Here is a 142,093-nt window from a genome sequence, read left to right as displayed (position 1 = left end):
GCCCTCGCCCTCGCCCTCGCCCTCGCCCTCGCCCTCGCCCTCGCCCTCGCCCTCGCCCTCGCCCCCGCTCCACCACGCACACAAAACAACACACCGCCTCCTCGCAACACGCACGACAACACAAAACACACACACCACACACACACACTCCCTTCACTAACACTCCGCAACAACACAACACAACACAACACAGCACAACACTCGCCGCTTCCACTTCACACACGCACACGCGCCTCCCTACACCACTTACAAACACACACCGACAGCCAGAAACAACAAAGCCCAACGCCCTACGCCCCTCGAACCCTCTTCACTCACTCACTCGCTCACTCACTCGCTCACCCGCTCGCCCACTGCCTGGGACGCTCGGGGACCCCGGCGCGCGCCTGACCCCTGGCGGTCCAAACGGGAAATGACACTCGCCGCCGCCGGCAGCCGGCCGCGCGCGGGTCGCCTGTCGCCCGCCGCCTGGAACCCGCCACCCGGGCTCTGGCTGGCCTCCCTGAATTCACTCCCTCCGGGAGCCCACTCTGCTCCCAACTCTTGGCCACCAAGCACCCTAGGCTGGCGCCTGGCTCCACTCGATGCTCCCCCGGCCCTGCTCTGTCGCCGCTCTCCATAGCCACTTCGCAAGCCACCTTTGGGGAAGGTTCAGGAGAAGCTCTTGCCCCTCTGCAATGCTGCTGCTGCTGCTGCACAGCGACCTCCTTGGCTCTTCCTTCACTTGGCGACTGACCCTCAAATGAAACGCTGGCCTTCTTCTCCACCGGACACCTGACCCGTGCGTGGCCCAAGCTCAAGACCCCTGGCACAGGGCAGGCAGGGACTTTCAACAGCAGGCTCCAAGCCCTGTCTGCACCGGAGCGCACCTGCTGCACCTTACTCCAACCGACGTGGCGTCCCTGGCGCCATGCCTGTCTAGGCCGAAGCCCTCTATTCATTTCTGCTCACCCGTGACCGCCGACTTTGCCTGAGGACACCGTGGGCGAGATGGGATGACCGTCTCCACAAGACAAGTCAACAGAAGGCCAAGGAAAGGCAGGAAACACACAGGAAAGCAAAGGCAGAGGGAGGGCGACAGACAGACAGACGGGCAGAGAAGGCACACAGGGACTGAGAGACAGGCAGAGAGAGAGTCGCCAAGGAGAGAAAGGGGGAGCGGGTGGGCGGCTGTCTCACACCTGTGATCCCTGCACGCACGAGTCCAGGCAGAGGCTGGAGGATCCGATCCCTTTCCCTCCCTACTGGGTCTCCACGGTGTGCCGCCGTCAAGATCCAGTCCGGCCAACAGGACCCACTGAGACCTTCAGTCAAAACCAAACCCAATCCAAAGGACCAGGAGATGGGGGAGGAGGAAGAGGGGAAGGAGAAAAGGAAAAGCAAAGGGGCAGAGAGCTTGGGCACTAGGAAGAGAGCACTAGGATGGCCACTCCCTGCCTCTTGCCTAGTCAGCTCCTGCTCAGAGAATGGCGGCCTGAAAGCACCCATCAGCTCTGCTCCTCCTCTCTCCTCCCCTCCTGCCAGAAACCCCTGGCCGGCGGCCACAAGACCACCCTTGGCACAGCCAGGTGTCTGGGGCCAAGCGCCAGGAGGCAGTACCTAAAACTTTGGCGAGCCGTCCCCCAACACCCCCCAACACCCCCAGAGGCCCCTGCGCTGGACTGCAACAGTGGCCCGTTGAGTTGACTGACATTGGGACTCGGGTTTCTTGACTGACCTAACCTCCTCATTGGCTCCTCCCATCTATTCATCATCCACCCAGACACACACACACACACACACACACACACACACACACACACAGCTATCCATCCATCCATCCATCCATCCATCCATCCATCCATCCACCCGTCTTTCAGTTGAAAGCTGTTCCCATGGAAAATCTTGTGGTTGGGAAGGGGTCTTTCCCTACCCATACGTTTCCAGTCTTCTTCTGCCTTGGCTTTCCCAAGGCATAACCTAGGAGGTTAGAACAAGACAGAACTCAAACAACAGGGTTGTGCCTTAGATGGTGTTTGGCATACTTTCCAGGCGTCTGTGTGTGTCTGTGTGTCCTCCACATTTCAAAACACCCTTACTTTAGGGCATCCCTTGGCCTTTTAGTAGGCCCTTTCCTTGCACCAAGCATTTGGGGCGTGCCAGGGCCAGGGCCGGCTCTCCGAGGGAGAGAGGGAACAGATGCTCGTGAGCCTGGAGTGGACCAGTGGAAGCTGGTAGAAGTTTGTCCTGCCAGCTGCTGGCAAGAGCAATGTGGCCCAGCCTCTGGAGGAGGCAAGAAGCAGAAGAGCCAAGAAAGGCATGGAGGATCTCCTACCTATCCAACAGGACTGCCAAGGTTGGGAGGACGCAGGGATCCGTGAGCAAGAAGATCGGGCCTAAAGGACCCCAAGGCAGGGAGCAGAAAGGGTGTTGGCCCAGCCCTGTTGACCCCGACAGCTCTGCAGGAGAGCAGAGGGGCAGCGGCAGAAGAGCAGTGGGCCCGAGCAGCCCAGGAGCCGGAGAGGGAGTGGGCCTAGGACGAGGCTCCATGAGGCCTTGAGAAAGCAGGCCTCTTTTGGTTTCAGCAGCCCACGTGTCTTCCACACTCAGCGAGACGCCTCCGCTCCGCGGGGCGAAGAGCCGAGGCCAGCCCCGCGGCCGGAGTCGAAGACCCGACCAGACCGGGCTTCCAGCGGTCACCCTAGACGACCAGCACCCAGCTTTGCTTGGGCGAGTCAGGAAGAGAAAGAGACCCGGAGACCAAGGAGACGTCCGTCCGTCCGTCCGTCCGTCCGTCCGTCCGTCCGTCCGTCCGTCCGTCCATCCTAGCAGAAGGGCGATTCGGGCACCCGGGGCAACTCCGTCGTCAGCGAGCAGACCCCCTCTGCAGACGACAGACAGGTTGCCCGCCACCGCTAGCCGGGACCCAGGACACACTTATGGGCGAGGGGAACGCTCCTTCACCTGCCCATCCTGCTGAAGGCCAGCTCAGCTCAGCACAACTGCCCAGCTGAGGGAAGTAAAGGGCTCGCTTGGGACCCTCCATGTCCCACAAGAGGGACCTAGGTGTGATGCTAAGGGACTTTCCAAGGAAAGGAAGGCAGGGGCATGCGCAGGAGCCAGAGGAGCTGGAGTGTGGTCAGTCGCAGAGGCAGCAGCAGCAGGAGGAGGAGGAGGAGAAGGAACAGGAGGAGGAGGAGGAAGAGGAGGAGGAGAAGGAAGGAGAGGAGGAGGAGAAGGAGGAGGAGGAGGAGGAGGAAGAGGAGGAGGAGTGCTGATCTTGTGATCTCAACGACCAGGAGCCTGGACTTCTGGAAAGGCATTAGGACCCTGGCCTCTCCTCGGACACGAGCCTCCTGGTTTGGTGTGTCGATCAGCTGGTCATTGACCCTCACACCCACCCAGCTGTCCATCCATCCGTCCACCCACCCATCCATCACCAGCAGCAATGGCCTCTGCTGCCTCCTCCCCACCCCTGGCCCCTGCCACACCCTGAAGTAAATAAACTTGGTCCAAGAAGGGTGACACCAGGTGCCATCCACGCCTGCTGCCCTGCCCCCCACCCCCACGTGCCCGGCCACCCAGGCAGTCCTCATGATGCAGGCCAGGAACAGTAGGATGAACCATGCAAGAATGGGCCTGGTTCAGAGGGTAGGTGGCAGGTGGCTCTGTCTTTGGCCGGCTAAGACCTCACCCGCAGCCACTCCCATGCCCCACGCCCAAACCCCTGCCAGCCTCCCACTGCCAGGATTCCTCCAGGCCAGGCAGCGGGCAGGAACACAGAGCAAGGGACCCGCAGCGAGGCTAGTGCAGAGCAGGAGACACACCAAGGGCTTCTTCGCCTGCCTGTCCGCCTGCCTCAGCGCCCCTCAGCATCGCCAAGGACAAGTCTTGGTGACAGGCTGAAGTGAAAGTTCAAGCAGGGAGTTCAAGCCAAAGCCGTTGTGTTGTGAAGGAAAGGAGACAAAGAAAGGAGGATAGAAGCAGACAGCCATCAGCGTTGAGCTTGCTACCCGAAAGCTACCAAACGCTCCAGAGGTTGGCAACCTAGCTCCATGCCTGTGAGCTGCAGTGGAGTCGGGCTCTCTTTTGGTGAGCGGGCTTCCTTGTAGACAGGCTGGCCGGTTCTGCCAAGTCCCTGCTGTTGGTTGGTGTGCCTGTCAGTCGTCCGAGAGACAGGCCGAGGGAAGTAAGCAGACAAGGAAGGCAAGGTTGACAGGCCCGTCTTGGCAGTAAAGCCGACCTTGAAGGTGTTCATTTTGTCCAAAGAAACATAGGCAGGCAGGCAGGCAGGCAGGCAAAGGTGAGGGGAGGGTGTGAAAGTGAAAAGAGTGTGTGTCTGTGAAGAGAGGGGTGTAAAGAGAGGGGTGTGGTGGTATTGAGTTTTGGATCGGTGTTGTGGTTTTTGTGTGTGCAGTAGGCTGCAGGCAGCTAGTGGCGTAGAAGGTGGGGTGTGTGGGAGTTGCTGAGGTGTAGGTAGCGTTGTTGTCGTGTTGTTGCGGCGTTGTGTGTGGTGTGCAGCGTGCGTGGGGTGTGCGTAGGAGTGGGCAAGAAAGGAGGGCGGCGTGGGGAGCGTGGAAGCGGGAGGAAGGGGAAAAAAAACTGTGTAGCCCAGGCTGGCCTCGAACTCGTGATCCTCCTGCCTCTGCCTCCTTCAGCAAATCCTACCGGCGTGTGCCACCACTACCGGCGACAGCTCAGCCCGAATCGGACCTATTCCAACCTACCCAGCGATGACGACACACTCCTCCTCCGCTCGCTCGCTCACTCGCTGGCTCCCTCCACGCCACACACCACCGCTCACCCACCCTCACCCTCGCCCTCGCCCTCGCCCTCGCCCTCGCCCTCGCCCTCGCCCTCGCCCTCGCCCTCGCCCTCGCCCTCGCCCTCGCCCTCGCCCTCGCCCTCGCCCTCGCCCTCGCCCTCGCCCTCGCCCTCGCCCTCGCCCTCGCCCGCTCCACCACGCACACAAAACAACACACCGCCTCCTCGCAACACGCACGACAACACAAACACACACACACACACACACACACTCCCTTCACTAACACTCCGCAACAACACAACACAACACAACACAGCACAACACTCGCCGCTTCCACTTCACACACGCACACGCGCCTCCCTACACCACTTACAAACACACACCGACAGCCAGAAACAACAAAGCCCAACGCCCTACGCCCCTCGAACCCTCTTCACTCACTCACTCGCTCACTCACTCGCTCACCCGCTCGCCCACTGCCTGGGACGCTCGGGGACCCCGGCGCGCGCCTGACCCCTGGCGGTCCAAACGGGAAATGACACTCGCCGCCGCCGGCAGCCGGCCGCGCGCGGGTCGCCTGTCGCCCGCCGCCTGGAACCCGCCACCCGGGCTCTGGCTGGCCTCCCTGAATTCACTCCCTCCGGGAGCCCACTCTGCTCCCAACTCTTGGCCACCAAGCACCCTAGGCTGGCGCCTGGCTCCACTCGATGCTCCCCCGGCCCTGCTCTGTCGCCGCTCTCCATAGCCACTTCGCAAGCCACCTTTGGGGAAGGTTCAGGAGAAGCTCTTGCCCCTCTGCAATGCTGCTGCTGCTGCTGCACAGCGACCTCCTTGGCTCTTCCTTCACTTGGCGACTGACCCTCAAATGAAACGCTGGCCTTCTTCTCCACCGGACACCTGACCCGTGCGTGGCCCAAGGCTCAAGACCCCTGGCACAGGGCAGGCAGGGACTTTCAACAGCAGGCTCCAAGCCCTGTCTGCACCGGAGCGCACCTGCTGCACCTTACTCCAACCGACGTGGCGTCCCTGGCGCCATGCCTGTCTAGGCCGAAGCCCTCTATTCATTTCTGCTCACCCGTGACCGCCGACTTTGCCTGAGGACACCGTGGGCGAGATGGGATGACCGTCTCCACAAGACAAGTCAACAGAAGGCCAAGGAAAGGCAGGAAACACACAGGAAAGCAAAGGCAGAGGGAGGGCGACAGACAGACAGACGGGCAGAGAAGGGCACACAGGGACTGAGAGACAGGCAGAGAGAGAGTCGCCAAGGAGAGAAAGGGGGAGCGGGTGGGCGGCTGTCTCACACCTGTGATCCCTGCACGCACGAGTCCAGGCAGAGGCTGGAGGATCCGATCCCTTTCCCTCCCTACTGGGTCTCCACGGTGTGCCGCCGTCAAGATCCAGTCCGGCCAACAGGACCCACTGAGACCTTCAGTCAAAACCAAACCCAATCCAAAGGACCAGGAGATGGGGGAGGAGGAAGAGGAGGAAGGAGAAAAGGAAAAGCAAAGGGGCAGAGAGCTTGGGCACTAGGAAGAGAGCACTAGGATGGCCACTCCCTGCCTCTTGCCTAGTCAGCTCCTGCTCAGAGAATGGCGGCCTGAAAGCACCCATCAGCTCTGCTCCTCCTCTCTCCTCCCCTCCTGCCAGAAACCCCTGGCCGGCGGCCACAAGACCACCCTTGGCACAGCCAGTGTCTGGGGCCAAGCGCCAGGAGGCAGTACCTAAACTTTGGCGAGCCGTCCCCCAACACCCCCAGAGGCCCCTGCGCTGGACTGCAACAGTGGCCCGTTGAGTTGACTGACATTGGGACTCGGGTTTCTTGACTGACCTAACCTCCTCATTGGCTCCTCCCATCTATTCATCATCCACCCAGACACACACACACACACACACACACACACACACACACACACAGCTATCCATCCATCCATCCATCCATCCATCCATCCATCCATCCACCCGTCTTTCAGTTGAAAGCTGTTCCCATGGAAAATCTTGTGGTTGGGAAGGGGTCTTTCCCTACCCATACGTTTCCAGTCTTCTTCTGCCTTGGCTTTCCCAAGGCATAACCTAGGAGGTTAGAACAAGACAGAACTCAAACAACAGGGTTGTGCCTTAGATGGTGTTTGGCATACTTTCCAGGCGTCTGTGTGTGTCTGTGTGTCCTCCACATTTCAAAACACCCTTACTTTAGGGCATCCCTTGGCCTTTTAGTAGGCCCTTTCCTTGCACCAAGCATTTGGGGCGTGCCAGGGCCAGGGCCGGCTCTCCGAGGGAGAGAGGGAACAGATGCTCGTGAGCCTGGAGTGGACCAGTGGAAGCTGGTAGAAGTTTGTCCTGCCAGCTGCTGGCAAGAGCAATGTGGCCCAGCCTCTGGAGGAGGCAAGAAGCAGAAGAGCCAAGAAAGGCATGGAGGATCTCCTACCTATCCAACAGGACTGCCAAGGTTGGGAGGACGCAGGGATCCGTGAGCAAGAAGATCGGGCCTAAAGGACCCCAAGGCAGGGAGCAGAAAGGGTGTTGGCCCAGCCCTGTTGACCCCGACAGCTCTGCAGGAGAGCAGAGGGGCAGCGGCAGAAGAGCAGTGGGCCCGAGCAGCCCAGGAGCCGGAGAGGGAGTGGGCCTAGGACGAGGCTCCATGAGGCCTTGAGAAAGCAGGCCTCTTTTGGTTTCAGCAGCCCACGTGTCTTCCACACTCAGCGAGACGCCTCCGCTCCGCGGGGCGAAGAGCCGAGGCCAGCCCTGCGGCCGGAGTCGAAGACCCGACCAGACCGGGCTTCCAGCGGTCACCCTAGACGACCAGCACCCAGCTTTGCTTGGGCGAGTCAGGAAGAGAAAGAGACCCGGAGACCAAGGAGACGTCCGTCCGTCCGTCCGTCCGTCCGTCCGTCCGTCCGTCCGTCCATCCTAGCAGAAGGGCGATTCGGGCACCCGGGGCAACTCCGTCGTCAGCGAGCAGACCCCCTCTGCAGACGACAGACAGGTTGCCCGCCACCGCTAGCCGGGACCCAGGACACACTTATGGGCGAGGGGAACGCTCCTTCACCTGCCCATCCTGCTGAAGGCCAGCTCAGCTCAGCACAACTGCCCAGCTGAGGGAAGTAAAGGGCTCGCTTGGGACCCTCCATGTCCCACAAGAGGGACCTAGGTGTGATGCTAAGGGACTTTCCAAGGAAAGGAAGGCAGGGGCATGCGCAGGAGCCAGAGGAGCTGGAGTGTGGTCAGTCGCAGAGGCAGCAGCAGCAGGAGGAGGAGGAGGAGAAGGAACAGGAGGAGGAGGAGGAAGAGGAGGAGGAGAAGGAAGGAGAGGAGGAGGAGAAGGAGGAGGAGGAGGAGGAGGAGGAGGAGGAGGAGGAAGAGGAGGAGGAGTGCTGATCTTGTGATCTCAACGACCAGGAGCCTGGACTTCTGGAAAGGCATTAGGACCCTGGCCTCTCCTCGGACACGAGCCTCCTGGTTTGGTGTGTCGATCAGCTGGTCATTGACCCTCACACCCACCCAGCTGTCCATCCATCCGTCCACCCACCCATCCATCACCAGCAGCAATGGCCTCTGCTGCCTCCTCCCCACCCCTGGCCCCTGCCACACCCTGAAGTAAATAAACTTGGTCCAAGAAGGGTGACACCAGGTGCCATCCACGCCTGCTGCCCTGCCCCCCACCCCCACGTGCCCGGCCACCCAGGCAGTCCTCATGATGCAGGCCAGGAACAGTAGGATGAACCATGCAAGAATGGGCCTGGTTCAGAGGGTAGGTGGCAGGTGGCTCTGTCTTTGGCCGGCTAAGACCTCACCCGCAGCCACTCCCATGCCCCACGCCCAAACCCCTGCCAGCCTCCCACTGCCAGGATTCCTCCAGGCCAGGCAGCGGGCAGGAACACAGAGCAAGGGACCCGCAGCGAGGCTAGTGCAGAGCAGGAGACACACCAAGGGCTTCTTCGCCTGCCTGTCCGCCTGCCTCAGCGCCCCTCAGCATCGCCAAGGACAAGTCTTGGTGACAGGCTGAAGTGAAAGTTCAAGCAGGGAGTTCAAGCCAAAGCCGTTGTGTTGTGAAGGAAAGGAGACAAAGAAAGGAGGATAGAAGCAGACAGCCATCAGCGTTGAGCTTGCTACCCGAAAGCTACCAAACGCTCCAGAGGTTGGCAACCTAGCTCCATGCCTGTGAGCTGCAGTGGAGTCGGGCTCTCTTTTGGTGAGCGGGCTTCCTTGTAGACAGGCTGGCCGGTTCTGCCAAGTCCCTGCTGTTGGTTGGTGTGCCTGTCAGTCGTCCGAGAGACAGGCCGAGGGAAGTAAGCAGACAAGGAAGGCAAGGTTGACAGGCCCGTCTTGGCAGTAAAGCCGACCTTGAAGGTGTTCATTTTGTCCAAAGAAACATAGGCAGGCAGGCAGGCAGGCAGGCAAAGGTGAGGGGAGGGTGTGAAAGTGAAAAGAGTGTGTGTCTGTGAAGAGAGGGGTGTAAAGAGAGGGGTGTGGTGGTATTGAGTTTTGGATCGGTGTTGTGGTTTTTGTGTGTGCAGTAGGCTGCAGGCAGCTAGTGGCGTAGAAGGTGGGGTGTGTGGGAGTTGTTGAGGTGTAGGTAGCGTTGTTGTCGTGTTGTTGCGGCGTTGTGTGTGGTGTGCAGCGTGGGTGGGGTGTGCGTAGGAGTGGGCAAGAAAGGAGGGCGGCGTGGGGAGTGTGGAAGCGGGAGGAAGGGGAAAAAAAACTGTGTAGCCCAGGCTGGCCTCGAACTCGTGATCCTCCTGCCTCTGCCTCCTTCAGCAAATCCTACCGGCGTGTGCCACCACTACCGGCGACACCTCAGCCCGAACCGGACCTATTCCAACCTACCCAGCGATGACCACACACTCCTCCTCCGCTCGCTCGCTCACTCGCTGGCTCCCTCCACGCCACACACCACCGCTCACCCACCCTCACCCTCGCCCTCGCCCTCGCCCTCGCCCTCGCCCTCGCCCTCGCCCTCGCCCTCGCCCTCGCCCTCGCCCTCGCCCTCGCCCTCGCCCTCGCCCTCGCCCTCGCCCTCGCCCTCGCCCTCGCCCTCGCCCTCGCCCTCGCCCGCTCCACCACGCACACAAAACAACACACCGCCTCCTCGCAACACGCACGACAACACAAACACACACACACACACACACACTCCCTTCACTAACACTCCGCAACAACACAACACAACACAACACAGCACAACACTCGCCGCTTCCACTTCACACACGCACACGCGCCTCCCTACACCACTTACAAACACACACCGACAGCCAGAAACAACAAAGCCCAACGCCCTACGCCCCTCGAACCCTCTTCACTCACTCACTCGCTCACTCACTCGCTCACCCGCTCGCCCACTGCCTGGGACGCTCGGGGACCCCGGCGCGCGCCTGACCCCTGGCGGTCCAAACGGGAAATGACACTCGCCGCCGCCGGCAGCCGGCCGCGCGCGGGTCGCCTGTCGCCCGCCGCCTGGAACCCGCCACCCGGGCTCTGGCTGGCCTCCCTGAATTCACTCCCTCCGGGAGCCCACTCTGCTCCCAACTCTTGGCCACCAAGCACCCTAGGCTGGCGCCTGGCTCCACTCGATGCTCCCCCGGCCCTGCTCTGTCGCCGCTCTCCATAGCCACTTCGCAAGCCACCTTTGGGGAAGGTTCAGGAGAAGCTCTTGCCCCTCTGCAATGCTGCTGCTGCTGCTGCACAGCGACCTCCTTGGCTCTTCCTTCACTTGGCGACTGACCCTCAAATGAAACGCTGGCCTTCTTCTCCACCGGACACCTGACCCGTGCGTGGCCCAAGGCTCAAGACCCCTGGCACAGGGCAGGCAGGGACTTTCAACAGCAGGCTCCAAGCCCTGTCTGCACCGGAGCGCACCTGCTGCACCTTACTCCAACCGACGTGGCGTCCCTGGCGCCATGCCTGTCTAGGCCGAAGCCCTCTATTCATTTCTGCTCACCCGTGACCGCCGACTTTGCCTGAGGACACCGTGGGCGAGATGGGATGACCGTCTCCACAAGACAAGTCAACAGAAGGCCAAGGAAAGGCAGGAAACACACAGGAAAGCAAAGGCAGAGGGAGGGCGACAGACAGACAGACGGGCAGAGAAGGGCACACAGGGACTGAGAGACAGGCAGAGAGAGAGTCGCCAAGGAGAGAAAGGGGGAGCGGGTGGGCGGCTGTCTCACACCTGTGATCCCTGCACGCACGAGTCCAGGCAGAGGCTGGAGGATCCGATCCCTTTCCCTCCCTACTGGGTCTCCACGGTGTGCCGCCGTCAAGATCCAGTCCGGCCAACAGGACCCACTGAGACCTTCAGTCAAAACCAAACCCAATCCAAAGGACCAGGAGATGGGGGAGGAGGAAGAGGAGGAAGGAGAAAAGGAAAAGCAAAGGGGCAGAGAGCTTGGGCACTAGGAAGAGAGCACTAGGATGGCCACTCCCTGCCTCTTGCCTAGTCAGCTCCTGCTCAGAGAATGGCGGCCTGAAAGCACCCATCAGCTCTGCTCCTCCTCTCTCCTCCCCTCCTGCCAGAAACCCCTGGCCGGCGGCCACAAGACCACCCTTGGCACAGCCAGTGTCTGGGGCCAAGCGCCAGGAGGCAGTACCTAAACTTTGGCGAGCCGTCCCCCAACACCCCCAGAGGCCCCTGCGCTGGACTGCAACAGTGGCCCGTTGAGTTGACTGACATTGGGACTCGGGTTTCTTGACTGACCTAACCTCCTCATTGGCTCCTCCCATCTATTCATCATCCACCCAGACACACACACACACACACACACACACACACACACACACACACACAGCTATCCATCCATCCATCCATCCATCCATCCATCCATCCATCCACCCGTCTTTCAGTTGAAAGCTGTTCCCATGGAAAATCTTGTGGTTGGGAAGGGGTCTTTCCCTACCCATACGTTTCCAGTCTTCTTCTGCCTTGGCTTTCCCAAGGCATAACCTAGGAGGTTAGAACAAGACAGAACTCAAACAACAGGGTTGTGCCTTAGATGGTGTTTGGCATACTTTCCAGGCGTCTGTGTGTGTCTGTGTGTCCTCCACATTTCAAAACACCCTTACTTTAGGGCATCCCTTGGCCTTTTAGTAGGCCCTTTCCTTGCACCAAGCATTTGGGGCGTGCCAGGGCCAGGGCCGGCTCTCCGAGGGAGAGAGGGAACAGATGCTCGTGAGCCTGGAGTGGACCAGTGGAAGCTGGTAGAAGTTTGTCCTGCCAGCTGCTGGCAAGAGCAATGTGGCCCAGCCTCTGGAGAAGGCAAGAAGCAGAAGAGCCAAGAAAGGCATGGAGGATCTCCTACCTATCCAACAGGACTGCCAAGGTTGGGAGGACGCAGGGATCCGTGAGCAAGAAGATCGGGCCTAAAGGACCCCAAGGCAGGGAGCAGAAAGGGTGTTGGCCCAGCCCTGTTGACCCCGACAGCTCTGCAGGAGAGCAGAGGGGCAGCGGCAGAAGAGCAGTGGGCCCGAGCAGCCCAGGAGCCGGAGAGGGAGTGGGCCTAGGACGAGGCTCCATGAGGCCTTGAGAAAGCAGGCCTCTTTTGGTTTCAGCAGCCCACGTGTCTTCCACACTCAGCGAGACGCCTCCGCTCCGCGGGGCGAAGAGCCGAGGCCAGCCCCGCGGCCGGAGTCGAAGACCCGACCAGACCGGGCTTCCAGCGGTCACCCTAGACGACCAGCACCCAGCTTTGCTTGGGCGAGTCAGGAAGAGAAAGAGACCCGGAGACCAAGGAGACGTCCGTCCGTCCGTCCGTCCGTCCGTCCGTCCGTCCGTCCGTCCATCCTAGCAGAAGGGCGATTCGGGCACCCGGGGCAACTCCGTCGTCAGCGAGCAGACCCCCTCTGCAGACGACAGACAGGTTGCCCGCCACCGCTAGCCGGGACCCAGGACACACTTATGGGCGAGGGGAACGCTCCTTCACCTGCCCATCCTGCTGAAGGCCAGCTCAGCTCAGCACAACTGCCCAGCTGAGGGAAGTAAAGGGCTCGCTTGGGACCCTCCATGTCCCACAAGAGGGACCTAGGTGTGATGCTAAGGGACTTTCCAAGGAAAGGAAGGCAGGGGCATGCGCAGGAGCCAGAGGAGCTGGAGTGTGGTCAGTCGCAGAGGCAGCAGCAGCAGGAGGAGGAGGAGGAGAAGGAACAGGAGGAGGAGGAGGAAGAGGAGGAGGAGAAGGAAGGAGAGGAGGAGGAGAAGGAGGAGGAGGAGGAGGAGGAGGAGGAGGAAGAGGAGGAGGAGTGCTGATCTTGTGATCTCAACGACCAGGAGCCTGGACTTCTGGAAAGGCATTAGGACCCTGGCCTCTCCTCGGACACGAGCCTCCTGGTTTGGTGTGTCGATCAGCTGGTCATTGACCCTCACACCCACCCAGCTGTCCATCCATCCGTCCACCCACCCATCCATCACCAGCAGCAATGGCCTCTGCTGCCTCCTCCCCACCCCTGGCCCCTGCCACACCCTGAAGTAAATAAACTTGGTCCAAGAAGGGTGACACCAGGTGCCATCCACGCCTGCTGCCCTGCCCCCCACCCCCACGTGCCCGGCCACCCAGGCAGTCCTCATGATGCAGGCCAGGAACAGTAGGATGAACCATGCAAGAATGGGCCTGGTTCAGAGGGTAGGTGGCAGGTGGCTCTGTCTTTGGCCGGCTAAGACCTCACCCGCAGCCACTCCCATGCCCCACGCCCAAACCCCTGCCAGCCTCCCACTGCCAGGATTCCTCCAGGCCAGGCAGCGGGCAGGAACACAGAGCAAGGGACCCGCAGCGAGGCTAGTGCAGAGCAGGAGACACACCAAGGGCTTCTTCGCCTGCCTGTCCGCCTGCCTCAGCGCCCCTCAGCATCGCCAAGGACAAGTCTTGGTGACAGGCTGAAGTGAAAGTTCAAGCAGGGAGTTCAAGCCAAAGCCGTTGTGTTGTGAAGGAAAGGAGACAAAGAAAGGAGGATAGAAGCAGACAGCCATCAGCGTTGAGCTTGCTACCCGAAAGCTACCAAACGCTCCAGAGGTTGGCAACCTAGCTCCATGCCTGTGAGCTGCAGTGGAGTCGGGCTCTCTTTTGGTGAGCGGGCTTCCTTGTAGACAGGCTGGCCGGTTCTGCCAAGTCCCTGCTGTTGGTTGGTGTGCCTGTCAGTCGTCCGAGAGACAGGCCGAGGGAAGTAAGCAGACAAGGAAGGCAAGGTTGACAGGCCCGTCTTGGCAGTAAAGCCGACCTTGAAGGTGTTCATTTTGTCCAAAGAAACATAGGCAGGCAGGCAGGCAGGCAGGCAAAGGTGAGGGGAGGGTGTGAAAGTGAAAAGAGTGTGTGTCTGTGAAGAGAGGGGTGTAAAGAGAGGGGTGTGGTGGTATTGAGTTTTGGATCGGTGTTGTGGTTTTTGTGTGTGCAGTAGGCTGCAGGCAGCTAGTGGCGTAGAAGGTGGGGTGTGTGGGAGTTGCTGAGGTGTAGGTAGCGTTGTTGTCGTGTTGTTGCGGCGTTGTGTGTGGTGTGCAGCGTGGGTGGGGTGTGCGTAGGAGTGGGCAAGAAAGGAGGGCGGCGTGGGGAGCGTGGAAGCGGGAGGAAGGGGAAAAAAAACTGTGTAGCCCAGGCTGGCCTCGAACTCGTGATCCTCCTGCCTCTGCCTCCTTCAGCAAATCCTACCGGCGTGTGCCACCACTACCGGCGACAGCTCAGCCCGAATCGGACCTATTCCAACCTACCCAGCGATGACGACACACTCCTCCTCCGCTCGCTCGCTCACTCGCTGGCTCCCTCCACGCCACACACCACCGCTCACCCACCCTCACCCTCGCCCTCGCCCTCGCCCTCGCCCTCGCCCTCGCCCTCGCCCTCGCCCTCGCCCTCGCCCTCGCCCTCGCCCTCGCCCGCTCCACCACGCACACAAAACAACACACCGCCTCCTCGCAACACGCACGACAACACAAACACACACACACACACACACACACTCCCTTCACTAACACTCCGCAACAACACAACACAACACAACACAGCACAACACTCGCCGCTTCCACTTCACACACGCACACGCGCCTCCCTACACCACTTACAAACACACACCGACAGCCAGAAACAACAAAGCCCAACGCCCTACGCCCCTCGAACCCTCTTCACTCACTCACTCGCTCACTCACTCGCTCACCCGCTCGCCCACTGCCTGGGACGCTCGGGGACCCCGGCGCGCGCCTGACCCCTGGCGGTCCAAACGGGAAATGACACTCGCCGCCGCCGGCAGCCGGCCGCGCGCGGGTCGCCTGTCGCCCGCCGCCTGGAACCCGCCACCCGGGCTCTGGCTGGCCTCCCTGAATTCACTCCCTCCGGGAGCCCACTCTGCTCCCAACTCTTGGCCACCAAGCACCCTAGGCTGGCGCCTGGCTCCACTCGATGCTCCCCCGGCCCTGCTCTGTCGCCGCTCTCCATAGCCACTTCGCAAGCCACCTTTGGGGAAGGTTCAGGAGAAGCTCTTGCCCCTCTGCAATGCTGCTGCTGCTGCTGCACAGCGACCTCCTTGGCTCTTCCTTCACTTGGCGACTGACCCTCAAATGAAACGCTGGCCTTCTTCTCCACCGGACACCTGACCCGTGCGTGGCCCAAGGCTCAAGACCCCTGGCACAGGGCAGGCAGGGACTTTCAACAGCAGGCTCCAAGCCCTGTCTGCACCGGAGCGCACCTGCTGCACCTTACTCCAACCGACGTGGCGTCCCTGGCGCCATGCCTGTCTAGGCCGAAGCCCTCTATTCATTTCTGCTCACCCGTGACCGCCGACTTTGCCTGAGGACACCTTGGGCGAGATGGGATGACCGTCTCCACAAGACAAGTCAACAGAAGGCCAAGGAAAGTCAAGAAACGCACAGGAAAGAAAAGGCAGAGGGAGGGCGACAGACAGACAGACGGGCAGAGAAGGGCACACAGGGACTGAGAGACAGACATAGATAGAGTCGCCAAGGAGAGAAAGGGGGAGCGGGTGGGCGGCTGTCTCACACCTGTGATCCCTGCACGCACGAGTGCAGTTGGAGACTGGAGGATCCTCTCACATTCAGTTCCCGCTGGGTCTATAAGGTGTGGCCTCAAAGTGCAGTGCTGTCTACAGGACCCAGTCAGATCTTCCGTCAAAACCAAACCCAATCCAAAGGACCAGGTGTCTATAAAAACCTCATAGATGCGGACCAGGGAAGAAGAAGAAGCTGTGGATGTGTTTGAGGAGAGGATGTGTGTCAGGGTAGTAGGTTCTAGTGGCTATCAATCAGGAAATGGGGGAGCAGGAAGAGGAGGTTGAATGAAAGGAAGACAGAGGGACAGAGAGCTTGGGCACTAGGAAGAGAGAGATGTTTCTACTCCCTCCCAGTCTCTGGTCTGATCATCTGCCACCTGATTAAAATGTGCTCAATCCCTGTCTACTATAAACCATAAGAGATGTTTACAATAAGACTCTTTGTTATCTACATGTGACCTCTTCCATAGCGATGGGTTGCCTTGGTTGAGAAAGGTACTGAAAGGCCTAGGACTGCGGGACCCAACCTGCTGAGACTCCTTTCAGTGTCCGACGACCCTTTGACAGGGGTAACCTAAGGCCAAGGGAAAACACACATCCATGTGTTGGTATTCATAGCAGTAGCAAAACTACAGTTTCCATTTTGTAAAGAAATATAATCTATGGTTGGTGCTCACCCTGCCATGAGGATCTTGTATAAATGGCCATAGCATCAGAAATTGCTGAGACCTCCTAGTTTGGTCCATTGATCAACTTGGCATTGATCCACCCAGTCACCTATCTGTCACTCTGTCCATCCACTCACCCACCCACTCGTTAGATCTATCACCAGCACCAAGGGCCTCTGCTGCATCCTTCTCCCCCCCCCCCCCAACCTTGTCTTACCGCCAAGAAAGGTGAGACCAGGTGTTCCCCCCACCTCCGCCCAGCTGCCTGAAACAGGCCAGGAGGAGGAGGAGAAATCTCATGGAGCGAATATAAGAAAGGACCTGGGTCAGAGGGTAGGTGGGAAGTGGCTCTGTCCTTGGCTGCATAATCATCTGTCCCATTCTGGCCCTCCCCTCCCCTCACTCTTGCAATCCTTCCACTGTCCTGAATCTTCTAGGTGATGGAGAGGGCATGAATGTAGACCAAGGGAACCACAGCTGGCCGAGGTCTGAGCCGACTCAACACAATAAAATGTTAGAAACAGAGCAAAGCAGAAGGGCCAAGTGCAAAAAATCTAACAGTGACAGAGCAGATTTAAGATATTTGGAATTGAAAAACACAGAAGTTCAAGAAAATAGAGGAAATAATTTCCTTATGAAAACATTTTCCATTTATTATAATGTATATATAGTCTGCATATATAGTTTAGTCAGTTTTGGCTTTTCTTACAATTTTGTTTAGTCTGGGTATCACAGTTCTCTTTTTTGCCACTTCATCCATTTTCCTGGAGTTAAAAACATGTTCTACAAAGTAAGTCTAGCACAGCCAGGGCGGTTACACAGAGAAACCCTATCTCAGACCTCCCCCCTAAAAACAACAACAAAAATACATGTCTACAAAGTCCCTGTTTTTTTATTTACTTCCTAACTTACTTGAATGTTTTACTTAAGAGGAGTGTGTATGTGTGTGTGTCTGTGTTTTGTTTCTATGTCTATTGCTGAGACTATGTCAGTATGTATTTATACAGGAGAACAGAGAGTTGGGGGTTTTTTCCCCTCCACCAATGGTATCAGTGGGTTGGAAGTCTGTTTGTTATGCTTGTCCACATGTTTTTTAATTGCCAAGCCATGTTCTAGTTCTGACTCCTTTTTATTATAGACACAATTAATAAGGGAATTCCAGCTGGTGGTAAGAATATCCTATCACAAATTTCAGAAAAATGTTGTCAAATTTTGTTGTTTATATAAATATCGTCTGGTTTTCATTGTTGTTTATTTTATTTGTTTATTTATTTATTTATTTTTAACATGGATGACTTCTGAAGGAAATCGAAAGAAAATTCATACTTTTTTCCCCCCTTGGTAGGTTTCCTATTTCATCTGTGTGAAGATCTTTAACCTCCATTTCTGTGCCCTGTACTGTAGAGTTGACAAAATCCCTGTCTTCCCAAGCTTCCCTACTGACTGCCTCTGTTTCTTTCTCTCGTTCTCAGGAAAATGTGTTTCTCAGTCGTCACATGCACAGGCGTCTCTTGATTTAAATTTCACTTTCTAATTTCACCACTTGTAAGACTCCAGATTCCTGCAATTGTATATTTTTGGGGGGCGGTGGGCTGGGGGGGGGGGGCTGCTGCTATTTTGCATACAGATCACCCAGCATGCTTTGAGCCAGACGTTATCCGAAGGTCCTGGTTTCACTGAATTGTACACAGACTTTTTCTTATAAATTAAATATTTTATCTGTTCTTTTTCTTAAGTATGAGGTTTTTACTTGAGATGTACCAGTATATTTTTAATGCTTTAAAAAAAATCTTGATTCACCATGATTTTAAAAGGTTAAATTTTCTGTACCATATATACTTATCTTCATCACTACAGCACCTGGTTGGTCCGAGAGTAGTGGTGTTTACAACTAATTGATCACAACCAGTTACAGATTTCTTTGTTCCTTCTCCACTCCCACTGCTTCACTTGACCAGCCTTTTGTTGGAGATTTTAACATCATCTCCTCCTCTGCCATGGACAACCCAACTCTTTTTTTTTTTTTTTAACATCTCAAAGAACATCATTGTCAGCATAGTTGAGTAATCATGAACATATCACCTACCACGTTCAAAAAGGGCATCCCTTTATTTCATGTGAGAGCCTCCTGCCTGTGTGTTAAAATGCCCCATATCCATGCACCTCCCTGTTCCCAGTATCAAAATAGAGGGCAAAACACATCAAACTGTAGCAGAAAAGTCAGGTTTTGCTGGTTGAAAATTCATATGCATATGGGTTTGCTTTCACTCCACATGGGAAATCATTCAGTGTGTCTTTTGCATAAGTCTATGTTTGAAGCTAACCTAGAAACAATCCTCCTTCTGAGAAGTGGGAAAACTGTGATTTCCTTATGTGTTTCTTGGACCCTGGTTTATGACCTCGCCTTCTCTAAGGTTTTCTTTTACAATCTTAAGATTTTGATACTGAGAGAAAATTCCCTTTCGGTTCTGAAATGATTGGCTTTTGTAAATTAGAATTGTTTTAGGATACATACTATGCATCATTTGGGACATAATTAAACTAAACACACTATGATTATCTGAACTTCAGATCCAGCTAGTGTTGTTATGGTCTAAATGTAACCCTTTACATCTGTGTGTTAGAATCTTTTTTTTTTTTTTTAATTTTAATTTATGTGTGTTTGTGTGAGGGTGTCAGATCTTGGAGTTACAGACAGTTGTGAGCTGCCATGTGGGTGCTAGGAGTTGAACCTGGGTACTTTACAAAGAGCAGGCAGTACTCTTAACCACTGAGCCATCTCTCCAGCCCCTGTGTGTTAGAATCTTAATCACCAGTCCTGAGGCTTCTATTTCCTTGAACTGCTAATGCCTCCATTAAAAGAGCTTGCAGAAGAAGGGTTTCTCTTTTGCCATTCTAGGACACAGAAACTGTCCGCTTTTTTTTTTTTTGTCTTTCCAGTAGCTGCTCTGTGAAAACACAGAAATAAAGCATTTATCAAATGCTAGCACTTTGATCTGTTCAGCCTCTAGAACTAGAATTTTATACTCATGCTAATTATCCAACCTACAGTATTGTGCTAAAGCAATATAAGACACACAAAGGAAAGTATGCATCCTGTATTTTGTCCGTTGACTCTAAGTCAAAATAATAAGATAATAAGAAATAAGATGCCAGGCAACAGATATTAGAGTACATGAGGTTTATTAAGTGAGCATGGGGAGAGAAGGAAAGTGAGGAGGGGTACCCCAGAGAGACAGACAGACAGACAGACAGACAGACAGACAGACAGAGACGACACAGAGACAGAGACAGAGTAAGACAGAAAAAGGTAAGAGAGTAAGAGAGAGAGCCATGAGGAGCATTTGGCCTTTTATAATCGTGGGTAGGGCCACTTCCCCGTGGCAGGTAGGCAGTGACATCACAGGTAGGCAGGCTGGAGCAGAATTCTAACACCTTGACCCAGGACTGCCAAAGGTACCTTTCTGCCACTTTAGCCAAACACCAACACCCATAGAATGAGATATTTCTAATGTTACTGAAATGGTTGCAGACCATTAAACCATCCTGTCTTCAAACTGACCAGAGCAGAAGGCCCATCAGAGGCTTTATAACCCCCAGGCCTCAAGAAGAGCCTTTGCAGAGGGTCTTTTTCTCTTCTTTCTGCTGCCCATATATTTTCTCACCCCCCACCCCCCACCCCCCGCCCCATCAACGCCTTCTTTCAACTGCTGATTCTGTCTGTCTATAGTCAGTGCTTGAGGTTTCTCAGCTGCTGCTTGTTTAGCTTCAGATTCTTAATTCCTTAACTGGCAGAGAAAAAGAACCTGATCAAGGCCCCTGGACCGGACCTTTTCTAGACTCTATCAAGGAGTTCCCTTGATCTTTTAGGGACCGCAACTCAAGTCAAACTGGGGTTTGTGACGTCAATGCAGATAAAAAAAAAATTCAGGATACGCCAATATGAATCACAGCTGGAGGTTTTCTTTAAAAATTAAAAAATACATATATTTTTAAAACACAGACTTTAAGCATGACTGTTAGGGAAAGAGATGCTCAGTAAGGTGGATAGGGGCTTCTCAAGGGAGCATCTTATATCTTCTTAGCATGAACTACATAGAAGCCATTTTGGTTTCTCAAGCTGTGCTTAAAAGGCTGCTAAGAAACCTTTTGTTTTCCTCTCTCTCTCTCTAAGTAAGATTATAGGGTGCCCCTACAATGACATTATAATCTGTTAAAGACCAAAAGCCACTTAGCATTTAGTACACATCCTTTCCCTGCAGGAGGTTTCTGATAGGATTCCCATGGCAAGAGGAAGGGCCAAAGCAGCTGGTAGGGCGCTGGACTCCTCGTGCTAGCAAGAGGCTTCAGGAGCAGGCTTGGGTGAGGGGCTCCCTCCATTTTCATGTCTCATGCTTTTCTGTCTTTCTCTACTCAGCAGAGCCAATTGCATGATCTTGTTACACAGGGCCTTGCTTCCAACTCTCTCGAGGTTGTCAAAGACCTCTAGGTGTAACTCAGGTCTGCAAGTGTCTCTGAGGCTTCCCTTGGTAACTCTATAAGGAACCTTGTCTTTTTCTACATTTTTCTGTATTTTCAGACTCTGGGACTTGATTTCCTTCCTCCAAAAGTGCTTTCCCTTCTGAGACATGTATTTTTACAGCTCTATTTTAAACCATGACACAATTATCAACTTTAAATGTCTCTTGATCTCGTTTATGGAATGGTACTTATCAGTCGGATATTAGTTGAAAATTCTTAAATGGCTACAAAGTTTTTCATTTTGCTTCTTCCTTTTCCTAAATGGTTCAAACATTGTAGAAATTAAGTAAAACAATTTATGTCTAAAAGTGGGCAGGGAGCTAGTCACTGTTACCCAGTCTCCTTCCTTTGCTGCCTTAGAATTTGTAACATCTTTGTCAATCACTGCTGTTATATGTCTGTGATTGGTTTAAAAAATTCTTCTTGTTATATCTTTTTGCTTTTTGCTTTTTGTTTTGTTTTGTTTTGTTTGAGGCAGGGTCTCTCTGTGTAGCCTTGACTGTCCTGGACTTGCTTTGTAGACCAGACTGGTCTCGAACTCACATCGATCCACTTGCCTCTGCCTCCTGAGTGCTGGGATTAAAGGCGTGCACCACCACACCCGGCTCATCTTGTTATATCTTTTTTTTTTTTTTTTAAGATTTATTTCTTTATTAACTATACAGTGTTTTGCCTGCATGTATATCTGCACGCCAGAAAGAGGCACCAAATCTCATTATAGATGGCTGTGAGCTACCGTGTGATTGCTGGGAATTTAACTCAGGACCTTAGGAAGAGCAGGCGGTGCCTTTAACCTCTGAGCCATCTCTCCAGCCCCTTCTTGTCATATCTTATAGGGGAACTATCCTATAGTACTTTCCTGTATTCCTCAATAAAACTATTAACACACTGACATTTAACTTCTGCAGTTAATATTTAAAGAAGGTATTTGGAGGTTAAGTTCCGAAAAAGACTAGTCAAGTGCAGTAGTGAGAAGGGGGGAAAGTGTAGAACAGGAGTTCAATCTGTAACTGACTGTGAACAATCAATTGTGATAACTCACTACCTTCGGACCAGCCGAGAACAAGATCTTCACTCTGAAGTAATTAAAGCCCAAGTATTTCAGCCTTTTACAATTATGGTAACTTTTCCTTTGTTTTTCTGTGCAAATGATCCATATTTATAATATATATTGAGTATTATATAAGATTCTAGAAGTATCTCTTTATTTATAAATTTGATGTTGACATCAGGAATAAAAAAACTGCGGACTTTTTTTTTTGCTGAGCATCTTGGGAAGGAGACATGCAAATTTAGCCTTTCGTCACTAGGGTGTTTCTCCAGGCCTTTGAATAGAGCTCAGCAGCCTCCTTTGCCCGGGTGTTGTGGGTCCGCACCCTCGAGCTTTCTGCCTCTAACCCCTTCAGCAGAACGGGGTGTCCTGAAACTCACTATTTTCCCACGTGGTAGTCTGCTCCCGGAATTCAGGACTACGTACTCATCGTACGACGAGAGCGAGGGTAAATACCCCAACAGCTTGGATGCTCCTGAGGAGTTAAGAATTGACAGGCTCAAAAGGCAGAAACAAGTCAGAAGCCAAGGCAAATGAAACCAGCTTCTATTGGGGAGTGGGGGTGGGGGTTAGGGAGGGAGGAAGAGAGATTTAAAGCTCAAAAAAATTGACAAGGAAAATATAAATGAATTTATACAACCGATCCAAGCAGGTAGGGCATGGTGGCAGTCCCATTTGTCCAGTGTTTGGTGAGACTTGTTTCATCATCATCATCATCATCATCATCATCATCATCTTATTATTATTATTATTATTATTATTATTATTAGTAGTAGTAGTAGTAGTAGTAGTATTAGTATTATTATTTTATTTTTAAGATCCATACAGTAACAGGAAAGAATAGCCTTTTCTTTGCTGGGCTTTTCCTGGCAGTGTGAACAAAGCCTGTCATGTCCATCTTCCTCCCTTTTGCATAATCTGTAACAACCTATCCTCACAGACATCTAAATTCTAGGGAGACAGACAGTGACACTTCCTCCTCTGCTCAACACTTGCAAAATTAGTGTGTTAACAGGGCCTGGGGAAAGTTGGAGTCAAAGAAAAAGAGCAAGTGTCTGTACTACAAATTCAATCGTGTGAATCGGCTTCACTGATTGTAGGATCTTCCCCTGTTGCCCCATGAAATCTCAAAGATAGTACTTCATTTAAAAAAAAAGGGGGGGATTATTTAAAAAATGGGGCAGTCTCAGCTGGATTGTGGTGGCTTGCGGCTTTAATCCCAGCACACGGCATAGAGAGGCAGGTAGATCTCTGAAATCGAGGCCACCCTGGTCTTCAGTTTCAGGACAGCCAGGACTACACAGAGAAACGCTTGGAGGTGTGAGACAGTTTCTACACCATTTTCCTAAGTCTAAATTTACTCAACTATCAACCTACCAATATTGGTGTTTTAGTAGAAGGAACAGACTGTAGAACCCTAGGACCTAGTGACACTGAGGCCATTAGAATGTCAGATGATCCAAAAGCTGGCCATGGTGGCACATGCCTGTAATCCCAGCACTCAAGGTAGCAGAGGCAGGTGGCCAGCCTGGTCTACAAAGCAAGTCCAGGACAGCCAAGGCTGCTCAATAAACATGTTGAAGGAATAAAGGTATAAATGAGGTTGAGGAGTGTATTCATTATTTTTCTGTTGCTGTGATAAAATATCATGACCAAAACAGTTTACAAAAGAAAGGGTTTGAGCTGGACGTGGTGGCACATGCCTTTAATCCCAGCACTAGGGAGGCAGAGGCAGGTGGATCGCTGTGAGTTCGAGGCCAGCCTGGTCTACAAAGCGAGTCCAGGACAGCCAAGGCTACACAGAGAGACCCTGTCTCAAAAAACAAAAACAAAAACACACACACAAAAAAAAAAAAAAAAGAAAGAAAAAGAAAAAGAAAGGGTTTAAATCTGGTGTGGTGGCTCACACCTTTAATCCCAGTACCGGGGAAGCAGAGGCAAGCATATCTCTATGTTCAAGGCCAGCCTGATCTACAAGGGGAAGACTAAAACCAAAAGAAAAAAGAAAAAAAGGGGGGGGGTTTGTCATGAGCCCTTTGTAAAGGCTCTCTGTCCATAGACATTGATCTCATGCTCTCTGCTCGGGCATAAGAATCACATGAATTGCTGAGACCATGATTAACCAAGATGTTCTGTCAGGTATACACCCATGGTCTTCAGAGTTTCAGAAAACGTACACTGTGGCCTCTAGGCTGAGAGTTGATTGTTCCAGCACCCAAGGAGATGTGTGAAACACTCACCAGCACTGCTGTGATATTGACTGCAAACCCTCCTGAGTCTATCCTTTGTTTCTATTTCTTGCCTCAGTTTCTTATTTCCATTCTTTTTCCATTCCTTGATCTACGATCTGTTTTGACATTGTCAGAGCAGGCTTTGGCAGGGGTTTATTTTGGTTTTCATTCTAGAGGGCTAAGATTAGTCCATCATGGCTGGTTCATACATGGTGGATCTTGAAAACATCATGCTAATGAAAGAAACCCAACACAAAAGGCCATATGTTGAGTGGAATTATGCGCATTTCTATGAAGAGTCCAGCATAAGCAAATCTGAGTAAAGATTGGTGGTAGAAATGGCAATTGCATAGCATTGACAATTTACAGAGTCCTGTAAATTTACTGACAATTTACTTGCCTACTGTCTTGTATGCTTAACACTTCTTTTGAGGCTGGTGAGATGGCTCAGCAGGTAAAAGTTAAAGCCCAAAGGCTTGAGCTCAATCTTCTGAATCCAACAAATGAAGATTGACAGCTGAAACATGGTGCTGTAGCCTCCACTGGGTGCTGGCAGTGGCATGCATGTATTCACACTCACATATACCACACATCACACAAAAGCAGCAAATAAGTAATTTTTAATGCTCAGTTTTAATCACTGGTGAAGTTCATTTCAATTTTTCTTTTTCTTTTTGGTTTTTCGAACAGGGTTTTCTTCGAAAATATTTATCACCTAGCTGGGAAGTTTGCTTAATAACCGGTGACAGATTAGGTAGGTCTCTAACAAGTACTTGATTCCAGGGCAAGTACGGGCTCCAGTGCCCACCTATGTCCCTTTGATTGATCCACTCCTATCTGCCTTCATACATACCCACCTTTGTTGTTGGGTGTTTGTTTATTTCTTTGTTTGAGATGAGGTTTCTCTGTGCAGCTTTGGCTGTCCTGAGTTCACTTTGTAGACCAGGCTGGCCTCGAACTCACAGCGATCCACCTGCCTCTGCTTCCCAAGCACTGGGATTAAAGGCGTGCGCCACCACGCCTGGCCTGCCTTTTAGCTTAGGTGCTACTGCTACCACGTGGGTCCTGGGATCAAATTCAAATTGCCAGGTTTGGCAACAAGTATCTTTTACCTGCTAAGCTGTCTCCCCGAAGAGAGGTGACTGTGCACCTGAGTGGAATACCACCCAGCACTGCCCATGTGGCACAAATTGATAAATGTCTTAGTTCTTGGAGTAGAAAGGGTACCACTTTATAAATTTAGTGGGGTGAATTAGGACTATAGGGGTACATTGAGTATACAGATCTTATCAGGGAAATCAGGCCCGAGAACTCACTGGACAGACCAGACTAAGGGAAGGATAAAACTCCTCTACCTGGGTCTCGTACAGATGTGAATACTTAGCACTGTGATGTCAACAGCCTCCCCCAAACTTGTCTTCTGATGATGTGATGTGCACCAAGAAACAACATTCAGTGCTTGAGAGATGGTTGATGGTTAAGAGCACTGGCTGCTCTTCCAGAGGATCTGGGTTAGATTCCCAGCACCCACATGACTGCTTACAACTGTCCCATGGCCTCTTCTAACTTCTGTCAGTGCCAGGCACACGCATAGCACACAAGTGTACATGTAGGCAAAGCACCCATACACATAAGATAAAAATGAGGCTCAGCATCCAGGGTTGATGTTGATATGCCTACTCAAACTGGTGTCTCTCCAGTCTCCAGCTCATCTGCTTGGGCCACACTATCTATCCACTGACTTGTTTCTTTGTCTGGACTGGGACGGGGTCCTGCCCTTCCACTTCTGCAAGCTTCACTCACAAGTGGATGATTTGTGGCTTTGGAAGCTGCTCCAGTTCATTATCTTCAGAACACACATTTGCATTCCTCTCCGTTTCCCACCTTTGGTTTCTTGGGCCTCTTTCAAGCTCCTTGCCTCTGTAGCCCTTTGCAGGCATTCTTCAACCCACACATATATATATCGTATCTATTTACCATGTGATGTGTAATCTGAGAGCTAGTAGTAGCGAAGATTGGAAATAGAGAACCTGTGTTCACCTTGGCTAGAGCTACCAAGGAAAGCAGGGGTATCTAGCTAACTGTTGTCCTTGAAATCACATACCTTGCAAATTTGTGATAGAATACATTCTGACACTGTGGAAATATGTTTCTGACATAGCACATAGGGGAAAAAAGCTGCTTAATTTACATGTGTGTATGTGTTTCTATATACAAATTTCATGGTTTTAGTTTGATTCCGGACAAGATCGTTCCAATTTTAGTTTATGTGCTGCTGAAGCGAGCACTCCGGACAGGATCAAGAACAGCAGAAAAGAACAATATTCTGGGATGGAAGGAAAAGTGATGAAAGAGCGTAAGAGAAACTACAGGCTTGGCCACTGGAATTCCGGAAGTTGTCAATTTTTTAGAGCCCAGGGTCTTGGATACCTAAGACTGGGAGTTAACACTGGCCACTGTCAAGATAGGAGGAATCCCAACACCAAGCTTGCTCAGAAGCTGCAAGACTAACCATTGCCAATTTCTAAGAATTCCTGACTGCCTAGCTGCCTGAGAGCTCTAGCAGGGACGGGGTTAGGGGACATGCCACTGGGGACTGCACCAGAGCTCTGACACTGGAGGGCTCCTGCCTGATACTCAGATTACAAATGATACAAAAGGTGCCAAGAAAACACTAATGGTCTTTAAGAAATATGTATCAATAAAATGACTCCAAATGATATTCTGCTACACTCAGATCAGTGCCTTTATCTAGTCACCATTAGAGGCTTTCTCTGGCAGTAGGTGGGAACAGATGCAGAGACCCACAGCCAGACATTACAGAGTCTAAGTGGGAAGTTTTCATCAAATCCCTCCCCTCAGAGCCCAGGAAAGCCCACTGGGATGAAGGACACCAGAACAAGAGCTTCTGATCGAACTAAGCAAGACATATGAGCTCAGAGACTGAAGCAGCAAGCACAGGACCTACACGGGTCTGCGCTAGGTCCTCTGCATATATATTGTAGGTATTAGCTTAAGTGTTTCTATGGGACTCCTGTGCCTGTTCTAGGGAATCTTCCTCCTGCTAGGTTGCCACATCCAACCTCAGTATGACAGTTTTTTGTGTTACTTTATCTTATTTTGTTGCAGAATTTTAGCAGAGCCACTGTATCTGGCCTGAATTCCAGAGTGATGGCACCCATGCGGTAACCTTCTGTAGACTGTTATCTGAGGTTTATGGGGCTGCTTTTCCTGAAGGATTCACAGAGCCTTTGTATAATTTAGTCTGGAGACAAGATGGGCAAACCAAGTAGTCTCTCATATGGCTGAGAATTGCTTATTTACTTTACATTCTAATTATTAACTCTTAGAAGCCTAGGTTTTGTTGTTGTTGTTTTGTTTTAGTTTTTGTTTTGAGACAGGGTTTCTCTGTGTAGTTCTGGCTTGTCCTGGAACTTATTCAGTAGACCAGGCTGGCCTTGATCTTAAAGATCTGCCTGCCTCTGCCTCCCAAGTGCTGGGATTAAAGGTGTGTGCCACCATGCCCAACTTCCTAGCTGTTACTGAGATTATTAGTATTTTTTTTCCATTATTAGCAGCCTACTATAACTCTTCTACCACACCAAGGTTTCTAAGTCTATGCCCGAGATCATTTTATTTTAGTAGTGGGACTGGTTTGAGGAACCAGTAGTGGCCATATTCCATCCCTACCTATCGTCCTGGTGTGTCAGGCACTTGAATGGCTATGTCCATCCAGCAATGACATACTGCCTCAGCCTGGACAAGGACATAGCTCCGTCAGGCTGAAATGTCACCCTGGCCAGCTGTCAGGGGAGAGCCCTCCCTTGGTGTCATTAGCAGAAAGAAATAAAAAGCAAGCACACCAATGCTTACCTATTTTTTAAGCTGACAGTTGTTTGAACAACAAGAAAATAAAAGGCAAACTCAACACGATTTGGCAAAGACTTTTAAACTTTAAATTAAAAAAAAAAAAATTCTCAAAGATCCAAAACTTATTTGTTTGAAGAAATACTAAAATAAAAGGTTAAAAGAAAAGAAAACAAAAACCCACCAGACCCAAAATGATAAAAATAGATGTATCCTCCATGAAAATCTGGTCTAAACCATCAAGTCGTTCATGGTTATTGAGTATTCAGAGCATGAGGTTGCATAATGAAGTATTTTTAAAAAGTCAAGATACTGCCATTTCACTGATGGCTCACTTGCTCAGTGGCCAATGCTGTCCACTACAGTGTATGGTCCCTCCACTTTTTGCAGACTGCCAGGCCTTTAAAGCTCTTCCTTGGTTCTGCTCCTCTTTGTGGCATGTTCATCTATAAACTTGCTCAAATGCTCCAGATCTCTGTCTCCGCCCTCAAATTTAATTGGGTTCTTTTTGTCCCCACTGGGGGCAAAATAGATGGTGGGAAAGCCCTCCACCTTGTATCGGTCACTGGTGATGTCATTGGCAGTAGCATCCATCTTGGCGATGACCAAGTCCTTCTGGCCCTTATATTTCTTGCCCAGGTTGGTGTAGATAGGTTCCAGCTGCTTGCAGTGCCCACACCAGGGTGCATAGAATTCAATGAGGACGTCCTTTTTGGGGTCCATCACGATGGCATCGAAGGTCTTTCCCACCACCACTTTGACTGGTCCCTTGTTGTTCTTGGGGACTGGCTGTGATTTGATGACTGGCTTTAGTTTTCCTGCCAAACACAAAAAGAGGAGGTATCAGTATTTAAAGGCCATGGATCCTGGTATTCCATGTGAACCAGGCACTGAGGCAACCACAAGAAGTAGCTATCAGAAGTTATTAGACCCACTCTCAGGTGGGGCCTGGGCCCCTCTAAAACGTTCCAACAATGGACAATGCTCTGATAAATGTATCTCTTACTCGCCCAGTACCTGTGAAGTCCAATCTAACAGACGCTGACCAAGCAGGAGAGCTTTTGAGAGCACTAGGACTGCAAGTCCAAAAGCCCTGTGGGGGCAACATCAACTCTGTGATGACAAAACTGAGTGCCCCAAATGGATAAGGGCTGCGGTATGTTACCAAATGGCCAGCATTGAGAAGTAAGTGCTTTCTTCAGTCAAGATCAATAAAGATTATGTTTAGAATTTCATATCAAGTGTTCCTCATGTTCAAAAGCCTGTTTTAAGGAGCTTTGAAAAGTTTCCAAGTTATGCTTGCCCCTTCCCTAAAAATAAAACCAAGGGCCTGGCATGGTGGTGCATGCCTGTAATCCCAGCACTTGGGAGGCTGAGGAACGCGGATCTCTGTGAGTTCAGGGATCAGCCAGGTCTACAAAGTGAGTCCAGGTCAGCCAGGACTACAAGAGAAACATTGTCTTGAAAAACAAAAAGAGAAAAAAAAAAAACCAAACGAAACAAAACTCCCAAAAACCAACAACAAAAAAACCCCAAAACAAAAACAGAAAAGCAAAACCCAAACCCAACTAACCAATCAAATAAAAAACAAATGAAAAGGGAACACATAATTATAATATCAGCATTTTGAGAGGCTAAGGCAGAAGAACTACAAGTTTAAGGCCAATATAAGATACAGCGACTGTCTCCAAAAGCAAAAATAAACAAAGAACTGAGCTTCTGCCTCCATCCTCCTAACCCTGAGGTACAGGAGAGGAAGAATGTAGAGTCAGACTCCTGAGTACAAGTGGCTGGCAACAGAGAGGCTCCAAGTCACACTCTGAAGTCACAGAGGCTTTAGCTGTACCCAGACTCTGCCTCGTCTGTTCAGGATGCATCTGGAGATACCCCTGGAATCCCTGTCTAACACAAACTATAATTTCTTTTTCTTTTCTTTTTTTATTTTTTTGAGACAGGGTTTCTCTGTGTAGCCATGGCTGTCTTGGACTGGCTTTGTTGTCTAGGCTGGCCTTGAACTCACAAAGATCTGCCTGTCTCTGCCTTTCCGAGTGCTGGCATTACAGGTGTATGCCACAGTGTGCAGCACAAACTAGTTTCTTACGGCTAATGTTACTGAAAGAATCCTCATCTGGCTTTTGCTTTCAAAGTAAGTATTACAAGACTTGGCAAAATGGAAAAACAAAACTAAGCCTCCCAAATGTTCCAAAATTACATTTAAGTTGTCCTGGTGCCTCAGAGTTTCGGGGTGGGACACACCTAGTCCTCCAGGTAGCTAAGTCCGAGAATGAGTGCAGAGGACTTAGGAGTGGGGAGGGGAGGGGGGGGGAAAGGACCCATTGAGCCCTTTTCTGTGGGCTAAGGAGAGAACACTAGGTGTCTTCCTCAATTATTTTCACCCACTCACTCATTCACTTTTGATGAGTCCTTTGCTGGCTTGGAAGCTCCAATGACTGACCTTCCTTTGTCTCCAATACTGGGGTTATAAGCGTGTACAGACACATGTACTGCGTGTTTGGGGATTTGAACAGCATTCCTCCTGCTTTCACAGCAAGTACCTACTGACCCACATGCATAGCCCCTTGCACATTACAGGGTGCCAGATACTCCTTTGACCCGGGCAGGTTCTGTGTTCTGACCAAAGGGAGACTTTGGACCAACTTACCTTTTTTAAAAGCTGTGACAAACTCCCGGAGAGTGTCTGAATCAAACTCCTCTGGCTCCATGGCAAACTTCTTCCCACTCTCATCAAGGATGGCTGCATTGATGTCTTCTCCACTCTCACTGAGCCCCAGGTCCTTCACCTCCGTGGCATAGTCTTCCTCATCAGCAATTGCAAAGGTATACTCAGGGAAGTCCTTGGCCACCTCTAGGACTTTGTTACGCCAAAACTGAGTAGCTGAAATGGACACAGGCTGTGAATTAAGTGACTGAGCAGAGTGATTGTCCTGCCTTAGACTGTGAGATTTAAGATTCTATCACTGAAGTTCTGACAAGGCACAGGCCCCATATGTACCTCAACTGCACAAAAAAGGACTTCTGGTACAGCCAAGCTGTATGGCCTAAGGGTAGAAACCCAATTACGGCCCAGCAGAGCTGTGTACTGGCAATACACACTGTCTGGAGCCAGAAGCTGGTTCAGCACCAGATGTGTGACATCATCTCTCCGAAGGTACTAGGCTTAACTCTTCTCTTTTTCTTTCATTTATTTATTTATTTATTTGTGTTAATTTATTCATTATTCTGCTTGCATGTGTGCCTACAGGCTAGAAAAGGGCACCAGATCTCATTATAGATGGTTATAAGGCACCATGTGGTTGCTGGGAATTGAACTCAGGACCTTTTGAAGAACAGCCAGTGCTCTTAACCTCTGAGCCATCTGTCCAGGCCCAACTCTTCTTTTTTAAACATCTATTTTCTTTGTTGTTGCTTATTTTGTCTTAATTTTTATTATGTTATTTACTGTGTGGGCATGTGTGAGTATGCACATGCAATAAGAGTGTGTGTGTGGAGGTCAGAGAACAACTTGTAGGAACTGGTTCTCTGTCCACCATGCTGGTCCTGGGGATTGAATTCAGGTTCTCAGGCATCTCATTTAATGTTTTTACCAGTCAAGCCGCCAACTCTCTAGTCCTAGGTTTGACTCTTAACTCCCCTTTTCCTAAAACAGTAAGGAAAAGGGTACTTTAAGGCTCATAACTCAGAATCCTATGCCATAAGTAAGATATGTTCACGCCACTAACTTTAAGAGCCCTAGATCAAGATTTCTAAAAGTGGTAGGTAGCCCCCATCCCAGAAAGGCCTTGGTAGGGTCTCTCACCAGCTCTGTAATCAAAGCTGAAATCCACACTGTAGTATACAACCACCAGGGGGCGCTTGGTGTACCGCTTGGCCTCATTAGAAGTCTTCCGATGGCCCACCAGGGGCAAGGCATGGTTCACCACATAGTCCTTAATGGCTGATGCCTCTGTGGAGCCCTGTTTCAAAGAGGGCATACAACAAAACAGGAGCTTTAGCTAATATGCCTCCATAGGCAGATGTTCGTTTTGAAAGGTTCAGAACAGGAGGAGGGACAGTGAAGTTGTTTACTCAGCCCCATCCAATCAATCACACCCAACATTAACAGACTCTTTCTTCTGACTTGAATTCAAAAGCCCAACGAGAAAGAGCTTAAGGGTCTTAAACAGTAACTGCACATGGATTGAACCATGCAGGTCTTTGCATATTCAGTTAACCAAGCTCACAGGAGCTCTGAAGTCCATTTTATAGATGACAAAGTGAGAAAAAACTCCAGCCCAAAAGTGGCCAGGCCAAGTTTTGCAGTTGGCCACAAGTACTAGAGAGCAATGTAACCTCAAATTAGAATTTAATGGTTGGTGAGCTGCTCAACCACTGAAACCATCTCATTTCTCTGGGGGCTGTGCTCTGAGGGCCACGAACAACTGTACTTAACTAGGCTCAACAATGCAGCCCTTTAATGCTGGCCCACAGGCTTCTTCAGGTGAGATGTCTCACTGTCAAGTGAACCGACCGAGTTTACATGGCACCTATGACAAGTGTCAGAGTGGCAGTTACTGAGGGGACACAGAACTCAGGTCTTGGAGACTGGAGGTCCCTAGGGCTCATATTTAGGACTTAAGCCAAGCCCTTTACAGACACTACCTCACAACTACCAAGGGGAGATACAGCCATCTCCACTTTATCATTAAAGAAACTTGCACAAACTTATTAACCTGCTTGCCCAAGCTTCTACACTTGTCATACCAGTGTGCCCGTGTGGATGGGGAAGTCAGAGAGCAGAAGGCACACGGGCTGAAGCAGCAGTGCAGAGAGAGCAGGGTGCCAAGAGGGTCTGCTCTGATGTCAATGAATATGTTGAATGTGCTACAAAAACAAGCAAAGATGCTCTGGAAGCTGCACTAGGGCAAAGCCTTTAGGTCCAGGCGGCAAAGGACACACTAAGAGTTTAATCACATCACCATCCCCTCAGACAAGGGTCACTCAGGGAGCAAACTATGATGGGCTGCAGACTAGACCACAGGGACCTTAACCTTGTCACCTTCCTCGGGTAAGTGCTGAACTATTGGGAGCAGCGGCCTTTAGTCCCAGCACTGCAGGGGCAGTGGCAGAGGGACCTCTCTGAATTTGAGGACAGCCCGTTTTACATAGCGAGTTCCAGAACAGCCAGAGATGCAATAGTAAGACCCTATTTCAAGAAGAAAGAAAAAAAGGTACTGTACCTGTCAGGTGACTCCTGACAAGCCCCTGGGTATGGACTGCTATACTTTCCTTATGTCTCCCTCAACACCTGCATTTAAATCTATACTAAAACCTTCAAAATAAACTTCAACTTTGTCTCAAAAATCTCTAGAAACAATTTTAAAAGTCACAATCTGGACCCTTTCCTGGGTGCGCACACACAAGAGAGAGAGAGAGAGCTGTGTGTGACCATGAGGGTCCACAGCCCCTAATAGGATCCCTCTTTGGTCACATGGTCTATGACTGAAGAAGAAAGTGAGAAGACCTGAAGAGGCGGTGGCGGCACTCTGAGTCCAGAGGAGAGGGTTCTGAGCCTTGTATGGTAGAAACCAGTGAGTCTGCAGACCATGGGAGGAGTGGAAAGGAGGGGTGAGGCCAAGTCACAGGGCACCGCGGTCTTTACAGGGATATATTGTGGAAGAGTAAGAACAGGCCCCGTGGGCTCATTTATTTGAATGCTTGGTCATCAGGAAGTGGCAGTACTTGAGAGGGATTAGGCTTTGTGGCTTTGCTGGAGGAAGTCTATCACTGGGGCTTTAGGGTTTCAAAAGCTCAAGCCAAGCCTGGTGTCTCTCTCTTCCTGCTGTAGGACTCTCAGCTTCTCCTCCAGCCCCGTCTGTCTGCATGCTGCCGTGCTTCCTGCCATGCTGACAAGGGACTAAACCTCCCAAACCATAAGCCAGCCCTGATTGAGTGCTTTCCTTTGTAAGAGCTGCCTGGTGGTGTCTCTTCACAGCAACAGAACACTGACTAAGACAGCATGTTCATGGCTGCCCCCCTGGTGTTGAGTGCTTCCCTTTCCCCAATTCCTTCTTTCTTCTGGGTCTTATAAAACCAGACTCAAACACCAAGAGCCTTAGCACAAAGGGACCAACATCACCAGGGAAAATACAACACAGCTACCCACAGTCTCTGCTCCCATTCTGTGCCCTAAAAGCTACCAGTGGGGTGAGAAGAGAAGAAAAGGCTGAGAAAGGTAGTTTGAATATAAGGGGTGGAATGCTTTGACTGAATTAGGATTAAAAGGCGTGGCCTTGTTGGATGAAATATGTCACTGGGGGTGGGCAGAGGTTTCAAAAGCCCAAGCAAGGCCCACTCTGTCTCTCTGTCTGCCTGCCTACGGACCAGGGTGTACCTCTCAGGAACTGTCCCACCGCTTTGCTGCCTCACACCACGCTTCCTGCCATGGTGATAAAGGACTAAACCTCTGAAACTGTAAGCAAGCTCCCAGTTAAAGGCTTTCCTTTTTTAAGAGTTGCCTTAGCCAGGCGTGGTGGCGCATGCCTTTAATCCCGGCACTTGGGACGCAGAGGCAGGTGGATCTCTGTGAGTTTAAGGTCAGCCTGGTCTACAAATGGAGTCTAGGACAGCCAAGGCTACACAGAGAGACCCTGTCTTGAAAAACCAAAAAAAGAAAAAAGGAAAGAAAAAAAAAAAGAGCTGCCTTGGTCATGGTGTCTCACAGTGACTAAGACAGGTGTGTCACACCCTATGGGCAGAGCAAACACTACACATTTCAAAGTCCAGATGCTGGTGCCTGTAGAGTAGCGAGGAGCTGGCACAACGCGCGTTGCTTCACACCCTGAAGAGCCCTCACTCACCTGAACATCCATCACATGGCTCCTGGGCTCATACTTAGACTGGAACTTCTCAGGCTGCATCAGCACCATCTTCCCCAGGGAGACTTTCAGGAACTTAGCTACGTCAGTGCTGAAAGTGTGGTGAAACTTGTAATCTTCTCTTAGGTTGTTAGCTGACAAATTAGCAGAACACAGTAAACTGATTAAGTAACGGCTTTATGACCATTATCGGCCAAGCAAGGGCCTGAAGAAGATGATTGATGACTGTCCTGGACTCACTTTGTAGACCAGGCTGACTTTGAACTCACAGTGATTCTCCTGCCTCTGCCTCCCAAGTGCTGGGATTAAAGGTGTACACCACCACTACCCAGCTAAGAGCCTATTTTTAAAGCTCAGCATAGACGTCGTATCTCAGTCTTCCATTTTAGGATTTGTCAGAAATACAAAAAACACACAGAAATTTAGAGCTATTTGTTTGGAGGAAATGTCACCTTCTGTCTATGAAAAGTAGCAAACTGGGACTCAGGACAGTACCTCTCAAACATACAAGTACCACACATTCCTTTGACCTTACACTGAGGTTTCATACCCAGTGTTGATCACAGAGGTTTAGCTCTTATCCTGAGATTAGGGATTCTACATTAGCCAAAGCCTTGGCTGGGCTGGACTTTCCCTAGGTAAGTTTCTTCCTGATTAGTCAAGAGCAGATGACAGCTAACTAATCAACGAAGACCAAAGAAACACCAACAAACTGAGCTCCTCTTTGAAGTTTTGACAAAACACCAGACTGAGCTGGGCGCAGTGGTGCACACCTTTAATCTCAGAGCCTGAGAAGCGGAGGTAGGCGGATCTCTGTGAGTTTAAGGCTAGCCTGGTCTACACAGTGAATTCCAGGACAGCCAGGGCTACACAAAGAGATACTGTTCCTAAAAAAAAAATAAATTAATCACCAGCCTGAATTGGAAGTACGTTCAACTGTTGCTGTACCACAGAGAGATCAGCATGAGGCGGCAAGTGATATGCTGAAAGTGAACTTATTATTGAAGTAGACAAAGTTTGTGTTGTATGAAGGGGGAACTGAGGAAAAAGTGGTAGGGAGGATCCTAAAAACTCACAAACACTGGGCTGAAGGACTCAGTCTGTGGCCACAGTTTTAGTAACCAGTAAGAGCTGGGACTTGAGTTCAGGCCCAAGTCAGAGCTGTTCTTTATTGCAGAGGGACTCAGGAGAGGAGGAAGGCAAACAACTTGAATTAATGTGGTTGTGTGGGATGGGCAGCTAGTCTTATGCATTTAGCATGTAGTTAAACAACCCTCCAACTATGACAGCCACAGGTACTGCCGTGGTTCTCCCCTCAAGCCATTTGCTACAGTAACGCCATCTTACGCAGAAGCGCTTGCTCTTTTTGTGGTGCTACAGTTTGAGTTCTGTACAGTTGAGTGCACTAGACATACCCAATCACTATGCTAGTTTTACACAAAACAGCCTACTTCCCAAAGCCTCGGGAGTGTGGCAGGGCATGTGGTTTTGTCAGTACTTACCGGCTTCCTGATACTGCAAATAGGCTGGGTCACTGTCTCCCTGAAAGACCCCAATGATGACTACATCATCTCCATCCTTCAGGAACTCCTGGACTGGCTTCAGGGTCAGAATCTCCTTTGAGGGAGGCCCAGACTGCTCAATCATGTAGTCAACAATTCCTAGGAGCAGAGCACATGTCTGAGGAAGGTCCTTGTAGCTGACCACATCCTCTAGCTCCCAGCTGTATAAAGGACGTTCCCTTTCCACACAGTATGAGGAAGGTAGCAGGCATACCATATTTCTCTCGTGGGCCATTGTAGTCAAAAGGCCTTCCTTTGCGGAAAATTTTCAAAGTGGGGTAGCCAGAGACGCCAAACCTCTTGGCCAGGTCTGTCTGTTCGGTGGCATCAACTTTGGCTAAGGGAATTGGAGGAGATCGCTTGCTGAGCTCTTTGGCAGCCTTCTCATACTCGGGGGCAAGTTTCTTGCAGTGTCCACACCTGCCCAAAGGAAATCAATTCCATCAGGAACTTTTCCCAGCATGAATTCATTTACAAGCTAAATGAGGTGCAGAGACCGATTCTACTGTCTCAAACAACTCAGTTATATACACCAAATCTTCTCTTGGCCCCACAGTACACGCTAAAGCTTTAAAAAAATTTTTAAATTATATATACTTAAAAACATATACACTTATATTACACGTCTAAGTGTGAACAAAGGCACAGAGAATTTGTCACAAATTCTTAGCCTACAAACCAACCAGAGCAGATGAGCAAGAGCCAGAGACACTTGCAATTAAGATTATTACAGCTAACACAGGCTGTCTAAGGGCCAGAGCAGCCGAAGAGCACACACCTAGCTGACTGGCAGCCAGGTTTAGCTGCGGCAGCACACATACCACCAAACAAAATATAAATAAATAGATAAAACAGGCAATCTGTACCATAAGGCCCTGATGACTCGTATCTGCCCATACACCTCAGGTTCTCAGGTCCTCCCAGTTAGCATACACACTGTCTTGACCAGGTCCTTGGGAAACTCAACTAATTAAAGCGTACATCCTGCAGCATACAAACAAACTATCTGCAAGTAAAGGCTAACTCTCCTCTTAGGTACCATGAGTATATGGGGTGCTCAATGAGCTTACTAGGTTCCGGTTTACTACACACAGCTCCTGGGTGGTCACTGTGGAGGTTTGAATGAAATGTCCTCTGTCCCCGACCTCCCTATTTGGAGGTGCTGTCTGGGGAAGCTTAGGACCTGTGACCTTGTTGGAGAAAGTCTGTTACTGGAAGTGGGCTTTCGGAGTTAAAAAGACTCCCACCTGCCATTGTCTAGTTTGCTTTTTTTGCTTCATTCTTGTGGGCCCTCAGCCTCCCACTCCTGCTGCCAGGCCTCCACTGTGCTGTTATATGGAACCGTAAGCCCACACAAACCCCTTCCTTCTGTAGTTGTCTTTGTTATGGTTACTTCCTTAAAGCAAAGAACAGTAACTACTAATAGTAACAGCCATAAACCAGAATGGCTAGTACAACGCCATGCCCACCTACCATGCCAGGCCCCTTCTATAGCAAGGTAAGTAGGGTCATAAAGGTGCCACGGGCTCATCTGCTTCCTGAATACACCATATTGTTTCCTTCTTTTTCCCCAGTTCATTTTCCTTTTTGTCACCCCTTTGCGTTGTCATATATAATGGCTTTTGTTGCAGAATCCAGAAAACCACAAGCTTGGGTTCACACAGACTCTGCCTGGGGCCAGGGCACCTAACCTTCCCGTACAACTCTGCTAGGCCATCCGCCACAGCCTCTGCCTGCTGATCCTAGGCCCACGAGCTTCTTTTCCTTGCTGATATTCTGGGACTCATTCATGCAGACGCTTGAGGGCACTCTTTTTTTTGGTTTTGCAAGACAAGAGTTTCAGGTGTCTTTCCTGGAACTCCCTCTGTAGACCAGGCTGGCCTCAAACTCACAGATCCACCCCATTCTGACTCCTGAGTCCTGAGATTAAGGGCATGAGCCACCACTCTTCTTATTCTTTTTGGTTTTTTGAAACTGGGCTTCCCTGTGTAGCCTTGGCTGTCCTGGACTCACTTTGTAGACCAGGCTGGCCTTGAATCCACAGAGATCTGCCTGCTTCTGCCTCCCTGAGTGCTGGAACTAAAGGCGTCGCCCCTCCATCACTTTTTTTAAAAAAAGATTTATTTATTATTTATACAGCATGTGTGCCTGTATGCCAGGAAGAGGGCACCAGATCTCACTATAGATGGTTGTGAACCATCATGTGGTTGCTGGGAACTGAACTCAGGACCTTTGGAAGAATAGACAGTGCTCTTAACCTCTGAGTCATCTCTCCAGGCGCCCCCATCACTCTTTTAATGCCTGGCGCTCACATCCATGATTTGTAATTTAGTCTCTATTCTAGTCTACGTATCCATCCTGACAAATGCCTAAGCCTGTCAGAGCCCCTGGCTGAGGGATGAAGAATTTACCAAGATGGTGCCGTAGACCATTCTCTGGGGAGTCCAGGGGCTTCCCAAGTTATATTAATCTCCCTTCAAGTCTTTTCTCAGACAGGTGTGGTAACACATGCGTGAGTTCCAGGAATCAGGAGGTTAAGGCAGGAGGACTGCTCCAAGTTTGTCAGCTAACCTGGGCTACAAAGCAAGGTCATCTTAAAACAAACAAACAAACAAACAACAACCAAAACAACAGGCTTACAAGATGGCTCAGCAGTCAAAAGTGCATGTTATGCAAGGCTGACAACTTGAGTTCAATTTTCCAGAACAAGAACAGAAGGAGAACATTTATTCCTCAAAGCTGTTCTTACCTCCACACACTTACTGTGACACACACACACACCTGTTAACTCATGACCATCCACACACGCAGGCAATAACAAAGTTTAAAACGAGAACTTGCTTCCTTCCGTGTGCACTCTTCCCATGACTTCCCCTATAACCATCTCTCTCCCAGACTGCTGCCCCAGCCTAGCTCTGCATTAGCCTGCACTGGCTGCGCACTGTAACCCTTCACCATGCTTAGCAGGGCACTGAAAACTTATTATCGTGAACCCGATTGCCAAACATACCATGGGGCATAGAACTCCACCAAAATGATGTCTGCATTATTCACAACATCGTCAAAGTTATCTTTAGTCAATGAAAGAGTGACTTCAGGTGGAGGTGTCCAGTCGGGCTGGGAAACTTCTCTGACTTTGGCAACAATTTCTACAAAATAAAACAACAGAATCACATGAGACTGAATATATGGCCACCCAAGCCAGCTGGTACTTTATCTCGCCCCACGAGCTGGTGGAGAATGGGAAGAAAGTGCCAGGATCCAAAAAGGGAGCAGGAAATGCGTGACTTGCTGAACTGCATAATTAGTCAGAGCCTCCTCAGAATTTGGGACAGCGTTTCCAATTTCTGCTGTCATCGGTGACTGTAGCCTTTTCTTGGTAAATTGAAGTCTACTTTTGTGAGTGGCTTTCTCTATTCCCAGACCAAACCAGCTGCACAAGAACCCTCAGTGGCCGTTTCCAGGGGGCTTTCATCGGGAATAATGTGGTGGCCTGAGTAAAATGGCTCCAAAAGGCTCCCGTGTGTGAATGCTTGGTCTCCAGTTAGTGTAACTGAGAAAGATGGGAGGTGTGGCCTTGTTGGATGAGGTGTGTCACTGGGGGTGGGCTCTGAGGATGCCAGGCCAGCCTCCGCCCCTAGATCAGGATGTACCTCTCAGCAACCGTTCTGTCACTTGCTGTCTCACTCCTTGTCCCCCGCCATGATAACGGACTAAGCAAGCCCCCAGTTAAACGCCTTTTCTAAGAGTTGTCTCGGCCATGGTCTCTCTTCACAGCAACAGAACAGTAACTGCGACAGATGCCTATTAGTCAGTCTCGCAACATTTCGCAACGTGTATGAACCATGTATGTGTTCCATTATGTACATCTGCCATCAGTGCCACAGACAGCATGAAATGTGGGCAAAAATCTAGAAAAATTCAAAAGAAGAGCAGAGGCTCCTACTGCTCAGGGTGCGGTAGCTTCACCCAGGAAGTGTGCCTAGGGGCTGGCAGGACACCTGAAGGGGTTGAGGCACTTGCCACTAAGCCTGAAATCAATCCTCAGGACGCATAAGGCAAGAGAGAATCAGCTCATGCCAGTTGTCCCTGGTCTCCATATATACACCGAGGCATGCCCACACTCATCACACATGCAGATAAAAAAAATGCAATAGTTATTTGTAGTTCAAGTGGTAGAATGTTTGCTTATCATATAAGTGATTCTGCGTTTGACTGCCGGCACAAGGATAGATAGACAGACGGACAGATAAGCTGTCAACTTTCCTCTTTACTACAGATATCAGAAGAGTGTGTAAGACATCCTACCAGCTGTGTAAAAATGAGGAAAAATTTCTATTTATTTATTTTCAAGACAAGGTTTCTCTGTAGCCTGGCTATCCTGGAACTCTCTCTGTAGAGAAGGGTGGCCTTGAACTCAGAGATCTGCCTGCCTCTACCTCCTGAGTGCAGGGATTAAAGCTATGTACCACTACTGTCCAGCATGAAAATTACACAAACTTTTTTTTTCTTTTTTCTTTTTTTTTTTTGGTTTTTCGAGACAGGGTCTCTCTGTGTAGCCTTGGCTGTCCTAGACTCACTTTGTAGACCAGGCTGACTTCCAACTCACAGCGATCTGCCTGCCTCTGCCTCTCAAGTGCTGGGATTAAAGGCGTGCGCCACCACCGCCCGGCCAAACTTTTTTTTTTAAATAAAGATTATCTTTGAAGACAACAGAATTTACTAAACCAAAACTTTTATTGGAAGGAAGTTGAATTATGCAGGGACAGAGTACAAAGCCTATTCCATAATCTAACACACTTTATATTATGAGAGAAATAAACATTACCTAATTATCAAACACACTGTGCATCAATAGAAGAGCCATGTTTCTGTAGAATGAAGTTGGGCATGGCAGCTTATACTTAAAATCTAGTGTTCCAAAGGTTCAGACAGAAGGACTGCCACAAGTTCAAGGCCAGCTTGGATTAAAGAGATCTTGTCTCAAACAAACAAACAAACAAACATCTAGACCCTATTTAACATTCTTTCTAGTATCCGACATTGGGAATGAGAATTCAACAGCATCCAATGTTAAGTTTTTAAAGAATGAAAGAAGGAGGCTGGGGAGATGGCTCAGCAGTTAAGAGTACCCACATAGCAGCCCACAACCACACTGTCTGTAACAGATCCAGGGGCTCTGACTCCCTCATACATGCAGGCAAAACACCAATGTACATAAAACAAAAATACATTCATTAAAAAAAGAAAGAAAGAAAGAAAGAAAGAAAGAAAGAAGGTTTTGCGTTGGCTAAAAGCAGGCAACCATGTGCATGCGTGCGTGAATGCATTTTCTTTTACATGTGAATATGCGGGTGTGTGGAGTGGTGTCCCTTAGGCCCTGTTCCCCAACAGCTCATACCCTGGAGCTCACCTTCCTGCGTCCTGGAGCCGTCATAGTCAACAGCCTGTCCCTTCTTCAGGATCTTGATGGTGGGGTAGCCACTCACGTCAAATCTGCTGGCCAACATGGATGCTGAAGTTGCATCAATCTTAGCGACAGCAATGGGAGGATCGTTATCCTTCAATGTGCTGGCAATTTTCTCATATTCTGGAGCAAATTGCTTGCAATGTCCACACCTGAAAATTTTAAGGAAGAAGAAAAAGAAAGTGATAACAAACCTGCCTCAAAAACAAGCAAGTAGTAATAAAACAGAACTAAAGTTCTGGTGCTTACCACGGGGCATAGAACTCCAGTAGCACTGTGTCTTTGTCAGCCACAAAGTTATCAAAGTTTGCATCAGTTAAGACCAAAACACCATTTTCTTCCTTAACTTCCAAGTCATCTTCCTCCTCTTCATCATCTTCTTCCTCTTCCTCCTCAATGGCATTTTCTGTATCTGAAGCATCTGATCAGAAAATACCCATGCTGGTTAGGAAACTTGTTGACTCTCTCCTTTACAACTTCATTTTTTGTTTGTCTTTGTTTTGTTTTGTGTTTTTCAAGACAAGGTTTCTCTGTGTAGCCTTAGCTATTCTGGACTCACTTGTAGACCAGGCTGACTTCCCTCTGTCTCCCGAGTGCTGGGATTAGAGGTGTGCACCACCATGCCCAGCTTCCTTTACAACTTTGACAGAAGACCAAACTCTCAAAACAAGTCACCCTGGAAATCCCGTTCCAGCTCTATTTGCATGGCTATTTACGACTCCACATAAGGAGGTCTAATTGCCCCAAGGCATGGATGTAGGACTGGCAAACCATGGACTCAAAGCCTACTGTCCTGCCGTTCTCCAAGACCTCAATAGACCTTCCCAGGAGACACTTTTATCTGCTTATTCTCCCCAAATATGCAGATACCCAAGATTCACTCTCTGGTTTGTACATAAATTCTACTTCTAAAAGAGCTGTGTTATTTTACCTTATATTCTTTAAAAATAGCCCATAGATCTGACCCTTCTGAAGAGGGCCAAGGGGGAAGCATGTTTTCTTAGAAAGCCAGCTCTGGGTAATAGTCCAGGAGGAGCAGACTTTGAGACAATGACAACTTAAAAGATGCACGGAGCCAATGTGCATCAAGTATACACCAAAAATTACACTTTGTTGGATACAATCTTCCCCCCCCCCCTAGAATGCGAGAGAGAATTACCGTGTTAACTTTTTACTTGTTGGTCTTTCCAAACTACAGATACAAGATAGCATGAAACCAAGGGTCTCATTAACTAACTTCTCCTCTACTTCTCCCCAGATCTACAGGCAGCAAGCACATCGCTCTTTTCACCCTGCAGCCTGAATCTGTCAAAGGGCCAATTGTTTTTTTCAGGAGCTGAGTTAAGAACACTGCTAGTTACTGTCTGAGACTGTTGGTGCACACAGGGCCTGAAACCTGTTCCCAGGATCCTGGGGCCCCTGAGACTTATGGAATGTACGAAGTAATCCAATGCTGGCTCTGTAACTGTAGGCACATGAGGACCCCCATGTCTCAGCTGCATGGCCTGTCATACCGCTCTTCCATTCTCTGAAGCTCTGTGGTTGTGGGGTTAGCTTTCATCACTATTAATGGAACTTACCAACCTGCAAAATAATTCTAAAAAACCCTAACCCCCACCCCCACCCCATCTCTACTAGTCACATGTGACTCGACTACCATTTCCGGCATTGCGCACTCTTTTTCTGCAACTTAGGTCTTCATTCTTCCTTTGTTAGAAGTAAGAGCACTAGCTCTAAAATGTCCACTTTCAGAGTAGAAACCAAGCTGGCTCGTGCTTCTCTTGCTTCCTCCTTCTGGGTGCCATCAAAAGAAGTTGGGGCAAATCAAGGCTCCCAGGCATGCAGGAAAGGTGGAGTAGAGAAGACCTGGTCCCTGGCTGAGTTTGGCTGTTTACTGCTTGGCTGCATGAACATGTTTTTGGACAACTCCCTCAGGAACAGGGGACAGCTTCCTCAACAAGGTTTTTGTCTCCCTATTCACATCTTTTCAGAATGCTAAGGAATGGGAAGATGGGGAGCACATGCACGCTACAGAAAATACAAAAATCCTGTTCTGTGGTACTGAGAAAACGGTGCCTGACATCCTTCTCTGAAAGAACCAGGACTGAGTCATAATGCACCCCTTGCTGATATTAGTCAAAGCCAAGCAGTAACTAACCCAGGCTGTTTCCGAAGGGCTGGTGATCTGAGCTTCTTCCCCTACACTCACACTGGGCTGAATCCACTCTCATCTACGACTGACAGTCCACAGCATATGTACTGGTGTTCCTGAATCACAACCCTTTGGGACCCTCAATTTTTTTTTAATTTAATTAATTTATTCAAGATTACATCTCAATTGTCTTCCCCTCACTTGTATCCTCTCGTTTCTCCCTCCCTCTCACTGGGACCCTCAATATTTAACACTAAGCTCACCAACCTCAATGCTGCTGGTCCTTAAAGCGATCTGCTTACTACACCTGACAAGGAAAGCATTTACTGGGCAATGTCAGGACTTCACTTATGTTAGACAAGTGGCGCACCAATCACAGTGACTTTCCTTTTTTTTTGGGGGGGGGGGAGTTTCAAGACAGGGTTTTTCTGTGTAGCCTTGGCTGTCCTGGACTCGCTTTGTAGACCAGGCTGGCCTCAAACTCACAGTGATCCACCTGCCTCTGCCTCCCAAATGCTGGGATTAAAAGCGTGTGCCACCATGCCTGGCTCCACAGTGACTTTCTAAATGACAAATTGAATACTTCCCACTCCCTAAATGATCTGCTGGATGCAAGGATGCGCTGCAGCTTCTCTGCTCCAGTAGAATGCCTAGTGGGTTCCTCACCCGTGCATTCAGGAGGCTGGAGAAGTTAGGTAGGGTTTATGGTCATCCATATTCATCCTGGCTACAGGCTACTTGTTCTAGTCCGGAACTAGAGAGAAAGCATTATGGAATTTGGTCCCCCTTTCAACCTAGAAAATATGGCTAGGAGAGGAAGAGGACCCTTACAATCCGCCTAGTTACAGAAGAGTCATGTGTAGAGTGAAAATACCCAGCCTGCTGGTGGTGGCGCACGCCTTTTATCCCAGCACTCAGGAGGCAGAGGCAGGCAGATCTCTGAGTTTGAGTCCAACCTAAGTCTATGGAGTGAGTTACAGGACAGCCAGAGCTACACAGAGAAACTCTATCACAAAACAAAACAAACAGAAAAGACAAAAAACCCAAAACCGTGCACCATCTCAAAATTTAATCTGAGATTTTCTTTCTGAATGATTGTTCTGAGTCTTTATTTCTATTTATAAAGATTTATTTTTAAAATTATGTGTAAGTATGTGCACATGAGTGCAGGTTCCCAGAGGCTCTGTCCTGGAGTTACAGGTGGTTGTGAGCTACCTAATGTTGGTTGTTAGGAATTGAACTCAGTCCCCCTGGAGGAAAAGAACATACTCCTAACCACTGAGCCAACTCTCCAGCTCTCAGAGTGAATTTTAAAAAGAAGGAGCTTTTCTTTTTTCTGAGATAGACTTTCTATGTAGCCCAAGCTGCCTTGAACCTAAGGGACTTTTTACCTATGCCAAGCTCAAAGCGGACTCTCATCACCACTTAGCAGAAGTGCTCTCCTGATTAAAGATGCCAGAGGGCTGGAGAGATGGTGGCTAAGAGCACTGGCCTCAGGAAGGCCTAGGGCTTAACTCTCACCAACGACATAGTGTCTCACAACTGTCTTTAACTCCAGTTGCAGGACATCCAGCTCTCAAATGTTCCAGCACCTTCTGAAAAGGTGCAATCTTTTTTGGCATGAAGCAAATGAGCCTCTCATCCACCTTCACATTAACCAGCCCACAGGGTGAGACCGGCCACTCCAGAAATGTGGAGACTCTAACCCCGTGACTGCCGTCCCTGTGTACTACCACTGAACAAACGTGAATCCCTGGCCAGGCCAGCCACTGGCAGCTACTTACTGTAAGGCTGTCCCCACTTCTTTAACAGGCCATACTCCACCTTGCCAAGGAGGAGCTACCATCAGCTGGCCAAATAATAATTATTAGGCCAACATCAAATAGCAAATAGTGAACAACAAAAAGAGAGTGTTAACCAATGTTGGATCATTACAGATGATACTTAGTATGGACCAAGCACCAATGAGTGGAATTGCAATCTCTGCTCATTCTGGGTTCACTGGACCCAAGGACCTAGCGAGGGAGGATTGCCCTTGGCCTAGACACCCTAGGGAGTCCTGGGTTCACCGAGAGCAAACACCTCCCCAGGAACTGCAACAGTAACCCAAAAAATACACTACTGGGCTGGGTGTGGTGGTACATGCCTGTAATTTCAGCACTCCAAGCACTGTGAGTTCGAGGCCAACCTGGTCTACAAAGCGAGTCCCGGGCAGCCAGGGCTACACAGAGAAACCCTGTCTCAAAAAAAAAAAACAAAACCAAAAACAAAACCAACCCCCCCCCCCAAAAGATCCAAACAGCCTTTGAAATCCACTTACCCAAGCCTCTAAGAATTCACACTACCCCAGCACTTGGAGACAGAGGCAGGCAGATGTCGAGTTCAAGGCTAGCCTGGTCTACATAGTAATTGGCAAGCTAGAACGAGACACCCCCCCACCTCAAACAAACACCACCCCAAAGCAAAGACCACTGCCTCACAACCAACCATGTTTTTTATTTTTATTTTTTTTCTTTTAGCTATATCCTGAAATTATACAGCAAACCACACTGGTTCTGAAACTTTCATGTGCTCCCCCACCACTCCCCATCCATGCCTATTCTGTTGTGAAAAGTGAAAAATTTGCTTAAAATGCAAAGTCTGCCCTCTTCCTGTTTCAATGTATTTTTAGATCTGTGCAAGAAATAAGTACTGGAAGGGCGGTGCTGGCTCATGCCTTTAATCCCAGGACTTGGGAGGTAGAGGCAGGCAGATCTCTGTGAGTTCGAGGCCAGCCTGGTCTACAGATCGAGCTCCAGGACAGCCAGGCTATACAGAAAGACCCTGTCTCGAAAAACAAACAAACAAACAAACAAAAAAGAAAGAAAGAAAGAAGAACCCAGTCGATTTGGATAAAAGTGTCAGGATAATCCTTACAGACAGGGCAGTTGTCTTTTCTTTTCATTTCTACTCTTTTCTACCTAAGTAAAAAGACTCATAAATCAATGATCCACACGGATATTACTCAACCCAAGAGTATAAAGTTCACAGTCCCCCTACACACTAATCTTAGAAAATGAGGTAAGCAAACTAGTAAGCAAAAAGAAAAAAAAAAGCTAGTGGTTAGAAGGGTATGGGAAAGGTCTCCGTAAGAGACCTGTTCTCTAGGAACAGCGATTTTAACTAGTACTTCCTACATTTCAAAGTTCTTAGGTTTTCGGGTAGATGATTTCGAAGAAAGGGGCAGACGTAACGTCTAGGAGTTACATATAGTGTCCCTACTAGAGTACACGCATCATCAGCCTCGACTTTCAAAACCCAACGCAGAGACTGGCAAACGGGCACTGAATAAAATGCTTGCAGAAGGAATGGTAGCTCCACTTGCCATGTAAGACGAAAACAAAGCCTGCGTTATTTCCAAATTCCACTTTTTGAAGTAGATGTTCAGTATCTGAGACTGCCTCGTCCAGGTCCTACCAGCAGCCCTCCCGTCTCGCTTTGCAAACAGCAGGAGTGTACTTCCAGGAAATTTCCCTCGCCAAGGGAGAGGGGCAAATCTCAGCAGTGAGGGTCAAGAGGCCAGTTGCAAACAAATCAGGCACTCGGCACGTCCCTCTATGTCCTAGTCTGGAGCAGGAATTCACGAGGCCCGAGCCCCTTGATTCGGCACGACACTGAAACTCCAGCAACTTCGCAGTTCCCAGGACACTGATTCCGCAGGGGTGTGAGCGAAGCACGCTGTCAGACCCCTGCAAGGTTTGCACCCCACGCGGGGCGCAGCCCGTCGGCTCCCGCCCTGCCCGCCCGCTCACCTTCTTGCGCGTCTTCAGCGCTCGCTGCAGCCAGCAGCTGGGTCAGCGCCAAGAGCAGGACCAACAACAGCCAAGCTTTCCGGAGCCTCATGGTGGGGTGCGGAGCGAGGCCTGCACACACTGGCCACGGCGAAGCACTCGCGGAGCTTCCCAGCGACGCCGGGGCACAGCGAAACCTCCAGGAAGTTCTGCCCGTTGATTGGTTAAGGACAAGGAAGCCGCGGGCTGGCCAATCCCCGCGCGGATCCGGGCGAGAGAGCCGTGGCGCGCCGCCCACGCCGGCACCTCCCCGCTGCCCTAGCCCTCCGCGTCGGCGCGCCCCTCAGCCGGGCGTTTAAAACTCGGAGCCCTAGCGTGAGGTGCCCCCTTCTGATTGGCTGCACCGCGACCACCAATCACCGGCTGCCACTCGGTTTGCCTTGGAGCGCCCAGGCGGGGAAAGAGTGCGGGGAGAACAAAGACGAGCAGCCCTGCCCAGTGAGGCGGGGCTTGGGCACTCCTAGGAGGGGGATTGGTTGGAGGTCCGCTCCCTTTGGCCACGTTTGGCAGGAAGAACACGTGGAAGTAACTCAGAGGCATGGTGGAGTGCAGGTCTAGGCGCTTCCTTGGAAGTCGGCCCTTGTACTGGAAGACTGAAAACTAAAGTGGACAGAACAACACTATTGGAAAAAGTAGAGATCAGGATCCTGCCTCTCTACCCCGTGTTCTTTGGCTTCTTGGTTTTTCTGTTGGGCATATAAAAGTTGGAGTTTCTTTCCTGTAAATTGGGAGAGAAGGAGTATGAAGTAGATTAATTAATTCAGAGCTCTGTGAATGAACCATCAGATTCTTGTATAAACGTTGCCTTATGTTATGATTTAATGCAAAAAAAGAAAAGATAACCAATTCAGTGGTTTAGATCTAGAGATGACAGTGGACTGTTTTGAAGAAGAAACTAGGTTTGCATGTCAGGAAATAAGATTGTGCTGATATTAGGGTTAACACCGATTAACAAGTCTGAAGAGATATAGCAGACAGATGAGACTAAATAAAATTCAGAGAGTTTTCTTAGGTATACAAGAGGAGAAAGTAAGCTATATATATGACTAGTCCCCTGGGTTGTCATGTTAGCACTATTAGGCTTGGTTCCTAGGCCAATTTAAAAGTGTGTTTTCCTTCACTCCTGCAGATCTCTCCCTAGAGAAGTAGCCCATTGGGAAAGAGTCCTCACCATTTATATTGTCTATCCACAGGTGTGTATGACAATTCCCGCATACATGTCCACAATCAGAAGTCCATATTATGTTTTGAAAACTAAACGAAGACCAGACAAACACACAGCCTACATGCTCCGAACTCATGAGGTTTATTATCGATCCTGTCTTAGGTTAAATGGCGTGAGATGACTACAGTTTCTTGTATTTTCTGAAGAACTTGGTTATAGCTCCACTTTTTTTCTTGTTTAAATTCTGATGTGAATACAAGTGATGGGATGGCAATTGAGTTGTAGTCTGAATAAATTAATAAAAATTTAAAAAAATATATAAAAATTCTGATGTGATTCTTTTCAGTAGAAAAGGAAATAAATGAAGCCTGAAGGAATTTATTTTCAGAAATATTTTCTTTTATCTCGCTGTGACGTGTGCTTGTAGTCTCAACTACTTTGGAGGCTGAAGCAGATCAATTTAGCCCGGGAATTCAAAGTCACCCTGAGCAAGATAGTAATGCCTTGACTCAAAACAAAACAAAAACAAATATGCATATGCACATGACACCTCCCCCAACACAAAACAAATGTATCTCCATTTTTTAAGATTTCTTTTTTGCCGGGTGGTAGTGGCACATGCCTTTAATCACAGTGCTTGGGAGGCAGAGGCAGGTAGGTTTCTGTGAGTTGGAGGCCAGCCTGATTTACAGATCTAGTTCCAGGACAACCAGGGATACACAGAGAAACCCTGTCTTTGAAAAACAAAACAAAACAAAAAAATCTTTTTTTTCCAGATTTTTTATTTTATATGTAAGAGTATTTTGCCCACCTGCATGCATGCATGTATACCATGTAGATGTGCATGCCTGGTGTCCTCAGAATTCAGAAAAGGGCATCAGATTTTCCGGAGCTAAAGCGTGAGTGGATGCTAGGAACTGAACTTGAGCCATCTCTCGAGCCCCTCGTGCATTTTTGTTTGTTTTGGTTCTTCAAAGCAGGGTTTCCTTTGGCTTGGCCTGGCCTTGGCTGTCCTGCAACTTACTCTATAGGCCAGGACTACCTCAAACTCAGAGATCTTCCTGCTTCTGCCTCCTCTACCCCAGGTGCTGGGATTAAAGGCATGAGCCATCAGGCCCAGTTATAGCCCCTCATTTTTATTTGTATTTGTATTGTATTTAATGTGCATGGGTGTTTTGCTTATATGCATGTCTATGTACTACTTACATGCCAGGTGCCTGAGGAAGCCAGAAGAGGTGGTTGGGAGCCATCACATGGGTGCTGCAAAGCAAATTGAGGTCTTCTGGAAGAATAGCTGCGCTATCTCTCTGTGCCGCACTTTCATTTTTTATGAGTTATGTGGATATTGGATACATATGTGCAGGTGCCTACAAACGTCAGAGAGGGCAGAGACTCCCTATGGTTGCAGTTATAGGTACTTGTGAACTGTCTAATATGAGCATTAGAAACTGAATTAAGGCCCTTTGTAAAAGCAGTAAGTGGTCTTAACCATTAAGCCATCTCTTCAGCCCCAGGTTTTCATTTTGTTTTCCGTTTTTGTTTTTAAAGAAGGCCGCATTACATAGCCCTGGCTGGTGTTGAACTTGCTATGTAGACCAGCCAGCCTTGGCCTTCGGAGGGTTGGGATTAAAGGATGAACCACCAGGCCAGGCCTGCCCTACTCTTTTCTTTTTCTCAAAGATTTATTATTATTTATATAGTATTATATATAAGATTTATATATTTATTCTGCCTGCATGCCAGAAGAGAGCACTAGATCTCATTATAGATGGTTATGAGCCGCCATGTGGTTGCTGAGAATTGAACTCAGGACCTTTGGAAGCACAGCCAGTGCTCTTAACCTCTGAGCCATCTCTCCAATACCACCCCCTCCCGCTTTTTAAAAATTCTACATGTGTAACCTAACATCATGGAAGTTAGCTTTCTCTTGACATACCCACTTCAAATTGTGATTACAAGTTGACATGATGCACTCTGGGACCTACCCTCAGCACTAGCTGCTCAGAAGCTCTCTGAGGCTGCCTACTATGTTCTTTTTTTTTTTTTCATACTCCAATTCTATAATCATATTTTAGAATATAATAATATTTCAGTAGATGCCATTTTATTTGCATTTTCTAATAACTGAGTACTGACTGCCTTTGATGTTATAGGGCAAGGTTCACATTTAGATTTGCCCAGCTACTTGTAACACAGGGTTGGCAAACCTGATTGTTTTTGCAGAGGATTGCTCTTAGTAAGCTATTTCCAAGTGTTGGCTCAGTCATTTCCTTTTTATGCCAAGGGTACTTAGTGGTCACTAATATTTTAAATCTCATTGGCTGGATTAACCCTTAAGTATTATTTTGTTTTTAATAATGCTGGGGACCAATCCAGGTATGTGTGCTACCACAGAGCCAAATCCCAACCTCTTAAGATTATACTCACTGGGCATAGTGGCAGGTGCCTTTAACTGCAGCACTTGGGAGGCAGAGACAGGTGAATTGCTCTGAGTTTGAGGCCAGCCTGGTCTACAAAGGGAATCCAGGACAGCCAAGGCTACACAGTGAGACTCTGTCTTGAAAAACCAAAAAGAAAAAAAAAGAGATTATATTCCTTAAATTTCATTGTTATGAAATGCCAGGGTATTCTAAGTATTTAATATTGTTACTAAAAAGACAAGCACTTCTCATTTGGAAAGCTACTAACTTGCACTCCCATATACTCCGGCAGTCAATTTTACTCCTTCTCAAGTCTCTGATGGGGTTGAAGACCAGATAGTTTAGTTTTACAATTAAGCTTAGTTATTTAGGGGTTAAGATGTTTTTAGGTCTAGATAGGTATTTTACGTTGATAATGATGAGATATGATAGATATTGATTTTTGACACACCAAGATTGCAAAGATGTTTTCTTTAAGGCTGGCAAATACAAATAGTCAAAGCACTAAGAATGTAACACTTATATTATAATTCCTGATTTTGTCATGGTTCTTCTTGCTGTTGATAGTTTATTGTATATATGTGTAATAATATAAATGTATATGTAAAAATAAAAAAATATGTAATAAAAAATGGAAAAAAAAAGACAAGCACTATTTAGATTTGTAGAAATCTTCAATGCTTCTACCTCCCTTCTAACACACCTACCCTAGATAGGTGAAAAAGGGGTTAAAGGGGACAGGAGAAGTAGACGTTTTTAGACTCAGTTCCTTGGAGCGATTCCACTCTTTTGTCATCAGGATTCCAGCCGACCCATTAAACAGCAAACCAGAAATTCAGCAAAAGTGACTGCAACTGTAGCAGCTGGAACCCAGAACCTCAAAGCGTTCTCTGGAGTGTTTCTCTCTGAGATCACCTCGAAATGATGAACAGCTAAATTACGTGAAGGGATACAAAAGCCAAAAACCAAGCTGGCAAAGACCACGCCCCTACATGAGGCAGTTCCTCTTCTAGCAGACAAACATTGAGAACCCTCTCACAAGTTCCCAGCAGACAAACACCGCATGCCATCACACACGTGGGGTCAAAACAAAAGCCATGTTTACATTAAGCTTATAAATGGGCCTGGAGAAACGGATCCTGGGATGCGCACAGGGTGCTAGGAATGGCTTATCTGCATGAAGAGGAATTCCAGGTACTTGCTGGACACAACCTTATAAGGAGAGAGGAAATTTAACCTGTAACCTGGCCCCACCTCAAGGGTGACGGAGGTGGGGCCATCAGGCTACATGCGCCAGGACATGCAAGCCCAGAACAGGGAGGAAACAGTCCTACTTCTGCTGGTCTCAAGGGGGTTTAAGACACATTTTGACTTCACTCTTGCTCCAAACCAGCACCCCTGTTTGCATGGCTCCCCAGCCCCACAGCTCACCAGTCAAGAATACTCACCGCTTTTGTAGAGGGCCTGGATTTGAATCCTAGGACCACATGACGGCTCACAACAGTCCATAACACCAGATTCAGAGCATACAACACACACTCTTCTGGCCTTTGTGGGCACCAGGAATGAACACGGTACACAGACATACACGAAGGTAAAACATCTATACTCATAAAATAATTTTAAAAAACAAGACAAATGATAACAATAACAACAAAAACCTGTCTTGATAAAGAGTGAGGCAAAGAGTTACATTCAAGGCTAAGATCAAAAACTCAAGTGACAGCACATGCTGGCGAGGATGTGGAGAAAGGGGAACACTCCTTCATTGCTGGTGGGGGTGCAAACTTGTACAAGCACTTTAAAAAACCAATCTGGCGCTTTCCCAGAAAACTGGGATTAGTTCTATCTCAAGACCCAGCTATTCCACTCCTTGGAATATACCTAAAAGATGCACCACCACACAACAAGGACATATGCTCAACCATGTTCATAGCAGCCTTATTTGTAATAGCCAGTGCATGGAAACTACCTAGATGTCTCTCGGTTGAAGAATGGATAAAGAAACTGTGGTACATTTACACTATGGAATCAGCTATTAAAAACAAGGAAATCCTGAAATTTGTAGGCAAATGGATGGAACCAGAGAAGATCACCCTGAGTGACTTAACCCAGACCCAGAAAGATACACATGGCATATACTCACTTATAATTGGGCACTAGCCCAACAGAAATGTACCCTGAAACTTAGCCAGAGATTGGGATAGATGCTGGGACTTCCTACTGGGACGCTAGGGATAATGGGGAAATAGAAGGATCCAGAGGGTACTAGAAACCTACAAGATGACCATCAGGGCTGGTGGATCTGGACCCAGGCTGGTCAGCTCAAACTACTATACCAACCAAGGACAATGCATGCAGTAAACATTGAACCCCTATCCAGATGTAGCCAAATGGACACCACATTCTCCACAATTGTGTAGAGAGCAGGGACTGACTTGGACATGAACTCTGGTGCCCCCTATTTGACCACTTCCCCTTGGTGGGGAGACCTGGTGACACTCAGAGGAAGAGTAAGCAGGCTACCAGGAAAAGACCTGATAGGCTGTGATCATATGGTGGGGGGTGAGGTCCCCTTCTGTCACAGACCTAGGGGAGGGGAATAGGATGAAAGAGGGAGGGAGGGGGAACAGGAAGATACAAGTAAGGGGATAACAATTGAGATGTAATCTGAATAAACTACTTAAATAAAAATTAAAAATAAAAGAAGTTTCCATTTTGTACCTGAAACATCTCTTTGTCTCCCAATCGCAGTCTAATAACCACTGATGTCAAGATTTCTTATCTCAAGATTTTTCTTTCATCAACCTTTTGGTTTTTACACTGAACGGTTGGCTTTGTCCATTGTTTTTCCCCTTGTGCTGTTTAGAAAAACAACCTCCTTTCCTCTCCCTTCCATAATTAACTGCTTAGGCAGTGGGGTTAGGTTTGCTTTGAGGTATTTCCTACCTGCAGGACATGACCTGGCGTTTTAGATTTCCATTAACTGCAGTGCAAGAATCCCTGCCCTGGAACGGGACCTATAGGAAGTCTCTGTGAATTGTTCGTGGTGGCCCACACCTTTAATCCCAGCACTTGGGGGGACAGAGGCAGGTGGATCTCTGTTATCTGAGGCCAACCTGGTCCACATAGTGAAGCCCAGGCCAGCCAGGACTATGTTGGGTAGGTGAGAGCAGGGAACCGCAACACAGTTACCAACTGTGTCTGAGGCTGTGGGGAGACCTTATGGTGGCTCTTCTGTCCTTCCCGGTATCATTAGAGTTTAAAATGATAAAATTTAAGAAGTCCTTTCTGATCTCTATAGTTCTGTAACATTTGAGAATGTAGATAACCCACATGGTGTGATACCTTATGCTCTGTGGATTCTTTATTCAGTTGCTTAAATATTCATTCATTCTTGAGAACCTCACTTACGCTCCAAGTAACATCTCCACTCTGGAGTTCCCAAATCCCTGTGGGCTGATTCAGCCCCTGATGTGGATCCAAACCTCTCAACACCTTTGGTGTTTTTGTTTCTTCAACTCAGATTATCAGCATTTTGAGAAACTTCAACATTCACATGACATTCAGAGAATTCATCTTTTTTGGTTTCAAAATAAATGAATCAAAAGCAACCCAAACACCTATCATGACAAAAATAAAACTCACTGGATTTAACTATTTAGAATCATACTCTAAAAAGAACAAAAGAGCAGAATTGATATTAAATAGACTTTTCCCTTTTTAGCTTTGTAAAAAAGATTTTATTTATTATGTATACAATGTTCTGCCTGCACGCCAGAAGAGGGCACCAGATCTCATTAAAGATGGTTCCGACCCCAAGACCCCTCCAGCCCCCCTTTTTTTTAAGCTTTGACAGTGGTACTGGAGGGATTTCCTTCTGCTTTAAGATGGGACTTTTGAACTCACTGCATTTGGGAGAAATGCTCCTAATGTGGTAGAAAGAACAACAAATAACCTCTTTTTTTTTTACCAAGGGAGAGCAAATATTTTGGTGGTATTCCAAAAGAGAAAATTCTTCATAGTTTCCTATTTTAAATTATTATTATTGTTGTTGTTCTTGTTTTATCAAAGTAGAGCCTCTGTTCCTAAAACCCACTTTCCAGTGGGTTTAGCCACCATTCTTCAGGCTGGCTTTGCTCATAGCCTTGATGTCCCGCCTGCCTCAACTCCAGTCAGCCTCTATCATTGCAAACAGTTGGCTAAGCCTCTTCTTAATGTCAGGCTCACGGGGGACCTGACAGGATTTTGTGTGTACTCTGATGTGCTCAGCCAGTTTAGACTTATAAATGAAGCCCTTCCCACAGTCCCCACAGGCAAAGGGCCTCTCAGGCCTGTGGATGCGCTGGTGCCTGAGCATGTGACCCCTTTCCCGGAAGTTTTTGTCACATTCAGGGCAGCGGAAAGGTCTCTCGCCTGTGTGCAGGCCCTGGTGGCTGAGCAGCTGGGCCTTCAGTCGGAAACTCTTGTCACACTTGGGACACCGAAAAGGCTTCTCTCCCGTGTGTGTCCTCATGTGTTCCACGAGTTTCGAGTGTTTGGCAAAGCCCTTTCCACACTGGCAGGAGAATGGCATTTGCCCACTGTGCAGCAGCTGGTGGGCCTTCATGTCAGCCTTCACACGATAGCTCTTGCCACACTCCAGGCATTGGAAGGGCCTCTCTCCAGTGTGTAAGCGCCGATGGCTAAGCAGCTGCCCCTTGAGGCGAAAGCTCCTGTCACACTCAGGACACTGGAAGGGTCTCTCCCCGCTGTGGACACGAAAGTGTTCCGTGAGCTTAGACTGTCTAGTAAAACCCTTGCCACACTCCCCGCAAGAGAATGGCCTCTCTTTGCTGTGGGTGCGCTGGTGGGCTTTCAGGACGCCCTTTAGACGGAAGCTCTTGAGGCACTCAGGGCATTGGAAGGGCCTCTCACCGCTGTGCACTCTCAGATGCTCGCGGAGCTTGCACTGATGGGTGAAGGCTCGGCCACACTCGCTGCAGGAGAACGGCCTTGCTCCACCGTGTCCCAGTTGGTGGGCTCTCAACCCGTCCTTCGGACGGAAGCATAACTCGCACACTGTGCACTCAAAGGGCTCTTCCTCCGGGCGAAGCCGCCACTGGTGCCTCAGCAGCTGTCCCTTTTGACTGACGTTCCTCCCACATTGGGCACACCAGAAAGTTTTCTCCCCGCTGAGGATCTGGTGGTGTTCTGCGAGTTTGCAATGTCTGGTGACGCTCTGAGCACACTTTCTACAGGAGAACGGCCTTTCTCCGCTCTGCGCACATCGGTGGGCATTCTGCATGCCTCTTGGGCAGAGGCGCTTGTTACTTTCTGGACACTGAAAGGATTTTTCTCCTGTGTGTGCCAGGCAGGGGCTGGCCTGCTTAGATTGTGAGAGGAAGCAGTTGCCACATTCTGTGCATGAGCAGGGTCTGTCCTCACCTAGGATGCCGCCACACTGCAGGGCTTTCATTCCGCGGTCCCTGTGGCAGCATCCCTCACCTTCCAGACTTGGACCTGGCTTTTGTCTTGAGGGCATTATGGTGTCTTCTGTCCAGGGGGCTGGCCTCTCTTGGCTCTGCTGGTACTGGGGAACATTACTATCCATCGGGGAGCTCTTGTCACATGTTGGATGCTGGCAAGAATTATTGTGCTTGAGGTGGTGGCTGAAAAGGGGCTGCTCAGGATAGAAGCACATTTTGCATTTAGGGCACTGTGTTGGCCTCTTCCTTGTATGGGCATCTAGATGTCTCACCAAATACTGCTTCAGGCAGAAGCTCTCCCCACATTCAGGACACGAGAGGCCCCACTGCTGTTGCGCGTCAGCCTGTCTGCTGAGCTTCTTCCAGACTCTCCACGATGGGCTCTTAGAGTGGCCCTTTTGGTGTTTCACCAAGTGATTCTTCTCCCAAGAGTTTTCCCCACAGACAAGACAGGAGTGTTGAATGCTCTGCCAAGAGGGAACTTTCTGCAAGCCAGGGAGATCCAGCGCTCTGTGACTTGACAGTCCTCCTGGGGCAGCCACACTGGAGCTGTGCAGGACTGCAACATGAGCCCCTGGGCTCCATGTTTGCGCGTTTACAGGACTAATGCCTTGGTCATGCCCAAGGGAATCATCTTCCCTTTCTCCTAAAACAAGTCCACAGGGACGCGGACTCTCAAGAGAATTTAACCGGAAATAGTATGTGGTTTCTCTTGATGTCACAGCTTGCTGGCTACCTGAAAATGAAAATGAAAACAAAAATTCAGTACATCTTTTGTCTACGGCATGATTGAAAATCATCACCGGTAAAGCGATCCATAAAGCAGTCAACCTGTGGTGGTCAGAGCACCCTGCTCCCACTAAACTAAAAAAAAAAAAAAAAACAAACCACGATATGTGGTTCTACTATGACCGGAATGAGTTCAGTAACCATTTGCACAAAGTAAACTGGAGATCTGTTATGAAGAAGTGAAAAGCTGAAAACGCAAGTCTCAAAGGCCAGGCATAAGGAGGCCTGGAGACTGATTCCATAGGTATGACTCCCATTTGCCCAAGTGCAAACCTTGCCAAGCTAATTGCTTCTGGCTTGGGGCTCTTTATCCTGTTAAAAAACAAAACAAAACAAAAAACAACAACAAAAAAACCAAAACCAAAACAAACAAACAAACAAACAAAAAACAGGGGAATAGGGCAGAAGAGACAGGTGGGTTAAGAGTACTGACTGGTCTTGTAGAAGACCCAGGTTCTGTTTTTCTTTTTGTTTTTTGTTTTGTTTTGTTTTTCAAGACAGGGTTTCTTTGTGTAGCCTTGGCTGTCCTGGACTCGCTTTGTAGACCAGATTGGCCTCAAATGCACAGGGATCTGCCTGCCTCTGCTTCCCGAGTGCTGGGATAAAAGGTGTGTGCTACCACACCCAGCTCCAGGTTCTGTTTTTAATTCAACTCCATCTTCTGACCTCTCTGGGCACTGCATGCACACAGAGCACATAAACTCACACAGGCATACACACCATACACATAAATAATAGAATAAATTTATTAGTGAGGTGTTTTTTCTTTTTTTCAAAACAGGGTTTCTTTATGTAGCACAGGCTGGATTCAAATTTAGAGAGATCTGCCTGTGTTTGCCTCCCCAAATGCTGAAATTAAAGGCATGCACCACTATGGCTAGCCTAATAAAATAAATTAAAAATAAATAAATAAGGAGAAAACAGAAGTGCATAAAGAGGGTTGTGAATGAGTTAATGTGGTACCTACCTCACTGCATCCTCCAGAGCTGCTGAACAGCATGACAGCTGCACAGATAGCGAACATTCCATTTTATGAGGACATTCTTCTTGGAGTCACAATATTATGATGGCAATAAGATCCTAACAAAGCCCTAAGAAACACCCACAGATACACTATCTGTGTGCTTCTGTCCTTGTCTGTGATGGTTACTCTTTATTGTCAGTCTGACCAGGTTTAGACTCATCACTGAAACACACCTCTGGATGTATTTATCTTGGTGATTTCAGAGAGATTTAATGAAGGAATGATCACTCTTAATGTGGATGCTACGATTTCATGATTGAGAAGTGGGGGGGGGGAATGGATGAAGGGAGGGAGAATTGAGTGCAAGCATTGATCCATCTCTGCCTCCTGACTGTAGGCATAATGTGAACAGCCACCTAACATTCCTGCCTCCATGGTCTTCCCCACAGGATGACTTGAATCCATGCAAACCATGGTCAAAATAAACCCTTCATTTTTGTAATTTGCTTCTTGATGGGCATTTGGTCACAACAATGAGAAAAATAACTAATACAGAAAACTGGAGCTGAGATTGGGGTCACTGCTGTGATAAACCTCACCACGTGGTTCTTAGCCCCTTGAAACCGGTTTGTGGGAAGAACGTATGTACGGAGTTTCAGGCAAGAGAAGCCATAAGATGATATAGGCAGACCCTAATATGCCATTCTGCTGGGAGTTTGGCTGACTAGAGTGCAAAAGAAGCAGTTGTAAGTGTGGTCTAGACGGCCCAGGCTACCTCCCAAATTGGCAGTAGAACTTGGCAGTGTTGTTCATGCGGGACTGGTTTTGCAAGCACAAGTAACGGAGGAGTAAAGGGGGTAATGAAGGCTTGTGCCACAGGTCTAGAAAGCTGCTGAGGTCAGGCAATGTGTAGCAGGGCCAGATTCCCTGCAAGGAGTCTCTGAGAGGTCACTGTGTGAAGTTGGGAAGCTAAAGCCTAGGCTGTAGTGCAGACCCAAGACTGTTAGAGAAAACTGCAGGAACAAACTAGAACTGGCCCAAGACAGAGTTCATGTGTACTCTAGGGGCAGAGCTGGAGAGATGAAGCTCGTTAGACCAACAGAGCCCAAGTGCTTCCTTCTATCGTAAGCCCCAGATGATAAATATGGAGCTGAGGGTTTAGTGTTTGCCCCGCTGGATATGGGTCTTGCTTTGCTACTCTATTTTCTTCCTATACCCCCATTCCTTATTTTTGGAATAGGGATGATTATATTGTGCCATGTAGATTGGTAGTGTATAAATAACTTTTGTTATTATAGGGCCTCACAGCTGAAAGACTGCCATGGTCACAAAGGCAGGGAAAGCCAATCTCAGCTTTGTTCTTTCCCTTTCACTGCTAAGAACAGCTTCCATTAGTAACTACTTCAGCACTGTTTATCATTCCTTCCAAACACTATATTGTAGGTTCTTGTATTTGCTTCATTTGATACACCAAGAGTTTAAATACTACTTACTAACCTGCCCAAAGTCACTGCGGCAGCTCAGAGGTTAAGAGCACCAAACACTCTTTGAAAGGTCATGAGTTCAATTCCCAGCAACCACATGGTGGCTCACAACCATCTATAATGAGATCTGGTGTCCTCTTCTGGCTTGCAGGCAGGATATTGTATACATAATAAATAAAGAAATCTTAAAAAAAAAAAAAAAAGAATGGCCCCCATAGCTGGGCAGTATCGGCTCATGCCTTAAATCCCAGCACTCAGGAGACAGAGGCAGGTGGATCTTTGTGAATTCGAGGCCAGCCTTGTCTACAGAGTGAGTTCCAGGAGAGCCAGGGCTACACAGAGAAACCCTGTCTCTAAAAACAAAACAAAACAAACAAAAAGAATGGTCCTATAGACTCATATGAATAATTGGTCCCCCATCGGTAGAATTGTTTGGCAAGGATTAGGAGGTGTGGCCTTACTGAAGGAGGCGTGTCATGGCACGTGGGCTTTGACATTGCCTTTCTCAGTTGGCTCGCTCTGCCTCTGCTTGTAGACCAAGATGTGAGTTCTCAGTTATTACTCTAGTGCCATGCTTGTCTGCATGCCACCATGCTCCTTGCCATAATGCTCATGGACTCTAAACACCTGCAACCCTGAGCCCCAAATTAATTGTCTTCTCTTATAAGTTGTCTTGGTCATGGTGTTTTTCTCTCAACAACAGAAAAGTAACTATGACCATCTCCTAGAAAAGGAGTGACCAGACTCGGGCTTCAGAGTTCACATGCCTAATGGGCTATGCTTCACCGCCTATCTCTAAAATATATGCAACAAAAATCAAGCCTCAGGTCAGCCAAATAGGAAGAAAGGACCAGAGAAAGAAAACAAGCAATCTTAATGTGATATATCTAGGTTAAGATCATGGTTTCTTTTTCCTTTATTTTCTCTCTCTGTCTCTGTTTCTCTCTCCCCCTCTCCCTTTTTTGAGACAATGTCTCATGTAGTTCAGACCGGATTTGAACTCACTACTCTTGCATCATGTCCCAAGTGCAGAGATTGCAGGTGTGTACCACAACATCCATTTTAGGACACTAGGTTCTTAATACTCACTCTCAAGTAACTGTTCCTCAAAAACTAGACGGAAGTGCACATCATCTGTAGAGGAGCGAATCCCTTCCTCCAGCTTCTGTTTTTCTCCCCAGCTGCCGAAGAGCTCTCTCCCAAGTTCGATCCAGGATATTAGTTCTGGTTTGGGAAGTCCGCTGTCTGTACAGAAAAGTCACACAAGGTAGCTTGGCTTGAGTGTTACAAAGCACGCCATTTTTACATTTCTCAGAATCTACTTCTGGAACAATGTGTGAGATGGTAGCAAATAGACTCTAGGTTTTCATGAAGAAAGACACACTGTGACACACTACAGCCTCCACAATGAGATTTTTTTTTCTTTTTCTCTCTTTTTTTGGGGGGGAGGTTGCAAGGGTGGAGGTCAGGTATGATGGGATAGAGAGATGAGTGAGACTGGGGTGTGTGATATGAAATTTACAAGGCACCAATAAAAAGTAAACAAACAAATAACAACAACAAAGAATATCTTAGCTATTGATACCCATTGAAGTGAGCAGCTATATATCTGTGTCATCAACTTTACCACATGTCCCCAGATTTTTTTTTTTCCCAAAGCGGCAGGGGAGGTTTACCACTCAGTTCTTTTGTTTGTTGGCCATGTGTGTGCATATTAGGGGAGGGGCCAGGCTGACAATGTAGATTATATTTCTTTCTCTAGCAGATCAATTGCTTTAACTGGTTCTTGTGTAAAATAAAAACAGCGGCATGGGTCACATGTTTTAGGAACAATCATAGTCAGAACCTGGAAAACTCAACAGTGGTGAATGAATGTAAGTTTCACAAACCTTATAATATGAAAGTAGATATGCTGTCATGAGTAAGCAGGAGACACAGAAGACAATGTAGGACAAGGAATTACCGTATCTTTAAATACTGAAGGAGTCACATGATATAAAGCTAGTAGAACATGTATATTTTATTATTATCTCTTAGAAGCCTGTTCTTCTTCCCATGAGAGAGAGAGAGAGAGAGAGAGAGAGAGAGAGAGAGAGAGAGAGAGAGAGAGAGAAAGGACATGGATCCAGATTTGGGGGGGGAGTAGGGAGGAACTGGGAGGAGTGGAGGGAGGGGAAACTGTAATCAGGATATATGTGAAAAAATAAACTATCGTAAGGAAAAGGAAAAGCAAAAGGGAAACATTTAATAATACATTCAATTTGATCTCTCCGAATCCTTTTAAAATGAATCTAGGGGCTGGAGAGTTGGAGAGAGGTTAAGAGCACTTACTGTTCTTTTAGAGGATCGAGGTTCGGGTCTCAGCACACACGTGGCAACCCACAACTACCTGTCATTCTAGTTCTAGAGGGATCTAACACTCTCTTCTTGCTTCTGTGTGTTCTGTATGCACGTGGTACACAGACATACGTGCAGTCAAAACACTTATACACATAAAACAAGAAAATTAAAATTATTCTGGCACAAAGTAAAGTCAATAGAACATAATCTAGAGATTTAAATACATTATTTTAAAATTTAAAACTGTCCAATAGACACACATCAAAAACCGAGAAGGTGGAAAATAAAAGGGGGATGTCACAAGTAAGACAATATTTCATTTTTCATATTAATTGGTCAATATTACTAAACTTGATGAATCAAGAAGTGTGTGTGGTGTGTGTGTGTATGTGTGTGTGTGTAAAATCAGGCAATCTCAGAGTAAATTGTGCTGGGGAAAGTTCTAACATATATCTTAGCTTCCTCTGACTGTGATATTACATGCTATCTTATATACTCTGCTGTAACATCTACCCAAACAAAGACTGGTAATGTTAACACATGAGTATTAACAACAACAACCAAGAAAGAAAAGACCTTTCAGGGTTAGAACCTAAGCAATCTTGCTGTGTAGCAGGAGAAGCAAGTGACTAGAGTCGGGTTAGGGGGAGCTCAGGAGACTCAGTTACAAGAATCACCCCAGAAAGTTGAAAGCTCCTTACCTAGAGAGATGAGAGTCTCATAATTGGCTCTCATGACATGCTTGTACAGTTCCTTCTGCCACGCCTCCAAATGCTGCCACTCTTGCTCAGAGAAATAAATGGCCACGTCTTCAAAGGTCAGCGGTAACTGAAGTGAAAGACACAACCCAAGGTACAGTCATGATTGCTACAAGCGACTGTTAAGTGAAGACTCATGTGGTATACAGCGGTTTGATTTCGGTTTTTTGTTGTTTTTTTTTTAACTCAGCAGTTTCTCCCATAAAGTGATCTGTGGGCTGGAGGGATGGCTCAGCAGGCAAGACCACCGAGTGCTCTTCCTGAGCACCCAGGTTCAATTCCCAGCTCCCACACGGTGGCTCACAACCACCTGTAACTCCAGCTCCAGGGAGCCTGAAGCCCTCCACACACACTGCACACACACACACACACACACACACACACACACACACGGTGCACAGACACACATACAGACGGAACACCCACACACATGATATAAAAAGGAAGGAAAAGTTTAATTAAATAAATAAACCAAACAGCTTGCTTGCCCCCGAATCTACGCACGTGGCTCTGCTATCAACACTACAGCCATCTCATCTGTGTCTTCAAGGTGTGTATCTGAACGTATGGGATGGAATACGTTGACAAAAATGAAACCGAATCACCGTGAAACTTCATTCACTTAATGTGTCCTGGCCATTCATTCAGACAAATACAAGGAAATAAACCCACGTTGGGGTAAACTGCATCATTACATTATATTCCAGAAGGAGATAGAGCCCGCTAATGGGCCATTCACACACTGCTTCTTTACTCTGAATTTTTATTTATTTATTTTAAGGCAGGTGCTGTGTTTATTTATTTTTATTTTTATTTATTTATTTATTTATTTATTTATTTTGGTTTTTCGAGACAGAGTCTCTCTGTGTAGCCTTGGCTGTCCTGGACTCACTTTGTAGACCAGGCTGGCCTCGAACTCACAGCGATCCGCCTGCCTCCGCTTCCTTGAGTGCTGGGATTAAAGACGTGTGCCTCCAGGCCCAGTTTAAAGCTGAGTTTTAAAAGGTCTTTTGATTCATTGATATTTACATGAGAAACCCAATATTTACATTAATGCAAATTACTTGTGTTTAACATTTATTTAAAATAATAATTTTGTGCCAGGGGCAGTGTAGCCTTGGCTGTCCCAGACTGGCCTTGAAGTCACAGTGATCCACCTGCCTCTGCCACCCCAAGGCTGGGATTAAAAACGTGTGCCATCACTCCTGGCTGTGACAAATGCTTTTAATCCAGCATTGAGGAGGTAAGGGCAGGTGGATCTCTGGAATTCCAGGCCAACCTCGGTCTATAAAGTGAGTGCCAGGACTATGTAGAGAAACCTTGTCTCAAAACACACACACACACACACACACACAAAGCCTAGTACTTTCTGATGTATTAGAAACACAACAAAACTTCATATTTTCTTATGTGTAGTTTCTTCTATGAGAAAACTAGGCTAATGAGTCTCATTCAGGACCATTGGCTCTCCGTGGGACATTAGGTGAAGCTTGGTGACATTTTTTATTGTTAACAATTTCAGGAGGTGTGCTACTGGCATCTAGTGGTTATTAGCGAAGAAAGCACAGCCTAGTCCCCACACAGAAAACTACTTACTCTTCTATATCAAACTATGTGTCCACATATCCTTACTTTTCTTAATAATGCCACCAAAGTACAAGAGTATATATTCTGGTGATCCAGATAAACATATCAAAGGAAAACTGTAAAGTTGTGCTTGGCTTTGGTTTCTGAGCTAGGCTCTCCACACTCCAGGTCTGGCTACCCTGAGTACCCTGCAGGAATCCCCCTGCTTCTGCCTCCCCAATGGCAGGTCCAGCTTCAAAGGGGTTCCTTTAGGAGAAAAGTGAAAGTTTTCTACTTTCCCATCTTAAAAAAAAAAAAAATTATGCTGAAGTCGATAAAGTTGGTGCCAAGAATGAACCTTCAACCTCTGAAACTGTGAAGATGATAACACCACCACCACCAACAGAAATGCATGCCAGTTTTGCCATCATCATTTAAGCCACAGGAGATCCACAGCAACAGTGTGCTTGTAAGTGCTTGATTAAGATGGTAGAGAATTACATTACAGCTCCTACTATACTCCATTTTAAGTATCCACTGGGGTTGGACAACATACCCTCTGGATTAGGGAGAAATATTGTAATTTTGCAACTGAGCCTTATGATCTGTTTTGAATAAGTTCACAAAATATCTGTCTTTTCAGGAAACTGAAAAGGATTTTTGTATTAATTGGAAGAGTGTTTTATTTTGCTTATTTTTTCATCTACACGAATGGCCATCTTCCATTTACTCAAAATTCTGTTTATAAAGGTGCTATCTTTTACACTGAAAAACTGTACATTCGTTTGAGAATGTACAGGGTAGTTTTACTTCAGCTTTATTTAATAAATGAAGAATGCTTAACAGCACAATTAGAACAGCATAATAAAACGCAGCCATATCTTTTACACCCTGACTTCAACAAAACACGAAATAATCATGCAGGGCGTGCTCCCTGCAGGCTTTACTGTCCTTTTCTACCCCTTGGCGTGAGGTCCTCCCTCAAACATTTAACGTGAACAGCAATGAACGCCAGTCTGCGGCTAAATTATGACACCGTAAACCCACAGGATACCACTGCAAATCTTCGTAAACCCACACCCGGAGAGCGTTTGCTCTGCAGCTGACGGTGGCTCCGGCGACCGCCACAGATCCCGCTTTGTTGGGGTCCCACTGCCGCTACACACGCAACCCGCGCGCGGTCCCGCCCCAGCCCTAAGCCCTTTTCGCGCGGGGCCCTTACCGGAGCGGGTCCGGCCATGGCCAGCGCGGACGCCCCTAGCCTGAGCACTAGCCCCGGCGACGCCCACGTTCCCCGGCGATGCTGCAGGCACCCGCTCCGCCCGGACCCTAGCCACCGACCCCGCTCTCCCCAAACCCAGCCGGGACACGGGTGGAGCACAGAGGTCCCTGCGGCCCCACAGCGCCCCCTGCGGGCAGGAGGAGCGGCGCTGCTCAGCACCGGAGGGTCGCGTGATCACAGCCCACTTTTCTCTGCAGTGACAAAGAGAACGCAAGGGAAGTGAGGGAAAGTCGAGACCTGCAGAGCGTCTCTGAGACAGAGACTGTCCCTGGAATCAAGACGAGGAGATGGAGGCTAAGACTGGCAAGAAAATGGCCAGAGAAAGGACCTCCCCTCGGAACAGGTTGCCACTAGGGAAAAGGGGTACACCTGGCCAGGGCCAGAGGTGCATGTTTTTCCATAATTCCCGTCCATCCGTATTGAGAGCGCTCCACTGACCTGAGCATTGGTGGGATTCCCTCCTTTGACCAGAGAAGCCCTTGGAAATGAGGGCAGCCACTCAGCCCTCAGGCTTTCGCTGCAGGTCACAGGTGGGTGGGCCCTAAGCATCAGGAAAGAGCAGCCACAGCATCTAAGGGATTCTGGGGAAATAGACAAAGGGATGGAGAAAGACACGGAAGGGGCATGGGAGAAATGGAAACACAAGAAGAGAGTAGGACACACAGGAAATAAGAAAGGGAGAGGGAATGGAAGACAGCCAGTGTCCCCAGACAATTAACTTCAAATTGTTTCCTGGTGTGTTAGGTGTCCAGCAAAAGTATCCTAAAGAAAAAAGTGTGCAGCTTGGGGAGAGTAAAGAGAAAAATTAAATAGCCCCTGAATGGTCATGTCAGTGTGTTTGGCATAGAACAGTGACATATGTATTACTACTCGAGTAATTTATTTTAGAAAATATTATAACACAGGGACCAGTGAGTTGGCTCAGTAGGCAAAACACTTGCTGATAAAGCCTGACAAACATCAGTTTGATTCCAGGGATCCATGTAGAGATGACAAAGGAGAAACAATTCTACAAAGTTGTCCTCTTACTCCCACTTGCCATCACCCTCCAGCATCCCCATCCCCAACCCGCTCTGCCTAACAAAATAATAAAACTAATTTAAATGTAGAGTACAACTGATTCTTTTTTCCTTCTTGAGGCAGGGCCTCACAATGTAGCTCTCAGTGTGTATCCCAGCCTGGCCGTAATCAGAGATCCACCTGCCTCTGCCTCCCTGTTTTGAGATTAAAGGCATGTGCTACCATGCCAAGCAACCTGTTTTTATTTTGGTCTCTTGTTTTTGTTTTTAAGATTTTATGGATATGGTTGCTTACTGCCTGCAAGTATGTCTGTGCACCACATGTCTGAGTGCCTTTGTGGGCCAGAGGAGGGCAGTGGATCCCTGGATTGGTGAGCTGCCATGTGGGTGCTGGGAATAAAAACCACTGAGCCATCATCTCTGCAGAGCTCCGACTGTCTGCCTTCCGAGAAGGTGTCTCAAAGTCACTTTGTGGTGGAGGGTGTCCTTGAACTCCCAATCTTTCTTCTCCACCTCTCAAATGCTGAGGTTACAGGTGTACACCATTGCATCTGACTTGTTTCCCCCTTTTCTAAGTACAATGGGCTTGTTTCCATCTTTGAACCTCAGTTTCAAGGGGGGCTGAACACACGGTTCAGTGGTTAAGAGTAGGTACTCTTTCAGAGGTCCTGAGTTCAATTCCCAGTGCCCACATGGTGGCTCACAAACATATGTAATTGTAACTCTTCTCCTGGTGTGTATACATGCAAACAAAACACCAGCTAAGACATCTCACTGGCTTATTTATTTACTGAGATAAGTAGCCCTGGTAGGCTTGGAACTCCCAGTGTAGACCAGGATGGCCTCAACTCACAGAGACCTTCCTGCCTCTGCCTCCAGAGTGCTGGGATTAAAGGCAGCCACCACTCTCACTTCCCCTCCCCTTTTAAAGACAGGGTCTTAAAAACAAACATACACAAACTAAAATGGGCCAGAAGTCCTTATTTATTTTTCTGCGTAATACTAGAATGTAAATTGCTAGATATGGAGGATACATTTGTTTGTTTGTTTGTTTGTTTGTTTGTTTTTCAAGACAGGATTTCTTGGCTGTCCTGGACTCGCTTTGTAGACTGGGCTGGCCTCGAATTCACAGAGACCCACCTGCCTTTGCCTCCAGAATGTTGGGCTTAAAGATGAACGCCACCATGATCAGTGCCCCCTCCCTTTTCATGCATCTGCGTGTTTTGCCTGCATGCATGCCTGTGCATCATGTGTCCTCTGGAGGACAGGAAGGGGCATAAATGATATGAGACTGGAGTCACAGATGGTTGTGAGCTGCCATGCAGATGCTGAGAACTCCACTCTGGTCATCTGCAAGAGCTTAACAGCTGAGCCATTTCCACAACGCCTTCTTCTTCTTCTCCTTCTTCTTCTTCTCCTCCTCCTCCTCCTCCTCCTCCTCCTCCTCCTTCTTCTTCTTCTTCCTCTTCTTCTTCTATGTGCACGCCTTTGCTTATTTGGGGGCCAAGCACAGTGGCGCACAACTTTAATCCCAGAACTCAGGAAGCAGAGGCAGGATGGTCTCTGTAAGTCTGCTCTTGTACTAACTGCTCAAGTGCCTATAATTTTCCTTAGTTAAGGGTCACTGCTCTGCATGCCTGTCTCCTAAGTGCTGGAATTAAAGGCATGTGCCACCATGTCTGGACCGAAGCTTTTCTTTACCTGGAACTTACTCTGTACCAGTCTGGCCTTGAATTTAGAGATCTGCTTGACTCAATTTCTTGGAACTAAAGGAGTGTCTACATTCCAGCCAGAGTAGCCATATTGCTGGATTAACATTCCTCTACACTGTCCTGCTCATGCAAGGGGATAGTAAAAAAGCAATCTTTTAAATCAATTACTATCATAGCCATGCCGTAGGTAATAAAGAAGGTAAAGAAATTCCAGGCGGCAATGGACCCATTGGTTGAATTTCTCTGTTCATTCCTCTTAAATCTGTTAACAATCTCCATTTTCCTGATTTCTTTTTTTATACCAAATACAGGGGAATTGCATGGGCTGGTAGACCTTCTATATGCTGAGCCTCTGGCTACTCTTGTACCAGCTGCTCAGGTGCCTGTAATTTTTCCTTAGTTAAGGGCCATTGATCTACTCACACAGGCTTGTCAGTCAACTATTTTAAGGGTAGGGCCATTGGTATTTCAGAAATGCGTCCCCCCCCCTTTATAAATTTGGAAACTCAATCCCTGTGTTATGTCCTGTGTCTGGACAACTAGCACAGCCTGGGGTTGTTTTTGATGACTTTTATCAATACCTTCCCCAGGAGCATCTACCATTTCACCCCTCATTTCATCACGGGCAGTCTCTGGGACCGCAGGAATATTGATCTGAGTACCCCACTGAGTAGCAGCTGAGCAAGCCTATCACCTGTATTCAATTGCATCTCTCTTTTTACAGAGCCCATCGTTTTAACTTCTCCTTTGAAATCTGCGTCTATAATTCCTGGATGCACAATGAATCCTGGGGGCATCAATCCACTCCTTCCCAAGATATTCCCTACTGTCCCTGAGAGCAAAGAACCATAAACTCCAGTAGTTATTTTATAATACTGAATTTTCAGGGATAGAGTAAATTGTTTACCTGTAGCCAGGTTTAGAGGCACATTGCCTGCAGTAGCGTGCATTACATCTCCAAGGCCAAGTGGCGGCTTTTTTGTCTTCATGTTCATTCTTGGCAGAAATGGATTGCTGTGGGGCCCTGAGCCAGGCCCTTTCTTAGGCCGTTTCCCAAAGGTAAGAGGTTACTTTGAATATATCTTGTTTAAACCTACATTTACTAGTCAGGTGGCAACCCTTGCCATATCACCTCCACACCCCTGGAAGCCTACGCATTCTTTTTAGTTTATATTTAGAAAAATCACTGCCTTTAGAGATGCCTTGTTCACACTCTTGTTGCAAATGACCACATTTCTCACAATTAAAGCACCGAGCATTTTGAGATCTGAAACCTTTGGTGGCTTGGTCACATTCTCTTTGCAAGTGGTCCTATTTCCTGAAATTGAAGTATCAAGCATTTTGATATTGGCGGCCTCTCACTATAGCTTGATCTATTGTATTTGCATGGTACATATTAGAACCAATAGGCCATATCCCCTATCCACTCATCCATAGGTACTGCTCCCACATTTGTTGGTCTAATAATATTTTTTACATTCGATATTCCCATTTTCAAACACTAAGGTCTCTATCAACATCTGCCTTGTATCAGGGGCTGATATGGCTTTGTTTACAGTTAGGACTAATCTTTGTTAAAATAAATACACAAATAAATAAGTGAAGGCTTCTCCAGAGCCTTGTATAATCTTTATAAATAAGGTGGCCTTTTTCCTTGCCTCCTCAACTTTGTCCCAAGCTCTTAAAGCCAACAAATGACATTGTTCTATATAAAAGCATCATCAAATTGGATCTGTTCTTGTATATCAGAGTACTGCCTTTCACCCAGCAACTGGCTTTTTTTACTATATTCATTCCTCACGCTCTGTTTCACTGTCCAAAATCTGCGGCTTCTTCCCTCCACCATGTTAACCACTGCAACTTCGGACAGCCTGTAATACAGCTGTCACCAATCCCTTCCAGTCTTGGAAATAATTCTATTTTGAGTAGTCCACTTATTTAAAAAGTTGTTTCACATAAGGTGAGCGCATCCATTATGAAATGGCGGCCTCTTTAAAACGGCTTAGATCTACCATTTCTATAGGATGCCATCCTATCCTGTCATAACCTTGTTTCCCCGCCATCAGCAGGCATATGCTGTACGACTACTGCTGGTGATGATCTTGTAACCCCCGGTCAACCCTCCTGTGACACTGGTAGCAAGGGCGGTTCAAAGTTAACCATTTCTTTCAAAACAGGCTGTTTTGTCGGAGTGTTATGCTGCTTTTCCACCTGCATCTTCTTTCCCTCCATACTCCTGCAGGAAACTCCCACATTCTTGCTCAGTCGCTGGGACTGAGTCTTTCTGTTCTCTCTTTTCCGGTGCTCCTCGCTTCCCACGTGTTTCTATCTCCGTCTGCAACCTCTCCAGTTGCACAGCCAACTCTGCCGCCCTTTCAGAAATGAGAGAGCGGAGTGACCCCTTTTGTTCTTCTATTTCAGCCATTTTTCAATCTCTCAGGCCCCTTCATCTTTCACCTGCAATTTTCCCAACTGCTCAGCCATTCTTTCAAATGGCTTTTTTAAAAAAAAAACAAAACAAAATATGTGAAGAATAAAAAGGAAAGAAGAAGAAGAAGAAGAAGAAGAAGAAGAAGAAGAAGAAGAAGAAGGGAAAATACTTTCTGGGGCGAAGTAGGGAATATCTCAGTAATAGCTACCGCAATACAATTTTTTTTTCTGGTCTCTTGAAAAAAACTTCATTCCTTCATCCGCTGCCATTTACTTTACAACATTTGAAATAAAATTCCCCATTTCTTTTCCCTTTATCAAGCCCCATGTTTGGGCACCATTTGTAACTGACCTTTGCTACTTTGTGGGTTCTTTTTCCCCACCTTTTATCCCCCTGGTTTCAGCCCCTAACACTAGATAGGGGAGAAACAAGGAGAGAGGGGAGAGAGAAATTAGGGAAATCCCTGCATCTAACGTCTTTCCTTTTCTTTCTTCTATGACCACAGCTACTAACAAACTGCAACCAACCTCTCTAAATGATCAACAACCACCAACCCCACCTCTAGGGGCCCTAGCATTTATATCCTCTCTAAAAATTTCCCAGAATTCCAAACATCACACAATTGCAGAAATTATGCACAGCTGACAAAACCATGTTTTTGCTAGAGGCAAGTCATAGTCAGCTGCTGCAGACAGTCTAAAGCAGTCGCACATCCCTATACTTGGGATTAAAATGAACACATGTTCTTATATTTCTATGTTTGTTTGTTTGTTTGTTTTCCGATTCATGTCTCTTTAATGAGATTACAGGCTTGTATATTTTTGGGAGTGGGTAAAGGTAGCACAGTCCTTAGTACTTTCCCTCTTTAGGGCTCCAGCCCTTTCAGGCATATTCTCGGAGGATGGGAAAGGCCTACATGGAAAAGGACTGCAGTTGAAACCATGGCTGTTCCTGGTGGCCAAGTAATGGCCAATTTTCCTCTTAAGACTACTTATGGGATGTCTCCATAACTGGAAGCAACCCCCAAGGGAGGGACCTGGGGTATAGAATCTGGGGGCAGTGCACAAGGGGAATGGTCCTCCACGTCTGGGTGGGTGGCACTAGCCCTCATCTCCTTGACTGGCTCACCTTCACTGTAGTCTGGACAAGGGCAGAGCTCAAAACCCGAGTCACCAGTCAGGCGACGATAGTGGCAGGAAGAGGGTATTTGGGCTGGGCTCAGCCTTGCCCTGGGCTCAATCCTTCTGAAGAGGGAGAGCACTCCGGTGAGAGGAAACATTTGTCCCCTCCAACTGGGCAGAGCAGTTGGATTTAGCAGAGCAGCAGGTGCATTCACCGGAAGCAATCAAGGGGTGAGCCAGGACTATAGTGTAAGGAGATGGCGGTCTGCCTGGGTGGTGAACCACGTCCTCGTAGGCTGGGAGTCTGAAGGCGCTGAGGAGGCGAAGGTCAAGCAGTGAGCCAGCAGGAACAGGGCCTGCTCCATGGCATACTCCATGGTAAGCCAACAAGTGGATCTCACGCTGCCGCGGCCGCTGTTGCAGCCTGAGTTTAGCTTTTCTATGGCGGAAGGCGCAACAACAGGTAAAGAGGACTAGAACCATCCAGAGTAGCCAGAACCACCAGTTCGTAGCAGTAGGTGCAGCAGCCAGTCTCCTCACAACAGGGACCACTCTCACAGAGGTAGGCCTGGGGTATTCACTCCTGGGCACAGCTCTCAAAGCCGCTGCCTCTTCTCTGCTGTTCCTGCTGCTGGCCGGAGCCAAGCCTCCACCTACAGATCCCAGTAAGACCACAGCGTCCTCCACCGCAGCTGCCCCGCCCCTGCCCTGTCTGCTGCCACTGCCATGGTCCCTATCTGGCCCATCTTTGCTGCTGCCATCGTCACTCCGCCGGCCTGAGCTTCCATTCTATTTCTATGTTGTTTTTTTTTAAAGCCAAAATTTCAAAATTGCCGCTACAGGGTGTGCGTACCTTTAATCCCAGCACTAGGGAGGCAGAGGCAGGTGTATCTCTGAGTTTGAAGCCAGCCTGGTCTACAGAGTGAGTTCCAGACTAGCCAATGCTATATGGTGAGACCGTGTTTCAACAAACAAAAAATAATCAAACAAAAAATTAGATTATTGGGAGACGGAGAGATAGCTTCATGGCTAAGAGCAGTTGTTGCTTGTGGTGGTTTGAATAGACCCTCAAAGGTCTTAATGTTTGAATACTTGTATCTAGTTAGTGAAACTATTTGGGAAGGATTAGGAGGGCTAGGAAGTGTGGCCTTGTTGAAGGAAGTCTATCACTGAAACCAGGTTTTGAGGTTTCAAAAGATACTGACTATTCTTTCTCGTAGACTTGGAAATAAGCTCTCAGCCAATTTACCAGCGACATGGCTGCCTGCCTGCTGCCATGCTCCCTGGCATGATGGTCATGGACTCTAACCCTCTGAAGCCATAAGCCTCGAATAAACTCTTTCTTCTATTTGTTGCCTTGGTCATTACGTCTTATTACAGCAATAGAAAAGTAACTAAGACACTGTTTTTGCGGATGATCTGGGTTGGGTTCCCAGCACCATATTGCATCTAACAGCTGTTTGTAACTACAGTTCCAAGGGCCCTCTTCCGGCCTCCAAAGGTGTCCGGCATGCCCAAGGTGTACATACATGCAGGCAGGCAAAATACTCACATACATAAAATTAAAACAAATAAGTAAAAGACACAAAGAAAACATACTTATGCTTATGTTTATACATGATATCTATGACTACCTTTGAATAGTTCCACATAATGACCAACATAAGATAAGAATCATATATAAAAAATTACATAATACAGCAAGGAGAGTGATTGCCTAACCAGTTTTGGAACACACACCCCATCTAAAAGGAGATAACTTATTTAGGGAGATAATTGTTGCTGTGTAAGACTGGGCTCACTACTTGCTGGCTGTATTAATTTTTTAAAAAGGCTTTTTCTTTTGGAATAATTACAGACCCACAGGAATTATACAGAAAATATCTTCTGAGCCAAGTTTCCTCCAGAGGTCAAATGGAATATTATGATATAGTATCAAAACTGGGGAACTGATACTGATGTGGTGCTGTATTTAATATTTAATGTCTTTTATTTTGTTAAGCAATACTAAAAGGTATACATTTAGCTGTGCAAGCAACCACTCTCCTGCTGTGGGACATTTGAGCCTTTTCACATTTCTAGCTACACAATCGCTGGAGGCTTTTGGGTAAACAGGTGGTTTCACTTTTCTGAGATGGGAATTGAACTCAAGACCTTCGGAAGAGCACTTAACCACTGAGCCATCTCTCCAGCCCCGTTTTTTTTTTTGTTGTTGTTGTTGTTGTTTTGTTGTTTTGTTTTTGTTTTTGTGTGGTTCTTTTTTTTTTTTTTTTAGTTTAGTTTTTCCAGACAGGGTCTCTCTGTGTATCTTTGGCTGTCCAGGACCACTTTGTAGACCTGGCTGGCCTTAAACTCACACAATCCACCTGCCTCTGCCTTCCGAGTTCTGGGATTAAAGGCGTGTGCCACAACCGCCCACCCCCGTTTTTTGTTTTTTGTTTTTAAGATTTATTTATTTTACCTTACGTGTCTGAGTGTTTTGTCTGCCTGTGTGTCTTTACTCAGGAGCAAGAAGTGCCTGTGGAAGCCAGAGGAAAATATCAGATCCTTTGGAACTGGAGCTGCAGATGGTTGCTAGTCCCATGTCGGTTCTGAGAACAGAACCCCAGTCCTCATGAAAAGCAGCAAGTGCTGTTAACCACTGATGCCCATTTGTTTGTTTTCACATTTATTTTTTATTTATGTGTGTGATCCTTTGTAAGTGTCTGTGCATCGTGTGAGTGCAGGAGCTGGAGGCCGGAAGAGGACACTGGATACTCTAGGACTAAAGTTACAGATGATGGCCAAAGAAAGAAATCTTTTAAGACAAATAATTAAGTATGAGAAAAGTCTTTACTTAATAATTACTGTTAGAGCAGTGGTTCTCAACCTTCCTAATGCTGTGACCCTTTAATACAGTTCCTCGTATTATGGTGACCCCCAACCATAAAATTGTTTTGTTGATGCTTCATACCTGTAATTTTGCTACCGCTATGAATTATAACATAAATATCAGACATGCAGGATATCTGATATGTGACCCCCACCCCACCCCGCAAAGAGGTCATGACCCACAGGTTGAGAATCACTTTGCTAGAGGAGAAATCATTTAATAGTTTGGTGATCTTACTATCATTTTGCACAGGTAGATGCTCGGTGGTGCTCAGTTGGAAGTGTCGCACTTATGCAACCTTGTAAGGAGGGTTAGTATGTGAGGAGGAAGGAGGATCAGGAGCTTAAGGTCATTCTCCACGACCTGGGCTACGTGCCTCAAAAACTTAGAATAAATAAAAAGTCAAGGATGGTTTAGTCCTTGTTTGTTTAGTGTCCAGGGGAGCATCTAACAATTAGGAGAGAAACAGAGAGCTTATAAATTATAGGGTCTCACTGTGTAGCTCTAGATGGCCTGGAATTTGCTTTGTAGGCCAGGCTAGCCTTAAACTCACAGAAATCTTCCTGCCTCTGCTTCCCGAGTGCTAGGATTAAAGGCAAGCGCCACCATACCAGGCTTTGTTCTTGCCTTCTAAGGCCAATTTTTAAAATTATGACTTTTAATAATAACATCTCTAAATAATTGTCCTGAGGTCAGGGTCTCCATCTTTCTTCCTTCTTCCTTCCCTTTCTTTCTTTCTTACTCCACCTTCTTGTTCTTCAAGTTCATTGCATTTTATAGTGATGCTCTGTTTCAGAGAAGGGTGATTTTGTCTCTTAACTATGCACCGTCTGACCACAGTGTTGTAACCTGCTTATCCTGCTTAAACTCTATAGCCCCTCTGTTGAGACCTCCTTTAGTTCCAAGCATATCCATAGCTCCTTTAAGACCTGCTGTTACCTTCAGCCTATCAGAAGCCACTCTGCCTCCAAGTCTCCATTTTGTTCATAAGGTGAAATCAAGTTCAAGTTCTCAGGCTCTACATGCCTGAGGCCAGGATAGTTCAATACTTGCTGCTTAGAATAAAACAATAGATGAAAAACGCATGTTCTGCTTGAGTAAAGATAAATTTATGTTCTATTAGAGTAAAGACTGTGACATACTACTGTGTTCTCCTCTCCCAGGATGGTGGGAAACGGGAAAGGCCCCAAGCGTATGTCCTAGCCGATCAGCTTTAAATGCTTTGTCTAGCCACCTACATACGTTGTGCTCAGAGCAAAATCGATTTTTCTTGTATTTGGCTAATCAAAATGATGTAAAGCTGCCCTCTCCCTGGCTTTCCCACCTGGTTACCTGGTTGTTACCTGGTTATGGTTTTTTGTATAAAAAAGCTTGCCTTAGAAACAGACCAGCATCATAGTCTGGCTCCTGAGCCCAGATTACAGCCTTGACTGGTCAGTTTATGTTCAGTGTGTGTCAAGTTTTAGTTCGGCATTCAATAGACTTTCATCAGTCTGAGCCTGGTGTTTAAGTGGTCAGTGTGCAGCTATGCTTGAACCCATAGCACACATGCTCAGGTAGATGCACTTTACATATGAGATGCTACACTATTGAAATAGCACAGTGCTCAAGTCGAAGTGGCCTGACAGGGCGATCCCTTATAACCTGAGGAATTGTAGACCTCTGCTTTGGAGGACCTTGACTGGATTCACTTCTGAAATCCAGGTCTGAGAAGACTTTGCTTCATATATGCTGCTTATAAGGAGAGATGTTTTAGAAAGTTAAGGTTATGTGACCAACTTATTACCACACGGGCTGTCACACACACGACTACACTTTTACTCTTCCTTACTCTAGATCCAGCTGACTTAGGCAAGAGATTTATCTTTGTTGGCCTCAAAATGTCCACTTCTCAGGGATGGTAAGATAGCTCAGCAGAGGATTTGGATTTGATTCCAGCACCCACGCGGTAGTTCACAACTGTCTCTACCTCCAGTTAGTTGTAGGTTATCCTTAACTGTGGCCTCCTAAGGCACCAGACATCCAAGTGTAGGCAAACACTCATATACACAAGAAGAAAAGAAAAGAAACAACTCTTAATAAAAATTCCACTTCTTAGCCAAGCCCAAGAGACACAGTAATCCAAATAATCCAAATCTTTGGTGCCAATACAACGAGCTAATATGATCTGCTTTACCCATGTGTAATTTCTACGAACGATACAACTCCATTATTCCCACCTAACTCACTCATTTTTACTTTGTTAGTAGATTGGGATATCGTCCAGCCCTGGTGCGCGGCTCCCTGGGTCTTAAACCACCTAGCATTTGCTGGTCCTTCTCAGGGGGATGATGAGAAAACTAACAGAGAAGATGGCATCAGCCATCACTAAAACTCTTCCCAGAAGCTGACCTCCGGAAGGGTGCGCCGGATGCGGGGCCGCTAGGGGGCGCGCTGGCCCCGGAGGACCGACTGGAGGGGGCGCGTCTAGGCGCGCCTGCTGTACTCACTGTCCACAAAGCGCCAGCTGAGGGGCGGCTGCAGCCGGTGCGGCGGAGGCTGCCAGCTACTCAGCTACCCGGCGTCCCAGCGCTCCCGGAAGCCGGATTGCCGCGCGAGTGCTGTCAGTGCGAGCAACGCGAGACCGCTGTTTGCCGTCTGCGGAGAGCACCTAGCAGCCCGGCCTGCGTTCGGCGGCGACTCCCGGGACCGGACCGGGCAGCGGAGGGCCATGGCTGAAGCGACCGCCGCTCCGGTAAGGGCGATGATGCGCGGACGTCTCTGTCACCCGGACATGGGGGGAGGGGGGCTGGGGAGGGAGGGCAGGGAGGAGGCTGGGGACCGCAGCGGGCCTTGTCGCCCTCGTGGGTCTGCGGCTGTTGCCTCCACCCCACCCCACCACCCCGAAGGGCCGCCGGGGGACACGGATCTGATGTTTCTAGCCCACGCGCGCCGCGGTGCTTCGTGTCAGCCCGCAGAACCGGGAAGTGGGCTCGAGGTGTTTTTGAAAGGCACCAGCCATTCTGTACAGCTGTGAGAGCTGTCGTTGCTAGGTGCCGCAGGACGGTCACCTGCGACTGCGAGGCTGCGAAGGTAAAAAGCCAAGGTGTGTCCCCCACAACAGACTGCGTGACTGCGGACGACATCGCTAAGACTGGACAGGCCCAGGCCCCTGCGGGGACCTTGGGAGGCCGGCGGAGCTCAGGCTTAGCCAGTCGTGCGTGTGCTTGTTTGCTGCAGGCCTGCATCGGGCCCAGCCGTGCATGCATCAGATAGATGGCCGGGGCCACCAGGACAACCGGGCCAGTCTCTGCACACAGCCATTAAAGGGAGAGGGAATGGTTGTTGAGCAGAACGTTCTGCCTGCAAAGTATTGCTTCTGTTAGCCATCTAAGAAGCCTTCGGTCGGCTCAGGAGAGACGTTTTAATAGGTCAGAAGCCAGGCAGGTCCGCTGAGGAGTGGCTAAGAAGTAAGAGAAGGAAAAAGAAAAACAAGAGAGCAGTGGAGTGGAATGGGAAATAGAGCAGATAAGAATACCATCCTTATTCATGGAACTTAATTTTTTTCCCAAGGGAAAACAAAAACAAAAACAAAACAAAAAGCTTTTTTTAAAAAATAGTAGAGACCATCATGTACTCTTCAGGTATATGCTGAAAGCTGTGCACATACTTTTAATTCTCTAGTACTAATGTTTAGGAGGTAAAACCATGGTGACATATGGCTCACATTTGGGAGTCTGAGAGAGGAGGATCAGAAAGAAAGTAGAAAGAGGAAATTAATTCAGTGAATCTGTTTAGCCGAATGTATACAAAATATCATTTCAATAGTGATCAGTATTACGAAACTACTAATGAGACTTTTTATGCTCAGCACATCTCAACAGAACTGATGGCATTTCAAGGCTTCAGTGAGCACATGGAATCAGTAGCCATGGTACTGACCAGGGCAAGTCTGTTTTATGAAGAATTGGGAGATTGTGGATATTTTTAATTTTAAGGGAATGGAGGGATGGCTCAGGAGTTAATAGCACCTCAGTTTGGTTCCTAACATTCACATGGTGGCTGACAACAATCTGTAACTCCAGTTCTAAAGTATCTGATGCCCTCTTCTGACCTCTGAGGGCACCAGGCATGCAGGTGGTGCCACATATATACATGAAGGCAAGACACTGATATACATAAAATAAGTAAATCTAAATAATTTTAATTTTGTTTTTTGTTTGTTTTGTTTTGTTGAGACAGGGTTGTTGGTTTTTTTGTTTTTTTTTTTTTTTCCTGTGTAGACTTGGCTCTCCTGGACTCACTTTGTAGACCAAGTTGGCCCCAAACTCATGGAAATTCACCCACCTCTGCCTCCCACAGTGCTGGAATTACAGGCCTGTGCCACCATGCCTGGCTTTAAAAATAGTTTTATTCTTTGAGACGTTCATAGAATGTATTTTTATTCATTTTTACCCCATTCTTCCTCCTAACTCCTCTCAGATTCACTCCTTCCTTCCTTACTAGCATCCCCCAATTGTGTGTGTGTGTGTGTGTGTGTGTGTGTGTGTGTGTGTGTGTGTGTGTTTAATGACCCATGGAGTCCAATTTGTGTTTCTTATACACACCTTGGTATAGGCCATACACTAGAATATTGCTGACTAACCAACGGTCCATTAAAAAATGGACTTCCCTTCCCCCAGAAGCCATCAATTGTCATAGCTCCCCAGTTAAGAGTGTGGGGTGCGTGAACTCCTCTTCCCCTTGAGTGCTATAATGTTGACGAGCTTTATTTTATGCAGGCACTGACAGCATGTCTGAGATCTTGTGTACAGCAGTCCTGTCATATCCAGAAGAAACTGTTTCTCGTCAGTCCAGCCTTGAGTCTTAGAGTCTTGCTGCCCTTCTTCCTCAGTGGTCCCCGAGCCTTAGGGTTTTGACAGCTGTGTGGATGCCTCATTTCTGGTTGAGCATTTCACTGCAGTATTTTACTGCTGCCGCAGCAGCTGCTACTACTGGGTCTTTTTAAGAAAGAATCTCATTGTGTAGCCCTAACTGGCCAACATGTAGATCAGGTTGGTCTTGAACTCACAGAAATATTCTTGCCCCTGCAAGTGCTAGAATCAAAGCCATGTGCCACCACACCAGCTGGGATTTTTTTTTTTTTTAATGTACCTTATAAGGTAGAAGGGTTGGTTTTCAGAGTACAAGTGGAGAGACTGGCTTTAAAGTCTTTTAAAAAGATGAAATGTTTTCCTTTGAGAAAGAATGGAAGCATGTATTATTACTATAGACCAGGTTAGCCCCAAACTCAAAGATCTGCCTGCCTCTGCTGGGAATAAAGGTGTGTGCCACTACCACCTGGCCTACTTCAGTTTTCTTCAAGTAAGACACCATGCCATCTCTGGAGAGTAAGGATGCTGTGTGAACAAGTGTCTGCCATGTGTGCTCTCTAAGTCAGCAGATGCAAGACCTTGCTTAAAGTACACCATCTCCATTTTCTTTCCATACCTACTGAATGAAAACATGCAATTTAACTAGATTGTCAGTTTTTTTTTTAAAATCAGGACTTGGGGTTAAGGTCTCACTATTGTAGCCCTTGTTGGCTTGCTACTTACTTTGTAGCCCATATTAGACTCAAATTTACAGCAGTTCTCCTGACTCAGTTTCTTCAGTGCAGAGGACAACTTGGGGGAGTTGATTCTCTTCTTCCACCATTTGGATCCCAGGGATTGAGCTCATATAATTGGGCTTTACTGCAAGTGCCTTTATCTGCTCAGCCATCTCACTGGCCGGTTGTCCAGTGTTTTTTAGTTGATTCTTCGTTTGAGAGTCTGTAGAACCCTGGAGAGTAGCTGGTAGTGTCAAGTGTCCCCCTGAACACTGACCGTTGGTGTATGCTGACAGCATCTCACATGGCTGTGTGATTTTCTTTTTAGATCTTGCCTGACTGCTAGTATAAAGAAAAAACATAAGTGAGTGATTCAACTCATTAAAAGTAAGAAGTAGCTAAGCAAGTGAGGTATAGAGACCTGAGTGAAATGGAGTTGAAAAGTGGCTGAAATGGTCAAGCAGGGAAGGAAGCAAAGGCCGGGGGCAAAGGGAATCGTCACAGGGCTAGAGTGATAGTTAATGGGCTTGGAGAGCAGATGAAATGAGAATAAGACAGTGCATATTGTGGAAATAGAAGGCTGTGGCCAGAGGGTGGTTTATCGGGTTCAGAGAATTAGCCCTTGTCCAGGGTTAGTCTAACCTCCTATTTGTTGTGTAGACTTCTTCCTTTTATGATCTTCTTTGTTTCAAAGTACATGTAATAATGATCAAACAGCTTGTGACTTTCTTGGAAAAAAAAATCTGATTCAAGCATTGTTACCAGTCTGAAAATTTCCATGTATTTTTCTAGTCTGTCTTTGGAGTTTTATAGTGTAATTAAACAAACCTTTTCTATCTTCTGTTTCATAACTTTGGAATATTTGAAAATAGTTGTCATGTTTTCTCAAGACTTGACACCCTTAGCTTGTTCAATTATTATTAATTGACACAGTTATAGAATATAAACTTAGTGATAGACAGGGCTAGAATATAAATTCATAAGAGCTTTGTCAGAGAGCCCTGAGGTCAGTGAAACCTGGCAAGAAGTCTTGTGTACATTTGCCTTTTCCAGAGATGGAGGAGGCAACAGCAACCTGGACTTCTGGGCCTTACATTAAAGGAAATGGGCTAGACTAGCCTTAAGAAGCCAAGTTATTTGTTCACTATCTTTCCCAATTCATCTTTGAACCACCAAAACAGTTCCTTGGCTTCAGAGCAACAGGGTTGACACAGGCCTTGTAAAGCTATACTAAAGCTATTTTGGTTAGTATCAGATGGACAGTTAAGTAGTCTACACCCACAACCCAAGACAGGGTTTCTCTGTGAAGTTCTGGCCATCCTGGAACTCACTCTGTAGACCAGGCCATCTTCAAACTCACAGAGACCCATTCCCTCTGCCTCACAAATGCTGGGATTAGCGGCAGTTCAGTAGTTCTTATCTGATTGCGGCTTAGAGTTGGGATTCCTTCTAACTCTAACTAGATGTCTTGCCCCATCTCTCCATTGCACATAGACTTCTGAATGGGACTCGGAATGCCTTACATCCTTGCAGCCCCTTCCTCTTCCTACACCTCCAGCAGCAAATGAGGCACACCTGCAGACCGCAGCCATCTCCCTGTGGACTGTGGTGGCTGCTGTACAGGCCATAGAGAGGAAGGTGGAGGTCCACAGCCGGCGACTCCTCCACCTAGAAGGCAGGACAGGGACAGCAGAGAAGAAACTAGCCGGCTGTGAAAAGACAGCGACGGAGCTTGGGAACCAGCTGGATGGCAAGTGGGCCGTGCTGGGGACCCTGCTGCAGGAGTACGGGCTGCTGCAGCGGCGCCTGGAGAACCTGGAGAACTTGTTGAGAAACAGGAACTTCTGGATCCTGCGGCTGCCCCCAGGTATTAAAGGAGATATCCCAAAGGTAATACCCCACTTCTAGGTTACAGCAGTACCACTAACTCAGACACTTGCAGTTAGAGGTAGCATTGGTCAGTCAACTACTTAAATATTTTTATTTCCTCTTTAAATTTCTTAGGTTGATAGAACTGTGAAGGTATTTTTGTGTTTGTGTTTGTGATATCTTTCTTTCCTCCCCCTGGCCTTTTTTTTTTTTTTTTTTTTTTTTTTAGACAGAGTCATGTAGCCAAGGCTGGCCATGAACTGGAACTGTGGATTTTCTGCCTCTGCCTCCCAAGTGTTAGTACAAGCATGGTACACCAGTGGCTCAGCACACATTCACAGCATCAAGTTTCCAGTGAGAAAACTCTTTCTCATCTATAGCTGGCTCTCTGGCAAATGGATTCTTCCTCCTTTGATTTCTTTCACTTTTACATACGTATGAGTCACTTCTCTGTTAAACTGCCCGCCACAGTCTCTCTCAGTGAGAAAATTGAATTCCATATCATTTAAGTCAGCTAATTAGGATTTGGTTGACAATTTTGGTGAAAAACTAGAGGGAAGACAATGCATGGGATTATAGTCATGTGGTTATTGTCAGGGCTAGGGGTCACTTGTGAGTCTAGGCTGTCATTTATAGAACAAGCATGCTGAGATGCTAGCATTCTGAAGGAACTAGTTTGTAATGCAGAAATGAAGTTTTCATGATCATTGTTTAACAGCGAGATGCCTAGTTTCAAAACACACTTGTTCACGCATATATTTTTCTCATTGATACATACCTTTTAAAATTTAAAATAACTTAAAAAATTATTTTTTTGGGGGGTGGGCATGCCTTTATTCCTAGCACTCTGGAACCTAAGGCAGGAGGATCTCTGTGTGTTCAAGGCCATCCTGGTCTACGTAGTGGTTCCAAAACAGCCAGCAATACATAGAGAGACCCTGTCTCCAAAAAAACACCACCAACAACAAAAAAAACCAGTGTGTGTGTGTGTGTGTGTGTGTGTGTGTGTGTGTGTGTGTGTATAAAATTCTGAAACATAGCCCACACCTGCCCATAACTTAGAATCTTGCCTCAGCATCTCCTGCAATGAGATTGCAGCATGGCTCACCATACTTGGATTCCACAAGTAATTCTTGAATACATTGTTAATTGTTCTACATGCTTCTGAAGAAAAAAAAACTGTAACACACAAAACATATTTAAATACTTTGATAAAAGTAAAGTCAGGTGCTTTCTAGTGTTCTATTTTGAAATGAATACCTGAGAAGGACTCACTAAGAAAATGGTATTTAGCCAGGTATGATAGTATATGCCAGCACATGGGAATCAGAAACAGGTGATCTCTGTACATTTGAGGCCAGCCTGATGTACATAGGGAGGTCCAGGCCAGCTAGGGATATACAGGACCATAGTTTGATTTCCACCCAGGCATGCATGCATACATGCAGGCAAAATAGCCAAACACATATATTTTAAAAAAGAAAAAGAAATGGAAAAAAAATGGATATTTAAGCTGAGTAAACTCAGGCTCATAACTGTGAGATTTATAACACAGGAAAGGGAAAAGTCCAGTTAGCCAGTGTGCATGCTTGAATAAAGAAGCATGCGTGACTGAAGAAATAGGTAGGAAGTGAAATCAGCATTTAATTCTCATTGTTCCTAGGAATCACCTGCCTAGGCATGACAACACATTCTTGTAGTCTTAGGACGTAGGAGGCTGAGGCCAGGGCATGGAAATTCATGTTTTGTTTTGTTCTTTTTTTGAGATAGGTTCTCTCTACACAGTCTTGACTGGCCTGAAACTCACTATGTAGACGAGGCTGGACTCAAACTCACAGAGGTCTGCCTGCATCTGCCTCTGCCTCCCAAATGCTAGAATTAAAGGCATGCACTACCATGCCTAGCTGAGAATGGAGGTTTGAAACCAGTTCTTGGGGGAAAAAAAGTCAACTGGCCTGATATACTTTAAATTTTTTTTTTGAGTCCAAGGGGGAATAATTTTTAAAACTCCATAGATATTATAATATATGGCTGAGATTATAACCTTTAAGGAATTTGAATTAGGAACTTAAGTACAATGGGAAGAAAATACAGAGCTTGAGTACAGGAATTATTTCTGGCTTATGTTTTAAAGAATTATATTTTAGGGCCTGGAGAGATGGCTCAGAGGTTAAGAGCACTGTCTTTTCTTCCAAAGGTTCTGAGTTGAAGTCCCAGCAACTCACAACCATCTATGGTGAGATATGGTGCCCTCTTCTGGTGTACAGGCACACATGTGGGGCACACATGTGGGCAGAACACTGTATAAATAATAATAAATAAATCTTTTTTAAAATTATGTTTTAAGTGGTATGCTGGCCACTTTGTGGAAATTTGTTGAGCCAAGAACAGAAGCAGATTTCGGCCACTCCCCCATTTGGAACTGCCTTGCTAGGCCACGGGGGAAGAGGAGGAGCTCAGTCCTGATGTGACTTGATGAGCAGGGGTGGATGGAGGGGGGGGGCTGGAGCTCCTCTTTTCTGAGGAATAGGGGAGGGTTAAAGGAGGAGGGGACTGTGAAGAGAGAAAGGAGGGGGCTATGACCAGGATGTAAAGTAAATAAATAAATAAAATTAAAAAAAAAAAAAGGGAACAGAAGCAAGCTGGGCATGGTAGCACACGCCTTTAATCCAAGCACTCAGGAGGCAGAGGCAGGTGGATCACTGTGAGTTCAAGGCCAGCCTAGTCTACAAAGTGAGTCCAGGACAGCCAAGGCTACACAGAGCAACCCTGTCTTGGAAAAAAAAAAAAAAAGAAAAGAAAAGAAAAAAGAAGGAAAGAAAAAAGGAAAAAAATATAAGCAGAGAGGAAATTGTGAGTGAACATAAATAACAAGAAAGTGAGAGTGGTTTGCATGGGGGATGCAATGGCAGTGAGATGAAAAGAAATGGACAGAGGCAGGGGACTGGCATTAGGACTTTGTTGGGGATTTGAAATTAGGATTTAATTTAATTTATTTCAATTAATTAAATTAGGAATATAATCACTGTAAATTAACTGTGGGATAATTTATTTAGAACTTAGTGTTCTGTTTTACTTATTTCAAGGCTTGTGATTTTCTTAAGATTCCTAACTTGCTCAACATCTTATGGCTACTAACTATTAATGGCAGACTTGTGGATTTTTGTTTTTGTTTTTTGAGACAGAGTTTCTCTGTGTAGCCCTGGCTGTCCTGGACTCACTCTGTATACCAGGCTCGTGTAGAACTCAGAGATCCACCTGCCTCTGCCTCCCTGAATGTTGGGATTACAGGCATGCGCCACCATGCCCTGCTCAAACAGGCAGTTTTTGTTTGTTTGTTTGTTTGTTTGTTGTTTTGTTTTGTTTTTTTCCAGTTTGGTTTGTTTTTCCGAGACAGGGTTTCTCTGTGTAGCCCTGGCTATCCTGGAACTCAAGAGATCCGCCTGCCTCTGCCTCCTGAGTGCCAGGATTACCCCCACCCTACCCCCTGGCTTTCAAACAGGCAGTTTTAAGGAAAGCTAAGATAAGTTACCTAGTATATCTTGACTTTTGTTCCTAGAATAGAGTTGGGATTTTTTTCCATGGGATTCTCCACCAAGGAGATAAGATTCTAATTAAACCTGGAGTGGCTTTAGCAAGAATATAAAATGGAGGAACCTCTGCACTCTTTTGCCTTGTCATAATACTTAAGGGAGTAGAAGGAATGAGCAGTAACCATTGGGCAGTGTTAAGTTCAAGAAGCTCACGGAAGAGCGGGGAGTCATTGATGTGGAGGTTGTACTGTCAGTTGTGAAATGGAAGAGATGTCTCCAGGAGAGTGGATAACAAGAGATCAAGCTTCGGAGGCAGAAGGAGTCAGCAGAGGAACCTCAGCAGGAGACACCCATGAGGGAGGTAGCAGGAAAACAACTCAGAAAGCAGGTGGTGCCACAGGGTTAAAGAGGAAAACAGCATTTCAAGTAGAGTTGAGATTTGTCAGTTACCATACTGGGAGGTCTAGAAAGATAGAGACAACATGGCTCTCAGAGGAAATTTTGACATAATTTTCTTGAGTGGCAAGATAGAGATAGAATACAGAATAGCGCAGTTGTAGAGTAAATAGGAAGAGAGGAAAAGAATGACAGGAGTGGAGTCCCTCCCTCCCTTCTTCTCCCTACCCCCAAGACTAGAGCTGTTAAAAGTAAGGGGATATTGCACTGGTGGTGGTGCACACCTTTAATCCCAGCACTCAGGAGGCAGAGGCAGGCGGATCTCTGTGAGTTCAAGGCCAGCCTGGTCTACAAAGCAAGTCCAGGACAGCCAAGGCTACACAGAGAGACCCTGTCTCAAAAAAAAAAAAAAAGTAAGGGGCTAGAGAGCACTGGCTAATCTTCCAGAGGACGCAGGTTCTATTCCCAGCATCTACATGGAGGCTCTAAAACAGTGCCAGGAGATCTGCTATGACCTCCACAGGCACAAGGCATGAATATGGTACACGTACATGTAGGTGAAATGCCTATACACGCTAACAAAAATTTTTTTTTTGATTTTTCAAGACAGGGTTTCTCTGTGTAATAGCCCTGGCTGTCCTAGCACTCTCTTTGTTGACCATGCTGCCCTCGAAGTCACAGAGATCCACCTGCCTCTGCCTCCTGAGTCCTGGGATTAAAGGTGTGTGCCACCGTGCCTGGCTTAAAAAATTTTTTCTTAAGTGAGAGTAGAAGCTTAGAATGCACTCTAAGACTCCTCAGAAGCAAGCGTTGTTTTTTTCCTTATCTTTCCAGAGAGAATTTATTAATACTGCAGCAGATGTATATATTATTTACATTATGTAAAGATATATAACTTTTATATAATTAACTGTATATAATACATATTATTTACAGTTTTTTCTAAGAGTACAGAGTTTTACTATAAAGTTCTAACATCCTGGTATATGAGATGGAGACATAACCATTACTGACTTTAGTAAACAACACAGACTTATCCAAGGTGTTATAGCAAAGGAAATTTCAAATCACTTTTCTCCATGAGTGTTAGTTAAAGTCTCATTAAGTATTAGGTACTCAGATGGGGTCCTTATATTTTCTCTTAGTACAATAATCCTTTAGGTGAGATCTGATAACTTTAATTACTATTTTATTAAAAAAAAATGAAGGCTTGGAGTTTATCCAGAGTAGGCATGGAAGCACATACCTGTAATTCCAGTATCCAGGAGGTTCAAGGCAAGCCTGATATACTAATAAGAAACAGGCCAATCAGAGCTACACAGAAACACACACACACACACACACACACACACACACACACACACTGGACAAAAATGTAGCCCAGTTGCCAGAGTGATTGCTAGCATGCTTGGTTTGTCCCAGAGTTTGGTCCCTAATACTACATAAAACTAGATATGTTAACATGTAGCTGTCCCTGACTGCTTTGTGGGTTCCTTTCTCTCTCCCACCCTTCTCTACCCCTTTACTTTGTCCCTTTCAACACCCTTGCACTAGATAGGAGAGAGAAAAGAATAAAGGGAAAAAGGGACGCCGTTATCCTTAGGCTACTTCCTGTTGGTTAGAGGCCATCAAATTCCTTGAGGCAAGTTTGATCTAATTTATTCTTCTCATTTATTTGTGCACAACTACTTGACAAACCACAAACAACAGCAACAAACAGCATCCAACCCACTGGCCAGCCGCCAGAAGCAACAACCCACCTATCAGGGCTCTAGCATTTATATATCTTCTGGAAAGTTCCCAAAATTCCAAACATCACACACTTGCAGAAGTTACCTGCAGCTGGCAAAACCATGCCTTTGCTAGAGCATGAGGCAAATCATAGTCAGCTGCTTAAGAAAACATGCATAGGAGAAATACTTCATATTGAAATATCTTTAATTTAATGTGGGCGTGCCAAACACAGTAGCACATACCTGTAATCCCAGTGCTCAGGAGACTGAGGCAGAAGGATTGCTGTGAGTACAAGGCTAACCTGAGCTACATGGCAAAACCATATCTAAAACAAAACAAAACAACAAAACATAAGCAAATAACAAAGCCACAGAGTAATAATTTAATATGAGATTGGTATTTTTATCTAGTTCTAAGAGTTTGTGAAAATACTTTTTCCCTAGAGATTTTGAGACGTTGCTTCATTCTCTCTCTGTTAGGTTTATTGAGGCAGGGGTTCGCTATCTATCCTCGGCTGGCCTGCAGCTCACTATATAGACCATGCTAGCCTCAAACTTAGAGGTCATCCCACCTCTATTAGATATATATTTCTAAAATGTCATGTCTCTATTAACAGTTTACATATGATAATATGCCTCTTTTGGACAGAAACCATACTTCAGTAATTTTGGAGCTTTGGGAGAACTTTGTATGTCGCGGACATTCAGAACTGCTTTATAGTTGTTTTTACTCTAAGTGACTGTAAGTAATAGTCCCAAAATGCATAGCTCTAGAGGTTAATTCCTTGTTCCCTGAAATCATTGTGAACTAGAGGCTGGGCTGGGCCTTACGTTTTCCAGCATCTTTTCTATTATCTCACATAATAATGCAGCTGAGTAGATATTAATATTTATTTAATGAAGTCAGGAGTGGTGGCATAGGCCTTCAATCCCAGTACTCTAGAGGATCATGAATTCCAGGCCAACTTCAGTTGTATAGTGAGTTTCTGGCAAGCCAGGCTATATAATGAGAACTTATTTAAAATAATAAATAAAACAAATGAAAAATATTATTGAATAAGAAGTGAGGACAGCGGGGGTGGTGGTAGTGGTGGGGAGGGCCTGGAGAGATGACTCAGAGGTTAAGAGCACTGCCTGCTGTTTCAGAGGTCCTGAGTTCAATTCCCAGCAACCACATGGTGGCTCACAGCCATCTATAATGTGATCTGATGCCCTCTTCTGACACCTGTACATGCAGGCAGAGCACTGTATACATAGTAATAAATAATTAAATCTTTGAAGAAAAAAAGAAGAAGGTTGAAGGGGAAGAACATTAGTCCTTTGGCTAAGAGGCCTCCCCCTTACTGCTTTCCCCCACTTCTCTGGGTTTTTGGATACTTCAGCATTTTTCTATATCTTCTGCCTTTCTTCATCTTGCTGTTGTGCCTCCTTATTCCACTTTCTCCTTCTTGCTACTCTGCCTCCTCCTTACTCTACCCCCTTGTTGTCCTTTCTTGCTCTCCTGTTTGCTGGAGGACTTGACAGGTATGGTGGGCTGAACCAACCGTAGCATAGGCCCACATCACTTAACCCAGTGCCTCATTGCTGAACCCCAGGGCATGGATGTGAGTAGCTGGAGCTATGGAAGTGTCCTGCCCTACCCTGTGGCACGACAAGGTGGATCTGGTACAATTTGGCCTGCAGAGGTTCTGCCTTAGTAAGAAGGAAGTGGGAAATACTTCTGGAAAGAAAACTGAAAAATAAGAAAGTCAGAACTTTTTTCATGACTGCCAACTCGTTTGTCCTTAAAGTTTTCTTCCTGGAAGAAATAGTGGGATGACAGATTCTTAGTCAAGGCTTAAAGGTATCAAGTGGCTGGTGCAGGCCTTTAATCCCAGCACTCAAGGCAGAGGCAGGCATATATCAGTGAATTCATAGCAAGTTACAGGCCAGCCAGGGCTACATAGTGAGACCTGATCCCAAAAACAAAATTAAAATAATAAGTAATCAGCTGCCAAAGAGTAAAGTAAAACTAGTATCAGACTCTGAAAGTGGATATGGAGTGAGAGTACACAGCGCTATGAAATGAACTCAAATACCTGTGGATGAAAAGCAAACTCACCAAGAAAATTTTCAGTTTTGCTTGAAGAGCTCAGAGGGGAATTAGTAGAAAACTAAAAACTTAGAAGAAATAATGCTGCAAGGTACTAACTCCATAAAAACTAGAATTGCTATGACCCTAAACCCACAAGAATTAGAAGCTGCAGTGAGAGAGTGTAGCTTCAGAGTAGGGCCGTAGAAATACAAAAGAGAGCACAGAGCTGAATATAATGAGCTTCTCTGTGCACTTGACAGCACTGACTGGATGTAGCTCAGTGGTAGCATACCTCATGTAACACTTAAGGAACCTGAGGTCAGCAGTGGGTTTGTAATGCAGAAAAACAAAACAAAACCCCCAAATCTAAATTCTGTAAGGAATTTAAATGTATTGGGGAGAGGGAGAGAGAGAGAGAGAGAGAGAGAGAGAGAGAGAGAGAGAGAGAGAGAGAGAGAGAGGAGAGAAACAGTAAAAATCCCAGTGATCTGGGAGTGTGACATATGCCTGTCAATCTAGCACTTGAGAGGTAGAGGTAGACTAGGAGTTCAAGACCACTCTGGGCTATATGAGACTCTATCTCAATTATTAAGTAAATAAATAATAAAATAGCGTGGAGTAACATTTTAAGTCTTCTAGAAATTAAAATATTCAGAGCTGAAGTATCAGAATTAAGAGCTGAAAAAAAAAATTCTGTTGTTCAAGTAGAAAATCTCCAAAGAGGCTAGGCTTAGTGGCTCATGCCTAGAAAAACAGATCATGAATTAGTATGTAAATTCATTAATATGTGAAATATGTAAAATAAGTACTACAGAAGAAGTTTATTAGAAATTATGCCACTTGCCAGGTATGGTGGTACACACTTTTAATCCCAGCACTTGGGAGGCAGAGGCAGGCGGATCTCTGAGTTCGAGGCCAGCCTGGTCTACAAAGCGAGTCCAGGACAGCCAAAGCTACATAGAAAAACCCTGTAAAAAATAAAGAAATTGTGCCATTTAATTTTATAAATGAAAATGAATTTGAGGGCTGGAGAAATCATTCAAGCCTTAAAGGCTAGGCTTGCAACTAAACGTGTAAGAGTTTGGTTCCAGCACCTATGCCTGTTTCTTCACCACACTCGCCCCACCCCCAAGAAAGAAAGCTAGAATTTGAAAACAGATTAGTATATTTAGAGAAAATCAAAGTGGAGCATTATGTCTAGACTCAATCTGAAAAAGATCAGTGTGAAGAAAAATTGTCGACTTTACAGATGGCATAAGAGTTAGCCAGAAAGGAACTTCAGTGTTAGTTAAACAGCAACAAGCTGCAAACATTGAAATACGGAAAGTGGAAAAATCATTGAAAATGGGGAAAAAATGAAAAGTTTGATTCAAAACAGCAAATAGATAGTTTGTGGATTTAGGTGACACCATTTCTTAAGCCAGAGAATGAATTGCTGAGCTCAAACCAAATATTGAAGTAAACAGTGGAGGAGGATGAAGCAAGGATGCTAAAATTTAAGAGGCCTAACTGAAAAAGTGTAACTAGAAGCTGGAAGGGTACCAAAGGGAAACAGACACAATGGATGAGTGAAAAGCATAGGCTGAATGGATGCATCATAGAGGAAACGTAGCCAAGCGAAAGACAGACTGCAGTGGGCTGCCGTGCACTAGAAAAAGAAAGTCTTTTCATGAATACAAATTAAAGAGTCTGCAAGAGAAAGTGGAAGTCTTAGAGGCACATAAAAAAGAATTAGAGGGATGGAGAGATGGCTCGTTGGTTTAGAGTACTTGCTGCTTCTCAGAGGACCTAAGTTTGATTGGTTCCACATCCACATAAAGTGACTGACAAGGACCTCTAACTCCTGTTTCTGGACCTCACATCCTCTTGTGGCCTCCAAGGCAGCTGTTTTCATGTGTACATACACATAAATCTTAAAAAACAGGGCCGGGCGTGGTGGCGCACGCCTTTAATCCCAGCACTCGGGAGGCAGAGGTAGGTGGATCGCTGTGAGTTCGAGGTCAGCCTGGTCTACAAAGTGAGTCCAGGACAGCCAGGGCTACACAGAGAGACCCTGTCTCGAAACCCCCCCCCAAAAAAAACCAATAGGCGCTGGGTGTGGTGGCATGCTCTTTTTTTTTAAAAAGAGTTTTAAATATATTTTATGTAGATAAGTGCTCTAGCTGCATGTACAGCTGCATGCCAGAAGAGGGCATTAGAGGGTATAGGTGGTTGGGAGCCACCATGTGGTTGCTGGGACTTGAACTTAAGACCTCTGGAAGAGCAGACGGTGCTCTTAATTGCTGAGCCATCTCTCCAGCCTGGTGGCACACTCTTAATCCAGCACTTGGGAGGCTGAGACAGGAAGATCTCTGAGTGCCAGGACAGCCAGAGCTACATAGCAAGACTCTGTTTTGAACACCCCTCCCCAAATAAGGTAAAACATTTCATTTAAGACTATAAAGCTAGCCTATGGCACATCCTGGACCTTCTTTCCCCTATGAGAACTCTCAGAACTGAAAACAGAAAGTAAGAGAAAGTACTATGTCTTTGGAAAGTACTCCAAAGTAAAAGAGTAGGTGAACATATTAAAAAAAATCAAAACCCTAAGCAATCTGATAGTGCACACCCAGTATTGAGTAGCTAAGGAATGCAGAAGGAGAACAAAAGCCAGCCTGAGCTATGTAGCTAGACACTGTTACAAAACTAATCCCAGACACTCCTGAGAGGGGACTTTCTCAGCTCCTTCTCCGTGCTCTTTAGAGATGGCAAGAATTTCTATGGTCATGGGGGTTGGTGCTAATATCAAAGCTTTTCTATTTCTAGATCCAGTGTATCAGAAGAGAGGCAAAAACCTAGTGGGAGTCCTTCCATAGCTCCTTCACCCACTGAAGACACTTGCTGTTACAAATGGCCAAAGAGAATAGCTATGGAAACGTGAAGTTGTACTGTCAAGTGGTGAGATGTACAAAGAATATGTGAAGCTGGGCAGTGGTGGCACACACCTTTAATTCCAGAACTCAGGAGGCAGAGACAGGTCAATCACTGAGTTCCAGGCCAACCTGGTCTACAGAGTGAGTTCCAGGACAACCAGGAATACACAGAGAAACCCTGTCTAATAAAAGAAAGAAAAGGAAGGAAGGAAGGAAGGAAGGAAGAGGAAGGGGATATGTGTGTAGCTGGTCTTTGCTACTTTGTGAGTTCTTCTTTTTCCCATCCTTTATCCGCCCCACCCCCATCTCACCCCCTAGCACTAGATAGAAGAGAAACAAGGATAAAGAAAAAAGAGAAATGGGGAAATCCGCCCTAAACAACCAGGATTTAAAATGTCACACAGTTGCAGAAACTCTTTGCAGTTGACAAAACCACGCTTCTGCTAGAGCATGAGGCAAATCATAATGAGCTGCTGTGAACTGTCTGAAGCAGCCCCACATCCCCACACCTGGGATTAAAAGAATACACCACCATACCTGGTGTTTATATAAACTAAATCATATAAGACATTGAAGATGTGAAGGTTATGATTAAGACTTAACATATTGAGCTGGGTGTGGTGGCACACATCTTTAATCCCAGCACTTGGGAGGCAGAGGCAGGTGGATTGCTGTGAGTTCAAGGCTAGCCTGGTCTACATAGTGAGTCCAGGACAGCCAAGGCTACACAGAGAAACCCTGTCTCAAAAAAAAAAAAAAAAAAAAGACAACATTTTGAACCGTATTACACTTAGGAAAATGAAGATTTTACACAGTTACTAAAAAACAAAACAAATATGGAATAAAATTAATATTATAAAAGCAACAACGAGGACTATGCAGGGCTTTGAAAAAGACTTTGCTCCCAGAGGGGGATGTTCTGGGTTTTTTTTCTTTCTTCTTTATATATTTTGTTCCAAAAAAGTTTGAAAGAATGGTTGAACCGTTTTGTTTTTTGTTTTTTTTTTGAAAGATTTGTTTATTATGTACACAATGTCCTGCCTACATATATGCCTGCCCGCCAGGAAAGGCACCAGATCTCCTTATAGAGAGTTATGACCCATCACATGGTTGCTGGGAATTGAACTCAAGACCTTTGGAAGAGCAGCCAGTGCTCTTACCTTTAGCCATCTCTCCAGCCCAATGGCTGAACAGTTTAAAAAATTGCAGGTGGAAATGGAGGAGCCCTGAGAAACAAAATATGGCTGAAAATGGGAAAACAAAAGGGGTCACTCTGCTCTCTCTTTTCTGAAAGGATCCCAGAGTTGGTTGTTTAACTGGAGATGTTAGGAGTGGAAGTAGAAGCACTTGGGAGGTGAGGAGCACTGTAAAAGAGAGAACAAAAAGCCTTAGTCCTAGTGACTGAGCAGGAGAGCAGGGTTTCCCCGCAGAAGGAAAGAGGGGAGGAAATAGCGCTGGAGGGTAGGCAGGTCAGTGAAAAGATGAAAAAGCTGGAGGACAATCTGATGAAACAGCCTGTTTTGATAGAAAGGATTAATCTTCAGCCAGCCTCCGGACCAGAATTAGAGGAGGTTACAAGATCATCATCAGCTTTCCCAGTAGTCGTACAACATATGCCTGCTAATGGTGGGGAACAAGGTTATGACAAGATAGGATGGCATCCTATAGAAATGGTAGATGTAAGGCATTTTAGAGAAGCTTTGATTTCATATAGGATGTACTCCTCCCCTTATGTGAAACAAATTCTAAGTAACTGGGCTACTCAAAATAGTATTCCCAAGACTAGAAGGGATTGGTGACAGCTGTACTAGAGGCTGTTCCGCAGTTGCAATGGTTAACATGGTAGAGCAGAGAAGCTACAGGGACTGGGAAGTGAAAAAGAGCAAGGGGAATGAATATAGTAAAAGACCAGGTACAAGGTTATAATGAAATTTTAGTTCAGTACATGCTATTTTAACATAAATATTATTGGCTTTTAGTCATGAGGCATAGAATGTTCCTGTCTTGCGAATGCAGGAGAAACTGCATCGGGGTAATATCCTTGGCAAAATTAGAAGACTTAGAAACAAACACAAAACTAGAGAAGACAGATATTCTAAGGAATGATGTTTTTAGGAATGGCAGATCAAAACAGGTGACATGATAGTTTTACATGTAGCATTGAGATAGTTTCACACTTTTTACAAGACAGCTAAATATGCTTCAGGAAGGGTTCCAGCTACATATTATTTGTGTTTGTGTCATTAAAAGAAAGAGAATGCCTCTTGGTAGGTCAACCATGCTTCCAAGGCAGGCCTCACACTGAAAAATATTTAAGCAACACAAATTGGACTTAAAGGCTGAGAGAGAGGGGGGTGAGGGAGTTGTGTGTGTAAGAAGGTGATAGTGGATGCATGAAGAGTTGAGGGTTAAATATGATTAAGACACATTATATAAAATTTTTAATAAAAATAGTATTTAAAAACTCAAAGAAGGACTGGAGAGTTGGCTCAGTGGTTAAGAGCACTGTCTGCTCTTCCAGAGGTCCTGAGTTCATCCCAGCAACCACATGGTGGTTCACAACTATCTACAATGGGATCTGATGCCCTTCTGATGTGCAGATAGAGCATTCATATACAGAAAATAAAAAAATAAAATCTTTTTTAAAAACTCAGAAGCAGAATGAGCTATTTTAAATTTTTTTTTGAGACAAGTTTTCTCTGTAGCCCTGGCTGTCTTGGAAATCACTCTGTAGACCATGCTAACCTCAAGCTCAGAGATCCACCTGCCTCTGCCTCCCATGTTCTGGGATTAAAGGTGTGTGACACCATGCCTGGCTTAGAGTATTTTTAAAATTACATCCCGTGTGTGTGTGTGTGTGTGTGTGTGTGTGTGTGTGTCTGTGTGTGTGTGTCTGTGTGTGTGTGTTTGTGTGTCTGTGTGTGTGTGTGTGTGTAGGGATGGGTGTGTGCAGAGGCACCACAGCACGTGTGTAAAGGGCCAAGGAGAACTAGGAGAAGGCACTTCTCTCTTTTTACCATGGGCTGTGTCTGTTGAACTCAGGTTACAGGCTGGATGGCAAGTGCCGTTACTCACCGAGCCATCTCAGTGGCTCTGGAATTAGTTATTCACCTCCCTTTGGGGCTATAAAAACTAAATGAAGTAGCTAATGAGTGGAGAATTTATTGAAGGACTGACTGCATGGGAGGGACTGACTAACCCATGTGATTATAATTTTAGGTGCCTGTGGCATTTGATGATGTCTCCATCTACTTTTCCACTCCAGAGTGGGAAAAATTAGAAGAATGGCAAAAGGAACTTTACAAGAATATCATGAAGGGCAACTACGAGTCTCTCATCTCCATGGGTGAGGCTGAGTTGGCACCTTTTGAATGAGGTGCCAGCAGTCCCAAGAGGGCTCAGACAGTTCCTTTTCCTCTGGTGTCCTCATGCTCACTGTCCTCACACATTTCAGAATCTGGTTTCAAGCCAAAGAAGGACAACACTAATCCATGTGCATTTCCCATAATTAGATTTACTTTTACCTACTGTTGTAAATAGTTGGAGGGTGGTAGATGGGGAGAAGTGAAACAGGAACTAAAGGGAATTGATTACCTGACTGTTGACCTCAAGTATTTAGCGGCCTTGGTGGCAGCTGGTGGCTGTACTCACTTATCTCTTTGTCATGCCTGCTTTCCACTTTTCCTCTCCTAGATTATGCCATGAATCAACCTGATGTTTTATCTCAGATTCAACCAGAAGGAGAACACAGTACAGATGACCAACCAAGACCAGAAGCAAGTGAGATTCCTGCAGACCCCAGTGAAGGTAAGTAAGAGAAAAGACTATATACTCTTAAGCTCCTTTTCCTGGTCAGAGAAGGGGGCTCAACTCAGAGAAAGCAGGACTTAGAGGTGTCCAGAGTCATTCAGTGCTAAAATACTTACACTGTGAATGGACATTTAAATTCTAGAGGGGCTCAGTGATCACTTTGTCGTTTACCCATCAATACCTCACACATGCTAATGGAGTGCTCTACCACCCCCTTATTTCTTTTGAGATATATATTTTTCTTTTTTGTATATATATTTTGTATATAGTTAGTATGTTTTTGCTGAAAATGATCAAACAGTATGTTTGATTTTCTTAATCATGTTTTTATTGTTTATAGTTTTAGCCCGCATGGATGATTATCAGGCTAGATATTTACCCAAATGAGAATGTGATTCATGTAACATGAACCAATCAATATGTAACATTAAAGAAAACAAACTCACAGAACTCAGCATATAATCATACTCACAGCTAAGATATATTACAGCAAATGGATATGAAGCAACAGCATCAAAAGATAAGTGGAAGAAGCCAGAAGCAAATTTCCCAGAGTCTTCTCCCTGTGGTATCTCACAAGGCATAATTAATTCCCCTAGCAGTGAATGTGACAACATACAAAATACCATTATAGATACTCAGTGTCTAAGGTTTTCTTTGAGTTGTCACACAGGCCCACTCTGCCTATCGTATTCAAATTCCTGATTCCCAAAAGGAAAGCAGGTAGTTAGAATAAAGCATACTGTTAGCAGTTGGGGCATAGTAATATACTCTTGTCATTTAGGGAAATTGTTGTGTATATAAAGAACAGTGTTCCAGCTCTCTATACCTGCAGGCACTTCCTTCTCAGGATGAGCAGTCTCAGCCTGTGCTGAACTTCCCTTCTCCTGACGTAGGGAACAAGCCCTGCTTGCTTTCACTGGAGAAGACTACTAACCACTTGTTCTAGTTTCATTTCTCTTGCTATAATAAGATGTCCTGACAAAACGCAAGTTAGGAGGGAAAGCGTTTATTTTAGCTTCAATTTCAGGCAGTAGTCCATCGTTGTGGAAAGGCTGCAGCATGGAGCTTAAAGTAGCCACTCACATCACATCCATAGTCAAGAGCAGAAAGGAATGAATGAACGTGTGCAGGCTCATGTGCTTGCTTTCTTGTTCTCAGCTTCATTTATTCACTTTGCACAGTTCAACATGACCACAGGCTAACCGAATATAAACAGTTCCTCATTAAGACTCCTTTCCTAGCTGGACGTGGTGGCACATGCCTTTAATCCCAGCACTTGGGAGGCAGAGGCAGGCTGGCCTGGTCTACAGAATGAGTCCAGGACAGCCAGGCTACACAGAGAAACCCTGTCTCGAAAAACCAAAAACCAAAACGAAAACAAAACTCCTTCCCTAGGTTGTATCAAATTGACAAAGCTAATAATCACACCCAGTAGTCTTAAATATGAAACCAAAATACTAAATGAAATTATGATGATTTTCTTTTTTTTTTTTAATGGTGTGTATCTTGTAGTTTTGTCCGTTGAAAAGATCTAAAAGTAATGATAACTGATTAGCAGTTAGCAGCATTCCTGAGGGCCAGTAGGAAGCACCAATACATCTATCTTTATATGTACATATTAAATGGCACAGGTCACTGTTTTCAGAACCTTGTGAAAGATGTAAATTCCCTTTAGGACTTAAGGATTCTTTTTGAAAGAACCCTCCCTGCCAAAAAAAGGGCTTCATCATATATTCTTCCCTCCCCTTTCCCCTCTTCTCCCTTTCTCCCTCTCTCTTCCTCTCTCTTCTTCTCTCTTTCTGTCTCTGTCTCTTCCTTTTTCTCCTCTTTCTCTTCTTCTTCCTCCTCCTCCTCCTCTTCTTCTTCCTCCTTTTTGAGATAAGGTTTTTCTATGTAGCCTTTGCTGTCCTGGAACTCACTGTGTATACCGTGCTGGCCTTGAACTCACAGAAATCTGCCTGCCTCTGCTTCTTTAAATTCAAGGCATATGCCACATGTTTTATCTTTATTATTATTTTACATGTATGGCACTTTTGCCAGAATGTTTGTTGGTGTACCATATGTGTGCTGTGCCCATGAGGGCAGAAGAGGGCAGGATCCCCTGGGACTGGAGTTACAGACAGTTGTGACCTACCATGTGGCTGCTGGAAATTGAATCCAAGTTACCTAGAAGATCAGCCAGTGCTCTTAACTGCTGAGGCATCTTTCAAGCTCCCCTCAATGTCTTTTAAATCAGCCAGAGACTAATGGAATATAACTGTGCCCACAGCAGAAAGAAGAGGTCGAATAAGAATAGGGCCCAAGGACCCTTTTCTTGGGGAGAAATAGGAAAGTGCAGGTTTTAGCATGGATAGCAACTTGCTTTTCTTATTTCCTTCTGTGAGCTACAACCGAGGCTAGTAAGTTAAGTTCAGCTTTATCTTTGTTCCTCCCTTGATTTTGAATGTACATGTATCCATAAAGAAAGGGGTAGACATGGCATTAGAGGCAGGTGGATCTCTGTGAGTTTGAGGCTAGCCTGGTCTACGTATGGAGTTTTTTTTAAAACATTATTTATTTATTATTTATTTTTACAGTATTCTGCCCACATGTGTGCCAGAGGAGGGCACCAGATCTCATTGTAGATGGTTGTGAGCCACCATGTGGTTGCTGGGAATTGAACTCAGGGCCTTTGGAAGAGCAGACAGTGCTCTTAACCTCTGAGCCATCTCTCCACCCTACATATGGAGTTCTAAGCCAGCCAGGGCTACAAATTGAGACCTTTCCTTCTTTCCCCACAAAAAAAGGGAGGGCGAGTGGTGAGAGAGGGATGTAGGGCCATTGAGACAGTGGGTAAAGGCACTTGCTGCCAAGCCTGACGTCCTGAGTTTGATTCACAAGAACCACACAGTGAAAGCAGAGCTTCAACCCCTACAGGTTTTGCTCTAAGCGACACATGTGCACCCACAAGTAAATAAGTAAAAGTGTAGAAGGGCTGGTGGGTATGAAGAGAAGGACCTAAATAAATGAAATTCTATTAATCAGAAATGTATGATTTTTATAGTCACATTTCACAGGCATGATGGCACAAGCTTGTATTCTCAGCAATATGGGTAGAGTGGGGACAGGGAGGTTAGGAATTCAGTGTCATCCTTAGCCACTTAACAAGTTGGAGGCCAATCTGGGTTACATGAGATCATGTCTCTAAAGGAAAAAATAAAATAAAGAAGTAGCAGTAAACAGATGTGGTTCAGAAGCAGAGGCAGGTTTATCTCTGTGAATTCAGGGCCAGCCAGAGATACATAGCCAAACAAAAACAAAACAGAAAAAAAGAAAAAAATTAACAATGTTATGTTCAACAAATGAACATGATTATGTTACCTTTTAAAGAGATTTATTACTTTATGTGTATGAATGCTTTGCCTGCATGTATGTATGTGCACTGCATATCCAAGGTCAGAAGAAGCCATTAGAACTGCAATTACAGGTGGTTGTGTGCTAGGAATCAAATCCATGTTCTCTGCAAGTGCAACAGGAGCCTTAACCACTGAGCCAGCTCTCCAGCACCATTTCACATCTGAGTCAAGTCCCTGAAGACCATTTTCTCTTTTTCTCCACAAATAGAGCCTGGCCTTTCAACCTCAGATATTCTGTCTTGGATTAAACAAGAGGAAGAGCCTCAGGTTGGAGTCCCCCAAGAACCTAAAGAGAATGAGCTCTACAAAGGCACCTATGCTGGTGAGTGACAGAGGGAACAGAGATGCTCAGATCCAGCTTACACCAGGAGAGACTAAAGAATGCAGCTGAAAAGGTGCTAGAAAGGCAAGGAACAGAGAGAAAAAGAAAGGAAGAATGATAGAAAGAAAAATATAGTCAGCCAAGTTGTAAATGAAACCAAAAGGTCACCACAATAAATTTTAAGCAGGAAAACCCACTTTTAAAAAAACATTAATTTATTAGTATGTGGGGAGGCACATGCAGAGATCCAAGGACAGCTTATGGGAGTTGTTTCTCTTCTTCTATTTGTGGGTTGCCAGGCTCGATGGCAAGGCCATTTACCCACTGAGCCATCCCATCAGACCAGAAAACTTGTTCTTAAATGCAAAGACAAATCAGAATTCTTGGGGCTGAGTATATTAGTATAAAAGTGTGGTACACACACAAAGCCCTAGGTTCAACCTCTAGCCCCATATTGTTGTCAGCGGAAGAATAATAAGTATATATAAATGAATAAAAAATATGGGAATTAGAAAAACAGCATTTGACGATTACTTTGAAAAGATAGAACAGAGCCAGATGTGGTAGCCTGTAATCCCAGCACTCAGGAGGCAGAAGCAGGAGGATTGCCTGGTCTATAGAGTAAGTTTTAGGCCAATCAAGGTTACAGCAAGACTCTGACTCAGTAATCAATCAATATAGAATAGAACAAAATGAGGTAGAGAAAAACAAACACAAATGTTTCCTTCAATAATGAGATTTGGGGCCAACTATGATTTACCTCTTGAATTATAAAAAAGAATCTTGGCCAATGAGATGGATTTAGTAGATAAAGGCACCTGTTGCCAAGCGTGGCCATCTAAGTTTGATTCCCAAGACTCACATGGTGGAAGTAGAGAGCCAATTCCTACAAGCTGTCATCTGACCTCCACATTTGTGGTATGGCATGCACATGTCCCCACCCACCCCCACAGGATAAACAGTGTAATTTGTGAAAGAAAATCTGAAGATCAGAAGGGACTCAATTGTTTATATAGCTTAATAGAATCTGGTATCTTAATTTGTTTTATAGTATTTTCTGTGCCCTATGTTTCTTTAGACTCTGGGACTAAACAGTTTCTATTCTTTAGGAGATTTACATCACGGACATGCATATCAGTGTAGGCATGTCTGTTGTTAGGTGCAAGAGTGAGTTAGCTGGATGACAAGACATTTGAGGTTTGGAAATGTGCCAGATTTAGTTTAGGTATTTATAAAAATGCATAACCAAGGATGTGAAAAGCCAATCTGAAGTCCCAGTACTTGAGGAGTTCAAGGCAGATCAGCTACATTGCAAGTTTGAGGCTAGCCCGAGTTGCAGGAAACCCCATCTCACACTCTTCCCTCCCATCCCTAGTAAAGGAGGGTGAGGACAGAATGGGCCTAAAAGACTGACTGGTTTGATTTGACTGTGATCTGGGGAGATAAGGAGACAGATGGAGAACATCCTGGAAAAGGGAGGACAGAATGACCAGAGATGCAAAGAGGTGGAAATGTGTTCTTATTTCTGGGAAGATTGAGTCAACTGGCTTCAAGGAAGGGCTTAGCTCATAGAGTATAGAATATAGAGGTGATTTTAGGCCCTATCACACCAGCAACAGAGAAAGTTATTGAGTAGAGGTGAAGCATTAAGAAAATAATGTGGGGGAAAACAACAACAACAAAAAAAACCAAAAGAACAACAACAAAAAAGAAAATAATGTGGGGAAGATTGGTGCCAAGATTATCATCCATGCCCCACCTCCATTTTTTTTCAAAACAGTTTCTCTGTGTAACCATAGCTGGCCTCGAACTCAGAGATCTACCTGCCTCTGCCTCCCCAAGTGCTGGGATTACAGGTATGCAGCACTGCACTCTGCCAGCTATCCCTTTTCAAAATAGAGCATCAAAATACTTATATACGTAATGTTTGCCACATAGTCTACAGGTGCCATGTTAATAATGAGAGCCCTTCTCTGTGATTATTTGGGCAGCTAGGGATGGACAGGGATGTGAGAGGTACAGGTGTTGACAGGTGTAACTCTATGTCCCTTCTTTCAGATGAAGAACTTGTCATCAAAGCTGAAGACCTTGCTAGAGCCTCCTTGTGCCCTGAAGTTCCAGTGGCCTTCTCTGCTCCACCACCAGCAGCAGCCAAGGATGCGTTTTCAGATGTAGCTTTCAAAAGCCAGCAGTGTACACCCATGACACCTTTTGGACGTACAGCCACTGACCTGCCTGAAGCCTCAGAGGGACAAGTGACTTTCACTCAGTTAGGAAGCTATCCACTCCCACCTCCGGTTGGAGAGCAGGTGTTCTCCTGTCACCATTGTGGCAAGAGTCTCAGCCAAGACATGTTAATGACACATCAGTGTAGCCACGCTGCTGAACACCCCTTAACCTGTGCCCAGTGTCCCAAGCACTTTGCCCCACAGGCAGATCTTGGTAGCACCTCCCAGGATCATGCCAGTGAAACACCACCCACCTGCCCTCACTGTGCCCGGACCTTCACTCACCCGTCCCGACTCACATACCACCTTCGGGTCCACAACAGTACTGAGCGCCCTTTCCTCTGTCCTGATTGTCCCAAGCGCTTTGCTGACCAGGCTCGACTCACCAGCCATCGGAGAACTCATGCTACCGAGAGGCCCTTCCGCTGCTCACAGTGTGGTCGTAGCTTCAGCCTGAAGATCAGTCTCCTGCTGCATCAGAGGGGACACGCCCAGGAACGCCCCTTCTCTTGTCCTCAGTGTGGCATAGACTTCAATGGCCACTCTGCACTGATTCGTCATCAGATGATCCACACAGGGGAGCGGCCCTACCCATGCACAGACTGTAGCAAGAGCTTCATGCGTAAGGAACACTTGTTAAACCACCGGAGGCTGCACACAGGTGAGCGGCCTTTCCAGTGTCCGCACTGTGGCAAGAGCTTCATCCGCAAACATCACCTCATGAAGCACCAGCGCATCCACACAGGCGAGCGGCCCTACCCCTGCGCAGTTTGTGGAAGGAGCTTCCGCTACAAGCAGACACTCAAGGACCACCTGCGGACGGGTCACAGTGGAGGCTGTGCGGGTGATAGGGACCCTTCCGCACAGCCACCAGATCCACCTGGTCCACTCTTAACTGCTCTGGAAACCTCTGGCCTAGGTGTTAGCACTGAAGGTCTAGAATCTAGTCAGTGGTATGGGGAAGGGAGTGGAGGAGTGGTTTTGTAAGTCTGTGGCCCATTGGTTATTTATGTTCACAGCAGGGCAGAAAGTCCAGGAGAAACCCCACAAGCTCCACAACCCATAGTAATTATTATCTGGTACATAAAGGAATTTGGGGTCAATACTCAACTAGAGACACACTTCTGCTTTGGAAGTCCACAGCAGTACAAGAATACCATAGTTTGAAAACTGGAAGAGAGTACAACATTGGTGTTTTTTGTTTTATTTTTTTTTGTTTGTTTGTTATTTTGGTTTTTTTTTTTCAGATACCACAAAGCAGAGTTGGAAAGCAAGGCTTGGCTTCTGATCATCCTGTCAGGGTAGCAGAGTGAGAGTAGACTGCCTCTAGGTAGCGACAGGTCTATGGGAAGAGCCTCAAACCTTGAAGCCATCAGGGGGCATAAGGATGCTCAAAGCTGTTCTCTGATTCCTCCATGGAGAGATAATTGTTGGGAGAATGTGCTTTAGCCACTTGCTATGTTGCTGTGTCTCTGAAACCAGCTAAGCTCTGTTCATGCCCCTGTAGTCACCTGTCTCTGCAACATGATGACTGAAGCTGCATTCTTAGGCCTAGATTCTGTCTGCTAATACATTTTGTTTAACGTTGGTGAAAAGAAATCTAACTTGATAGCTTATTTAAGGGGAGAGTTCTTAGCTTTAACTAGCTTGATTTGAAACATTCAGATTCTTGTAGCAGCTGTTAAAAGGGTAGAGAACTTCACCACAGCCCTGGTTAGAAAATTAGGAGGAGAGTTTTCTCTTCAGTTTTTGGAGCTAACAATCCCAGAGATTCCAGGCACAACAGTAACAGCATGGCCTAAAAGTTTATTATCTACTCATCCCTTATCTTTTCCAAGCTGGTGATCTGGTTTTTCTGTTTCTAGTGTTTGATTTTTCTCTATCTCTCATTTGAAACAGGGTCTCACTGTGTATCCTGGCCTGGAACTTGCCTTGTAGACAGGCTGGTCTTTTTGTTTTGTTTTGTTTTTTGTTTTGTTTTTCGAGACAGGGTTTCTCTGGGTAGCCTTGGCTGTCCTAGACTCACTTTGTAGACCAGGCTGGCCTCGAACTCAGAGCGATCCGCCTGCCTCTTCCTCCCGAGTGCTGGGATTAAAGGCGTAGGCCACCACGCCCGGCTGACAGGCTGGTCTTGAACTCAGAGATCTGCCTGCCTCTGCCTCCTGTTCTAGGTGCAGCTCCACGCCCCGCCTGACTTTCATTACAGTCCTCAGCAGCAGAGATGACAGCATTTTATTAAGGCATCAAGCAGTTTAGAAAGGACCCCTGAGCTTAGGGCTTTTGTTCCCTGGTAGTGTGATAGCAGTATTGTCATGTGACTCACTTGAGGAAAGGATTTGCACCCCTGCCTCACTGGCAGTGAACAGACTAAGACCCTTCTTCAGCCATTGAGAGCTAAGCACAGTATCTGTCTTACCTGTGGTGCTGTTTTTTTTAAGATAGAATTTTTCATGGTGTAGCCCTGGCTGGCTTGGAACGCAGAGATCTTCCTGCTTCTGCATCCAAAATGCTAGGATTAAAAGCATGCACTGTCACAACTTGCCACTTGTACTTTGAGGAGCCATGGCTACCATATGTTCTTTCCTTGGGCTCACTTAGTCATCTGAGAACATCCAAACCAAGTTCTATTCCTAAGTGTCTGTGCAACCAGGTATATGTCCTCTTCCCTTGTCAATGCTCACATTTTTTTTTAATCACCAAAATGAGGCTGTTGAAAGAAAAGGTGAGCCTCTAGAATCTTTTTAAAAAGAAAGAAAAATCTTGTGATACCATTTTTCTCTGACAAAAACCCCATCCTTCCTTTGACTTCTGTTCAGACAAAGCCAAATGAGACAGGAAAACCAAAGAGAGAAACTCATGTAGAAAGTTGGTGGAAATCAGCTTGCCTTGTTCTGCACTTGGTGGGCCCTGAAGTAGACAGAGAACATAGAAACTTACATTTGGGACAGAAAGCTATTTATTCCCTCACCCCTTTGTCACCCCAGAGTTTCCTATGATGTCTAGAATGAGATCTGGAATGGCTTAGACATGACACTTTCTGGACAGGAAGGGAATGCCTTCCCCTTATTACTAGGCCCAACCTTCAGCCTGCATAGTTAGTGTAACCACAGTATGAAATGGCATTTGCCTAGCTAAAGTGCTCCTGGCAAAGTCCTGTCAGAACATGCTGCTCTTGAGGATAATCACACATATAAAACACTGTTTTGTGACATAATACCAAGGATCCTGGGAGACATTAGAAGTGTGTGTGTGAAACCTGACCTGCTGTTGTAACTTTTAGCTCATGGGCAATGAAAATGCCATCGGGATAGGCCATACATGGTGGCAGAACTGTGGTATATTGGGATAAAGATCTTAGCCAGAATCTGGACCACCCCACAGGACAACTTGTAAATTCTGAAATCCCCAAATCAGGGTTCCAGCTTCATTAATGACCTTCTAGGGACTTGAATGTGAGATTTGCACCCAACACAGAAAGGAGTCAAAGCATTATTCTCAGGGTGAGGGAAGCATTTGCTAGAGCTAAAGAGGAGATACCTACTGAACCTGTGATGTGGGGGTAGGTAACACCTAAAATTCATCTGAACCCAACAGATTTACCAAGTATGCAACAGTTAATAGTGGGAGGCCTGTGTGCCAGAGTGCTGCAGACGCATCCCAGTGTCCATTCTGTAAGGAGCCATAGCCAGCAGTGGCCAAAAGTGAATACAGTTCGAATACCATCCAAACAAGAGCCATAAAATCACCCAGGCGATGGTGGCACACCCACCAGCAGCACTCGGGAAACAGAGACAGGGGAATCTCTGAGTTCTAGGCCAGCCTGATCTACGGTGGGAGTTCCAGGACAGTCAGGGCTAAACAGAGAAACTCTGTCTTGAAAAACAAAAGAGCCATAAAACTAAATAGAAGGGAATGTGCAGGGCCATCCCAGAAACCCTGAACCCCATGGGATCCTGCTCCCCAGTCTGCCTCAAACCAGGACTTCAGTTGTGTAGTCAATTGTCTTCATCCACCAATCACCTATCAAGTAGAAGCCATTTGTTGTCAAAGATTCAGAAGTGGCTCTTTGGGAAATGTACCACCAACAGAAGTTTTCAGCAAGTGGAATCTCTTCACTACTTGGTGCCTTGAGAGAAGCTCTACATTTAACCCTGCAATTAAAGAGGCACCTCGGCCCTGGTCCTCATGACCAGCCCCTGTAGAGAAGAGGAAACCTCGGAAGTCTCCTCCTGATCAGTCTGCCCCCTAGATGATGGCACAAAGACTTCCTCAGAGTGCATCCAGGAGTTGACGCCAACCAGATTCACTCTTTGCTTGCTAGATTTTTTTCTTCATTGTGGATACTGGATGAGTCTCTGATTCAGCCACAAATATGAAAATAAATGTAAGTTGGTCAATTGCTTAGAAAGTGAAATATGATTGGTCCCTTCCTACTTAGCATTTGGTCATCGAAAACACCTGAGTCATGAACTCTAGAGAGAGCTGTGCTCTACACTACTTTGCTCATTAATAAACTACAGAGTTTCTGATAGGGGTTCCCCTAGGTTTCTCTTGAGATATCTGTCTCAGCCAGGCCCTGTGGCTTATGAGGACAATAACAAATACTATCTCATTTCCAAAAAGTCACTGAAAAAAAAAAGTACCAAAGTTCTTTCATCCATTTCAATGGATAGAAAGCCCAAGTTTATGTCATATTTTTGCTTGTTTGTTTGAGACAGGGTTTCTCTGTAGCCTTGGCTGTCCTGGACTCTCTTTGTAGGCCAGGCTGGCCTTGAACTCACAGAGATCTGTCTGCCTCTGTCTATCTGAGTGCTAGGACTACAGATGTGCACCCCTGCACCTAGCTTATGTTTCTTAAGAGGGACAGGACACTTCCCCTTCCTCTTATGCTTTAGCTTCTTAGACAACAAAACCAGCCTCTTCAGTTGCCTGAGTAGCAAGCAACAAGGCATTTTCAGACGAGGATCTGATGTTATATGTGTATATGTACCTATTTGGATGGGGTTTTTGGCTGTTAATTTCACTCTGGTTCTCTGTAGCAAAGGGGCAGACTCTTATTATACGGGATATATATAACAGGCTGTTCTTTTGGCAAGTTGCAGGCTTTATAAACATGTTAATTAGGAATTCAAAATCAGGGACTGGAGTGATAGTAAAGCCTTGTTATACAAGCATGAGTCTAATCCATAGAACTTGTGAAGAAGCCAGAATCAATGCTGGAGTCCCAGTACTGGGAAGGCTCTTGCTGACCTGTCAGCCTAGCCTCATTGGTAAGCCTCAGGTCAGTGAGAGACCTGTCTCTCAGTGGCTCAGTGGCTCCTGAGCAATGAATCCCAAAGTCCTCTGGCCTCCATGTGAAAGTACACACACACACACACACACACACACACACACACACACACACACGTGTCAAACTGAGTGGTGGGCTTGAGGAGGGTGCCCGGACTTAATGGTCACCATGCAGTGCAATATTAATGGCTAAAGAGCAGGGCTTCTGATGTCAAACCTAGATTCAAGCCTCAAGTAATATAACGTTATTTTACCTTCTGAAGATTTTGTTTATAAGGTATCTCGGAGGTGTTAGAGCTGAAGAACCCACAGCACATTTTACAGTGCCAACCTGAAAGGTAATCACAAAGCCAGGTGAACTGGAAGTTACAAGTCTTAAGAACAAAGGTTGGGCAGGGATGATAGCTCACACTGGTTATCCTGGCACTTGGGAAGCTGGGGCAGGAGGATTGCTGAGAATTCAAGGCCAGTCCAGGTTATATAAGAAAACTTGATTTTTTGGGGGGGTGGGGGTGGGGGTGGGGGGGCGGGTTTCGAGACAGAGTTTCTCTGTGCAGCCTTGGCTGTCCTGGACTTGCTCTGTAGACCAGGCTGGCCTACACTCACAGTGATCCACCTGCTTCTGCCTCCCGAGTGCTAGGATTAAAGGCTTGCGCCACCACTGCCTGGCCTGATTATTTTTAAAGCGGGAGGAGGAGCCAGAGGGATGCCTCAGTGTTAAGAGCATTTGCTGCTTTTTTCAGAGAACCAGTATTCAGCTCCCAGCATGCACAAGGTGGCTTACAATTTTAACTCCAGTTTCAAGGGATCTGATGCCCTCCTCTAGCCTCTGCAGCCACCAGACATGCATGTGCTACAGGTATATACATGTAGGCAAAACACTCATACACATAAAAATAAAATATTTTTTTTAAAGACTGCTCTACAGAATGCATGACTGCTAGCTGGCTCAGCCTTTTGCTACCATCTTTGTATATATTTAGTATGATCTCTTACTGGTCTTTTTCTACACCTACCAGCTCACATAAATTTCTGATGCCATAACCCCATATGGCTCTGATTCTCTCTTGACTTTTCTTTCTTTCTTCTTCTCTTTGGAAAAAAATGTTTTTAGATTTTTTTTATGTGTCAGTGTTTTGCTTGTGTATATATATGTGTATATGTATATATATATGTGTGTGTGTATGTGTGTGTGTGTGTGTGTGTGTGTGTGTGTGTGTGTATGTAATGTTGCCCAATACATGCCTGGTGCCTGCACAGGTCAGAAGAAGGTGTTAGATCCCCTAGAATTGGAATTATGGATGGTTTTGAGCCACCATGTGGGTGCTGGGAATTGAACCTGGATCCTTTGCAAGAGCAACAATTGATATAAGCCACTGAATTTTTTTAATGTTTTTTTGGGGGGTTGTTTTTTGTTGTTTGTTTTTTCAAGTCTAGGTCTCACTATGTAGCGTTGGCTGTCCTGGAGTTCACTATGTAGACCAGGCTAGCCTTGAAGTCACAGAGATCCGAATGCCTCTGCCTCCCACATGCTGGGATTAGGGATGTGTGCCATAATGCTCAGCTTAAAACCAAGATTTGTTTTTTTTTACAGTGTTCTGCCCACATGTGTGCCTGCAGGCCCAAAGAGGGCACCAGATCTTGTTATAGATTGTTGTGAGTCACCATGTGGTTGATGGGAACTGAACTCAGGATCTTTGGAAGAACAGAACTCTTAACCTCTGAGTCATCTCTCCAGCCCCCAAGATTTTCCTTTTTAATTCTTCTCTCATATATTATGTCCTGACTGTGGTTTCTTCTCCCTCCTTCCCTGCTAGTCTCCCCACCCCCACCTCCACCCCCAGTCCTCTCTGTTTCTCTTCAGAAGAAGGCAGGCCTCCCAGGCCTGTCAACCAAACTGGCATATCAAGTTGCAGTAAAACTAGGCACCACCCCTCAGTAGGAGGAAAAGTAGGAGTCAAAAGAGTCAGAGATTCCCCCAACCCCATCCCTCCCACCCTACCCCATCACACCCTTTCCCATTGTTCAGGGTCCTACAAGAAGACCAGGGCACACAACTGTAGCAACAGATTCCCTAATTGTCAGTTCAGTCTCTGTGAGGCCCGATGAGCCCAGTTGGTTCTGTGCATAAGACAAAGAATTTAAAATATATATATATTTCTTTAACTATTTCTCAGTTTTTCTTAGTTTAGACTCTGTAATGGGAAACCTGGCCCGTCTCCTATTCCCATGCTAATCCCAGTTTAGTCAGCTGCACTCAGCAGTAAAACTCCTCTGGCCCCTGCACCAGGTTCTGCAGTTGGACCTGGAGTTCAGGAATGGGAACAACACAGTATTTTAGCACTGCCAGAGGGGACAGAATCTGTTCAATGTCTATTGAGGTTTCTTCTACTTCACAAGCACTATCATAAGGCCAAAGCTCAGTGTCCTTGCTCAAAGAATATGGGAGATGCTGCCTGCCTTGTGAAGACATTTGTCACTTCAGGTCAAGGAAGGGAGAGATTTTATCCTTTTCTGACCCTGCTCCCGTTTTTGTTTATTGAAAACAGTTTCACTGTGCAAGCAAAGTTGGCCTCAAACTCACAGTCTTGTCTCAGCTTCCCTAGTGATGGGATTACAGATGAGTGCCACCATGTCTGGCTTTTCAATTTTCCCACCCCACCCCTCCTCCTTTTTTCTTTTTCTTTTTTTTTTTCTTTCTTTCTTTTTTTTTTTTTTTTTTTTTTTTTTTTTTTTTTTGAGATGGGACTTCATGTGTGCCAGGCAAACATTGTGTGTAGCCTAGATAACTTTGAACTTCAGAGCCTCCTGCCCCTCCTTGGTGTTATGGAGTGCTAAGGATCAAACTCAGAGCTTTCTGAGCGTTGGCAGGCACCCTACTAATTGAGGTACATCCTCTATCCTCTTTTTGAAGAATTGATCACGGTCATAGACTTACGAAGGCTTTGGTTAGCTTGATTAATTAAACGTCCCTCCACATCACACCTAAGACTACCAAGGAAGACAAAACAATAAGCCTCATCAGAACAGCCCCAAAGCAATGCATTCCTCAGTGCTCAGGTTAGTGAGGTTACATTCTGCATAAAATGATAAACCTCACTGAATGATGTGGGTTTGTGCTTATTAACATAGCAGTATTTACAGTAAAATCTTGAAATTGCCCTAAAAAATGGGGCTGGAGACATGGTTTAGCAGTTAAAAGGCACTTGCTCTTGTAAAGGACCAGAGTTTTGTTCCTAGCATCCATATTGGGTACTTATAACCGCATGAAACAGTAGCTCCAGGGTTGCAACTTTGGCAAGAACTCTTTGTTTGTTCAACTGGTTGGTTTTTTGTTTGTTTGGTTTTGTTTTGTTTTGTTTTGAAGACAAAGTTTCTTTGAGTAGCCCTGGCTGTCCTGGAACTCACTCTGTACACCAGGCTGACCTCAAACTCATAGATTTCCTTCTGCCTCTGCCTCCCAAGTGCTGGAAATAAAGTCATGCTCTGACACTGCCCCTACCACCCAGCAAGAAAACTTTTTTTTTTTTTTAAAGACAGGGTCTCTTGCAGGCCAGCATGGCCTTCAACTTGACAGCTAAAGATGACTTTGAACTTCTGATACTCCTGTCTTCACCTCCCAAGTGCTGGGATTGCAGGGCTTTACTACCACATTATATACTTCATATATATAGTATTCATAAATATAAATGTATGGAGAATAACAGGCCAGGAAGATGGCAGGCACATTCTTGGAGAGTTGGTTTTGTTTAACTGAACCAAACAGAATTCAAAATTAAGGATGTACATGAGCTAATATATGATCATCAGTCCTTGGCTTCTAGTTTATAACTTAAAAAAAAAATAAAAAATAGCATAAGAAATCCAATATTTACTAGCCAACCTCAGTGAGTAAAGAGAAGGATAAACACAACCATATTTGCGTTATTAGCCAGCAGGATTTAGGATTTTCATTTTCTCTGTGGTCCTGTGGGGTAAAGACAAGGAGATGTACAAATGACTATTGCACTAGTTCTTGGCTGAACATGAGACTGCCCTGGGGGCTTAAGAGATACTTAAAAGCCAGGGCCCACTCTGGAATGGTTTCATTGCTCTGTGACAGAGAATGGAATTCCCCCCCCCCCCAAGTTCCCTCAAGTGATTGCAGAGTGCCTGTGAGAATTAGAAGATAACGGAATGAGAAAGTTAGGTATTGAACTGGAAACAGCCTAAGTTAGCTAGCCAAGAGTGGGTAGGGACTGGGCAACTATAAAGGGTCTTTGACTCCATAGTGGGAAGGCATAACTAGATTCCAGAGGTAGGTTTGTAGCTATGCTCCTGCTGGCAGGGAGGAAAACGGTCCTTCTTTCCTAATCCCACTGGCCACCTTGGCAGGCCATAGCCTTTTTTTGGATTGTTTGTTTATTTGGTTGGTTGGTTTTGCTGTTGTTTTCTGAGACTAGTTCAAGGGCAGCCCAGGCTAGACTTGAGCTCTTGACCGTCCTGCCTCAGCTTCCAAAGTGCTGGGATTAGAGGTGTTTGGTATCACATGTGGAAAGCCTACTTGTTACATTACGCATGGGGCAATATCAAGATGGAAATCTGTTATCCTCTTCATTTAACTGAGAGTAAGCCTAGCCATTTTCTTTATCAACTAAAGCTCCACCTGCCTCTGTTCTGAAACTTATGAGTCCCCTCTCTTGTACTCTCCTGAATTCATTATTTCAAATACGCTTGCCTAAAGTACTAGCTATAGAATTTTTGTTTTGTTTTTGTTTTTTGAGACAGAGTCTCTCTGTGTAGCCTTGGCTATCCTGGACTTGCTTTGTAGACCAGGCTGGCCTTGAACTCACAGTGATCCACCTGCCTCTGCCTCTCAAGTGCTGGGATTAAAGGCATGTGCCACCATGCCAGGCTTAGAAAGAGAGAAGTTGGAAAACAGCCAATGCTCACCTGACAGATCAAGGCCAGGCCTGAATCTATGTCTTGTAAAAGTGTACATTAGCTTTGATTCGTTAACCAGTTGCTCATTTTGCTCCTCAGGGAGCTCATAGTTAACCAGTGGTTGCTAGAGACTAAGAGATGACTGGACACTCCCAGTGCAGGCTGTCTTGCAGCCTGGAGTATCTCAGTTCCTCATTCCTGTTCTAGAGTCCATGACCAAAGCAGCTCTAGCAGCTCCCCTATCATGCCCTCGAAGTACTCCTTAGTCACCCCATACCCTTCAGCTTCTATTGATTATAGGCTTGTGTGCCCTGTAGGCTTGATGGTTAGAAAACAATGCTAATATGATGAAAAATGTGTATTTGAACCTGTTTTAAGTTGAGTGTTTTGTTCATATAAAACTGAACTGGACCTCCAGCCTACAGAAAGAAGCATAGCCACATGGTAAAGGTGTGAATGGCTGTGCGAAAGTCCACCTGCAGAGCAAACTGGATTAGATGCACTAGGCTGGTGTCCTGCTGTATTAAAAAGGGATATCACCATGACTCACTACACACTTGAGAAGGGACATAGTGTTCATTTTATTTTGAGGAGATAGCTTAAACACTTGGGACTAACCTAGTCCTTCATTTCCCATCTCTAGCCAAGTGGAAAGAGAGTTGACGTCCCAGAGGTCAGGATATGTCTTCTCAGATGTGGATGGCTGGTAGAAACATAGTTGCCTGCAGCTTTTTGGTCTGGGATTGCCCAGTTCCTCTACTAACAGTGGACATGATATTTTTGTGATATGTGCACTTCCATCCATGCACAACCTGTATCCAGGAAAACAGAAAGAAACCACTGACTTCTAGACGCATAACCTTCACTAGCCCCTAAGCTTCTTGAGGATAATATGAGCCTATGAAATACTCATTTCTATATTCTGGAAGCATACCTAACAAAACCCTTCCTAACTGTCCTTCTGAAGACAGCCCTTCTGGCACCCCGCCCCTCCCCACAGACTCATACTGGACTTAATTTTAAGTGTAGTAGAATTCATGGCTTCCACCAGGTTTGACTTTCCCCAAGGTGACAAGCCTTGGAGAAATCTGTCACAGACAAGATAAAGAGTGGTCATTTAGGAAGACAAAGTGGACACTATGCTACAGATAACTACAGGGGCTTATCTCGGGGGGGGGGGGGATGGTGGGCAATTACTTTTTATTTTTTTTTAAAGACTGGCCTGGAACTACGAAGATCAGACTGACCTTAAACTCAGAGATCCACCTGCCTCTACCTCTCAAGTGCTGGGATTAAAAATGTGCACCACGACGTCTGGCAAAGGGGTTATGGGGTAACTAACTACGGTTGCTGAGAGCCTACTATGTGCCACCCCCTATACACAGAACATGGGAGGCTCCAAGACAGTAAATGTTCAAAAATCACAGCCAGTGGTGACCGTTGCAACTTAAACCCACAAAACCCTCCCTCTGCCTAAGCAGAATCCGACACATAGTAGGTGTTCAGTAAATATTACAGCAAAATTTTTACAAGGGTGAGGCACCATTTTCTCCTGGGATGTCCAGTGCATTCATAGAAGTATCAGAAATCAAGCCCACAGCCCCGGCAGCAGCATTGCTTGGGACAAGGCAGCAGATCACCCTAAACCTAGAAGCCGGGTTGGTGGCTACATCTCCTCTTTGAGGGGCGGCGATGGCCCCCAGCCTGGAGTGGCCCCGGCCAGCTTTGCAGGCGGGCAGGAGCTCCGAGGCCATTGGCTGGCTCGCCGGCTGCGAAGGGCGGGGAGCGCCACCGAAGGGGACTGTTTGCTCCTACGGGCTGTAGATGGAGCTGTCCGGCCCCGGCAAGGGGGAAGGCGCCTGGAAAACGTTCTTCTTCTCCCTGGCCGGCCCGAGCGGGGAACAGCACTCCCAGGATGCAGTTTGTGTCAACACGGCCGCAGCCTCAGCAGCTGGGCATTCAGGGTCTGGGGCTGGACAGTGGGAGCTGGAGCTGGGCCCAGGCTCTGCCCCCGGAGGAGGTCTGCCACCAGGAGCCGGCGCTGCGCGCGGAAATGGCCGAGGGAATGCCGCCCATGCAGGTGGGTGCAGCGCCCGCGGGCGCCATGGCCGCGCCGCTGCCGTGGGGGCGGGGCGGGGCCGGGCCTCGGGGAGCCTCGCGGCTGCCGCGGCCCGGGGCGGACGGCGGAGCGGGCCCGGCGCAGGCCCCGAACGCCAGGCCCCGCCGCGTCGCCGCGGTGCAGCCGTCCCGGCCGGTGCTACCCGGATCCGAGGCCCGCGGGATGCAGGAGCCAGGGCTGTGCTGCCCCGGACCTGGCGCGGCGGTGGCCGCTTCACTGAGCCGGGAACCCGGGTTCTTCTTGGCGTCCGACCCGCCTGGGTTTGCGGCAGGCCTTTTCCCGGCCCACAGAGGGAACAGTCCAACCATGTTTACACTGTAGTCAGTTTAATAGAAGGGTTTAAAGCTGTTTTACTGTTGTCTTTTTCCTACTATAAAGGGCAGCCCACTTTTCCTCTGTAGAAGGGGTGAGCCAGGGAAGGGACTGGGAGGGGACTTTGTCATCTTGGGTTGGCAAACTTGCCTGCATATTGGAATCGCCTGAGCAGCCCAAGACAACTGACTACGCCCAAACCGTAAACCCAAGCGTTGTCTTGGGGTCCTGGGGTGAGAAAGAAGGCTCCAGTTTTTTCTTTAGGCTCCCTAAGTGATCCCAGGATGCCTAGGACTTAGCCGGTTGCGGCCTTGGGTATAAAACACAAGAGGAAGGGTCCGAGTGGCCTCACATCCCTGTCTCAAAGGGGAGGCTTTGAGTTGCCCGGGACTCTGTAGAAAGCCCCCGTGTTCCCTTCTGAATCTCAACCAGGACTTAGGCCTTGAAAAGTAAATATGAAATCGCTGTGTTGTTTTTGAGCAAAAAGATGAACTGTAGGTCTTCAAACTTGGTGAAATGCAACCAGCCTCCGACTTCCTAAACTTCCAGTGTCACTCTTATCCCCTTTCTCTGGACAAGGCCCGAGGGAAGCCTCCGTAAGGCCAAAGGATGGCACGCCTAGGGCCCTGTTGCTCTCACTCATTCCTGTGTCCCAGAGGAATTCTTAGACACTGTGGGGTGGTCCTCTGGCTGTCACAGCTTCTCTGAGTTTGAGGAAATAGTTTGTATGATCGTCAAAGGCCAGTCCAGCTGACCTCAAAGCAATAGGATTCTACTTTTCCACACTGGTGGGCCCCTTCAGCAGAAGCAAGGAGGAAAGAGAGAGACAGACAGACAGAGAGACAGAGAGACAGACTGACTTCTTCCTGTCCTGTTTGGGACCAAGAGTCAGCTATGAGCCTGGGCTGTCATCCAGCACACCCTGACCACCCTACACTTTCCTTTCTCTGCCATAGGGCTCAGCACCCAGTCTGGAAGATAAAGAGGGAGGCTCCCGGTCGTGGGGAGCCCCTTCATCAGGTAGAGGGAAGGGAGCTGTTCCTTGTAGCCCTCACAGGGGTGAAGACTGTCCAGTGAGTGATACTGTCTAGTGAACCTATTTTCGGTTTGCATAGTTAGGAAAAAGTAGCTGTGTGTGGCATCTAACGACGCCTGCTGTGCCATCTAGCCTGGGTGCCCTGGTCTCCTCTGGCTGGTACGTGTAGTAGGAATGGCGGTGGCCGCGTGTTTGCAGAGTGTTCGTGTTAACCTGTTGCACCTCGAGCCGTGCCAGCTGGCAGTGCGGGGCGGTGCTGAAGAGTGACCAGCTGCTCCTTTTGTTCCTCAGTTTCATCATCTTTAAGGCAGAGATAATCATTCTTGCCCTAACCTGCAAGAGAGATTGCTCAGAAGATTAACTTCAGGCAGCTTACACGGAAATTCCTACCTTGAAACAAAGAATGAGAGCCAAGTGGGAAGTTTGTCATTCAGGGTAGCCCCAAGAAGAAAGCAGCTGTTCTGCTCAGAGAAAGGGTCTGTGACATGGTAGGCAGGGGGCCTTGACCTACACTTGCCAGAGGCCAAGGCAGGCGAACTAGGAACCAGCCTGACTCTCAGAGGAAGGAAATGGAAGAATGGTTAGTCGGGTGGGTGGCTGGCTGGCTGCTCTATCACTGAGACCATTAATGAGCACAGCCAGAGGTAGAGACTTCATAGAAGAAAGCTCCTGCCTAGCATTTGGCTGGCTGTCCCATTTTAGGCCACTTCCTCTCATGCACATGTGCTTTTCCTGAGCTGTCACTTTCTCCCCTTGCACACAGGCTCAAGAATGGGACATGGATGCCAGGCGGCCTATGCCTTTTCAGTTCCCGCCCTTCCCAGATAGGGCCCCCGTGTTTCCCGATCGCATGATGCGAGAGCCCCAGTTGCCCACAGCAGAGATCTCTCTCTGGACCGTGGTGGCTGCCATTCAAGCTGTGGAGAGGAAGGTGGATGCCCAGGCTAGCCAGCTGCTGAATCTGGAAGGGCGCACAGGAACAGCAGAGAAGAAGCTTGCCGACTGCGAGAAAACGGCCGTGGAGTTCGGCAATCACATGGAGAGCAAGTGGGCCGTGCTGGGGACCCTGCTGCAGGAGTACGGGCTGCTGCAGCGGCGCCTGGAGAACCTGGAGAACCTGCTGCGCAACAGGAACTTCTGGGTACTGCGGCTGCCCCCTGGCAGCAAGGGGGAGGCCCCCAAGGTATGTGGTGAGACAGGGGCAGGGCTAGAGGTGAGGTGAGCAAACCCTTGGTTTCATCTTGTCAGGCTTTGCAGGCATCACTGCTTACACGTTGTCTCAATGGCTTTGTGAAGCCTGCCTTATGCCTTTAATGTGGACCTGCATGTTGTACCCCAGAGCTGGACCTCCCCTCCCCCCCCCCCACAAGGACCCTATGTGCTTAGCTTGGAGCTTTGTTTTGTTTTGTCTTGTTTTGTCTTGTCTTGTCTTGTGTTCTTTTTCGAGTCAGGGTTTCTCTGTGTTAGCCTAGTCTGTAGTCGCTTTGTAGACCAGGCTGGCCTCGAACTCACAGAGATCCACCTGCCTCCGCCTCCCAAGTGCTGGGATTAAAAGAGTGCACCACCACACCCAGCCCCACTTTTAGTTTTTTTATATTTGTATTTTTCGTGACAGGGTTTCTCTGTGTAGCCTTGGCTGCCCTGGACTCCCTTTGTAGACCAGGCTGGCCTCGAACTCACAGAGATCCACCTGCCTCTGCCTCCCTGGATTACAGGCGTGCATGCCACCTTGCCCAGCATCTTGGAGCTTTTTATCTTGTTTCCCCCTCCAGCTTCTTGGCATTGTGTAGCTGTCCGCAGAACTATGGCTTTTACTGCTTGGTTTTATTCACTTCACGGTGTATGTGCTTGACTCGACCGTAGCTGCACAGAGGCTCAAAACCATGCTAGAATCATGTTTGAGTTATGATCTCACTGACTTCAGTTGGGCCCTTCTAGGATTTAAATTCATTTCAATTCCCTTTTCTGTCCTCCTCCTGGTTCATCAACACTGCATTCTCACGTTGATGGCCCTTTGTCTATCTCTCAAAGAACGGAGGCTTCAGGAGCTGGGTGTGGTGGTCCACACCTAGAGTCTAAGCACTGGAGGGGCTGAGGCAGCAGTGTTCAAGGGCAGTTTGAGCTATACAGTGAGTTCCAGGCCAGCCCAGGTCTATAGAGTGAGACCCTGTCTCAATAAAACATAACCAAGGCTGGAGAAACAGCTCAATGGCTAGGGCTGCACCGCCCATTCTTCCAGAGGACATGGGTTCGGTCCCCAGGACCCAGAACTGACTCCCCCATGTCGTCCTCTTACGTATACATGTGCCCAAATAAGTGCAGCAAACAAACAAAAGGATGACTTCAGAAATAGAAGTTTGTTCCTTGGTCTGCGGTCTCGGTGCACATGGATTCTGCCTGCACCTGCCTCTATGGCTCTGTGTCTGCCCCTGCCCTTTCCTCAACATCAGCAGTCGTCTCCTCTAACCTAGGTGAGCCTCACTATCATACAAACCCTGCTCTCTTGTTTGGACCCTACACCTCACTCTCACTCAGTCTTACCCTCACTACAGAAGAAAAAAAGAAAATGCCTCAGAAGTTGTCTATGTTTATTATATCCAGTCCCTCCCTACCTTTTTATTATAGGCTCTTCAAATACATACCAAAGCAAGCAGGATATTGTAATGAACCCTAAGTGCTTACCATGAGCTTCAACAATTAAACCCTTGCCTGATCTTAGGGTTGTTTGTTTGTTTGTTTGTTTGTTTTTGTTTTCCTACTCATTTCCTAATTCTTGTTGTAGTTTGAAGTTAATCCTAGGCATCAGTAATTTTATTCATACTGGCTGTGGTGGTACGTACATTTAGCCCTAGCCTTTGTGGGGCAGAGGCAAGCAAATCTGTGAGTTTGAGACTAGTCTGGTCTATAGAGTTAGTTCTGGTCAGTCAGGAGTACACAGTGAGCCATCACCACCACCACCACCACCATCATTTTACTCATAAATCAGTATTCACTCTAAAACGTAATTACTTGTTTTAAAATATGACGAGCTCCATATGACCCTGCCTTCACCATGATATTCAGATTTTCAATTGTTTTTTTTTTTCTTCATTAAAAAAATTTTTTTTAAATCAAAAATTTAAAAAAGACATACATGGTTGGATGACAGTTTTCAGGACTTGGGTTTCTCCTTGTACCGTGGGTTCTGTGGTTGAACTCAGGTCATCAGGCTTGTGAGGCGTAGACTTTTACCTGCTAAGCCATCTTGACAGCTTAGGACTTCCTTCATTTCTTATTCTGCCTTGTACTTTATGTGGGAGGAACTGAGCTGTCTGGATCCTCTGCCCCCGTTGAACAGGTTCATCTGTTCCCAGTATTGCAGTAAACTGGTAACTGGATAACTCTCTGGAACCAAGTGCGGATCAGACCTTTTCTCCCATCTTCCTCTCCTGTTGGTCTTGTTATGGTCCTCATTGGCCACTCGCCTTGTCTCTGCCTCCGTCCTTCTCATTCCATCACCAGCAGCAGGTAGCCACGTCTTCCCTGGAACACCTTTTGTGTGGCTTCTAGGATGCCTCCCTCTCTTGATTCCTTCCCTGTCTCACCAGCTGCCGATCTGCAGTCTGTTTGCTGGCTGCGCTTCCTGTTTTCATCTTCTGAATGTTTGTAGAGTGGTCCTGGCTCAGTCTTGGCATTTGTGCGCATTTGCGCCCCTTCGCTCATAACTTCGTCTCCACCCATGGCTGTAACTGCATTCTATTTGCTTGTGACCCCCCCAAACGCACTCTTTCCCACCTAGCCTACGCCCCACCCAGATATTCTTCTGGGACGTCAGGTTCACCTTTCTTCCTGTTGTTGTTTGTTTGTTTGTTTTCGAGACAGAGTCTCTCTGTTAGCCTTGGCTGTCCTGGGCTAGCTTTGTAGACCAGGCTGGCCTCGAATTCACAGCGATCCGCCTGCCTCTGTCTCCCAAGTGCTGGGATTAAAGGCGTGCGCCACCACGCCCGGCCACCTTTCTTCTTGTTAACTCAGCACCCTGAATTTAATGTGACCAGACTGATCTCGGGACCTTTTGTCTGAAGCTTGTTCTGTCCACAGTCCCCCACATCTTTGTGGATGGCAGATCCGTCCTTTCACTCATTCAGACAGAAGCCCTGGGACCCTTCCTAGCTGCTGTCTCTCTCCCATTCCACCTGTGCTGCGCCGCCATAGCCTGACCAGCTTCCTCACCTGCTTCCAGCCAGTCAGATTAGGACCTGATTCTTGTCTCAGCCTCTTGACAGGTCCCCTGTTCTCCATCCTTCAGTAGGGCCCCATACACTGCAACACGTTTCTAAAAGAATAGCCACAGCGATCCGACTCAAATACCTCATTCACAAGCTGGGAATATGGCTCGGTTGGTAGAGTGCTTGCCTAACATGCAGGAACTGATCCCCAGCACCTCATAAAACCTGGCATGGTAGCACATGCCTTTAGTCCCCGCGCTTGGAAGGGGAGGTGAGAGCAGGAGGATCTGGATTTGAAGGCTATCCTAGGCTGCACAGCAAATTCAGGGCCACCCCAGAGATATATCTTTTAAAAATAAAGTAAAATAAAATATAAAGGCATCATACTCTACCATCCTAAACCTCACAAATGGCTTCTCATATTTTCTTCTTCTTCTTTTTTTTTTTTTATGTACAATCTTTTATCAAGCATTTTATTTAGAGGGATGACCTATGCCATAGCATGTCTGTGGAGGTCAGAGAACAAACTGTGAGAACCGATTTTGACCTTCTACCATAGACGTCCCAGAGAGGGAACTCAGGATGGGTGGCAGGTGACTCTCATAGTGAGCCATCACACCAGCCCTTGGATTCTCATCTCATTCCAAATAAATGTCCAATAAATGTCCTTGACCTCATCCCCATCACGTTCCCTCTTTCCCAATACCTGTCTGGCCTCCTGCTGTTCTCCAGCATCACAAGATGCTCCCGCCACAGGGACACGCCCCAAGAAAGCTCCTTCCCTGGTTAACCTGCCTGCTTCTCTGGTCAATCCCCCACTTCCACAGGGGTTTTGCCTAGCTGTTACTTAATCAATGTGTCCTCCCATGGTCACCTGACACTAAGGAATCAAGCCCCAAGCTTTGTGTGGTAGCACATGCCTATAACACCAGCACTTAGAAAGTAGGAAGAGTTTGCGTCGCGGCAGCATGGGATATGTCTTGAGTTCAAAGCCAGCCTATGCAACATAGCAATACCCTTGTCCAAAATAACAAACGAGCAACAGTACCAAGTTCCTCTTGAATCTTGAATATTCACTTTCCCCCCCCCTTTTGATTGGCTTTCCTGCAGCAGAATGTGAGTTCTTGGTTCGTGGCTGTGCCTTTTGTTGAGAGCAGCAATCGGTTTGGAGTTGTTATGTGAAACATTTACTTAGTCTCTGACTAAAGAGCTCAGAACTCCTAGGAAGGGACCATGTCTTCATGTGTCTTTGTGTCCACTGGGACGCCCAGTCTGTTGACACTACCAGAGAAGCTGCCAGACATCAGTGTGTCTAGGCTGTACAAGATTGAGTTGTAATAGCCCCAAGTGGATTTTGTGTATGCTCTTTTCCCAGCATGATCAGCATTCCTTGATTCACCCGCTTCCCTTTGTCTTCTCTGTACTATGTGCCTTGACTTAGTGAAGTATTCTTACCTCCCACTGCACGTGTTCTATATGTTGAATAAAGTGGTAGGTGTCTCAGGTTGCCACGTGGCCATTGCGTGATAATGGAACTGTTACGGAATCCAAAGATGAGGTTTGTTTTTCTTTTTTTAAGAATTTATTTGAATTTTACTTGCCTGCATGTATGTCTGTATGAGAGTGTCAGATAAGACAGTTGTGAGCTGCCATGTGGGTGCTCGGAATTGAACCTGGGTCCTCTGAAAGAGCAGTCAGTCCTCTTAACCACCAAGCCATCTCTCCAGTTTCCCCAGACTTGGCTTTGTATCTTGACCTTTTGGCTTTCCTACTATTGGGCATGTGTATTTTTTTTTGTAGCCTCTAAGCCTCATGAGTGTCTCCTTAAAGAAGTGTAAGTAGTTTAGCAAATTTCGAGCTGATCCCTTTGAGCTTCAGTGTTGTCATTTATAACATGAAGATGACGCTGTAATTGCTTTGTGGAGTTACGAGAAGCCATTGATTTTGTTTATGGGAAAACACTATGTAGTCATTGTTAGTTATTTGTTGCTGGGCAGTAAATGATCCCAAAGTGGTAGCCTAAAAAATATATATCATCTGATAGTTTCTGTGAGTGAGGAATGAGAAGAAACAGCTTCGGTGGTTCTGTTCAGTCAGTTCTGTGGCTTTTGACTGGTGATGCTGTCATTTGAAGGCGGACTACAACTTCCTTACCTGCTTATTGGACTTCCCCATGACTCCTTGAACCTACTTACAACATGGAAGCTTCTGTTCCTGGGAGTGAGGGGTTCTTGGTGTTCAAAATGTGTTCTTTTTATCTATTATTTCAAGAAGAATATTCTCTCAGATTCTTTAGACCTATTGTGTCCACTGATGGATTCCTGTGGGTTCCCATCTATCTCAGACTATGTCTTAGATTTCTATATTCTGTCACCATGATGCTTTTAAAGAGTGATATCTGTTTCCAACTGTATAGAAAGTATTCTGAGCAGGCAGTGGTGGTATATGCCTTTAATTTCAGCACTCCAGAGGCAGAGGCAACTGGATCTCTGAGTTCAAGGCCAGACTGGTCTACAGAGCTAGTTCCAGGACAGCAGAGAAACTCTGTCGTGAAAAATATAAATCTAAATAAATAAATAAGAAAGAAAGAAATTATTCTGAAGTTTTTGTTGTTCTTGTTTTTTGTTTTTGTTTTTCAAGACAGGGTTTCTCTGTGTAACAGCCTTGGCTGTCCTGGACTTGCTTTGTAGACCAAGCTGGCCTCGAACTCATAGCGATCCACCTGCCTCTGCCTCCCAAGTGCTGGGATTAAAGGCATGTGTCACCATGCCCGGCTATTCTGAAGTTTTAAAAAATTAATTAATATATTTTTATTTTGTGTGCATTGGTGTCTTATCTGCATGTATGTCTGTGTGGGTGTGTTGGGTCCCCTGGAACTGGAGTTACAGACAGTTGTGAGCTGTCGTGTGGGTGCTGGAAATGGAACCTGCTCTGGTAGAGGAGCCAATGCTCTTAACCACTGAGCCATCTCTCCAGCCCCTGTTCTGAAGTTTTGACTCTCCAAAGAAATGGTAAATAAGGCGAAGAAGCTGCCTTTACTGCAGAAGATAGTAAGCACACCCTGGATGTATTTACTGTTGGATATTTAGAGCTGATTAAAAGAAGTGGTTTAGAAGGCCGTGCAACCTCAAAGGGACAAAGGAAGGCCTAAGTCATCCTCAAAGAGGTAACAGTTGCAATGAAAACAATGAAATGGCCAAGGCGGAGGTGAAGACACAGAGCTTCATCTCAGATGAAGAGGGAACAGCTTCTCTTTTTTGCAGGCGGGAGGTGGATGAGAAAACCAGAATGAATATGGCAGGTTTGGCTTAGGAAGAAGAAAAAGGTGAAGGAGGAGCTCCCTAATGCCCACTCTAGGACAGAGAGGGGCGGGAGAAGATGCAAGGAGGCCAGACAGGCCTTGAGGAGTGAGGTTTGCAATAAGCCTCCTGGGGAACATGGCACAGTATCAACAAGAGGTCAGCACAAGGCTTCCAAAGCAGCCGTGGCACAGCTGGTGTGACATTTGTGGCGGATGTTGATTGCAGGATGTTGTGGTTTCATCTAGCAACAGCTAAATAAAATGAGGAAAGGGGACTGCATGTCTTCCCAGTCTCAGGATTTGTCCAAGTCTGGTAGGAGTCCTAGTTCTAATTCTAATGATGGACAGGGAGCTGTCAATCAGTAGGCCTGTGCCACTGCACACAGCTGTGCATACCGCATCTGCATAGGGTCCCTGTGCAGTTGTATGCACCTGGCTTGTGGACTGATAGACCTGGCGCCACTAGCCGTGTACCAGGCCCTGCTGGCTCTTTATCATTCTCACAAACGTGCCACACAGGCCAGCTTTGGCCCTGTCTATGCCGGGTAGACTAGGGCCTGGGTGAGATTTGAGGTACCAGATTTCAGAGTGAGGGTGAGGTGCTGATTCAGTAGGAATGGGAGAGGGGCAAGAGGGAAGCCTGTGTGGTCAGAGAGGGAAGTTCCGTGATTAATTAACGAAAGTGGAAAGTGAAACCACTTGGTCCGAAGGGAGGTGGTGGTGCTGGAGGCGGAAATGAGTATGCACGAGGCTCCTGGTCAGACGGAAAAACAGCTCTAGACAGCGGGTCAGAATACGCTGACTAGCGATGAGTAACTGATGGCAACCACAGGACAGCAGGGTGTCCTCAGAAAGGCAGGGCAGGATCCTGGAGCTGAGGCACATGCCTCTGGGTTGAAGATATTTTAGTGACAAAATTTAACTTTTGGGGCTAGAGAGATGGCTCAGTAGTTAAGAGCACTGGCTGTTCTCCTAGAGGGCCCAGGTTTGATTCCCAGCACCCACATTGAGACTTACAACCATTGCAACTCCAGTTCCTGAGGACCTAGCCCCTCTCCTGGCTGCTGCCAGCACTGCAATCCTATGGTGCACAGACAGACTTGCAGACAAAGCACACATACACATAAAGATAATTAAATCCTGTGAAGAATTCAACTGTCTATACCTAGGTGATCTGACCTGAAGTGCAAGTTTTGTCACCCACTTTTACTGTACTTGGCTCTCCAATTCCCACACTTGGCGTCTCTCATATCTCTGTTGCCCCGAACCCCTAAAGAAACACACCGACTATGGCTTTATCTGAAATAGCAAAGGACAAGGTTAAGGGCTTAATAAAAAAGAGAAGAGAGAGCCAAGAGATGGCTCAGCAGGTAAGGGTCCTTGCCACCAAGCCTGACAACATAGATCTTGGTAGAATTTGAGAATCATTTCCTGCGAGTTGTCCTCTGACCTCCACATGTGTGCCATCGCGTGGATGCTTCTACACACATATATACAATACACAACAAATTAATAAAAAATAAGAAAGGGGTTTTGTTTTGTTTTGTTTTTATTTTTTAAGAAAGGGGTATTAAAAGGGCAGCATTGACACCACTGCTATTGGATACTTAGCAAGGCCAGCCACAGGGAATTCTGAGTCCGTAGAAACGAAGAGACATGACCTGGGATGTTGAAGTTGGGATGCTGGAAACAGAGGCCAACCTCTGAGCTAGGTTGTCTCTGTGACCCCCCCCCCCAGTCGAGTAGGGTGCAGAACAGCAGCAGGCTGCTGACTAAAACCCTTGTTGGTCCAGGTCCCCGTGACCTTCGTCGACATTGCTGTCTACTTCTCTGAGGACGAATGGAAGAACTTGGATGAATGGCAGAAGGAACTCTACAGCAATCTGGTGAAGGAGAACTACAAAACCCTGATGTCCCTGGGTAAGGGCACCTCCTTCCATTGGCGAGCACTCTCAGCTGAGGGCTTCAAGGTGCAAAGGAGCCTAATGGAAAGTAAGGCGGAACTGACAATAGAATGAAAATTAAAGGGTGGCAGCTGAGCCTGTCACAGTGGTAGTCTATGTGATACTACTGTGATTCTAGAATACTGTAAAATGATCGAGTTTATACCTCCTTGAGTGTATCCTAAGAGTTTGGGGTCAACCACAGCTGGCTGTGTGCTTTTGGCTCTCAGAGACCAGCTCTTTTTACTTAGAGGCCTTGGATTCTGTTGGCTTGTATTCAAGGTTCCTTCCTTACATAATGGCTGCCATGCTGAGGTACACTGGTGACAGACAGCTCTGCCCTATCACTGCGATCTGAATTCACTTCATACAACTTAATGTGATCTCCCCCCTCCCCCACCTCTTTCTCTCCGCCTCACGTACAGACACGGATGGCCCAGTGTCCAAGCCAGATGCTCCGGTCCAGGCAGAACCCAGGGAAGAGCCTTGTGTGTGGGAGCAGCATCACCCTGAAGAGAGAGAAATCCCAGTCGCTACAGACGCAGGTAATAGCTGTTGACAGGGATGGGAACAAGGAGGTGCAGGAGAGGAGAGCTGAGCACACTCACACACTGTGTGTGTGTCAAGAGAGAATAGCTCTTAAAGCTCCCAGGAGCCACTTCTGCCACCTTTGCAGTGTAGTCACTTATAGGACATGCCCTCAGTGCCTAAAACCATACCATGTGTATTGGCCTTTGGTAGCTCAGAACTTACAGGTGAGCTTGGGAAGAGGTTGGGTGTGGTGCACACCTTTAATCTGAGTGTTCAAGAGGCATAGGAGGCAGATGGATTTCCAGGAGTGTGAGGCCAGACTGGTCTATGTAGAGAATTCCAGGCCAGCCAGGATGACACAGTGAGACCCTATCTCAAAAAATTAAATAAATAAATAAATAAATAAATAAATAAATAAATAAGGAAGGGCTTGAGCTGGGACACCTCCCAGACTTGATGGGACACATGAGGTCCCAGACTTGGGAACAGATAAAGGTCCTAGGCACAGTTTCAGGAAGACTAACAGGAGGTGGAAAGTGTGCAGCAGAGATGTGCTTCTGTCAGGCCAGTGCTTGCTGTCTGGGTGTAATCCACGTCTCATTCCCCACTCTTGCTTTGGCACATACTTCTCCACTACCCCAAGTCCCCTCCCTTACTTATAAGGGAGCCATTAGTCCTAAAACTATCACATTTGAGCCGAGTGTAGTAGTGCACGCCTGTAATCCCAGCACTTAGGGAGGCAGAGGCAGACGATCTCTGTGAGTTGGAGGCCAGCTTGATCTACAAAGTGAGTCCAGGACAGCCAAGGCTAAGCAGAGAAACCCCTGTCTCAGGAAAAAGAAAAAAAAGAAAAAGAAATATGTGTGTGTGTGTGCACTTGGCAGCTATCACTGGAATGGAAAACACTAGGGTCTAGCTTTAACTCCGCCCTGGAGGACTTCCTGGTGCTTCTGCTTCCTGGGCAGTATTGGGCAAGGTGTGGCGTGATGCTGTACTGGTGTCCTCTGCTTGACTTATCAACTCTCACTCATTGGTTCTTGACCCCCACATTTTTGCTTCGTTTTGTTTTTGTTACTCCAGATAGGGTTTCTCTGTGTAGCCCTGGCTGTCCTGGAACTTGCTCTGTAGACCAGGCTGACCTTGAACTCAGAGATCCACCTGCCTCTGCCTCCTGAGTGCTGGGATTAAATGCGTGCATCCCTGGCCATGTCCACCGTTGTTTTTAAAATAGATTATATATATATATATATTTTTAAGAATATGATTTTTAATTTTTACTTATTGTATACACAGTGCTCTGCATGCATGTAACACCTGCAGGCCAGAGGGGGCACAAGATCTCATTGTAGATGGTTGTGAGCCACCATGTGGTTGCTGGGAATTGAGCTCAGGACCTTTGGAAGAGCAGGCAGTGCTCTTAACCTCTGAGCTATCTCTTCAGCCCCGAGATTATATTTTTATGGAGATTTCTAGCACTGTTATTTCTCCTTCACAGTCTTTAGTTTTGTTATCGTTTATTGGTCATAAAATTCCCTTTTTAAATGATTAACCCAGGGCTTCACAGAGTCACACAGACGTTGCCCCTGGAATGCACGCATATGAGGCTCGCCCATACCTTTAGCAGCCCCTCTGCGTGTCCTTTTCCTGCAGCTCAGCAGGGTAGACCTGCCCCTGTCTCTGTGGACTTCCTGGGATGGGTGTTTCATTTCAGGGCCCTTCTCCACTCTTTATCAAGCACTGTGGATGTTCTTTGGCGGCTGTGGTTACAGATTCTAATATTGCGTGGCAGGTTTTTACATTTTGGACCCTGTGACCTCAACAGTTTCACTGAGTTATCAACACATAGGTCACAAAACAAAACCAGAAACGCTTTATCAAGAGAAGTGAAAGGCTCGTGGAGCAAGCTGGTGGTGGAGCTAAAACTGGGCTTGTCCTCTTTCAGCTTCTCACTCAGCCTCTTGGGGCCTGAGGAATCTTCCACCAAGATCTATTACATTGTCCCCAGAAAGCTCCAGAAAAAAATGCCCTGTTGAACACAAAGCAGAAAAATATATGTTGTTAGCTTTTTAAGGATACCATCTTACTCACCCAACATTAAGATTTGGTTGTGCCTCTGCCCAGTCTGATTGTTTCACTGGGCAGTACATTTATGTCTGGCCACAAGGGTAAAAAACAGGGGTGAGTGACTACTACACCAACACACTCCACGTTCTGGTTAGCCCCACGTAGTATGCTGTTTCCAAAGCCTGCCTTTGGGGTCTCAGACTTCATGTTGCTATTGGCCTAGTCTTTTTTTTTTTTTTTTTTGGATATGGGAGTCTCACTCTGAGCCCAACCTGGCTTAGAACTCACTATGTTGCTCAAATTGACCTCCAACTCATGGTAATCCTCCTGCCTCACTCTCTTGACCACCAGGATTACAGGCTTGAACCATCATATCCTTTTTCTTTTCTTTCTTTCTTTCTTTCTTTCTTTTTTTTTTTTACATTTTAAGACTTATCTATTTCTTATGTATACAGTGCTTTGCCTGCATGCACACCAGAAGAGGGCATTAGATAACATTACAGGTGGTTGTGGGCTACCATGTGGTTGCTGGGAATTGAACTCAGGACTTCTGGGAGAATAGAGTGCTCTTAACTGCTGAGCCATCTCTCCAGCTCCCATATCCTTCTTCTTATCCCCATTTCTTGAATATTGGCAATTTCTCTGCTACTGGGACCTTTCGCTCCACAGAGTCCCATTCGGCTTCAATAGATAACCTGAGATTCTTGTCCTGTCCCCTGGAAGTGCTGGCAGCCATGATTCTGACCTCAAAACATCCTGGTGACCAACATACGGGGGGAAGGGGGTGGCTAAGAGATGTGGTTCTCTCTCCCCAGGAACAGAGCCTCTGGTGCCTGCACAGGACGTGTCCTCCCAGGTGAAGCGAGAAGAAACCCTGTGTGTGCGAGGCCAGCGGGGCCTGGAAGAGAGAGCCATCCCTACAGAATCCATTACTGGTGAGTGAGCCAGGTAGCCGCTTGGCCAAGGAGGGGTGACACAGGGTATGGACTGTAGCCCCTGGAGGGTGTCGGGTCTATGACAGCAAAGGAAGAGCTATGAATCCAGAACTCGACTGAGCCAGGCTTCTTCAGAGGTACAGACATGGTGCTCAGCATTGAGGGCTTCTAGCTACCTTCTGCTTTGCTTGCTCTGGTTTGTTTTTCTTTGTCCTCTCCTTTGTCCAATAAGTGTTGGATTGTCCCTCTGCCCCATAGAAAAGACTGTTTAGAACAGTCACGTTACTGGATTCTATGGGTAGAATATCAAAGCCAGTAAGACCTGATCCTGGACCGCAAAGATGCACTGCACAAGTATTTATGGGCTGCCGCTTCCACGCCAGGCTCCCCACTGCCTGCATGCCCACGGGGACCGGCTCCTAGACAGTGTTTCAGCTGAACTGTGTTTAGATGAGAAACTGCTATGGCAGGTGTGTGCCTGAGGCCCAGTTCTTCAGAGAGACAGAACCAACGGTTTGTGTGTGTGTGCCATGTGATCGTGTACATGCATATATGTAGAGGGATTTCTTTTAATGAACTGGCTAACAGGACTATAATGGCTGACAGATCCAAAGTTTGCTAGCAAGTAGGCTAGTGGGATAGGACCTGGGAAGGATTGGTGTTGCAGCTCTATTCACAAGATTGTCTGCAGACAGAATCCCTTCTTCCCTGGGATTGGCTATCTTTTTCAGTTAAGACCTTTACCAGGTTAGAGCAGGCCCATTCGCATTATAGTGGGTCAACTGTTTTATTTAGTATACTGACTTAAATGTTAATCTCACCTAAAAACAAAAACAAAAAAAACAAAACCAAAATCCCAAAACCCTTCATAATAACATCCCAAATAATGTTTGACCAAATATCTGGGTACTGTTGCCATAAGCTACTAGTAAATATCCCCGACTCATCCCTCCCCCAGGAAGGCCTGAGACACACAGGCAAGTGGTAATAGCCAAAGGGCAGGAGCCAAGCCTTCCTTCACTGGTTGTCAGATGGGTTCCTTAAATGCACCAAGTATTGTTAAAGAGATAAGACAGAGCTAGACAAAAGATAAATTGAAGTTGATTAAAAAAGAAAAGAAAAATAAATAAAAATGGATACAGAGTCTAATGTACCCAAGGCTAGCCTCAGATTTTCCATATAGTCAAGGGTGACCCTGAACTTATGATCACCCTGCCTCTATCTCCCAAGTATGGTGATTACGGTTGTTACATGCCAGTTTAGTAGCCTGTGAAAAAAGGGTGTTTTGTCTTAGATAAATAAGGGCTATGTTCCTGGGAAATACCTGCATGAGGATCTCCTCTTCTGTGGAGGTCATAGCTCCACAGAAGCGACCTCATCCTGGTTGGTTAAGTCTCTCGGGACATTTTTATCCTATTCCCCGCCCCATGACATCCACTGACTTGTGTAGCCTTGCCTGCTCTAGATTCACTTTGTAGATCAAGTGCTGGGATTACAAGCATGGGCCATTTCACCCAGCGCTTTATTTATTCTTATTCTTGACTTTTCGGGAAAACAAATAATTGCAGGAAATCAGATTCACTAAAAACGCAGGCTGGTGGGGATTTCCTCTGCTCTAACACTGTTGCTGCCTTTGTTCCCACAAGTAGACTCCCCCATCTCTGCCCAGGACCTCTTGTCCCGGATTAAGCAGGAGGAACAACAGTGTGTATGGGACCAGCAGGATCTGGCAGAGAGAGATATTCCTACGGACCCCAATTCAGGTGAGAGAGATGTCAGTGTGAATTATTAAATTTAGCATTTATTGTGTCAGTGGAACCAATACAAATATTACTTTTTGAAGACTCAAAATCAAAAGGTTCCAAAATGCTATGTGTATTTTCTGGAATTTCTTTCTTGTTGTTTTTGTTTTTGTTTTTCAAGACAGGGTTTCTCTGTGTAGCCTTGGCTGTCCTGGACTCACTTTGCAGACCAGGCCAGCCTTGAACTCACAGCGATCCGTCTGCCTCTGCCTCCCGAGTGCTGGGATTAAAGGCGAGCACCACCACACCTAGCTTCTTTTTTATTTTGTTTTATTTTTGTTTTTTAAGCCTTATTTTAACTTTTTGCTGGTTTTTTAGTGAATTTCACATCATGTACCCCAATCCCACTCATCTGTCTCTCCCCTCATACCTGCCCTCCACCCCTGCAACTTACCCAACAGAAAAAAAAAATCTTGTGGAAGCTGTAGTGTGTCACAGTATACCTGTTTGTCCCCACTTCTTTACTTGGAAATGTTAATTACAATGATTCGTTGGTCTGGTACGAGCCCTCTGGCTTCTGCTACACTATCAATACTAGAACCTCACTGGGACTCCTCTCGGATATCCTGTTACTGCCCTGTGTCATGGAGATCCTGTAGCTTTGGATCTGTAGGACCAGCCCCTTCATGCACTCCAGCAGTTCATCAGTGGGGTAGATGTTGAGGTGGGCCACTTCAAAGCCCTGAGAGGTATCTGAGCTGCCACGCTCAAGCCTCAGGGCCAGCTCACCTGCCACCCCTGAAATCAGGGCCAAATCTACCTTGCTGCCTAGGCGAGGTACAGGGCCTGTTCTCTTATGTGTTGCAGCCAGTGAAGGTCATGGCCAGTTCTCCCTCTCTCATGACCCCAGTGCCAGCTTTCCCACCTGCCATAGATGGTGAGGGACAGGGAATGGGAAGGGGATGTCTCTTCTGTCCAGTACCACTGCCCAGCAGACAAGAGGCATGGCCAGCTCACCTGCAACCCTACATTCAGGGCCAGCTTTCTACTGTGCTGCCCAGGTGAGGTGCAAGGCCTGCTCTCCCTAGTGCTGCAGCAGGTAAGAGGCAGGGCCAGCTCTCCTGATCTCATGACCCCAGGGCCAGCTTTCCCATTCTGGTGATCTCAGGGCAGGTCTCCTGCCTGCTGCAGGTACTGAGGGGAAAGGAAGGAGGAGGGTATCTCTCTCCCATCCATGACACTGCACAGGAGATGAGTGGTAGAGTCAGCTCACCCACAACATCGGAAGCATGTACTCTCTTGCAGCTGGCTAGGGGCAGGGGCAGCTCTTCTGCTCTCATGCCCCTAGGGCCTAGGGCCAGCTCTCCCATGATGCCCAGGTGAGGGGTGGGGCCAGTTCTGCACAGCCCTCAGACATTAACATGTCCCTGGCTAGCCTGGACCAGGGATGTCCACTTAGCCTTTGGTGGTAACAGACTCTGCCATGGACTCAGATGTGGCCCCTGGTGGCATCACCTGGTACTCACTCCAGTTCTGTGTCTCTTCACTGTGCCCACATCCTTGTTTCTCTTTCTCTTTCATTTCTTCCCCACTTACTCGCTCCTCTGAGTGGCACCTGGGGTCTCTGAGTGTCTGGGGTTGACTTAGGAGTGGTCTTCCGTGGTGCCAGACTAATGGTTGTTTGAGGTTAGCTCCCTTTCCAGCCTCCTGGCACCGGACTGGTGGTTGTCTCAGGCTCACTTTTTCCTGGGAGTGTTAGGCTCCTAATCATTCAGATGTTCATAGGTCAGAACACTGAGTGTAGACATTCCTCTCTCTTCTCTGCCACCTCCTAATGCACATGGACCCAGCAGCCACACCTGTAATGCCTCCAGGGGCGGATGACATCTTATTTCTAATAACGCATATGTGTGTGCCTACAGAGACTAGATTCCCTGGAGCTAGAGTACAAAAAGGACATGAGCTGCTGCTGCGGGTACTGGGAACTGTGCTCTTAATCACGGAACCATCCCTTCAGCCCCCTCCCGGAGTTTCATTTGTATGATATCTCCCATGGAAACTCTGGGGAGGTTCCAGCTGTTTAGGGAAGGCCTCCCACCTGGGCTGGGGATGGGTTTATGTATGAGTTTGTAGATCTGGGAGGCCGAGTGGGATTCCTTTCAGAAGTTCTGACACTGTCTCATCCTACCCTCCATATCTGGAAGAGAGGATGAGAAATTGAGTGTCGGTTGAGGGGGCCAGGCAGATGGGAAGCAGAGTCCCCTCCTGGAGTCCTCAGGTCTTGCCATGGGCTCGCCAGTGGCTCTGCCGCTGCCGCTGCACTGCTGGTCAGACCAGCCAGCGGTGGCCCCACAGGTTCAAAGCTCCAGCATGTCCTGGCCCCAGTCTCTCTGGAGTTGGGTGGATAGTGGATGCTCAGTGAAAATGAATGAAGTCTTAAGATTGCCTTTTCCCCTCCAACAACAGAATCTCTCATCTCGGCACATGACATTTTGTCCTGGATCAAGCAGGAGGAGCAGCCGTACCCTTGGGGTCCACGGGACTCAATGGAAGGAGAGCTTGGACTAGACTCTGGCCCCAGTGAGTACTGTGTGTCTCTGCTAGGACCCTGGGGTATTAGGTCGAGAGAAATTGAAGCCTGCAGCAGAGCTGCTTGCTGCAGCCTACTCTCTTCCAGGACGATTTTTGCTGGTGGCAGCCTTTTTAAGAGTCTGGAGGAACTGTCACTGGGTGGGAGAGGTGTGGGTCCTTTCTTGGAGTGGAAATTCGAGCAGTCTTCTTTGTGACCTGTTGGCACACCAGGATGATGTGTAGGAGAACCAGAAGCCTGACCACTGGCACTGGAAGAAATGATAATAGCAGCCACCTCCATAGCCCCCACATACCATTTCTAGATTTGGCATTGTTAATTTACTTTCATTTTACATCTCAGCCCGGCATAGTGGTGCACGCAGAGGCTGGTGGAGCACTGTGAGTTCAAGGCCAGCCTGGTCTACAAAGTGACTCCAGGACAGCCAAGGCTACACAGAGAAACCCCATATCGAAAAACAAAACAAAACAAAAATTTACATCTCAGGATGTTTTAGGCAAAGGCTTATGTAGCCCAGGTTGGCCTTGAATTCATTATATAGCCGAGGATGGCCTTGGACTCCTGATCCTCCTGTCTCCACCTCCTGAATGCTGGGATTATAGGCCTATGACAACAAACCCAGCCCTATGTGGGTCTGAGGGGCAAACCCAAGGCTTCAGGCATACTAGGGGAGGCACTCTAACAACCGAGGCACCTTCCTGGCGCGGTAGATCTGGCCTTCAGTTATAGGGAGCTAGCTCATTGGGCACTGCCAGGAAGTTCCACTCAGCCCTGTCCTTGGCCCTGCCTTCCCATTTCTCCAGGTGGCTAGGAGCACAGGAGCCTGGAGGAGCCTTTCCCTGGGTCCTGGAAAGCCCCTTGAGAGCTTGCTGGGCTTTGCAAAGGGCCATTTCCTACTTTAGTTTGGATATGACAGCTCACAAGACATTCGGCTCAGGGTATTTTATTTGGGGGAGGTCTCTGAGCCCTCGAATTTGGGAGGCAATGGGCAGAATTGCAGAGTCATGAGGGTCTAGAAATGTTTCTCCCACCAGGTGCTACAGCCTATTTGCAGGGCCTCTCTTAGAAGGAACCTGCCTGCTGCTTACTTACACTAGCATCTGAAATCAGCGTCTCATTTGGGGTTTTGAGGTTTAAGACAGCTCAGCACAGGGCGTGGTAGTGCGTGCCTTTAATCCCAGCACTCAGGAGGCAGAGCCAGACAGGTGGATCTCTGAGTTTGAGGCCAGACTGGTCTATAGAGCAAGTCCAGGACAGCCAAGGCTCTGTCACCCAGAGAAACCCTGTCTCAGAAAACCAAACAACCAAACAACAACAACAACAACAAAAACTACATCTTCCAAATCTTTTGGACTGGAGAGGTAGCCCAATAGGTAGGAATATTTACTACTCTCGTTTGGTGAGCACCCACAGCAGGTGGCTCACAATCCCTTGTAACTCCAGCTCTAGAGATTCCATCACCTCTAGCCTCCGTGGGCATTGCACGCATGTGCACACATGCTCACACAGACATACATTAAAACAAGATCTTTAAAAGCTTTATATTTAGGTTAGTTATGCATATGAGTGTTTTGCCCACATGATTGTCTGTGCATCATGTAAATGTGGAGGTCAAAGAGGGGATTAGATTCCCTGGAATTGGAGTTATAGACAGTTGTGAGCCTGTGGGGCCCATGGGATCTGGGAATTGAGCCTGGGTCCTCTGCAAGAACAAGTGGCCCTAACCTCTGGGCCATCTCTTCAGCCTCATAGATAAAAATCATTAAAAAAAAATTTTATTTATTTTATGTATATGAGAGCCCTATCTGCATGTACACCTGCATGCCAGAAGAGGGCATTAGAGAGTATAGATGGTTGTGAGCCACCCTGTGGTTGCTAGGAATTCAGGACCTCTGGAAGAGCAGACAGTGCACTTAACCTCTCAACCATCTCTCCAGCCCTGAGAAAAATCATTTAAAAAAAAAAGCCTTAGTACAGTGGTTTCCAGGGGCAGCTGGACAGATGTGGTATTATATGTAAGAACCTTCTCGAAAGGGATTGGCAGGAAAGAGGGTGGTGGAGGCAAAGGATGAAATGCAGCCAGCCTCCTTTCCCAGTCCTAGACTGTGCACAAGAGAGAATGCATGCACAGGGTATCCTGTTGGACTCAAGATCAGACTTCAGCCCAACTGAATGTGGCATTTTAATACATGTGAATTGAGGCAGTGTAGGGAAAGATTGGAAATCCATTTGCTAAAAACTACTGTGCACGAGGCTCCATTAAGCAGGAGATCTGGGTAGGACTTTGGAGTCCACCGGCTGCCATGCGCTTCCAGAAGAGGCTGGGACTAGGCACTCTGCAACCAGATGCCCTGCATTTTGAAAGCATCCTCTCAAAACTTCCATGTTATCCACTGCCTTGAGTAATAACAATGGGCCCTACCTTTTCTTGTTTTGGTTATTTAACAGTAATTTACTTTGTGCCTACTCAGTGCTGCACAGTGTGTAAGTGCACAGGACAGGCAGGGGACGGACAGTAAACACGCCAATAAGCAATCCCATTAAGTAAAGGTGGAATGTGGCCAGTGCCCCAAGGATGCCAGATCAGAAAAACAGCAAGAAGGGAGCAAGCAAGAGAGCCAAGGACAAAAGAACCAAGAAAGGGATCGCTGAGTATCCTCTAGACACCCCCACAAGAGGAGACCGTCAGCCTATCTGGAACAGTAGACTTGAGGGAAGGGCAAAAGCAAAGCCAAGCAGGCTTTAGGGGCTGGGCCTGGGCAGTGGGAGGAGAGAGGGAGAGGGACATCAGAGGACAACTTGTTGGAGTCAGTTCTCTCCTTGTACTATCTAGAGATCACACTCAGGTCATCAGGCAAGTATTGAATGCCTTTTCCTGCTGAGCCATCATGGCAGCCCTGAACTGTATTCTAATAAGGAGGAAGCCTAGTGGAGGGAGCCGACAGGGTAGTGTCATGAGATCTGATTGTCTCCCTCTTGAGTGCTGGGATTAAAAAATATGCCTCGCCATCTTTTAAAGACTTACTCATTTTTATTTTATGTGTGTGAGTATTTTATCTGCATATGCATGCATGCTTGGTGCCTGAGGCCTGAAGATGGTAAATTGCCATGGAAGGGGTGGTGTTGGGATTTGAACTCAGAGATCCACCTATTTCTGCCACCTGAGTGCTGGGATTAAAGGCATGTGCAGCCACCTCCCAACAATTACAGTTTTATTATAGCCGATGGATTCAAATCAGAACCAGCAGAAGGAAGAAAGCTGGATAGGTCAGGGTGGGTCCTTTCCCAATGGAGTCAGGATATGCTATGCTTCCAGCACATTGGTATGTGGCAGCATGCAGGGTACTGCCACCCAGGGAAGCTCCCCTAGCTCCAGTGCCCAGAGTGTTACTGTGGGTATGGCTGATGGAATCAACGCCATGATACCCAACAAGGTTGAGTGGCAAGTCCCAGTTTTAATTATGAGGTTGGTCTTTCTGGAGTGGCCAGCCCCATCCTGAGTCATCTTATTAGTGTCAGCTGTCTTGGGGTCCATCATGAGCCCATTAACACACTCCATCAGAGCCCACTGGGAGCGAGAAGGATATTTCTGTTAACAATTCACCTTCTTCACCATTATCCAAAGGCTGCCTCTGAGTGGGGGTCAGGCTCCTCTTGGGGAGGGAGGCCCAGAAAGTGATACACTAACAGAGGAGGTAGAATAAGAAGGAAATTGAAGTCATTTTTCTGACACAAAGAGCCCGGACTCTGCCCACTGCTTCCCCCACCACACATACAAACACACACACTGGTACAGAGCAGTGCTGAGCTTTGCAACTTATTGCCTGGAGAGGCTGGGGTGCGAGGGAAGGGTGCCACTGCCTGGGAGGAAGCAGTTTCCTGGTGAGGCCTGTTGTGAAATGGCATCGCAGTTTTGTTAGAGGCCAGATCCCCTTGGGTCCCAATAGGACTCACACCGTCCTAGTTGCTCAACCTGCTTTTCAGGCCTGGCGCCCAACTGCACATCCCTCTACGATATGGGCACACGCTCCCTGTGTTGCTTTCTGGTAAACCTCTAGACGGGTTTCACCTCGGGCAAATTCTCTCCCTCCCATTGAGGGAATCGCCAAAGATAAATTAGCATTTTCCCCTCAGACTACAGCTAAGTGTCATTACTTCAGGGCAATGAACATTTAATTTTTAAAATTTATATAATTATTTTTGAAACAAGGAGTCACGATAGCCTAGAACTCTCAGAGATCTGCCTGCTTCTACCTTCTGAGTGCTGGGACTAAAGGTGTACACCACTGCATCCAGTTCAGTCTATCTTTACAAATTTTTAAAAAATATGTATATAAGTACATATATATGTATGTATGTATACATACACACATATGGGGGGGGTGTGTTGCCTACGTGTATGTATGTATTCCATGTGCATGCCAGTGGAGGCCAGAAAACGGCATCAGGTACCCCAGAACTGGAGTTAGACAGTTAGCTGTAAACCGCATTGTGGTTGCTGTAAATCCAACCTGGGAAGAGGTAGTGCTCTTGATCCCTGAGCAGGCCACCTTTGAAGGTGACTTCTGGATAGCTGAAGTGACCTGGAGGTCTTTCCTATCCCTGATCCCAAAGCCCTTGTGCTTTGGTGAGCCTTTAGGCTTATCTAATTATTAGAGAAACTGAGGCCGGGAGGATCCGGGGCCCCTCAGGGACACAGATCCTGAAGATGGGCACTCCCAGCGCTTCACGACTGCCTTTCTCCCCGCCCCTAGGTGACAGCCTGCTGCTGGTGAAGAACCCGCCCCCAGCCACTGCGCAGCCCCAAACCCAACCTCACCAGCAGAGCCTACCCACCTTGGCGGTGCCGGAGAATCCTGGCGGCCCCGGGAGCCGAGGCCTGCTGGAGGACGGCTTCCCGGCGCTTCCGGGGGAGCGCAGTACCGGAGGCGAGGCTCAGTCCGGCGGGGAAGGCAGCGCCGGCGGTGGCGGCGGTGGCGGTAGCGGCGGCGGCGGCACTAGTGCGGGTAGTGGCAGCAGTACTGGTGCGGGTGCAGGTGCGGGTGCGGGTGCGGGCAGTGGCTGCGGCAGCTGCTGCCCCGGCGGCCTGCGGCGGAGCCTCTTGTCTCACGGCGCGCGGAGCAAGCCCTACTCTTGCCTGGAGTGCGGCAAGACCTTCGGCGTGCGCAAGAGCCTAATTATCCACCACCGAAGCCACACCAAGGAAAGGCCCTACGAGTGCGCCGAGTGCGAGAAGAGCTTCAACTGCCATTCCGGCCTCATCCGCCACCAGATGACGCACCGCGGGGAGCGGCCCTACAAATGTTCGGAGTGCGAGAAGACCTACAGCCGCAAGGAGCACCTGCAGAACCACCAGCGGCTGCACACAGGCGAGCGGCCCTTCCAGTGCGCGCTCTGCGGCAAGAGCTTCATCCGCAAGCAGAACCTGCTAAAGCACCAGCGCATCCACACGGGCGAGCGGCCCTACACGTGTGGGGAGTGCGGCAAGAGCTTCCGCTACAAGGAGTCACTTAAGGACCACCTGCGCGTGCACAATGGCCCGGGCCTAGGGGCCCCGAGGCCGCTCCAGGTGCCGCCAGAGCGAGACTAGGGTTGGGCTGGGGGGTGGGGAGGACTGGACTGGAGTTGGGGTGGGCTAGGGTTCCTGAGGACCAACCCTCCTGCCCCACAGTTCTCAGCGCACCTCCCTGCCCTCTCCTCACCTCCTGCTGGAAATCGGCACAGGAATTGCACTCCAGACAGGGTATTCCAAGGGGTAGACCTGGGTACCCCAGTACTGTCTAACCCTAGTGGACAGTCCAGCTCATCTCATAGGGTGGACCTAGTGGCCAGGGAAGGTTCCAGAGGGACAGCAAGGCAGCAGGAATTGTTTGGACACGCCTCGGACTTCCTAGTGTGCCCACTGGCTGCCGGGGCTACAGTTTCTGATCAGGGAAAGCGATCAGGGAGTCTCAAAACCCTCCTGAAATAAGGAAAAACTGATCTATCCTTAAGTGAGGGAGGAGACTCCCTAAAAAAGAAAGCAAAGATGCAATGGGGAAGTGGAGGGATGCGCTAAGGGTAACATCCTCAAGACAACACTGCCTCGCGCTCTGATAGCGCTTTATACTTTTTTAAAAAGTGTTTTCTATCCGTTATCTATTTACACCCTTAGCTTATCCCTTCGAGATAGGTGGGGTAGGGTTTTCCTGATGTGGTAACTGAGGAAAATGAGACACAGGTGAGATACTTGCTTAGCAAGCCCACATGAGAACATTGCGGCCAAGCCGCACTAGGGCTCCAACCCAGTGCAGTGTCCCCACCGCATACACTGCCTACCTCTGTCGGTCTCAGACCGCTCTCACCTGGCCTTCCTGGTCTCTCTCCTCTCTCCCTTCCCTCCCCGATTCCCCAAATCCTCTCCGAAGCATCAGGGGCCAACTCCTGGGGTTACTGGGATAGGGGAAATAATGGGCTGTACAATTTCTAGGCTTGTTGGGAAGGCGCTTCCTTGATATGAGCCTGGGCCCTAGCATCCTGGTCCCCCAGCCTGTCCTTCTCAACTCTGATCATTCAGTCAGGTGCAGCAGCAGCTTCTCACTGCACAGTTAAGGCCAGGCCCTCCAGAGGCAGCTGGTGCCCTGCGTCAGACCTCACCCTGATAATTCACTCCAGTTTCCCAGGGCACAGGGTGAGGGAAGACTGGCTGCCAGAGTAGCCACCAAGGAATGAGACTCTGCCCAGGAGGGCTGGGCAAGTGGGTGCTAGAGCCTGAGCTCTCTCCTGCCCTGGGCATCGCAGTTGGTGCTATCTGTTAACTGATTGTGCTCATGGACATGGACACAGACCTACTATGCTCTGACCCTGCAGGCGCCTTGGGAAGCACCCAAAGGACTCCCTGTCATGTTGGTGCATCGCTCCATGGCTCCCAGCACTGCAGCCTGGTGGGCCACTCTCCATTTCAGCATCTTGCATGGCCAGGCACTGGGGTGGGGTGGCATGCCCCAGGACCCTTGTTTGTGTCAAAAATAGCTTTCCTGCTCCTCTTGTGGATCCTGTTTCTCTCCCAGCTAGGGAGCGTGGTGGGTGGCCAGAATTTCATGGCACCGCCTTCGTGAGCGCTCTGCTTCTGTCCTGCTCATCTGCGCTGCTCCGCTTTCCTCAGACCCTTTTTTGCCGTGCAAAGGGAATTCTTGAAATTAAATAAAAGGTATCCAGATTGCAGACTGCATGTTCCCAAAGCTGGAGTGTCCTCCAGCATGGCATCCTACAGCAGACCTCAATGAACTGCAACCCAATACGCTGGGATTTCTTCCCTCCCCCTTTCACTCAGCTTTTTGAAGGAGGCTGGTCTTAGGAAAAGTTATCATGAGATAAATGCAAGGGAAGGTTCAGGTGAGTTCTGGTAGAGCAGGAGGGGACCCTCCAGTTCAGGGATTGTTTGGGACAGGACAATGTACTATTTTCAAAAGCATACAAAGACAATAATTCGTAATCTAAATCATGGAAAGATCCAAATATTTTTGGCTGCTAGAAGTGGGGGAGGGGGGATAGCTACTGAGACATAAGTTTACACCATTTAACACATAGCTTGAGTTTAAGTCCTTTATTTTACCCCCACGAAGCTGATTCCCAAAGAGGTATGGGGATGGAGCTATTGACAGCCAAGGATCCGGTTCTCTGGAGCCCAGTCTGGTGGGCCCGACTGCTCTCCAGTACACTCTGAATGGGCCCCTTCCTGATGTGAGTGCTAGGAACTGAATTCAAGTCTTTTGTAAGAGCAACAAGAACCCATCTTTCCAGCCCCAGGTGTGTGTGTGTGTGTGTGTGTGTGTTTAAATATAGTCTCACCTTTAATACCAGCTCTTGGGAGGTAAAGGCAGATAAATCTCTGTGAGTTCAAGGCCAGCCTGATCTACAAAGTGAGTTCCAGGACAGCTA

At 47.1% G+C, this 142,093-nt stretch overlaps 4 protein-coding genes and 1 pseudogene across 8 annotated transcripts; 2 read left to right on the top strand and 3 right to left on the bottom strand.

The window, feature by feature from the left end:
* Nucleotides 1–28,128: 28,128 nt before the first annotated feature.
* Nucleotides 28,129–48,225, bottom strand: PDIA4 (protein disulfide isomerase family A member 4). The gene is made up of 10 exons (XM_084786151.1): nt 47,910–48,225; nt 42,216–42,387; nt 41,913–42,118; nt 39,510–39,648; nt 36,714–36,919; nt 36,440–36,598; nt 34,920–35,071; nt 31,880–32,036; nt 30,725–30,958; nt 28,129–28,880 (listed from the first exon to the last, which is right to left on the bottom strand). The coding sequence occupies exons 1-10, from the start codon at nt 47,998–48,000 to the stop codon at nt 28,465–28,467; spliced, it is 1,932 nt and encodes a 643-aa protein (XP_084642277.1). The 5' UTR covers nt 48,001–48,225; the 3' UTR covers nt 28,129–28,464.
* Nucleotides 48,226–55,323: 7,098 nt separating this feature from the next.
* On the bottom strand, nt 55,324–77,944 carry ZNF786 (zinc finger protein 786). 2 transcript variants are annotated; one of them, XM_084786140.1, is made up of 4 exons: nt 66,125–66,257; nt 63,280–63,406; nt 61,328–61,483; nt 55,324–57,737 (listed from the first exon to the last, which is right to left on the bottom strand). In XM_084786140.1, the coding sequence occupies exons 1-4, from the start codon at nt 66,140–66,142 to the stop codon at nt 55,699–55,701; spliced, it is 2,340 nt and encodes a 779-aa protein (XP_084642266.1). In that variant the 5' UTR covers nt 66,143–66,257; the 3' UTR covers nt 55,324–55,698. The 2 variants fall into 2 exon arrangements, with proteins under 2 accessions (XP_084642266.1, XP_084642267.1); XM_084786141.1 differs by lacking the exon at nt 66,125–66,257 and adding an exon at nt 77,829–77,944 and having other exon boundaries at nt 55,325–57,737.
* Nucleotides 72,338–73,725, bottom strand: LOC311599648 (WW domain-binding protein 1-like; annotated as a pseudogene). The gene is made up of 2 exons: nt 73,717–73,725; nt 72,338–73,060 (listed from the first exon to the last, which is right to left on the bottom strand). The product of its transcript is annotated as a WW domain-binding protein 1-like (transcript).
* ZNF398 (zinc finger protein 398) lies at nt 77,840–107,591 on the top strand. Its single transcript, XM_084786152.1, has 6 exons — nt 77,840–78,073; nt 82,403–82,798; nt 96,645–96,771; nt 97,119–97,232; nt 100,842–100,955; nt 103,014–107,591. Exons 1-6 carry the CDS (start codon nt 78,050–78,052, stop codon nt 104,168–104,170), a joined length of 1,932 nt encoding a protein of 643 aa, XP_084642278.1. The 5' UTR covers nt 77,840–78,049; the 3' UTR covers nt 104,171–107,591.
* A 7,591-nt stretch (nt 107,592–115,182) lies between these two features.
* Nucleotides 115,183–141,376, top strand: LOC311599973 (zinc finger protein 282-like). Of its 3 annotated transcripts, none has more exons than XM_084786148.1 (8): nt 115,183–115,475; nt 117,626–118,045; nt 126,162–126,288; nt 126,737–126,856; nt 129,722–129,841; nt 131,488–131,604; nt 134,050–134,163; nt 138,928–141,376. In XM_084786148.1, exons 1-8 carry the CDS (start codon nt 115,311–115,313, stop codon nt 139,761–139,763), a joined length of 2,019 nt encoding a protein of 672 aa, XP_084642274.1. In that variant the 5' UTR covers nt 115,183–115,310; the 3' UTR covers nt 139,764–141,376. The 3 variants fall into 3 exon arrangements, with proteins under 3 accessions (XP_084642274.1, XP_084642275.1, XP_084642276.1); XM_084786149.1 differs by having other exon boundaries at nt 115,184–115,475; nt 131,491–131,604; XM_084786150.1 differs by lacking the exon at nt 115,183–115,475 and adding an exon at nt 115,915–116,059.
* Nucleotides 141,377–142,093: the final 717 nt, after the last annotated feature.

The sequence above is a fragment of the Acomys minous genome, assembly GCF_964271855.1.
Source record: "Acomys minous genome assembly, chromosome: 6".
In the NCBI taxonomy this organism is placed as follows: Eukaryota; Metazoa; Chordata; class Mammalia; order Rodentia; family Muridae; genus Acomys; species Acomys minous.
Note: the sequence above shows the minus strand (reverse complement) of the source record. Positions and strands in the feature narration are given on the sequence as shown.

Bases quoted from the DNA above. Each gene is read 5' to 3' on its own strand.
- PDIA4 (XM_084786151.1), bottom strand. From the start codon at position 48,000: ATGAGGCTCCGGAAAGCTTGGCTGTTGTTGGTCCTGCTCTTGGCGCTG. The intron at 42,388-47,909 runs GTGAGCGGGCGG...TTTTCTGATCAG, and splicing joins CGCTGAAGACGCGCAAGAAG to ATGCTTCAGATACAGAAAAT. The intron at 39,649-41,912 runs GTGAGCTCCAGG...TTTATTTTGTAG, and splicing joins CGGCTCCAGGACGCAGGAAG to AAATTGTTGCCAAAGTCAGA.
- ZNF786 (XM_084786140.1), bottom strand. The intron at 61,484-63,279 runs GTAAGGAGCTTT...TTTTCTGTACAG, and splicing joins TGAGACTCTCATCTCTCTAG to ACAGCGGACTTCCCAAACCA. The intron at 57,738-61,327 runs GTGAGTATTAAG...TTTCATTTTCAG, and splicing joins TGAGGAACAGTTACTTGAGA to GTAGCCAGCAAGCTGTGACA.
- ZNF398 (XM_084786152.1), top strand. From the start codon at position 78,050: ATGGCTGAAGCGACCGCCGCTCCG. The intron at 78,074-82,402 runs GTAAGGGCGATG...CATTGCACATAG, and splicing joins CTGAAGCGACCGCCGCTCCG to ACTTCTGAATGGGACTCGGA. The intron at 96,772-97,118 runs GTGAGGCTGAGT...TTCCTCTCCTAG, and splicing joins CGAGTCTCTCATCTCCATGG to ATTATGCCATGAATCAACCT.
- LOC311599973 (XM_084786148.1), top strand. From the start codon at position 115,311: ATGCAGTTTGTGTCAACACGGCCGCAGCCTCAGCAGCTGGGCATTCAG. The intron at 129,842-131,487 runs GTGAGTGAGCCA...TGTTCCCACAAG, and splicing joins CCCTACAGAATCCATTACTG to TAGACTCCCCCATCTCTGCC. The intron at 131,605-134,049 runs GTGAGAGAGATG...CTCCAACAACAG, and splicing joins TCCTACGGACCCCAATTCAG to AATCTCTCATCTCGGCACAT.